Source organism: Cucurbita pepo, chromosome 18 (genome assembly GCF_057944985.1).
Source record: "Cucurbita pepo subsp. pepo isolate OVF chromosome 18, ASM5794498v1, whole genome shotgun sequence".
Taxonomy (NCBI): Eukaryota; Viridiplantae; Streptophyta; class Magnoliopsida; order Cucurbitales; family Cucurbitaceae; genus Cucurbita; species Cucurbita pepo.
Genome location: NC_141815.1, coordinates 4,551,534 through 4,694,762, shown reverse-complemented (window position 1 = coordinate 4,694,762; position 143,229 = coordinate 4,551,534). Strand labels below are relative to the sequence as shown.

The following is a 143,229-nucleotide window of genomic DNA, read 5'->3' as shown; positions in this document are numbered from 1 at the left end:
GGGAGAATACTAATTTTAAACGAACTTTCGAGACGAATATCTTAGGCTACAATCAACAAGAAGGTATGAAATCAATCCTAGTTATTCCTTATAACACCTTTAAGTTTCATTATGAAATCGAGGGGAGAAATGCTAAAAATAGAGTTGTGGAAGGCGAGTTTCAGACAATGACGTAAAGGACGTGCGCACATTATTCCTATCCAAAGGAAGAAGACGATGACGTGGCCGATTCAATTGAACCGGCCATGTCAACCCAAAATCCCTTCCCTCGATTTTTCTCTATTTTAACCCCCCTTCAAGAACGATTCTTATGAAATTTTATTTTATGATTCTAGAAACTAGACACAATAAGAAGGTTGTGGAAGAAAATTTGAGGTATGTCGGATAAAGTAAGCTCAAGAACTGAGATCTTGAACGTCGACAACGAGGTAAGTAGCCAGATTTTTTGGGTTTCGGGTGAGTTGCAGACCGAGAAGAATTTCTCAAAGTTCAAGTTCCAGACTCAAAGTTGTTCATCCAAATCAATTCCTTTAGCTCGAGTGAAGGATAAGGTAGAGGTTCCATGAACAAATCAAGCCTTGAAAACCCCTAGAATTGGCTTTTCAATAAGAAATTCTCTGTTTTTTATTCGGGGAGAATACTAATTTTAAACGAACTTTCGAGACGAATATCTTAGGCTACAATCAACAAGAAGGTATGAAATCAATCCTAGTTATTCCTTATAACACCTTTAAGTTTCATTATGAAATCGAGGGGAGAAATGCTAAAAATAGAGTTGTGGAAGGCGAGTTTCAGACAATGACGTAAAGGACGTGCGCACATTATTCCTATCCAAAGGAAGAAGACGATGACGTGGCCGATTCAATTGAACCGGCCATGTCAACCCAAAATCCCTTCCCTCGATTTTTCTCTATTTTAACCCCCCTTCAAGAACGATTCTTATGAAATTTTATTTTATGATTCTAGAAACTAGACACAATAAGAAGGTTGTGGAAGAAAATTTGAGGTATGTCGGATAAAGTAAGCTCAAGAACTGAGATCTTGAACGTCGACAACGAGGTAAGTAGCCACCTTGAAATTTTCTTAAGATTTGCATGTAGGAATCGCTTGGATTTCTATATGAACTCTAAACCAAGTATGAATTAAGGATATATGAAAGAAAAACTCAAAGAATAATGATTTAAGGCCTTGAACTAATCAAATTGCTCGAGATTTAAGTAACGTTAAAATAACCCGCTAAATGAAGTCTACTACCTATTAAATTTTAATGCTGAGCTTGTTATAATGAGATTATGTATGAAATTTAATGCTATTGGCTAAGGATAAGTAAGTAAACCAAGAAACACTGTAAAATGACTCTAATGCCCCCAAGGTAATTTACATTCAGTTCATGACCCAGATGACTTCCAAATGCAATGAAACTCTGTATTAGATCTTATTTTATGATGTTTGATGATGTTGTTTGAAAGTCTATGGAACACGTTAAGTAGCAAAACCAAGAATTAGGGGTAAAATGACCAAAATATTCCGCCACACTTTTTGTTCCTTGCCTCAAACCTTGCAATTTAGTTTTCAAATTTCTTTGATAATGTTTTGGAATATACCTTTTTCTCATGGCTTCTCTAATTTCTTCTCATGTCTCTATTGAATCCTCCTCTTTTCTTCTCTCTCAGATTTGAGATGTTGGTACCAATCACCAGCATGATTGGTAAATTCGGCAATAGCAAGTCTCATCTTCTTATTTTCACTATAGGTGTTGCAATCAAACACATGTTCTATCTTTCTTTCCCACTGCAAGTATGCCTCAGAATCTGCCGTTCCAGAAAATGGTGGAATTTTGAGTTTAACTCCCCCATCTCTATCTTTATGTACTCTTTCCATCCTTCTAGGTTGCATAATAGTTGCATGGTTATTTCTTCCTCTCCATCTACCATCAACTTGTCTTTCTTGTACTACTATACCTTCATCTTCTTGTAATGTTCGTTCTTGTCTTTGTTGTTGCGCCTTCTTTCTTGTCTATCTTCCATCATCATTTCCATCATACCTTGAATTGCTTGAAGAATGGTTGTATTAAGATCTGGTACTGGTGGTACTGCTTCTCTATTATGTGACATTTTGTTATCAAGGGACCTCTACACACTTCTCACAAAAATTTCATTCAAGGACACTCGTGTTTAACACTCAAAGGTAGGCTTTTGGTACTAAGTCAAGAATGTAAAGGCTGGCTTTTTTTAGTGCAATCTTGCTTTAAGCTTGATTATAACCAATTCAACGATCAATCCTAACAAGCTAAGACTAGTATCTCAAGGATCAAGAGCTTGAAAATAAATGATATATATATATATATTTTTTTTTTCTCATAACTGATTTTTTTTTATTACTGATTTTTTTCTCCCTTTTTTTTTCTTTTTTTTTGGATAATCTGAGAGAGAAAAAAATTGATATAAAACAAATAACAATAAAACTATTTCACCACTAGAGCGGCCAAAGAACGTCGACCAAAAGCTCTGATACCAAATGATAAGCGCATACACTGCTGAAATTTGCAAAGCTAGAGGTCCTTCTAGAATCCTTGCAAAACGTTCACAGAGAAAGCTAACTTAACGGATTGATTCCAACCAAGAGCTGGTTAGAAGATGAAGGACTCTTAGATCGAACTTGGAATCTATGATGGTCACTCTTAGATACCAAGACAATTCACTCCAGAATTAGCTTGATCAAAACTAATTCAATGAATCGGTTTAAACATCAAACCTAAAGCAAGGTTTGAAAAAGAAGAACAGCAAAAGGGTATAAAAAAACACAATGGTTTTGTCTGTATTAAACAATTCATACAAACATGAATATTACATGTCTTTAAATAGACCCAAAAGATAACCCTTACATAATAAGGTTCAGCCACCAACTACAAATCACTAATAAATGCTATTAAATACAAATGGAAGAAAATAAGGCATTCATAAATTGTCTTAGTAGTTCAACTACCAATGACAAGTCTTCTAATCATTCTCCAATATCAGCCACTCCATTATTTTCTTGATTTGATTCTTGAATCTTCTTTGTATTGCTTCTTGTAATTACTCGTTCGGGTACATGGAAGTAATCGGTTGTTGGATTCATATCATAGATGCATAACCCAATACCATCATATTTATGTGCATCATTAACGAATGAGATTGGAGAGCGGGAACTAATAGTGGGGATTGATGCATTTGAGTTAAAAAACCTGAAGTAGCAAAACCTTGGGTAAAAATAGTACTTGGTGCACTTATTGAGCTTACACTTAAATGGTTTCTATAATTTTTAGAATAAATAGATGAATAATGGAGAAACCCCATGAAAGAAATAGTAATGATTCATATAAATCACTTAATGGTAAATGCCTCAAATAAATCCAACGAGTAACTAATAATTCTGTTATACAGAAAAAAGTAGCTATCAAGCCCTTTTCTAACGAAGCATAGAGTCCTACGGTTTCATCGACTAATAAGGTTATCAAATGAATTGTAATGACAGTTGAAATGACCGAAAAAATATATGAGCTAATATATGCTCTAAAGTTGAAAATATCATTAAAAAAAATTTAAAAAGGTCCCTCAATTCAATTATTTGAATTAATATCGGAGACGTGAATTAATTATATTATAGAACTTGTTTTATAATATAAAATGGCATGCCGCTAATACACAAACAATTGAATTGTTTTTTTTATAGAACTTGTTTTATACAGAAAAAAGTAGCTATCATGCCCTTTTCTGACAAAACTTCCTAAGAGTAGCTTGTCTACCGATTTCACCATAGCGGCTTTCTCGAAACCTATTATTATTCACTCGTGGAGATTGAAAAAAAGAATAGAATAATTTTATTAATAGTTTGATTTTAGAGGATTTTGCAAACATGTTTAATTATGTATTAGCAGAAATAATCCCCTAACCAATGGGTTGATGGACAATAGGACTTCGCCCAACTCCCAACTTGGAATGGATAAGGCCGAATAACAACTCCAAACAACCCTACCCTAACCAATGGGTTGGAACTCCAAACAACCCTACCCTAACCAATGGGTTGATGGACAACCACTTTGTTGCCCCCATACGGATTACAAGCTCACATTACCAAGCTCAGCGATTTCCTCAAGACAATGACTACTTTATGAAGACTACATCCAATTTTAAATCTATCAATGTGGGATTGTTGTAGCGGAGAAATCCATCATATTTACGATGTCCGTAGTCCAAGCCACCAAAAATATATGTAAAAAAAAAAAAAAAAAAAAGTGGATGTTAGGTTGAGGACTACCCAGAGATTTATATTGGGCCTAAGAGAATTGACCCGCTATTCTTCCACCAACAATTGCGGAAAGTTACGCTTCTCTGTTAAACCAGCCTCACGCGGTTCCTTCAACTCTAAGGGCCATGGACACATCTGCTCCGACCAGGGCTTTACCGACATGCTCCGACCAAGGCTTTACCGACGTTAATTTTGAATTTGTGAGTGTTCTAGATCCACCCCAATTTTGAAGGAGATCCGACGTCCGAGAACTGAGTTTTATGGCGTTTTGTGCACGCAATTAGATTTCGTACAAAAGAGAATTTTCGTAGATATCAACTCTTACAGGGGCATTCTAGTAATTTTCCATTTTTAATTATTTAAATATTATTTTTCTTTAAAAATCGAGAATTTTCCCATTCTTGGACAACTTATTTTTAATAAGAATCCTACCACCAGATTCAATGCAAAGTGAGGTATGTTATATTGAATTCTAATACTTTAATAAATGAATGGTCAATTTCTGTTTTTTTAACTAATAAAATGGAACATTTTAAAGAGTATCACAAATAGAAAATAAAGTTCCACCAAGATATAAAGTTCCACCAAGATATAAATTCGAGTTACTGGTTCAGTGTCCAATGTCCTAACCATTAGACCATGGGACCATAAATATTTATAAGATTTGTGTGTAATAAATAGTATCTTCATATACTTTCAAAACTTTGAAAATGACTAATGTGTCCTCGTTTTTTAGTTTTGTATTTGATAGGGTTTTAACATTCTAAAATCAATTAATTTAATAGATCATGTGTACAATTATTCTACCATTTTTTTCAGCCCTAAGAACATAAAGATGGTTAAAAAAAGTTGTGAAATAAGTATGTCCCACCCTGAGCAAGAATCATTCCCTCGATCTTTTACTTTCATTTTAGAGAACTTTTCTATTTTAGTGACCATGGAGCATTCCAAGAATTGAATTTAATGCTTATTTATCACATTCTTCTTTTATCCTTTCTATTTGCTTCAAACGTCTTTATTATTATCTACTCTCACTCATATTCCGTGAGGACTACCAAGAGGTTTATATTGGGCCTAGGAGAATCGACCCGCAATCCTTCCACCGACAAGAGCGGAAGGTTACGCTGCTCTGTGAAACCAGCCTCACGCGGTTTCCTTCAAACTCTAAGGACCATGGACACTAGGCCTTCGCCCATAGCCCTACTCCCTACTCCCTACTCCCTACTCCCTACTCCCTACTCCCTACTCCCTACTCCCTACTCCCTACTCCCTACTCCCTACTCCCTACTCCCTACTCCCTACTCCCTACTCCCTACTCCCTACTCCCTACTCCCTACTCCCTACTCCCTACTTGGCCTTCGAGCCCATAGCCCAACTCCCTACTTGGAATGGACAGGCCAAAGAACAACTCCAACAACCCTAACCAATGGGCTGAGCCAACCTCCAACCACTTTGTTGCCCCCATATGGGTTACAAGCTCAGATTACCAAGCTCGGCGATTTCCTTAAGACAAGGACTACTTTATGAAGACTACATCTAATTTTAAATCTATCAATGTGGGATTGTTATAAAGTAGAAATCTATCATATTTACTGGTAAAAAAATAATACATTCATCCAGAACAAGTGGCTAGCTCGATGTCCATAGTCCGAGCACCAAAAAATATATGTAAAAAAAAAAAAAAAAAAGTGGATGTCAGGTTGAGGACTACCAAGAGGTTAATATTGGGCCTAGGAGAATCGACCCGCTATCCTTCCACCGACAAGAGCGGAAGGTTACGCTGCTCTGTGAAACCAGCCTCACACGGTTTCCTTCAACTCTAAGGGCCATGTTCACTAGGCCTTCGCCCAAAGCCCATAGCCCTGCTCTGTGAAACCAGCCTCACACGGTTTCCTTCAACTCTAAGGGCCATGTTCACTAGGCCTTCGCCCAAAGCCCATAGCCCAACAACCTACTTGGAATGGACAGGCCAAAGAACGACTCCAACAACCCTAACCAATGGGCTGAGCCAACCTCCAACCACTTTGTTGCCCCCATATGGGTTACAAGCTCACATTACAAAGCTCGGCGACTTCCTTAAGACAAGGACTACTTTATGAAGACTACATCCAACCTGCTATCCTTCCACCGACAAGAGCGGAAGGCTGTGAAACCAGCCTCACACGGTTTCCTTCAACTCTAAGGGCCATGTTCACTAGGCCTTCGCCCAAAGCCCATAGCCCAACAACCTACTTGGAATGGACAGGCCAAAGAACGACTCCAACAACCCTAACCAATGGGCTGAGCCAACCTCCAACCACTTTGTTGCCCCCATATGGGTTACAAGCTCACATTACAAAGCTCGGCGACTTCCTTAAGACAAGGACTACTTTATGAAGACTACATCCAACCTGCTATCCTTCCACCGACAAGAGCGGAAGGTTACGCTGCTTTGTTAAACCAGCCTCACGTGGTTTCCTTCAACTCTAAGGGCCATGGACACTAGGCCTTCGCCAAAAGCCCATAGCCCAACTCTCTACTTGGAATGGACAGGCCAAAAAACAAGTCCAACAACCCTAACCAATGGGCAAAGCCAACCTCCAACCACTTTGTTGCCCCCATATGGGTCACAAGCTCACATTACCAAGCTCGGCGACTTCCTTAAGACAAGAACTACTTTATGAAGACTACATCCAATTTTAAATCTATCAATGTGGGATTGTTTTAAAGGAGAAATCTATCATATTTACTGGTAAAAAAATAATACATTCATCCAGAACAAGTGGCTAGCTCGATGTCCATAGTCCGAGCACCAAAAAATATATGTAAAAAAAAAAAAAAAAAAGTGGATGTCAGGTTGAGGACTACCAAGAGGTTAATATTGGGCCTAGGAGAATCGACCCGCTATCCTTCCACCGACAAGAGCGGAAGGTTACGCTGCTCTGTGAAACCAGCCTCACACGGTTTCCTTCAACTCTAAGGGCCATGTTCACTAGGCCTTCGCCCAAAGCCCATAGCCCAACAACCTACTTGGAATGGACAGGCCAAAGAACGACTCCAACAACCCTAACCAATGGGCTGAGCCAACCTCCAACCACTTTGTTGCCCCCATATGGGTTACAAGCTCACATTACAAAGCTCGGCGACTTCCTTAAGACAAGGACTACTTTATGAAGACTACATCCAACCTGCTATCCTTCCACCGACAAGAGCGGAAGGCTGTGAAACCAGCCTCACACGGTTTCCTTCAACTCTAAGGGCCATGTTCACTAGGCCTTCGCCCAAAGCCCATAGCCCAACAACCTACTTGGAATGGACAGGCCAAAGAACGACTCCAACAACCCTAACCAATGGGCTGAGCCAACCTCCAACCACTTTGTTGCCCCCATATGGGTTACAAGCTCACATTACAAAGCTCGGCGACTTCCTTAAGACAAGGACTACTTTATGAAGACTACATCCACTTCCTTAAGACAAGGACTACTTTATGAAGACTACATCCAACCTGCTATCCTTCCACCGACAAGAGCGGAAGGTTACGCTGCTTTGTTAAACCAGCCTCACGTGGTTTCCTTCAACTCTAAGGGCCATGTTCACTAGGCCTTCGGCCCAAAGCCCATTGCCCAACTCCCTACTTGGAATGGACAGGCCGAAGAACGACTCCAACAACTCAACCAATGGGCTGAGCCAACCTCCAACCACTTTATGATAAGGACTACTTTATGAAGACTACATCCAATTTTAAATCTATCAATGTGGGATTGTTATAAAGGAGAAATCTATCATATTTACCGGTAAGAAAATGGAAATCTATCATATTTACCGGTAAGAAAATAATACATTCATTCAGAACAAGTGGCTAGATCGATGTCCATAGTCCGAGCACCAAAAAATATATGTAAAAAAAAAAAAAAAAAAAAGTGGATGTCAGGTTGAGGACTACCAAGAGGTTTATATTGGGCCTAGGAGAATCGACCCGCTATCCTTCCACCGACAAGAGCGGAAGGTTACGCTGCTCTGTGAAACCAGCCTCACGCGGTTTCCTTCAACTCTAAGGGCCATGGACACTAGGCCTTCGCCAAAAGCTCATAGCCCAACTCTCTACTTGAAATGGACAGGCCAAAGAACGACTCCAATAACCCTAACCAATGGGCTGAGCCAACCTCCAACCACTTTGTTGCCCCCATATGGGTTACAAGCAAAGATTACCAATCTCGGCGATTTCCTTAATACAAGGACTACTTTATGAAGACTACATCCAATTTTAAATCTATCAATGTGGGATTGTTATAAAGGAGAAATCTATCATATTTACTGGTAAGAAAATAATACATTCATTCAGAACAAGTGGCTAGCTCGATGTCTATAGTCCGAGCACAAAAAAATACATGGCAAAAAAAAAGAAAAAAGTGGATGTCAGGTTGAGGACTACCAAGAGGTTTATATTGGGCCTAGGAGAATCGACCCGCTATCCTTCCACCAACCAGAGCGGAAGGTAACGACTCCAACAACTCTAACCAATGGGCTGAGCCAACCTCCAACCACTTTATGACAAGGACTACTTTATGAAGACTACATCTAATTTTAAATCTATCAATGTGGGATTGTTATAAAGGAGAAATCTATCATATTTACCGGTAAGAAAATAATACATTCATTCAGAACAAGTGGCTAGATCGACTAGCAAGAGGTTTATATTGGGCCTAGGAGAATCGACTCGCGGAAGGTTATGCTGCTCTGTGAAACCAGCCTCACGCGGTTTTCTTCAACTCTAAGGGCCATGGACACCAGGCCTTCGCCAAAAGCTCATAGCCCAACTCTCTACTTGGAATGGAGAGGCCAAAGAACAACTCCAACAACCCTAACCAATGGGCTGAGCCAACCTCCAACCACATTCATTCAGAACAAGTGGCTAGATCGACTAGCAAGAGGTTTATATTGGGCCTAGGAGAATCGACTCGCGGAAGGTTATGCTGCTCTGTGAAACCAGCCTCACGCGGTTTTCTTCACAACTCTAAGGGCCATGGACACCAGGCCTTCGCCAAAAGCTCATAGCCCAAAGAACAACTCCAACAACCCTAACCAATGGGCTGAGCCAACCTCCAACCACTTTGTTGCCCGACTTCCTTAAGACAAGGACTACTTTATGAAGACTACATCCAATTTAAGGTGAGCCAACCTCCAACCACTTTGTTGCCCGACTTCCTTAATTAAGACAAGGACTACTTTATGAAGACTACATCCAATTTTAAATCTATCAATGTGGGATTGTTTTATGGGAGAAATCTATCATATTTACAGGTAAGAAAATAATACATTCATTCAGAACAAGTGGATAGCTCGATGTCCATAGTCCGAGCCTCCGAGCCAACAAAAATATATTTAAAAAAAAAAAGTGGATGTCAGGTTGAGCACTACCAAGAGGTTTATATTGGGCCTAGGAGAATCGACCCGCTATCCTTCCACCGACAAGAGCGGAAGGTTACGCTGCTCTGGGAAACCAGCCTCACGTGGTTTCCTTCAACTCTAAGGGCCATGTTCACTAGGCCATTGCCCAAAGCCCATAGCCCAACTCCCTACTTGGAATGGACAGGCCAAAGAACGACTCCAACACAACCCTAACCAATGGGCTGAGCCAACCTCCAACCACTTTGTTGCTCGACTTCCTTAAGACAAGGACTACTTTATGAAGACTAAGTCCAATTTAAGGTGAGCCAACCTCCAACCACTTTGTTGCCCGACTTCCTTAAGACAAAGACTACTTTATGAAGACTACATCCAATTTTAAATCTATCAATGTGGGATTGTTATAAAGGAGAAATCTATCATATTTACCGGTAAGAAAATAATACATTCATTCAGAACAAGTGGCTAGATCGATGTCCATAGTCCGAGCACCAAAAAATATATGTAAAAAAACAAAAGTGGATGTCAGGTTGAGAACTACCAAGAGGTTTATATTAGGCCTAGGAGAATCGACCCGCTATCCTTCCACCGACAAGAGCGGAAGGTTACGCTGCTCTGTGAAACCATCCTCACGCGATTTCCTTCAACTCTAAGGGCCATGTTCACTATGCCTTCGCCCAAAGCTCATAGCCCAACTCCCTACTTGGAATGGACAGGCCAAAGAACGACTCCAACAACCCTAACCAATGGGCTGAGGAAATGCTTAATGACTTGAGCCCTTACGATTTAGATGAGTTCTATCATCCTAGCTTAATTAATAACATTTAATACATATTTTTACATAGATGTACATAGATGTATTTACATGAAATAAGAAAGAGTACATTAATAATAAGAAAAACCAAAATAGACAAGGTGCCAAAAGAAGGAAAATTGAATGGAATATGTCATGGAACATATTCCATTCACGGATTTGAAATTTTTATTTTTATTTTTTTATTTTTTTATTTTTATTTTTATTTTTACAATTAGTTTAACGACTATTCAGTCATTGAGATGATGATATCTACAAAGGTGGTTGTGAATCCAAAAATGGATCATTGAGATCATAGATCGTGTCTTCATCTTCTTCCTCTATAATAGAAGGAGAAGACGTTGAACCGACTTATGTGGCTTCTTGAAGAAGCTTTTGAAAATCAGCTTCCGAAGTTGTCTGGGCTAATGCCGCGAGTAGCCTCGACTTTGAATTAAGGAATTCAGAGGTCTTCTTCTTGGATAAATCCTGAAGGTGGCCATTCTCAGATAGCCAGACCTTTACCGCTTTGATGTCTGCGTGGGTATAAGTATATTTATCCCACCATTTGATTTTGATAATTTTGAAGACCTATTTTATTTGGTCTTCGGTCTCTTTAATTTGAAAATTCCAAGTTAAAATCCAAGGAATTTGAAAATATACGCAAAAGCGCACGGTCAATGGAAATGGGATTTTGAATATGTTTTGAACAAAATAGTGGAACGATTCTTGTATTGGAACTGGAAATATATCTTTGGCTGATCCAAAGATTTTCCACAATTTGATAAACCAAAATGGGTAATGAATTTTATGAGCATTCTGGCAGAATTGAATGAACCATGAATGCTCGTAATTTTGATACCAAATGACATTGAACCATGCCATCTGATAGTCTCTGTATGAGTAAGAATGAGGAACAAAAGGTTTTGAGAATGTCTTTTCCGTGTATGGGTCTTGATTCCAATACGTCGGATTCATGACTTTAATAATTTTTAATTTTGAATACGCGATTTTCGAAGGATCATCGCGACTCAGAATATGAGTAATTTCGACGGACTTTGTGTCGACTAGAATGAATTCATAAAACCTTCTGGTTTTATGAAGATCTTTTGGGATATAAAAGAATCCCGATGGATAGGCTTTTTTAACGACTTCGTCGATTTTCGGGTCGTCGTATTCTAGTTCTACAAGAGCTTCTGGTATAGACACAGATTTTTGAACATAGGTTTTGATTTCAGGAACTGGAGAAAAACGAACGGGAACAACCGCGTCCGAGTAGGTCGAGGGGACAGAAGGTCCCTTTGAAGTGGAAGAGACAGTGGGTCTCGATGGAGTAACGACAGATGGCCGTGTTGAAGAGGCTGAAGGCCTCGTCGGAGTGATAACCTCCGCCTGTTTTTGAGAAAGCTTTGCTTTAGATCTGGTCACCAATGTGAAGCCAGAATCCATTGCATAGCTGTCGGATGTCATTGGAGTAGGTGTGCTTGAAGAAGCATTGGGCTTCTTCCCTTTTTCTATCACTTTCTTTCCGGTCATTGCTGGAAGATGGAGATGGGTTAGGGAGAATTTTTCGTTGAGAGTAAGAACTCTCTTGAGAGGTAATCTGCCAAGGGGTTTTCGATCCCTTTTATAGGCAAAATCTGAAAGTCGAAGCAAGATAAAATGGCTTGCCATCTACCAAAAATTTGTTTAGACACAAGATTCTTGACATCTTTTTCTAAAACAAATTTAGATGCCCTTGAGTTGGTTTTGAGAACAAAACTTTTGTTAATCAAATCACTTTGAAATTTTTGTACACAAAGTACTATTGAAAGTATTTCTTTCTTTACTGTTGAATAATTTTTTTGAGTAGAATTCCATATTCCCGAATGGAAACGGACAATGGATTCTTTCTTGTCAAGGGACTTGATTTTTTGGACTGTTTTGGTATGTTCTTCAGTCCAGGGCTTTGGATTCTTTTTGAGTCTCTCAAAAAGCGGCTTGCAGATGGGTCTGATATTTTGAAGGAAATCAGACACATAATTGAGACATTCCAAAAATCTTTGTAGTTGGGTCTTATCTGTAATTTGGTCTAGAAAGTTTGAGGCAAACTCAATGGACCTTTGAATGGGTTTGATTAGACCCAAATGAATTTCAAATCAGAGAAAACGGATTTTTGTTTGAAAAAGTTTAATTTTGGGTTTAGACACAACTAAACCGTTTCTTTTGACTGTCGTAAAAAATGTTTGAAGATGCTTAAAGTGTTGATCGATGCTTTGAGAAAAAATCAGAACATTGTCAATATAAACAATTGAAAAGTCTTGAAAAGGATTGAAAATATCATTCATAATCTTTTGAAATTCGGATGGAGCGTTTTTTAGCCCAAATGGCATAACGTTCCATTCGTATTGCCCAAAAGGGACATTAAAAGCCGTTTTGTACTTGTCTTTTTCTGAAATCTGGATTTGCCAAAATCCTGATTTCATGTCAAATTTTGAAAATATTTTTGCATTTGAAATTCTTTGCATTAAATCTGATTTATTTGGAATTGGATATCTAATCCATTCCAAAACCTTATTTAAGGGTTTGTAGTTAATTACCAGTCGCGGGACTCCACGTTCCTTTTCTGCCTGGTTGTTGACGTAAAAAGCCGTACATGACCAGGGGCTCTTTGATGGTCTAATAAGACCTTTCTGCAAAAGATCAATAATTTCTGCTTTGCAGAATGTTAGTAATTCTTTATTCATTTGAATAGGTCCGGCTTTCGTAGGAATATTTTTCTCCTCGAAAGCTTTGATATAAGGAAGATCAACTATGTGTTGTTTCCTATTCCAAAAGGCATTTGGGATACTTGAACAAACTTCTTTTTCTAATTGAGTTTGTAAAGTTTTGATTTTAAACTGGACAGTCTTATTTTGAATTTGTTCTTCTATTCTTTTGAATGAAATTTCTTCTTTTAAAAAAGAAATTTGTTTTTCTTTATAATTTAATACATTTATTGATTGAATAATTGTATTCTTTTGAAGGTTATTTATTTCGCTAATCCTTATGGGGAAAGAAAGTTAAATTTTATTTTCTTTCGTAATGCTTTTGATTCTAACCGTTTTTCAGTTATTCTAAAAGGATATAATTGAGTAATGAAAGGAGTACCTAGGATTAGTTCTTGTCCTAAGTCTTTTACTAGAAGGAAGGAATTTACGAAGCAAATTCCATCATTGCAAACATGAACTTTTGATAGTTTGTAATTAATTTTGAGTTTGTTGTTGTTAGCACCTCTAAGGCCCTCAGTAGTTTTTTCAAAATAATTTGTAGGTATTAGGCCTTCTTGAATGCAATTTTGATCGGCTCCAGTATCTATGAGAGCCTTTAGTGTGATTTTGAAATCATAAATTTTTAAGGTAACGAGAGCGTACCATTTTTGAAATTGAGAAGTGGTGATGGCTCCAGCGAAGGAACTTTGAAAATCTTCTTCATCCAGGTTCGGTTGTGCCGTTTCCTTTTGTGCTGGCAGCCTTTCCTGAAGATTGAGAATTTCTTGACGAAGCGTATAAGATTCTGACCTGGTTTCAGATCTTAGCGCCTGTACCTCTTCTTTGAGATTATTAATCTCTCTTTGTAAATCTTGAGTAGTGAGTTCTCTCGGTTTTTCAAATCTTTAGAGAACAGATTGGAGTTTGTAGGGATTTCTTTCTTCCCTTTCAGTTGGCTTAGAGATTGTCATGGCATCCTTAAGTCGTTGAGCAATCTTCTGTTGAATTTCTGGGTCTTGAACTTTTTCTACTACTTCGAGTAGAATTTCTTGATCCTTGGTAAGGACATTTATGCATCCTTCGCACGTCCTTTTTCCTTCTTGTTCTGATTCGTATTCTGTGCTAGAATATGAATCAGATTCTTCTTGGAGTTCGAGGATTTCTCCCTCGCTTGATTGCTCTGAGTCGGTTAGGGTCAGTTGTAATAGCTGATTTTTCAGCTCTTGATCTATATCCAACTCATTGATCTTTCCTCTGATTGGACACTTGTTAGCATAGTGTCCTTCTTCACGACATTTGAAGCAAGTTTGCTTTTTCTTTCATCTATGGGTTTTTGTAGGAATATACTTCCTTCTTGAATATGTTGGCTTCTGAGACTGCACGGGTTTACTCCGATATGCTTCTCTAGGCCTACATGAATGATAAGGTTTTGGATGCATCTTAACCTTCTTTCATCTGGAGGTTGAGGGAGCTTCTATTCCCTTGCATCCATATTGATCGCAAAATCTACCAAGCTCTTTTCTGTTTGATATCGAAGAATTGAGCTTGTTTTTTGAATCTTTGACTCATTACAAAGTCTGAGTCCTTCTTCTATGATGAAGGATGCTATGGATCCGTATGACAAAGTTTGCCATGGAATTGTTCCATTGTACTTTGTCTTAAGACCATCTTTGATCCTCCTTGAGAAGTGTTTTGGTAGTCCATTGACGAAATTCTCTTTCCAGAATTCCAACGAACTACCTGTTCTAATAAGAACTTTGTTGAAGTACATGTCTTTGTACCACCTGAAATCACCTAAGGTAGGGCATTTCAGATTCATGAGTATCTCGGCGGATCTCTCCTGGTATTTTAGAGGGTCGCCGACGAAGAATTCTATGAGGGTATATATGAGGGTGTTGACAGCATCCTCTACCCTTTCATGTTGTACCTCGGTCCTAGTTGATGGACCTTCTTCTTTGATAATTTGAGTAGTTGGTCTAATGACATAGTGGTTTAATATCTGTTGGCGAGTTGTTTCGTCGAGATATTTGTCCCACCAATCCTTGAGTTGCCCGGTAAATCCGGTTACCAAAACTTAAGCTATCTGATGGTCGGATTTATGGCCTTGTAATTTATACGCGCCTGCGGCCATCATCATCTCATTGACAACATTCATTATCAGATAGTCAGGCAATCCATCGATATTCCATTCATAGATTGCTAAACCATCGTAATGAGCTTGAGTTTGTAGTGTCTTTTCTTCGAACTGGATATCCAGAAAAGACGGTTGAGGATACCAGTTTTTCTGATTATTGACATTATTTTGACTTTTTCTAGAGATCCTTTCAATTCGATTGTAGAAAGGTTCTTCTCTCTCGTTTGCAATCTCGTCTTCGAATTCTTGGTTCTCGTCGTCATTGTTAACGACATTGACGGATGAATCTTGAGGCGTCATGGCGGGATTTAATATCCTGTCTAACTTTTCCTCTATCTTGGCCATTGCAGCCTCTTCTTTTGAAATCCTTTTTGTAAATATTTCGAGATTTGCCGGTCTGAGTATTGGTATTGACTCATCAACCTTTGGTACAGAGCTGCTTGCCTGTTCCTGCTGAGTACCTGATTTCTTTGAGATTTTTCCCTCGATACTTTCAAGTTGAGTAGCGATCGTGGATAAAATCTTATTTGAATAATTGTTTTGATGCTGGATATTCTTGATATCTTTTAGGGTCGGATTGCCCTTTTCTAGTCCTTCCGGAATATGTTTGAAAGGGCTAGCTTTGACCTTTTCTCCGTAGTAGTTGTCGAATTCGACTTCTTCTAACGGAGGATGTTTCGAATATACCTTGCCTCTTTTGGTAGTCTTCCAACTCCTCTGGGTCAAGGTGCATACCTGCAGAATATTTTCTTCAAACCATTCGAAGAATGGTATATTTTCTTTGATGGCTTCCATATGAGAATACCACTGAGCTCTTAATTCATTTCGCTCAGCCTCTTTGTAGGTTTGGAAGAAGGCATTTCTTTTTGAAGAGTTGGTAGTTGACATAAAATCTGCTTTAAAAAATTCTTTGTCTATCTGAAAATCAGCTGTAATGACATTTAGCTGGCTTTCGTAGACGGATTGAGTATCCATATCTGTATGGGTTGGAGACCTTGAGCCATCTTCATAGTGGATTGACGCCCTTTTTTTGATCATAACTGACCTCTTTTACCTTTAAGGGGTCATACATTGATCTTGATATTCGTGAAGTACTTGGTCTAGAACTCAAGAATTCTTTTACTTTCGACTCTGACGAAGGTTCTTCGCTGAATTTTTTTTCAACGCTTCCATCGTCATGTTCGATGATTTGGACTGGGTTTTGAGATTCTTTCCTCTTTGGAAGATTTGCATCTTCTATTTTCCAGAGAGTGCTTCTGGTTATTTGATCCCAAGAGAGTGTTTTTGGGACAGTCACTGATGATTTTCCAATATTTGCTTCTATGAGCATAGTCGATCCTTTTGGTGAGGATCTTAATGCTCTTGGAGAAATGTTTGTATTCATGAGCTTATAATAAACCCTGAATATGACGACTGAAGAATGGGTTTCAGCCTTGATGTTTAAATTTTTTGACTGTAAATCTAGCATGAGAGCTGATAATATGTGTGGGTCGTGGAGAGACAGAGTAAAGTTTAGATAACAATTGAAATAGACTGGTCCATTCTCTAAATTGGATTGAACCATTCCCAACAAGAAATTTGAGAAATCTTCATGTCTCTTATCTCGTAAGGAGATAAGGACTGGGATATCTAATCCAAGTCTGAACAATGGTTTTACCGCGACTTGGACAAGACCGACATGGAGATAGTTAAACTCTTCACGATGTTGGAGTATAAGAGATCTTGAAAAAAGATTCAGAGATTCCCTATTGCAATGAATTGGGATGTTCTTCTCTGAGAATTTGATGCATGATCTTTGAGTAAAATTGAAGGTTGAAATTTGATAGATAGTTTTAGGATCTACCTTTGGAATAGTCCAATTTTTTAGTTGATCTTCGATTCTGGCAATCTGGTATTCTTGATTGATAGTATTTGAGATTGTGAGATTTTCTCCCCTTCGATGTTCATTTGAACTTTCTTCTTCATCGGTAGAGCATTTGAGATGGCTTGATTTTCTGAGCTTTCTAAGAAATTCGTTCATAAGATAGATAAGATAAGAGTAGGATGATTTTTCTCTGAATTGTTCAATTGATATTCAAGAGAGAGCTATTGGCCGATCGATGCCCTCTTTACATTGATGAAGTCCCTTTATAGACTTCGAGTTTGATCGTAAATTTGAAAAACGTCAACTAAGAGATAAGATCGAATCTAAGAGGACAGGACCCCTGCAAGATCTGTTTCCTATAAGACATAAAGTAAACTAATAATTTAAAAGACTAATAATTTACCGACATTGGTAATTGGCATGTGAGCCTTCACTGTGTGGCTGACAAGTTGTCAATCTTTGTTTTGTCTCTAGATAAGATTTTCTTCAGAATTTTTCATATGACTAAGCACCCAAGCTTGCCAACGGACTTACTGTGCTTCCCGCGTCTTACCACCTGAAACACAAGGGCTATTCGCTCAGCTATCACATACTCCAAATTCTTCTGAATTTTCATATCTACCTCCTGGTTTCTGTGACATCGCTCTTAAAGATTGAGTAACTCCTCTTCCCTCAGGAATAAGCGTTTAAGTTTAAAACATCCTATTCTATCCTAAGTCTAAGAAAATAAATGCCACTATCCTATGCATGTGCCATGATCTTGAGTTGCGATGCCGTCGTCAGCCGTACAGGAATGCCTTGCCTTAACCTGAAAAATGTAGTAGCACATGGCTTGAGTATTTAAAGAAATACTCAGTAAGTGACCCCACTATTGGCGTTAAATGCAACAATCACATGCAATGAAATGATGGGACCTATCTTTCATTTCTTCTCGTTTCGTTTCATTTCATTTCGTTTCGTTTCGTTTCGTTTTCCCTACGGTGTAATCCTAACAGGTAATCGTGGACATGTACCATATACTCTACACGCAGCCCATACGTGCGAGTATGGGCTCACCAGCTAGTTCGCACACTGCTAGGCCACTGTCCCTAGCCGGTGGGCATGCTCTGGGGGCCCACCGGGACCCGTTAAAACTAAAACCGTCATGGCAGCGCTATGCAGGGCATAACGATCGTTGTCTTGCCATTTGGATGTACGCGTCCGTACCCTCGTGATGGGATAGGGGTATCCCCCCAAATGCATGATCACACAATATGCATGAGGTCCCACTAGTCCTACAGTCATCATTTAATGATCATAACCCCGTGTCATGTTTTCATGCTTACATGTCATTCTCATTCTCATTTCATTACATATCATACATATTCCTAGCGGGGTTATGTATCATGCAATTTACCGTATTTCATGTCATACAATTCATTCAGTTACATTTCAATACTCATACAACAAGCCATAATCGTACAAGGGCCACACATTGAGCCATAATTAGCTATTTTTCCCTTTACTGAGTCGAAGGAGCGAATTTTGAGCCGTATAGTCGAGCTGAGCTATTTAAGCCGACTTAGTTGAGGAAGTGTCGTACTGCAGGTGTGCCACATGGTGCAATCAAAGTTTGACACGGCTATTGGCGACTTCATGTCGAGGCGCGAGTCATTACGCATATGCGGGTTGCAGATTGCGGTGCAGTACTGGCTACTACAGGTGTGGGCTAATGCGTGGGCCATAGCAGGTTGCGCCTCGGGTACTCAGGTATCAATCGGGCTGCAGGCGCACGGTTGGGGCTGAGGTGCTGCAGGCGCACGGTCTAGGTAGAATAGTGTCAGTAATGGGCTGCAGTTGGGTAACAAATTTAGGTTCGACCCAAAGTCCATGGACTTCGTCTTCTCTACTCGTTTCCCTCGAGTTTTTCAATTAGTTTTCTCTCTCCGACGTTCGTTTCTTGCCGTTTTCCCTTTGGTTGTTCGTCACTGACACTTCTTCTTTGCTTCCCACGGAGTATTTCTTGTTATATGCACCTATTATGTGCAGATCTATAAGATTCTAAAATCTGAATCTCAAACCCTCTTTTCCGACGACGAATCACATTGTGAAGGCGTGAGAACTTACCTCCTATGTACGTGCAATCGTCGGTGATCCCTTTCACAATGTGAGTTGGTTGTTTCAACACTAGATCTATGAGATTATCGTTGTCGGAGTATTCTAAAAAATCACTCACTCTCCCTCTCTCGTTTTCTCTCTGTGTTTTTCCTTTCTACTTTGCGGGTGGGTTCTGTGACGGTGACAGGATTCTTGTGGGTTCATTTGGAGCAGTGTGGGCATCGGGTAGGGTGTAGCTGAGAGGGGTGCAAGAATTTCAGCGCCTAGCCAAAATTTTCGCGCATTTTCTGGCGACCTGGTGTTTTTTTTTATATGTGGTCGTTACAAAATTCTACAACTTTTTTTATTTGACATTTCTCTAATTTGTTGAATTAAATGTATCTCCACTTGATTTCATCATGTTATGCCATTTTAATAAGAGTTAAAAGGTTATAATAATAATAATTAAATAATTATGTAGGAAATTTTGGGCGAGTCGGAACCGCTAGAACCCCAACCAACCACCCACTCTCCATTTGATTCTCAGGCCGCCTCCTTTCCATTGCAACAACATAGAACTTCTCCCCCATTTGACTTGGAGCTCCCCCATTCCTCATAGAGAGGATGGTGTAAACCTCCTTTAGAATCTTGTTAGCGCATAGTTAACCCTACACTTCGAGTTGCAAACCAGTATCGTTGCAGTTGGTCGAACGATCAACGACGTCAAGAATCCAATACTATATAGGAACCATCGTCATCACAAGTCATCAGAGGAGGTAATTGGAACCAAAGGGCGACTAGACTGCGCATGGATTTCCATTTGAAAAAGAGACCAGTGAAAAAAATAAACAAGGAAAACCAATTTCTAACCGTCGAGTAGAGAAAAAAAAAAAAAACTCTTTAAGTACTCAGACGCACAACCCACAAGCTCTTTACGCTTCAAGTCTAGGCTAACCAAGTAAGTAGTTTTACTATTGGTTTGGTTAGATGACTTGTTTGCTATATGAATGACTCGTGTGCTGTGACCCCCTACATGTGTCATGTTTTGGTATTATTTGACATGTGCTATGTTATGTCTATGCTACGATATATGTTATGTCATGATACACGTTATTATATGTTATAAGTTATAATATGATATGATTATGTATGTTATTGAACTATGTTGTGTTATCAATGTCATGCTATATAAACTTTGTTAATATCTTCGTTCTATGCCTATGAGACATAAGAAAGTCATGTATGTTAATCATGAAATATGATGACAAGTATTATGTATGTATGTCTTATAGGAATGCTATATCAAGAAAAGAATGGAGTATCATAAGTACATGTCATCCATTACGATATCATGTACACTATGATATTATACGCACTCCTTTTGCTCAGTGACTTCACACACGCACACACGCACGCGCGCGTGCATACACACACATTATGTTCTTTGAGGTAGGATTCTCCACAGATTTTGTAAAGGAACTCGGCAGAGGTTTGGACCAGAAAATAGAACCCCGAGAGTTCGTCCAAGAATGGTAAGAGGAAGCAATCAACCTACTTTGAACACGCATTAACTCCGTCTTTGTTTGGTGTTTAAATTTAAGAAAAATATCATGATGTAGTCGAAACTACGATCTACAACTTTGCTAAAGAAACCAAGTTGATTTGAGTTCAAAATAAAAAAAATACAAAAATTTAAAACTCAAAGAAAAAACCTAATCGGATCTATGTTATGACTATTAGAAGGAGAGATGAAGTTTTGGCGTGCCACGTGTCAATCAGCAAGAGGAATGATGCGTGCTATCAGAAGGAAGACACCCGTCGGGTGCCGAGTAGAACGATGCAACAAGCGTGGTGTGGAGCGACATGTCTCCACCCAGACGAGGACACGCTGCCTTCTACAATACCGATCCGACCCACGTATTTTGACCCAAACTGACCTGCCACCCACTAACCAACCCGATTCAACCCTTTGTCCAAAGAAAATTGACCTGACTAGCCCACTATCAGACAAGAAACCTTGACCTGCGACCCGCGCTTGTAGAATCCTCTCACGCATGGTACTCGCACATGGCTGTCACGTGAAGAATATGGGACGACGTTTGGTAACGCGTGGCCTGCGAGTGTAAGATGATTTTTGGTATGCTCGGTTTCCTTTGCTAGATTTTTATCCTAATTATGATGCTAACTATATTTTTTTGTGAAATAGGTCCTAATCGAGGAAAATCACTTCTTTTGGACACCCTTGAATAGTTGATATAAGATCTACTATCAAGATTTGCTCTTCAGTACATTTATATATAATTCTTGAAAAATACTTGATGAGGTAGAACAAATTCTACTAGTTGACACTAGAAAATCAATCTGGGTGTAGTGGGAAACATTAAGATGTTAAGTAAAAATTGTTAGGTTGAACATGGTGTTTTTAGAAACCATGAGAGAAATTCAATTTCTCAAACTTTATTAGTAAGTAGTCACTAATAGTTCACAGAGTAGGAATTACTTTCAACTATTAAAGTTTATATTTTCAAAATTGTTTGAAAATATGTTCAGATTAAATGAAGTACAATTAGTATATGTTAAAACGTTAACACTTACTATACCTTCGAAATATTGAGATATTCATGATTAGAGAATCAATAATAAGAAGACAAATTGTTTTCTCTTAAAGGATGATATTTGTGTTTGGCAGTCAATTTGATTACCATCATATGGAATAAAATGAAAAGACTAGTAAAATGTAATTCTCTAAATCTTGAAGTTAATTACTTTACATGTGTGTGGATCTTGCTTTTCAGCCAAGATAATCATTGACTTTTATTGAATAAGGCTACAAGGTAAAAGATATTTTTACTAAATGCAACTTAGTCTATTTTTTGAAATGTTAAAAAAAAAAAAAAAAAGACTAAAATTGAAATCAATTTATGTAAATCAATCCAGACATTATGATCCGATCATAAGTAATAGTACTAAAATTAGTGGATACAAAGTTGAATTGATTTCCTAACTCTAACCATATGATACAATTTTATAAAATTGTCTATGAAATAGGGATTGCATTGTGGACATTTACTTCCACTATTTTAAGAATTTTTCTTATTCTTTGTAGCTAAATTTTCTGCTACTGAACTTATACTTCCACTATTTTAAGACTTTTTCAAGAATTTTCCACTATTTTTGAATTTTAGTCCAACTTTCTAGCCATTTACTTCCACTATTTTAAGACTTTTTCTTATTCTTTGTAGCTAAATTTTCTGCTACTGAACTTATTTACTAAACTTACTGCATAATTGAGTGTATGAACCCACCTATTGGTTCAAAATTTATTTTGGAGCCCAACTGAATCTGAATAAGGTGTTTGAAAATTCAGCACTGATGACTAATGGAGAAGAGAGCAATCAGAGCATATGCACACCAAGCTTGGAAGAGCTAAATACGTACAATATCAGACCAGAAACTCATGGTTCCAAATGTTGAGATAAAACTTATGATGTTCCAAATGTTGCAAACCATTGGACAATTTCATGGACGACTGTTAGAAGATCCCCCTACATCTAAAGTCAATTTTTGGGAGTTAGTAACTCATTTCAACTCAATGGAGTGATTAGGTTTATTCCCTTATTCTTTGAAGGATTGTGCTAAATCATTGTTGAATACTTTAAATAGTCTAGCAGAATCATTCTTGATCAAGTATTTTTCATCCACTAGAAACTCATGGTTCAAAAATGAGATTGTTTCTTTTCAACAGTTTGAAAATGAAACACTAAGTGAAGCTTTGGAGAGATTCAAGTAGATTCTTAGAAAGTGTCATCGCCATGGATTACTCATTGTATCCAAATGAAGACTTTCTACAATGGATTGAATATTGCTTACTAAACAAGTTGTGGATGCTTCCACCAATGAAGATATTTTGTCAAAGACATATAATGAAACTTATGAGATTCTAGAAAAAATAGCATCTAACAATTGTCAATGGGCCGATGTGAGGAGAAATCTAGAAAAGAAAACACGAGGAGTACTTGAAATTGATGTTTTGACCTCTTTCAACGCTTAATTAGCTTCGGTGACTAATATTCTACAAAATCTAGCATTGGGATAAGGCTCAATCACTAAAGCACTAGTCCAAGCTACTACTAAAATGACCCAAATAGCAACCGAATCTTGTTTATATTGAGAAGAGGAACACACTCTTGATCAATGTCCAAGTAATCCGACTTCAATTTCTTATATGAGGAATCAAGCTAGTCAAGGCAACCAGAAATTGTACCTAAAGAAATTCCAAAATTTTTATGGAAGGGTCAAAGTTCCTATGATAAAAAAATTAAATGGAAAGAAAATTACCATCCAAGATTTGGACTAAAAAATCAAATGACATATGATCCTCAACAAGCCAACACCAAAGGGAAAGGATTTAGCCAAGCTCAACCGATATGGAGAACATCTCTTGAGAGCCTAATAAAGAAATATATGGTCAAAAATGATGTTGTGATACAGAGTCAGCAAGCATGCTTGCGAAATTTGAAAGTTCAAGTAGATCGATTAGCAACTTACTTATGAAATAGACTTCTTGGAAAGCTGCCAGCAGATACCGAAACACCAAAAAGAGAAGGCAATGAGTAATGTCAAGCAATATAATTGAGAAGTGAGAAAGAAATACTCAGCACGGGAGAAAACTTAAAGAACATAGAGACAGTCACCCCTAGGAAACTACTAAATAGAAGAAGCAGAGCAAAAATGCAAAAACAGTGCAGTCTCCAAAATGCAAACAACCGTCAACATTGAAGAAGAGAGTAGAACATAAATACCAACACCTCTTTCTCCACAAGGTATAAAAAGAAAGAAAGAGGAAGCCCATTTGAGAAGTTCATGGATATTTTGAAGGAAATTATATAAACATATCACTCGTGGAGGCTTTCAATCAAATGCCAAATTATGTGAAATTATTGAGGGATGTGCTCACTAATAGAAGAAAGTTTGAATTTGAAAAATTCAAGGTAGTGGCACTAAATGAATAGTGTAGTGCAATATTGAAAAATAAGATCTCACTAAAAGAAAAAGACCCAGGCTCGTTCACCATTCCCGCATCAATTGGAGAAAAGGAGCTAGGTTGAGCATTATGTGACTTGGGGGGCAAGCATCAACTTAATGCTTGGAGAGGCTAGATTCACTACAGTCACCATTCAACTAGGTGATAGGTCCATCACTTCTCCCAAAGGAAAGATCGAAGACATTTTAATTCAAGTTGATAAATTCATATTGCCAACAAATTTTATTATTTTAGACTATGAAATGGACCGTGATGTACAGGTTATTTTGGGGAGATCATTTTTAACGATGGGGAGAACACTAGTACATGTCGAAAATGGAACCATAACATTAAAAATGGGTGACAAGAAAGTCAAATTTAATATCATTGACAACATGAAATATCTAGCAGTAGTAGAAGAATGCTCAACCATTTATGAATATATAGAGCAACTCATAGTAGAGGAATGGGATAGTTAGGAATGTGAGCAAAAAGAAAACAACCACTTGAGTAAATCACATAACAGTTAACAATTTTAAATGAATTTAGCAGCACTTTTGAGACACTAGAATTAGAGGTAAGAATAAGTTCACCGATGAAGCATCTATGGAAAAAGCACTGCAGCTAGACTTGAAACCACTACCTCCTAACCTTAAATATCTGTATTCAAGTGACAAAGAGACACTACCGATCATCGTCTCAGAAACATTATCATGAACCCAAGAGGATATGATCTTAGAAGCGGGTTAAGAAGCATAAGGGGGCGATAGGGTGGACATTGGTAGATATAAAAAGAATTAGTCTTGCATAAGATTCAATTGGAGGAAGGAAAATTTAAACCAATTAAGTAACAAAGACGATTAATCCAATGATGAAGAAAGTTGTTAGAAAAAAAATTATCACATGGCAAGATGCAGGAATACTATATCCAATTGCAAACGCATTAAGGTCAATCCTATTCAATGTGTTCCTAAGAAAGGAGGATAACAACAATGACAAATGAGAACAATGAGTTGACCTCCACTACAATGGAGCGTTTGTATGGGATTATAGACGACTGAACAAAGCGACACGTAATGACCATTTTTCCTTACCATTCATTGATAAAATGCTTGATTGAGTTACTTGAAGTCACATTATTGCTTTTTTTATGATTATTCGGGATACAATAAAATTAAAATCAGTCAAGAAGATCGAAAGAAGACAACATTTACATATCTTATGGAATTTTTGCACTTAGACGGATGCCCTATAGACTATGTAATGCTCTAACAACATTTCAACGATGTATGATGACAATCTTTACTTGATTCCTTCACCAAACTGGTGGGTAGTGTTATTTAGAAGTATAATAAGTTTGAAAGTAAACGGTGAACTATGAATTTTGATGAAAATCTAAGAAAATTATACCAAAAAAGTAAATGCTTCTAACTCAAGTAAATGCTTGATTCTTAAGCCAAATTAAAGCTCTTATTTTAGACTTTATAAGGAGCTATAACTGACTTTAAAACCTCTAAAATTCTCTTGAATTTGTGACTCAACTTTCTAGATTTTTTCCTGAAAATATTTTTTAGATTTTCCAACCGTTGAATTTGATGAATTTATGTTCTCTAGAACAAACTTAAATTTGGTAAAGATTTTGGATGAAAAGATATCGTTGATTTTTTACAAGTAGGCACGGTAGCATATATGATTTTCTGGTTCAATGGCATTATCGTAATTTTCTTGAACTTCAATGGTATTTTGATAATTTACCATTTTTTAAAATATTTTATTATTATTTTTCTAAAACTCTAAAAAAAAAAAAAAAAAAAATTAAAAATTTCTTACACCATGTTTGTGATTTTTTCCTCGGTCACCACCTTAAAATTCCATCTCTATAAGAAAATAAAAAATCTAGAATATTTCTTAAAAACTAGAAAAATGAAAATTCTTTGGTCCTTATCTAATTCACTTGATTAGGTCCATCAAAACCTTGGTAAGCCCTATGGTCCTTCCTTTGGATCTCATAGGGTTGTTAAGGGTATCTCAACTAATCTGAGGTATTACACTAATCCAAAAAGTCACACGTCACTAAAAACAATACTAGAGTGGAAAGGGAAGTGGAAGCTCTGCAGACATTGTACCACCTGTTATTGGCCTACAAGCTACCTTTATTTTTTTTCAAGATTGCTATGGGGGTTTTCTAGGTCCCTATGATGGTTTGGCGGTCTTGACAAACATTCAAATCTCAAGTATTCTCATTTCTAACTCCCTAAATCAATCTGGTGGAGTCAGGTGCACTAGGAGTCTCACCCTCTAATCATCTCTCATGATTCTATTACACTTGGACACTACTAGAGGCGTTCCATCCAAAGTCACAACTTAGCAACACTGACGCACGCACTCTAGTCTTAAACTATTTCTACTACTTATCCTCTATAAGGAGAATCACACATTCAATCACCTAGAGCTAATATACTATCAATCATGTATACAATCACACATATAATCACCTGGAGCTAATGTATAGTCAATCATATATACAATCACACATACTCAATGGGGTGATATCATCCCTTAAGCTCCCAGAGCGTAGATACACAAATTTCCATTTGCTTTTCAACGCCTGAGGTTGTTATCATAACTACCACGAAAAAAAAAACATACAACAAGTTCATACCGGTTTTACAACATATCATGTAGTACTAAATTGAGTTAGCCTATATACTGGGATGTGGTGAGCCATGTCGTCGAGCTGAGTCTTAGAGGTGTACGACTCTATATCCTAAGAAAGCCTATAGAATCTAATACCCGACTACTCTTATTCTAATATGTCACAATCCAAATTTCAAGGTTTAAGGATCATACTAAAAAGATGAAAGCAAAAAAAAAAAAAAAAAAAAATTGTAAAATAAAATACGAAAAATTCGATAAACTTTAAATAAAAATAAGGACAAAAAAAAGAAAAAAAACTAAATATAAAATAAAATTCAACTAGAATAGGTTGTTGTCCAATTTATTACAAACGGAAAAATTAATTCAGGATATGAATATAAATTGAAATACAAAAGACCCGAGATACAATAAAGAGTTGATGCTCCAGAATGATCTCCTTTGTGACCGCACAGCTCTCAAACGCTCCTCCACCTCAACTGGCAGCCTATAAACACCTGACAAAGAAAGGAAAAAAGGGTGAATGTATAAATATACACCATAAGCAATCTACTTATAAACTCTTATTGTAATGTTGACATAGTAGGAGACCACAAATTTTACTCTAGGATCTAGATGTATTGCTCTTGTTGTGCGTAGCATTGGATAGATAACTTAGAATACGCAAGGTAACTGGTAACCAATTTAGCAGGCGAACTCTCTCTATCATGTGGAGATAGCATGGTGAGTGCTATCATTCTCATCATCTATGGGAGGTTGCTAGCAAATCCATCCAACAGGCCATGTAGTCGTTAGAGGTCAGGAGCTCTACCTCCTGTATGTGCTAGTTCCATAGACTTCCAACATGATCAATGTCTTCCAACATGATCAATGTCTTCCCACAGGATGGATCCACCATGTGGGGTAATTACTGATTATCTGCATGATTAATGCCCTCCTATAGGGTGAATCCACTATGTCAGATAATCCAACAAACTATCATGTTACACGTCCTTAACCAACCTCATGTCTAGCAGAATAGTACCGTACCGAAGTTCAAAGGGACTTGGAAGCTCTACAGACATTATATTTACTACTATCGGCATACAAGCTACCTTGGAAATACATTCAGCTACGTTTTCACCTCTAAGGAATTTACTTTATTTATTTTTTCCGTGGATGCTACTCTACCCATTAGTTTTCACAAATCTAGTATACAACATTTTAATCATCCACTTTCTTCATATATATATTTCTACCCAACCTACCAGAAAAGTAAGGCATAGTCGGGGTGCAACTCATCTTAGGACTGACTCGGTAGCTTAAAAAGACGAGCTAAAACATAATATACAATATATTTATATTATGTTAAACTAGAGTTCATATATAAGTACTATTTATTTTTTTAAAGTTCAGAGATCTATTACACAAATCTTATAAATATTTGTGGTCCCATGGTCTAGTGGTTAAGACATTGGACTTTGAATCCAATAACATGAGTTCAAATCTCGGTGGGACTTAATGAAATTAAATTAATTGGTTTTATTAATTGATTTTAATTTGTTGAATTATGACACATATATTCAAAGTTTTGAAAGTATACGAAGATACTATTTGATTTATTACAAACAAATCTTGTAATTATTTGTGGTTCTATGGTCTAATGGTTTGGACATTTGACTATCAATCCTAAGTTAACTTGAGTTTCAAATCTTGATGGAACCTATGGAATTTTCTGGATTTTTAATTTCGGATGAAGAATGTTTAGAAAAAATTTGAATTTTTAAAGAAAAATAATAAAATATTACCAAAATACCCTAAAATTATAGATAATTAAGAATATGCCATTATGCTCAAAATTCATCGAATCTCAAGATCCAATTATTGGATTTCCTCCAAAATTGGACACAATCTAGAATGTTCACAACTCACCAAATCCAACGGTTAGAATTCAAATTGGAAGTCGGTAGCTCGCTAATCGGAGAGGATATTTCTGATGAATTTGTCAAAAAATTTAATCTCCAAGTCACGTCGATTCTTAAGGTTTCAACGTCGGTGGAAGCTTTCCCTATAAAGTCTGAAGTTGGGGCAATAATATGGAACAAGAATCGAGGAAGGTCGAGCTCCAAATCGTAAGCAATAAGCGTTTAGATTGTAGGTATCCTACTCTCTAATTTGTTCCAAATACGAGAGCAATTGTCCACCATTTTCCTTCAAATTTGTTCATACAGTTTCTAAACAAGATTACCCACAAGTTTCATGAAGAAATCGAGTGCTAAAAGTACCTTGAACCCCCCCCCCCCCCCCCCCCCCGTCCGATCCGCCATTGAAGAGCTTCAAGAAAATCATGAAAAATTAATTTGATGATACACGATAATTTGTCGTGCAAGGAAAATCTCAACCTGTTTTGGCAGCTATGAGGATTGTTTCCATAGAAAAATATGAAGAGAAATAATCTCAGAAACATGGGGAATTAAAGGAAATCAGTTTGAGTAAAATTTGGGGATAAGTATAGAATTCTTATTTATGATCACTGTTACGACCCTAAATTTCCACATACTCAGAGTCGCTACTAACTTCTCATGCTCATCTATAATGCGGAAATATAACTCTTACATGAAATATAACTGATAACGTAAACTTCAAAAAAAACGTTTAAAACAACTTCTTCTCTAAAAAACACAGCCATGGTCTTACGTGTTTAAATATGAAATACTGAAATTTAGAGAAAACAAAAACAAATACAAAATAATTTAAAACAATGAAATGCAAAACAACCTATTCTAACTTAAGACTAGAAATTCAAATATGAGTCTACCCTATGCACGTGCCACAGTCTCTGCTCGCGATGCCGCCGTCCTCCGTACAAGTGCGCCTTGCCTTTACCTGAAAAAAATGATGTGGCACACGGCCTGAGTATTTCAAAGAATACTCAATAAGTGACCCACTATAGGGGGCCATGCAAATGCAAACACATGCAATCATGATTTAGAGACCTATCTCTAATCATCTTAGGGGTGGCCTCCAGTCTCGGACAAATTGGATGTGTAGTACTTCCCTACACACGACTCACACGTGCGAGTGTGAATCCCCAGGGCGCTCGCACACCCCCTGGACCCTCTGGTCAAGCTAATCTGTAGCGACGTCCGGAGGTCAGCGGAACCCCATAGTGTCATGCATCTCATGAACACCCTCATCTGTGTGCTTTCGCACCTGTGCGCATACGCGCTCATCATACGGTGCGCATCCGCACTCATCATGTAACAACCTAAAATAATGATAATATGTATTTATTTGTTGTGTGTTTGATGATGATGATGATAATAATAATAATAATTATTATTATTATTAAAAAAAAATATATATATATATATATATATCGAAACGAAGCAGCTGCGTCAAGCAGCTGCTGTAAAGGGGGATGAGGGGCGGCGGACGCGTAGGCTGGAGGCGTGGGATGGATGAGTGGATTGTTAGAGGATGTGGAAGCGTATTAGGGCCTTGATTAGGTTTTAAAAAGGAAGAAAAACGAAGAAGAGTGATTAGCGAAAAACCCAGAAAACAGAGGAGGAAATTTTTGAGAATTCGAGTTTTGGTTGCTTAAAATTGGACATCAATCGAGGGTAAAGGAAGAGGGGTTGTTGCTGAGGAATCATTTGAGGAAGGGGATACGGCCACGAGCTGAATCGGACGGTGATTCGAAGGTAACGAAAAACCCATATCACCGAACCTTTAAATCTCGATATCTTGATTCATACTGCATAATAAGTTATGAAATAAGGCTTGTTAGAACCGTAGTTAGAAGATCTATAAAGTTGTAGAAGAAATCAGAACGAAATTCGAGCGGTAGAGATGAAAATTTTGCTTCGGGACACAACGGGTATTAAAAGAAAAGATTTGGAAAAAATGGCAGGGAGGAGAGGTTGAAGACGAGCGCGTGAAGGACACGCGAGGCGCGTGGGAGGCCGCGAGTGGAAGTGCGATTGTGCGCGGATCAGGCGCGTGAGAAACGAACCCTGACCTTGTGTTGGCGCGTGAGGGCGCGTAAGAAGGTATTTTGGCTCCCGATTTGTCCCGTTTGACTCCTTTTGACCTGTCCTATCAAAATTGGTCTATACTTATGTTGAAATTGATAAAATATAGGTCTAATAGGGAGGAATTGTGTTGAAATACTATTAAACGTACATTCAAGGGGGAAAAGGAGTTCGAAACCAAGTAAGTAGCGTATCGATCTATGAACTAGTTCTTAACTTGTTTTACAACATGTGAGTATGTTGTTTACCTGATTAAGAGCTTAGTATGTTATGATGAGCTTTGATGATATTGAGTGTTTATTGTATATTGTGACTGCTTGCCAGTGATGTAAGCATGATATAAATGATTGTCAGAATGTTCTATGTGTTGAACATGATACATGTATGAAAGCATGCAGTAACTGTGAGTATGTTATGCATGTTAATGGAAAGGTTATGACTCTAGATATGCTTATTGGTTGTTGAGCTATGGCTTATTTATATGAGTATGATAGTCTACTAATTCCCGCGGAGTTCCTGGCCAACGCGCTGTGTGCTAAGTCAGGGAGCATGAGTACTCCTGACCGTTGGTATATGAGATAAACAGGCCATCAGAGCAATTAGTAGACGGGCCGTATTTGACCGAGAGCGAGTCTTACATACGAGTCCGAAAATTCTAGATAAGCATATCGAAGGAGAGTCAATAACCTAGCTGGAGGTAGCTGAGATACCTCATTAACGAACAGATGACCCTAGTAAGAGAACTAGGAGTCAGTGATGAATAAAGCCTAAAAACACCTGGAAAGATTAGTTATGAACCCGTGAATGATAAGCTAGCTACTTACTGAGTAATCTAATTACTCATCAAAATTATTATAACTTTTCTTTCCAGATTTAGATGATGCAGGCCAACCGAGGACGAGACCAGCGGGCTAGAGACTACTGAAAATCCATGTCTGGGTCTGTTTATGTAATTATGTTTTCGTTGTCAAGAATTTACTTTGGTCCTTTTAAGTTTTTAAAAGTACTGTTTGTTTTAGTTTTATGATTGGATATCAGAGCCTGTTATTATTGTCGATGGTAACTCCTGTTAATCGCGTTGACAATGAGCGGGTGTTACACATCATCTCTAGGGGAAGTAGCCCTATGCTTATGAACATACAATATGCATGAGGTCCCTCTAAATCCATCATAATGTCTCTTCTGACACAACCCTCTAGTCTCATCTCTTTGTTACTCTAGGTAACACATACTCGTAGATATTTATATTAATATCATTTTCACGCTCTTAGGGTTGTGTCCTATGTCGATCTAACGACATGATGCAATATGGCACTCATCATCATATAGCATGCTCAATATGGAAAACATCATCATATTAAGGTAAACGTCACGCAATCATCATAGTCATCATATTGCCACAAAGTGCATCAAACATATCAAGTACGACATTCATCAAAATATATATATACGGAGCACATCATCAGGTATCATAACCCACACATCATCATAAGTCATATATCATCATAACTCATATACCGCATCGCACGACATAGTTCATACAACATCGTAACTCATACAATTTTTAGCTTATCCTATAGTAAGGCCACTTACCTGGTTGGCCTTAGCCGAAGTACTCCCTAATTTAATTAACGTAAGCTCCCATTCCTCGAGAGCTGCTCTAAAGGTTGCTGGAGTTCGCTTCATATCCCACTGTTCGTCACCTTTTGTTAGTATTTCACATTTTAATTAATAATCCAACTAACAATGTGAAATACGACTCTAAAACGGTCTTAGTAAAAATCGAATTCCAAGTTTTCATTGTTTCTAAATTTTCTAAAACTCAAATTGAAAATATGACAATATTATTTCATGCTGCTTTGAATCATTCAATCCAACTATGGTTTGTTATAATATTATATTCTCTACATACAAACAATAATAATTTTTCACATCTTCCATTTACCTTCTTGTACCTCTTTGTTCTCTTCTCTCTGTATTTTTTTTTTCTTTCTTTCTAGATTATGCAATTATAAAACAATCTCAATCAATTCTGTTCTCCTCTCTTTCCTAATATGACTATCCAATTAACAGAAAGCCATTTTTCAATCTATTCTGTTTTCTTCTCTTTCCCAAATCACTATCAAATTCATTTACGATCCATTCTAATTTTCCTTCATAAAACTGACTATGCATCAATCAATTATGATTTTCTTCTCTTTCCTAAAAATGACTATTCATGCAATTGACAAAACCATTTTTCAATCAATTTTGATTTTCCATAAGAGATCTAAAAATCTAAATAATTAAAAAAAGAGAGATCTAAAATAATTTTTCTATCTCCTTCAAAAATAAAAGAGGAGATCTAACTTACCCATCAATTTTCTATCTCTTCCCTACCTATCAAATCTTCTTCGAGTGAAGTCATTCCTTCCCTATGGCCATTTTTTTTTTTTTCGGTTCTGTTTCTTTCTTTTGCAGATCCTTTTGCACTTGGAGGTGTTGCGGAGATATTTGGAGAAGGTGGAGAGAGGGTCCATACTTTACTTTTCTTTTTTTTTTCTTTTTTTTTTTTATAATAATAATAATTATTATTATTATTTATTATTATTATTATTATTATTTTTTTTTTTTCGGTGGTTACAGTCACTTTTCCTTCAAATGGATGATTCATTTAGCTTGAGAGGAAGTAACTTTAGTAAAAGCATGGAGATCTCAAATGTTATAGAACAAGCTACCCAAGAGATCGATTTTTTGGGTTTCGGGTGAGTTGCAGACCGAGAAGAATTTCTCAAAATTAAAGTTCCAGACTCAAAGTTGTTCATCCAAATCAATTCCTTTAGCTCGAGTGAAGGATAAGGGAGAGGTTCCATGAACAAATCAAGTCTTGAAAACCCCTAGAATTGGCTTTCCAATAAGAAATTCTCTGTTTTTGATTCGGCGAGAATACTAATTTTAAACGAACTTTCGAGGCGAATATCTTAGGCTACAATCAACAAGAAGGTATGAAATCAATCCTAGTTATTCCTTATAACACCTTTAAGTTTCATGATGAAATCGAGGGGAGAAATGCTAAAAATAGAGTTGTGGAAGGCGAGTTTCAGACAGTGACGCAAAGGACGTGCGCGCATTATTCCTATCCAAAGGAAGAAGACGATGACGTGGCCGATTCAATTGAACTGGCCATGTCAACCCAAAATCCCTTCCATCGATTTTTCTCTATTTTAACCCCCCTTCAAGAACGATTCTTATGAAATTTTATTTTATGATTCTAGAAACTAGACACAATAAGAAGTTTGTGGAAGAAAAATTTGAGGTAAGTCGTATAAAGTAAGCTCAAGAACTGAGATCTTGAATGTCGACAATGAGGTAAGTAGCCACCTTGAAATTTTCTTAAGAAATGCATGTAGGAATCGCTTGGATTTCTATATGAACTCTTAACCAAGTATGAATTAAGGATATATGAAAGAAAAAGTCAAAGAATAATGATTTAAGGCCTTGAACTAATCAAATTGCTCGAGATTTAAGTAACGTTAAAATAACCAGCTAAATGAAGTCTACTGCCTATTAAATTTTAATGCTGAGCTTGTTATAATGAGATTATGTATGAAATTTAACGTCATTGGCTAAGGAAAAGTAAGTAAACCAAGAAACACTGTAAAATGACTCTAATGCCCCCAAGGTAATTTACATTCAGTTCATGACCCAGATGACCTCCAAATGCAATGAAACTCTGTAGTAGATCTTATTTTATGATGTTTGATGATGTTGTTTGAAAGTCTATGGAACACGTTAAGTAGCAAAACCAAGAATTAGGGGTAAAATGACCAAAATATTCCGCCACACTTTTTGTTTCTTGCCTCAAACCTTGCAATTTAGTTTTCAAATTTCTTTCATAATGTTTTGGAATATACTTTTTTCTCATGGCTTCTTTAATTTCTTCTCATGTCTCTATTGAATCCTCCTCTTTTCTTCTTCTCTCGGATTTGAGATGTTGGTGATTAATTTCTTCTCATGTCTTTATTGAATCCTCCTCTTTTCTTCTTCTCTCTGATTTGAGATGTTGGTACCAATCACCAACATGATTGGTAAATTCGACAATAGCAAGTCTCATCTTCTTATTTTCACTATAGGTGTTGCAATCAAACACATGCTCTATCTTTCTTTCCCACTGCAAGTATGCCTCAAATTCTGCCATTCCAAAAAAGGGTGGAATTTTGAGTTTAACTCCCCCATCTCTATCTTTATGTACTCTTTCAATCCTTCTAGGTTGCATAATAGTTGCATGGTTATTTCTTCCTCTCCATCTACCATCAACTTGTCTTTCTTGTACTACTATACCTTCATCTTCTTGTAATGTTCGTTCTTGTCTTTGTTGTTGCGCCCTTCTTTCTTGTCTATCTTCCATCATCATTTCCATCATACCTTGAATTGCTTGAAGAATGGTTGTATTAAGATCTGGTACTGGTGGTACTGCTCCTCCATTATGTGACATTTTGTTATCAAGGGACCTCTTCACACTTCTCACAAAAATTTCACTCAGGGACACTCATGTTTAAGGTAAGCTTTTGGTACTAGGTCAAGAATGTAAAGGCTGGCTTTTTTTTTTGTGCAATCTTGCTTTAAGCTTGATTATAACCAATTCAACGATCAATTCTAACAAGCTAAGACAAGTATCTCAAGGATCAAGAGCTTGAAAATAAATGATAAGAACTGAATATATATATATATATATATATATATATATTTTTTTTTTCTCATAACTTTTTTTTTTATTACTGATTTTTTTCTCTCTTTTTTTTCTTTTTTTTTTTCCGATAATATGAGAAAAAAAATTGATACAAAAAAAAAAATAACAATAAAACTATTTCACCTCTAGAGCGGCCAAAGAACGTCGACCAAAAGCTCTGATACCAAATGATAAGCGCATACAATGCTGAAATTTGCAAAGATAGAGGTCCTTCTAGAATCCTTGCAAAACGTTCACAGAGAAAGCTAACTTAACGGATTGATTCCAACCAAGAGCTGGTTAGAAGATGAATGACTCTTAGATCGAACTTGGAATCTATGATGGTCACTCTTAGATACCCAGACAATTCACTCCACAATTAGCTTGATCAAAACAAATTCAATGAGTCGGTTTAAACATCAAACCTAAAGCAAGGTTTGAAAAAGAATAACAGCAAAAGGGTACCAAAAGATAACCCTAACATAATAAGGTTCAGTCACCAACTACAAATTACTAATAAATGCTATTAAATACAAAGTGAAGAAAATAAGGCATTCATAAATTGTCTTAGTAGTTCAACTACCAATGGCAAGTCTTCTAATCACTTTCCAATATCAGCCACTCCATTATTTTCTTGATTTGATTCTTGAATCTTCTTTGTATTGCTTCTTGTAATTGCTCGTTCGGGTACATGGAAGTTATCGGTTGTTGGATTCATATCATAGATGCATAACCCAATACCATCATACTTACGTGCATCATTAACCAATGAGATTGGAGAGCGGCAACTAATAGTGGGGATTGATGCATTTGAGTTAAAAAACCTAAGTAGCAAAACCTTGGGTAAAAATAGTACTTGGTGCAGTTATTGAGCTTACACTTAAATGGTTTCTATATTTTTTAGAATAAATAGATGAATAAGGGAGAAACCCCATGAAAGAAATAGTAATGATTCATATAAATCACTTAATGGTAAATGCCTCAAATAAATCGAACGAGTAACTAATAATCCTGTTATACAGAAAAAAGTAGCTATCATGCCCTTTTCTGACGAAGCATAGAGTCCTACGGTTTCATCGACTAATAAGGTTATCAAATGAATTGTAATGACAGTTGAAATGACCGAAAAAAATATATGAGCTAATATATGCTCTAAAGTTAAAAATATCATAAAAAAAAAAATTTAAAAAGGTCCCTCAATTCAATTATTTGAATTAATATCTGAGACGTGAATTAATTATATTATAGAACTTGTTTTATAATATAAAATGACATGCCGCTAATATAGAAACAATTGAATTGTTTTTTTTATAGAACTTGTTTTATACAAAAAAAAGTAGCTATCATGCCCTTTTCTGACAAAGCATAGAGTCCTACGGTTTCATCGACTAATAAGGTTATCAAATGAATTGTAATGACAGTTCAAATGACCGAAAAAAATATATGAGTTAATATATGCTCTAAAGTTGAAAATATCATTAAAAAAAATTTAAAAAGGTCCCTCAATTCAATTATTTGAATTAATATCGGGGACGTGAATTAATTATATTATAGAACTTGTTTTATAATATAAAATGGCATGCCACTACTCAGACTCAAACCGAGATGCTCTAAGCATTGCTTCCTAAGAGTAGCTTGTCTACCAATTTCACCATAGCGGCTTTCTCGAAATCATAATAACCTATTATTATTCACTCGTCGAGATTGAAAAAAAAATTAGAATAATTTTATTAATTTAATAATAGTTTGATTTTAGAGAATTTTGTAAACAAATTTCTATAATAGTAATAATGATTTGGAGAAAAGAAATAAGGGTTCATAGAATTAAAAAATACGGTTTTAACTTAATCCCTAGAAATAAGGGTTCATAGAATTAAAAATACTGTTTTAATCCCAAGGGTTCATAGAATTAAAAAATACTGTTTTAACTTTATCCTAAAAATAAGGGTTCATAGAATTATACTGTTTTAACTTAATCCCCAGAAATAAGTGTTATAGAATTAAAAAATACGGTTTTAACTTAATCACCAGAAATAAACGTTAAAAAATTAAAAAATACTGTTTTAACTTAATCACCAGAAATAAAGGTTAAAAAATTAAAAAAAATATTGTTTTAACTTAATCCTCCCGAAATAAGGATTCATAGAATTAAAAATAACTTAATCCTCAGAAATAATCTCCTTAACCAATGGGTTGATGGACAATAGGCCTTTACCCAACTCCCAACTTGGAATGGATAGGCCGAATAACAACTCCAAACAACCCTACCCTAACAAATGGGTTGAACCAACCTCCGTGAAGAAGATGCTGCACGTCGTCCCCGATCACCTCGAGCAAGTCACGATTTCAATCGAGACATTGCTTGACGTGAACGACCTAACAGTGGAAGAGGTGATCGAAAGACTACGTAACATCGAGCAGCGGAAGAAGAATACCGCTTCAGCTGTTGACAAGGAGGGCCGTCTACTCCTCAAGGAGGGCGACAACACCGACAAGAGCAACAGGGCCCTCCTCCAGCCGCAAAGGCGGTAAGAAGCCATGGATCCAGTGGAAGAGAGGACACCTGAGCAGGAATTGCTGGGGAACAAGGAGAAGGCTGATAAGGCCCATGTGGCTCAATCTGAGGAGGACGAGCCAGCTCTCCTTCCCCGTGGACTGGGCTAGGAGAGTTGCCTAATCGACGACGATGTTGAACCCGAAAAAGAGCTCCAGTTGGGGAGCCAATTCAACTGGAGGAGGAGCGAGTGTTCGCTCAGATCGGTGAGAGGGATGAGCAACACGAGCACCGACGATGGATCCTCGACACAGGGGTAACAAACCATATGAGGTGGAGAATTCACCTCGGCAAGTTTCGGTAATTACTGCGACGAGATCGGCATACAACGGCACCTAACGGCGCCCTACTCTCCCCAATAGAACGGACCGATAAGGCCCATGTGGCTCAATCCGAGGAGGACGAGCCAGCTCTCCTTCCCCGTGGACTGGGCTAGGAGAGTTGCCTAATCGACGACGATGTTGAACCCGAAAAAGAGCTCCAGTTGGGGAGCCAATTCAACTGGAGGAGGAGCGAGTGTTCGCTCAGATCGGCGAGAGAGACGAGCAACACGAGCACCGACGATGGATCCTCGACACAGGGGTAACAAACCATATGAGGTGGAGAATTCACCTCGGCAAGTTTCGGTAAGTACTGCGACGAGATCGGCATACAATGGCACCTAACGGCGCCTACTCCCCCCAATAGAACGGAGTGGTGGAGCGCCGAAATCAGACCATCGTCGGGATAGCGTGGTCCATTGTTGGTAACGGCCGGGATGCCTGGGAGATTCTAGGGAGAGGCAGTAATGACGGCCGTCTATCTCCTCAATCGGTCACCAACCCGAAGCCTCGACGGGAAGACGCCATATGAGGCCGGTACAACAAAAAAAACCAGCGGTACATCATTTCTGCGTGTTTGGCTACGTCGCATACATGAAGGTAACACATCCCCACCTCGCCAAGCTCGATCACAGGGGGCTGAAGGTCGTCTTCATCGGTTATGAACCCGGGAGCAAGGCGTACAAACTCTATGATCCTGTAGGGGGCGAGCTCACGTGTCTCGCGACGTCGTCTTCGACGAAAGCACCTTCTGGCAGTGGAATGACGTGATCGAGGCAACCCATAATCCAAATCAATTCACGGTGGAGTACCTCGTCACCGAGCCGGAAGGAGGAGCCCAGCATCAGGAGCCATCACCGCCGCCAGCAGGTGCACCCCCTGAACTAGTGGAATTCGCAACACCACGAACTGCGGATTCGACGATTGATGCCGATCACGATACTGATCTGGAGGCCAGGTACCGGAGGATGGACGACCTAGTGGGTGGGAGGAGGTGAACCACCTAGACTGGCAGCGCCCGAGCTCGAAGAAGTGGCCGAACTACATGCCATCAGTGCAGATGAACCAAACACCTTCGCCGAAGAAGAAAAGAACCCGTGCTGGCTGAAGGCAATGCAGGAGGAGATGACATCCATCACCGAGAACCAAACGTGGAGTCTGGAGGATATGCCACCGGGACACCGAACCATAGGGGGCTCAAATGGGTCTTCAAACTGAAGCGCAACGAAAAAGGAGAAGTTGTGAAGCACAAGGCCCGTCTGGTGGTGAAGGGCTACGTCCAGAAGCAAGGAGTGGACTTCGAAGAGGTATTTGCGCTAGTGGCAAGGTTAGAATCCGTTCGTTTCTTGCTGGCAATTGTGGCACATTACTCTTGGGAGGTTCACCATATGGACATAATGTCTACTTTCCTTAACGAAGAGCTGAAGGAGACCGTCTATGTCTGACAACCACCTAGCTTCCTGGACAACGACAACCCCAATAAGGTACTGCGCCTACACAAGACACTCTACGGGCTTCGACAAGCCCCACGAGCCTGGAACGCGAAGCTCGAAAGTACCCTACTGTCACTGAAATTCAAACGTTGTGCCTCTGAGCATGGCATGTACACGCACGGCCATGGCAAGAAGCGACTGATCGTGGGAGTGTACATCGACGACCTCATAATCACTGGAGGCGACGTGGAAGTCCTCGAAAGGTTCAAGAAGGAGATGTCGAAAACGTCGAGATGAGCGATCTCGGCATGCTCAGCTACTACCTCGGCATCGAAGTGCAACAGAATTCTATCGGCATCTCCATCTGCCAAAGTGCATACGCGAAGAAGCTGCTGGACACAACTGGGCTTGTGGACAGTAATCCTACAAGGATGCCAATGGAGGCCCGACTCCAACTAAGGAAGGCCGGCACTACGATGACAGTCGACTCCACCAATTACCGCAGCATTGTCGGGAGTCTGCGCTATCTGGTAAACTCTCGTCCTGATCTTGCTTATTCTGTTGGATATGTCAGCAGGTTTATGGAAGCACCTAGGGAGGAGCATCTAGTGGCTGTCAAGTGCATCCTGCCTATGTAGCCGGAACTAGAGGTTGGAGTGTAAGATACTGCGCAGGGAGCGGAAAGGAGAAACTCAAGCTGGTCGGCTACAGTGATAGTGACATGGCCGGTGACGTTGATGATCGTAAGAGCCCCAGCGGAATGATCTACTTTCTCTCAGGCGGCGCGATCTGCTGGCAATCAACAAAACATAAGGTAGTTGCTTTGTCTTCCTGCGAAGCAGAATACATCGCCGCTTCGATGGCAGCAACACAAGGGATCTGGCTTGCGCGACTAATGGAAGAACTCATCAGGAGAGAAAGCGATCCACCAATGCTATACGTAGACAACAAAGCTACGATCTCCCTGATCAAAAATCCAGTTTTGCACGACCGGAGCAAGCACATAGAAGTCATATTGCACTACATTCGAGAATATGCAGATCGAGGGCTCATCAAGATTGATTTCATCCGAACAGAGGAACAACTTGGAGACATTTTCACCAAGTCCCTGGCGCGGGTGAAATTTGAAGAACTACACTCAAAGATCGGAGTTCAAATAATAAGGTACAGCTTTTAGGAGGAGATTGTTAAATAAAAGCCATGTTCCTTATTTAGTTAGGTTTCTCAAAACATCTGAATTTACGCCAATGGAAGAGCGTAATTCTAGGTGTCATTTTTTGGCCAATTTGGGCGAAGTCTTCGTCCACGGTTCTATTTTTGTATAATTAGTTTTCCTATTTTTTGTAATTAGATTTTTTATTTAAACCATTCAACTGAAGAAAATGAGATATCGAGTCTTCAGCAAATCTCAGCGAATCTCTCTCCCTCTCTCCTTTTACTTCCGCTAATTTTTCCTTCGAAGAAACCTTCGCCCAATTTTTCGTCGACATTGTCCTCCGAATTGCCAGAGTCAACATTGCCTTACCCGGTAGGAAGTGAGCCGACTTCGTCAGACGGTCCACGACCACCCAGATTATCGTATAGCCCTTTAATGTTTTGGGTAGGCCTACTATGAAATCCATGGCAATGTTTTCCCATTTCCATTCCGGTATACTTAGAGGTTATAGTAGCCCGACGGTTTTTTGCCTAGGGGCTTTTACTTGTTGGCACACCAGAAACTTACTCACGTACTCCGCGATATCCTTTTCATACTTCGCCACCAGAAGTGTTGTTTCAAGTCTTGATACATCTTTGTTCCACCTGGATGTATCAAGAAGGTTGAGTTGTGTGCCTCAGTTAGGATTTCATTCTTTATTTCGCTCGTGGGTGGGACACATAAACGCCCTTGGCATAATAATTCGTCATCTGTTGACTTAGAGAATCCATCCACTGAGCCTACTTTCAATTGGTCTAGGATTTTACTTAGGCTTGGATCCCCACGTTGTGAGTCTATGATCCTTTGTCTGAGCGTGGAGCGCACTATCAGTCGGGCTATTTGGGCGGCAACTTCTTTGGTTACTACCACTATATCAGCCCGTTCGAAATCAGTTCGCACTCGTGGCTCCCTAGTGATGAGGGCGACGAGTGTACTGCTTTTCGACTTAGTGCATCAGCGACTACGTTTTCTTTTCCAAGGTGGTACTGGATGTCTATGTCGTAATCTTTTACCAGCTCTAACCATCTACGTTGCCTCATGTTCAATTCTTTTTGGGTGAACAAATATTTTAGGCTTTTGTGGTCCGTGTAGATCTGGGTCTTTTCGCCATACAGGTAGTGTCGCCAAATTTTTAACGCGAACACTACTGTTGCCAACTCCAAATCATGTGTAGGATAGTTTTTCTCGTAATCTTTTAGTTGGCGTAACGCATATGCAACCACCTTGCCATGTTGCATCAGTACACAACCTAATCCCTTTTTGGACGCGTCACTGTAAATCACATATCCCACAGAACTTTCTGGAACTGTGAGCACTGGGGCGGATACTAGTCTTTGTTTTAGTTCTTGAAAGCTGGCCTCACAAGTATCGTCCCAAACAAAAGGTACACCTTTTTTTGTCAATTGGGTGAGAGGCGTGGCTATTCTAGCGAAGTCAGACAAACCTTCGATAGTAGCCCGCCAATCCCAAGAAACTTCGTATCTTGGTGACCGTTGTTGGGCATTTCCATTTCGTGATCGCTTCTATCTTATTGGGATCTATGAAGATTCCGTCTTTAGACACTCGTGCCCCAGAAACGAAACCTATTGTAGCCAAAATTCACACTTTGTGAATTTGGCATACAACTTGTTCTCCCTTAGGATAGTTAAGGCTTTGCGAAGCTCTTGGTGTTCTAGGTCCGTTTTCGAGTATATCAGGATATCGTCTATGAACACGATCACAAACGAGTATAAGCACTCCTTAAATACTCGGTTCATTAGTTCCATAAATACCGTTGGGGCATTGGTGAGACCAAAAGACATCACCAAAAACTCGTAGTGGCCATATCTGGTTCGAAAGGCTGTTTTCGGTATGTCTTCATTTTTAATCTTAATTTGATGGTATCATGATCGAAGGTCTATTTTAGAAAACACTGTTGCCCCACGTAGTTGGTCAAATAGGTCCTCAATACGGGGTAACGGGTATTTGTTCTTTACCGTCCTCTTGTTTAATTCCCTATAATCAATGCATAAACGCATTGATCCGTCTTTCTTTTTAACAAACAACACTGGCGCACCCCAAGGGGACACGCTAGGTCGAATGAAGCCCTTATCTAACAGGTCTTGCAGTTGTGTTTTAAGCTCTTTTATTTTGGCTGGTGCCATGCGGTACGGGGCCTTAGAGATGGGTCCCGTTCCTGGTTCCAGATCTATCCCAAAGTCTACCTCTCGCGATGGAGGAATTCCCTGGAGGTCCTCCGGGAAGACATCCATAAATTCGTTTACTATGGGTACTGTGTCTATGGGTTTTTCCTTTCCTTTTGTATTTACTGCACAGGCTAGAAATGCCCACCCCCCTTGTTGTATCAGGCGTCTTGCTTTCATCATCGATATTATTTTTGGGGTGGTACCTGTGGAGGTTCCTTTAAACTTAAAGGCAAGTCCGTTGGGAGGTGTGAATATCACCTCCTTCTTATGGCATCTATGCTAGCAAAGTTTTCTTCAAACCAATCCATTCCTAGTATGACGTCAAAATCTGTCATATCCACTACCTTTAAGTCTACGTGGATGGTTTGTCCAGCTATTACCACTTGTCCGTCCTTTACTCTATTTTTCGTAACTAAGTCTACCCCTGTTGGGGTACCGACCGACAATGCATGCATTAAGGGTTCTACTACGAACCCTGCTTGTTTAACAAATGGTAAAGCAATAAAGGAATGGGTAGAACCAGAATCAAACAATGTCAACGCAAAGTGTCCTAGTATAGAAAGTGCACCTGTCACCACGGTGCCAGATGCTCCCACCTCTTTATTGGTCGTTACATATGCCCTGTTCTGTGGACGGGTTTGTAAGGTGGGCTCTCGGATGACCGGTCCTCTAAGGGGTTCCCTTGGAATTCCCAAGTTCTTTGTAGGGCAAGTTCTGGCCACATGACCTGCATGAACACATATATAACACATACCTGAGCCCGCCAAACATCTCCCAACATGTTGTTTTCCACAATTACGGCACAGGGGCTTCTCCATTACTAGGTATCGGCCTATTGGGGTGGAGCAGGTGGCCTACTCTAATATCGAGGTCTTTAGGACGGTGGTTGGAATTTTGTGGTATCGACCTCGACAAGGCGTTTCCTCCCTGTGACGACCGTTGGCTCCGTTTTCTTTTCCTCTGGGGGTTCCTCTAGGGCCTTGGCCGTCCTTAGGGCCTCTTCATAGGTTTTTGGGTTAAAGGCCTCTAACATGCGGCGGGTTTTCGGATTCAATCCTAACACAAATTTTTCTGTCTGTTTCTCTTCAGTGTCAGCTAAAGACGGTGCAAACCTTCTCAATCTCATGAAGTTCTGATCGTACTGATCCACCGTGCGATCACCTTGGGTTAAGTGGTTAAACTCTTGCTGTTTCTTTATACGGGTTTCCTTTGGATAATAGTATTTTAGAAAGGCTTCCTTAAAGGTTTCCCACGTTGTAATTCCCCCGCCCGGGTTGATGCTCTGTTTATTATCCGACCACCACACTTATGCATCTTTTTGTAACACATATGTCGCACATGACACCTTATGTTCATCAGGCATCTCATTGATTCAAAGGTCGTTTCCATGTTTGCGATCCACATTTGAGCCACTGTGGGATCTTCCTTTGAACCGACAAAAGGAGGGGGGTTATACCACCTGAAATCCTTTAACCAACTCGCACCCCTATCCGGGTGCGGCTTGTTCACGGGTTGGATAGCTACCACATCCACTGGTAGCGGGGCTGCCACGTTGGCTGGTTGCGTGGCCATTACCGCGACTTGTTGCGTAGCCAACAACGTGGCCTGTTGTGTGTCTAGCATGGTTTGCATAGTTTTTTGGATGGATTCCAACAGTAACTTTGTGGCTGTGGTGCAGCTTGAGGGGGCGGTGCATATTCAGGAGGGGGTACAGCTTGTGGGGGAGGTGCATATTCAAGAGGTGGTACAAACGCATATGGGCCGGTAGTCAACCCCTCTTGGGAAGAACTTCTATCGGCGTCTCCTCTTCCTCCTCTCCTAAAGGGAGGTCGTCCTCTCCCTCTCCTACCTCTTCTACGTCCTCTGTGCGGCATGGTTCTAGAAACCAAGAAAGAATTCTAGCTAAGTTTATGATTTACAACATTCCCTACATCCCTACCATATAAGTCATATGTATATATAATAAAAACATAAATCTCATAACGTAAAGACATGCATTACATCAGATCACATCAACACCAGATAACATCAACACCTTTTCATACAGTATCATGTCATGGATCATTTAAAGCCAACCACATTAAATATATCACAAATGTCATACATTCCTCATTCTACATAAGGTGTACCTGGCATTGACGGGGCATCGGTGATTGGACCGTGGAACATGCCAAGCCTACTCTGTAGACTAGTCTACAAGATCTATAACCTAAAGCTCTGATACCAACTGTAACGACCCAAAATTTTCTAGTTAATTTAAGTTCGCTACTATATACGTACCATAAACATTAAATGCGGAAGACTTCATTAAAATTCCATAAAACAAAACCTTTATCTTAAAACACAGCCATGGACTTACGTGTTTCGAAAACATCTTTAAAACGACACAACAAAAGACTAAATAAAATGAATAAGAGTTTAAGTTAAAAACATCTTAGTCTAGCCTAAGTCTAAGAAAACAAATACCACTACCCTATGCATGTGCAATGATCTCGAGTTGCGATGACGTCGTCGGCCGTACAAGAATGCCTTGCCTTAACCTGAAAAATGTAGTAGACATAAGAGTGTGTCAAGTTCCAGTATATAGTCAAAATAATCTATAGTATAGGGATAAGGCTGAGTACCTTATCCTAGGAAAACTATGGATGCATCTCACTTTGTGTCAAGTTCAAGTATATAGTCAAAATAATCTATAGTATAGGGATAAGGCGGAGTACCTTATCCTAGGGAAACTATGGATGCGTCTCACTTTTTCTCGCCCTTAACTTTAAGTCTATGCCATCCTAAGGTGCTACGAAATGGAAGGATCTTATCAATGTCCATGAATGAGAAATCATAGATCGAACTGCTGAATCGAAAAACATAGAGTGCTATCATATAGCTTTGTATTGGCTAAGTGAACGAGTTGGAGATAAGCGGACTCGAACCGCTGACATCCGCCACAGGGTAAACCACCGCCTCTCAAGCCCCAAACTGATTCTACCATAGAGGCCAACGACAATAACTCCTCCCCGAACACAGCTTACAACTTTCATCGTACTGTGCTCTCCAAAGAGCAACTCTTCTCAAAATTTCAAAGGAAAGGTACTGAGTTGGAATCCCATTCTAACTAAGGTAAGGATTCTTGTAGTTTTGGAGAATCAAGCTACTGGAGAACCAGGAACGGAGAGCTTTCCCCCCTTTTCTACCTTCACTTCCAACACTCAACTCAAGATTACTGATCCTAAACCTCATTGAAGAACTGTAAACACTCTTTCTTTATTCATGAGACAGAACTACTGAAGGAACCTTTACCTCTATTCCCTATTTATTCGTTCATTTATGAGATAATTCGAAAGAGACTGAACAGTCAGTCAAGACTCAACTCAAGATTAATTCCCCTTTTCATTCTCCTTCACCATGATATAAACAATGTGATCACTAAATTGTACATGCGAAGACTTGTGAGTGGGGGCATCCTATGCAATGAGTATTGCATAAGATCAGACCAGGAAGAAAATCACTCTAACTTTATAATGTCGTTTACTGTTGAGACTGATTTTTTTCATTCGATGACCTAGGTAACTCAATCTTAATCCTGAGCTAACCATGAACTCCTATTTATTCAGAAATATCCTTAGATTTGCATGGGTGAGAGTGGCTCGAGTTCGCCGACTCAATAAGCCTCCCATTTCAGGGCTAAGACTGGGTGAACAGCTGGGGACATAGGGTGCAAGATGGAATTCACTCCTACCCACTTTGACGGATTGTAGAGAGGTTGTTCCCTTAAGTACTGATTCCAAGTCTTGAACAAGAAGCCCTACCCTCTCATTGGTTTGAGAGGGATTCGGTTTACTGGTTGAACCACAAACCAATTGTTCATTAGAGAATCAGTTGAACATAAGGAACAAGAAGTAACTTCAGGGGTAAAACGGTAAAATTTACCCAACTCTAGTTACGAACAACCTGTGAAGGATTGACTTACTAATCATGGTTATATCAAATGGACAGAAATATATCTATAGTGAGGGGAGTGCAACTACTAGGCTATAGTGGAGTGTCCTAGTAGTTAACGAATGTTGGTTAACAATGTTAATGAGTTTAGCCGGTTAATCTCGAATCGTTGGATCCCATGATCTATAGGTCCATTAGGTCCCCCTACTAGCTCAAATCGGACTAAACCATAGAACAGTGTGATGAGTGAGTTCGAAGTATTCGAATTCAAATTAGGGAATATGCGCTAAATATATATGATATATTTAACCGCATTTTTATTTTATTTACAAATTAAACAAAAAGAGAGAATTAGAGATATTTAAATAAGATTTAAATATTTTAATCAATATGTGTCCGAATTGATTGGGATTGACATGTAAATTAATGTTAAATATTAATTAAATTGTTTAATTAATCATTTAATATTACTTTAATTTTAAATTAATTATTTAAATTAATTATTTAAATTAATTGTTGAATTAAAATGGAGAAAGTCAAAATGTTGACTTCACTTTATGAAAAAATCCATGTTTGAGTTGGTGGAATTTTGAGTATCAAAATTTGGTTTAACAAAACTTACATGCTTCCCATATAAATCACACAAATTTGAGTGGAATTTTGAATGTCAAAATTTGGTTAACTCAAACTTGCATGCTTCCCACATAATCCCACACATTTGAGAGGAATTTTGAGTGTCAAAATTTCATAATCTCAAATTTGCATGAACATGCAAATATGACTCTATAAATCTATTGATAAGTTACATGGAAAGTCTTCTTAGAAAAACCTTGAGAAAAACCCTTCCAAGTTTAGTCACTCTTCGGATTCCATAATCCCATTCTAAGGCCGGAGAATAGTAGGGAAGACACTAGTGGTGGTTCGAAACTGGTTTGTGAGGAGAAAGGAATTTGAACTACAAAAGGTTTGTACTCAAACTCCTTGAGTTTTAATGTTTATGAACATGCTAGCTAATTTACTATAATTGAGGTACTTAGAGTGCCTAAGATCCAAATTATAATTGAGGTACTAGTAATTTCCTATAATTTACTATAATTTACTATAATTGCTTCCGCATGTGTTATATCAACACCATCAAGTCAACCTAGTTGTTCGTAGCGACGTCCGTAGGTCAACATACCCTTGAGTGTCACGCGGGTTATGATGATGATGATCATCATCGTGTAGGCACCTATACTCATCATTGGAGAAGTAACCCAATGCATATGTACACACAAAATGCATGAGGTCCGTATAATTTTAATCTTTAAATCATTCTTATGACACAACCCTATACATCATTCACACATTACCCTAGATAACATGCATGCATTGACCTTCATAAGCTCTACAGAACATGGTAACAAACATGAGTTATTCGTAGTGTATTCTTTAGATTATTTTAGAAGAATCTTGGATCTTGAGTAAAAGTTACTTGAGGTACTTATTTCCGCGTTTCTTAGGCCCTTACTTGGTTTAGGTTCCAAACTTACTCTATTCAACATGAAATCTTGAATATATCTGTGAAGGGAATGAACTCTTAATCAACATAGCGTATTAATCTTGAATATATATTCGTAAGTGTATTCTTTAGATTATTTTTTCCTCTAGCTAAAGGAATTTTTTTTTGGTGGAACGTCTTTAAGCATGTAGCCTTAATTTTGAGAAATTGTGATCTTGTCTGCAATTCACTCGAAAATGAAAATTTTTCATTTTCTTGGACAACTTATTCTAGGGAATTTTAGCTCTCGATTTCTTCAACAAAATTACTCATATTGATCTTCTTAAGCTAAAGGAATGCTCAATTTTAAGAAAAATGAATTGTAGATGGGAATTCGATCCTTACTCCCAATTTCAATTGGGCATGATCTTGGACGGGTTAGCTTTCATGGTCTTCTACAAGAATGTTCCTTGAAGGTGCAAAAATTGAATGAGATTGATCTTACTGTACGAATTTCCTTGTAGACTAGGATTTGATTTTCAAGTTTTCTTTGAACTTTTTCAATGGCGATCCATAATGGGGGAACGAGTTTGAGGCTCTTTCAACACTCGATTCCTTCATAAAAATTGTGGGTAATCTTGCTTAGAAAGTGGAAGAACAAGTTTGAAGAGAAATAGTGGACAATTTCTTTTGAGTTATGAAGAAACTTGAGAGTAGAAAATCCAAAAACTGAACGGCTTTTTCTTGCGATTGAGAGCTGGACATGGCTTGATTCTTGTTCCAAATGAAAGTCCCAACTACAGACTTTATATGGAGAGCTTAAACCAACATTGAAACCTCGAGAATCTTCGTGATTTGGAGTTTTATTTTTCTAGATTTTTTTGTCAAAAATATCATCTCCGATTAGCCAGCAACATATCTCCAATGAGCCAGCAATGTATCTCCAATTAAAATTCTGGCTATTGAATGTGATTAGGTGTGTCTCCTATAGAACATACTCAAATTTGATGAAGATTCAATGGTTGAAATTGAAGATAAGGTGAATTTTCTAAGGATAGCTTACGGCCCCAAATCTGATTTTCTGATCCCATCATCAGAAAAAATTTTAGGGATCCTTTGGTGTGTCTCCTAACACTGAAATCTGATTTTTTTTTTCCTTACTTGAATGCCTCATTCAAAGGGACTATAAGTAGTAAATGAAGAGAGGTAACTATAAATGTTGGAGGGTACTAAAAAATATAGATTTTAACCAATTGACATTGTCTATCCAAATCTTACCATTCTATAATACTTTAAGATAGTTTAGTGAACATAAATTTATTTATCCTCTCAATGTTCATTACACTTACTACTATAAATAATTTTAGAATAATCAACCTTTGCATCTTTTTAAACTAAAATATATGGTAATAATACTTGCACGTGGATTTCATTAATATCTATTTTTTTATTAATAATATTTGAAAGATCAAATAAATGACCGAAATAATGATGATACATTCAATAAAAAACATTAAAAAAATAAAATAAAATAAAGTTGTCAATATGGGCATTTGGTCTAGCGGCAATTTGGCCTAAGGAATTACAATCCTTCACTAAAATGATTCTTTACGGAATATGAGTGAGAGTAGACAATAATAAAGACGTTTGAAGCAAATAGAAAGGATAAAAGAAGAATGTGATAAATAATCATCGCAAGAAGATACTTTAATGTAAGCATTAAATTCAATTCTTGGAATGCTCCATGGTCACTAAAATAGAAAAGTTCACTAAAATAGAAAAGTTCTCTAAAATGAAAGTAAAAGATCGAGGGAATGATTCTTGCTCAGGGTGGGAGAGGTCCCAAATCCAATACTTAGAATGCCTCTAGTTTTTTCTTATTCACATCATATGAGGAAATACTTATTTCACAACTTTTTTTAACCATCTTTATGTTGATAGAATAATTGTACACATGATCTATTAAATTAATTGATTTTAGAATGTTGAAACTCTATCAAATACAAAACTAAAAAACGAGGACACATTAGTCATTTTCAAAGTTTTGGAAGTATATGAAGATACTATTTATTACACACAAATCTTATAAATATTTATGGTCCCATGGTCTAATGGTTAGGACATTGGACACTGAATCCAGTCACTCGAATTTATATCTTGGTGGAACCTTATTTTCTATTTGTGATACTCTTTAAAATGTTCCATTTTATTAGTTAAAAAAACAGAAATTGACCATTCATTTATTAAAGTATTAGAACTCAATATAACATACCTCACTTTGCATTGAATCTGGTGGTAGGATTCTTATTAAAAATAAGTTGTCCAAGAATGAAAAATTCTCGATTTTTAAAGAAAAATAATATTTAAATAATTAAAAATGGAAAATTATTAGAATGCCCCTGAAAGAGTTGATATCTACGAAAATTCTCTTTTGTACGAAATCTAATTGCGTGCACAAAACGCCATAAAACTCAGTTCTCGGACGTCGGATCTCCTTCAAAATTGGGGTGGATCTAGAACACTCACAAATTCAAAATTAACGTCGGTAAAGCCTTGGTCGGAGCACGTCGGTAAAGCCCTGGTCGGAGCAGATGTGTCCATGGCCCTTAGAGTTGAAGGAACCACGTGAGGCTGGTTTAACAGAGAAGCGTAACTTTCCGCTCTTGTTGGTGGAAGAATAGCGGGTCAATTCTCTTAGGCCCAATATAAATCTCTGGGTAGTCCTCAACCTAACATCCACTTTTTTTTTTTTTTTTTTTTACATATATTTTTGCTGGCTTGGACTACGTACATCGTAAATATGATGGATTTCTCCGTTACAACAATCCCACATTGATAGATTTAAAATTGGATGTAGTCTTCATAAAGTAGTCATTGTCTTGAGGAAATCGCTGAGCTTGGTAATGTGAGCTTGTAATCCGTATGGGGGCAACAAAGTGGTTGGACGTTGGTTCAGCCCATTGGTTAGGGTTGTTTGGAGTTGTTCTTCGGCCAGTCCATTCCAAGTTGGGAGTTGGGCTATGGGCTTTGGGCGAAGGCCTATTGTCCATGGCCCTTAAGTTGAAGGAAACCGCGTGAGGCTATTTAAAAAGACAATTTATGAATGCCTTATTTTCTTCCATTAAATTTTCTTCCATTAAGTTGAAGGAAACCGCGTGAGGCTATTCTTTTTCAAACCTTGCTTTAGGTTTGATGTTTAAACCGATTCATTGAATTAGTTTTGATCAAGCTAATTCTGGAGTGAATTGTCTTGGTATCTAAGAGTGACCATTTTTTTATACCCTTTTGCTGTTCTTCTTTTTCAAACCTTGCTTTAGGTTTGATGTTTAAACCGATTCATTGAATTAGTTTTGATCAAGCTAATTCTGGAGTGAATTGTCTTGGTATCTAAGAGTGACCATCATAGATTCCAAGTTCGATCTAAGAGTCATTCATCTTCTAACCAGCTCTTGGTTGGAATCAATCCGTTAAGTTAGCTTTCTCTGTGAACGTTTTACAAGGATTCTAGAAGGACCTCTAGCTTTGCAAATTTCAGCAGTGTATGCGCTTATCATTTGGTATCAGAGCTTTTGGTCGACGTTCTTTGGCCGCTCTAGAGGTGAAATAGTTTTATTGTTATTTTTTTTATATCAATTTTTTTCTCTCTCAGATCATCGAAAAAAAAAAGAAAAAAAAAAAGAGAGAAAAAAATCAGTAATAAAAAAAAAATCAGTTATGAGAAAAAAAAAAAAAATATATATATATATATATATATATATATATATATATATATATATATATATATATATATTCCGTTCTTATCATTTATTTTCAAGCTCTTGATCCTCGAGATACTAGTCTTAGCTTGTTAGAATTGATCGTTGAATTGGTTATAATCAAGCTTAAAGCAAGATTGCACTAAAAAAGCCAGCCTTTACATTCTTGACTTAGTACCAAAAGCCTACCTTTGAGTGTTAAACACGAGTGTCCTTGAATGAAATTTTTGTGAGAAGTGTGGAGAGGTCCCTTGATAACAAAATGTCACGTAATAGAGAAGCAGTACCACCAGTACCAGATCTTAATACAACCATTCTTCAAGCAATTCAAGGTATGATGGAAATGATGATGGAAGATAGACAAGAAAGAAGGCGCAACAACAAAGACAAGAACGAACATTACAAGAAGATGAAGGTATAGTAGTACAAGAAAGACAAGTTGATGGTAGATGGAGAGGAAGAAATAACCATGCAACTATTATGCAACCTAGAAGGATGGAAAGAGTACATAAAAATAGAGATGGGGGAGTTAAACTCAAAATTCCACCTGGAACGGCAGATTCTGAGGCATACTTGCAGTGTTTTATTGCAACACCTATAGTGAAAATAAGAAGATGAGACTTGCTATTGCCGAATTTACCAATCATGCTGGTGATTGGTACCAACATCTCAAATCTGAGAGAGAAGAAAAGAGGAGGATTCAAGAGACATGAGAAGAAATTAGAGAAGCCATGAGAAAAAGGTATATTCCAAAACATTATCAAAGAAATTTGAAAACTAAATTGCAAGGTTTGAGGCAAGGAACAAAAAGTGTGGCGGAATATTTTGGTCATTTTACCCCTAATTCTTGGTTTTGCTACTTAACGTGTTCCATAGACTTTCAAACAACATCATCAAACATCATAAAATAAGATCTACTACAGAGTTTCATTGCATTTGGAGGTCATCTGGGTCATGAACTGAATGTAAATTACCTTGGGGGCATTAGAGTCATTTCACAGTGTTTCTTGGTTTACTTACTTATCCTTAGCCAATAGCATTAAATTTCATACATAATCTCATTATAACAAGCTCAGCATTAAAATTTAATAGGTAGTAGACTTCATTTAGCGGGTTATTTTAACGTTACTTAAATCTCGAGCAATTTGATTAGAACAAAGCCTTAAATCATGATTCTTTGAGTTTTTTTTCATATATCCTTAATTCATACTTGGTTTAGAGTTCATATAGAAATCCAAGCGATTCCTACCTGCATTTCTTAAGAAAATTTCAAGGTGGCTACTTACCTCGTTGTTGACATTCAAGATCTTAGTTCTTGAGCTTACTTTATCCGACTTACCTCAAATTTTCTTCCACAACCTTCTTATTGTGTCTAGTTTCTAGAATCATAAAATAAAATTTCATAAGAATCGTTCTTGAAGGGGGGTTAAAATAGAGAAAAATCGAGGGAAGGGATTTTGGGTTGACATGGCCGGTTCAATTGAATCGGCCACGTCATCGTCTTCTTCCTTTGGATAGGAATAATGTGCGCACGTCCTTTGTGTCACTGTCTGAAACTCGCCTTCCACAACTCTATTTTTAGCATTTCTCCCCTTGATTTCATCATGAAACTTAAAGGTGTTATAAGGAATAACTAGGATTGATTTCATACCTTCTTGTTGATTGTAGCCTAAGATATTCGTCTCGAAAGTTCGTTTAAAATTAGTATTCTCCCCGAATAAAAAACAGAGAATTTCTTATTGGAAAGCCAATTCTAGGGGTTTTCAAGGCTTGATTTGTTCATGGAACCTCTACCTTATCCTTCACTCGAGCTAAAGGAATTGATTTGGATGAACAACTTTGAGTCTGGAACTTTAATTTTGAGAAATTCTTCTCGGTCTGCAACTCACCCGAAACCCAAAAAATCGATCTCTTGAGTAGCTTGTTCTATAACATTTGAGCTCTCCATTCTTTTACTAAAGTTACTTCCTCTCAAGGTAAATAAATCATCCATTTGAAGGAAAAGTGACCATAAATAGGAAATCTATACTTACCCCAAATTTTACTCAAACTGATTTCCTTTAATTCCCCATGTTTCTGAGATTATTTCTCTTCATATTCTTCTATGGAAACAATCCTCATAGCTGCCAAAATAGGTTGAGATTTTCCTTGCACGACAAATTATCGTGTATCATCAGATTAATTTTTCATGATTTTCTTGAAGCTCTTCAATGGCGGATCGGACGGGGGGGAGGGGGTTCTAGGTATTTTTAGCACTCGATTTCTTCATGAAACTTGTGGGTAATCTTGTTTAGAAATTGTATCAACAAATTTGAAGGAAAATGGTGGACAATTGCTCTCGTATTTGGAACAAATTAGAGAGTAGGATACCTACAATCTAAACGCTTATTGCTTACGATTTGGAGCTCGACCTTCCTCGATTCTTGTTCCATATTATTGCCCCAACTTCAGACTTTGAAACCTTAAGAATCGACGTGACTTGGAGATTAAATTTTTTGACAAATTCATCAGAAATTTTTTGACAAAATTAAAAATCCAGAAAATTCCACAGGTTCCATCAAGATTTGAACTCAAGTTATAGGATTGATAGTCGAATGTCCAAACCATTAGACCATGGAACCACAAATAATTACAAGATTTGATTGTAATAAATCAAATAGTATCTTCGTATACTTTCAAAACATTGAATTATTGGCCAGGGTTCCAACAAATTAAAATCAATTAATTTAATTGCATTAAGTCCCACCGAGATTTGAACTCATGTTATTGGATGATTAAAATGTCTTAACCACTAGACCATGGGACCACAAATATTTATAAGATTTGTGTAATAGATCTCTGAACTTTAAAAAAATAAATAGTACTTATATATGAACTCTAGTTTAACATAATATAAATATATTGTATATTATGTTTTTAAGCTACCGAGTCAGTCCTAAGATGAGTTGCACCCCGACTATCCCTTACTTTCATGGTAGGTTGGGTAGAAATATATATATGAAGAAAGTGGATGATTAAAATGTTGTATACTAGATTTGTGAAAACTAATGGGTAGAGTAGCATCCACGGAAAAAATAAATAAAGTAAATTCCTTAGAGGTGAAAACGTAGCTGAATGTATTTCCAAGGTAGCTTGTATGCCGATAGTAGCAAATATAATGTCTGTAGAGCTTCCAAGTCCCTTTGAACTTCGGTACGGTACTATTCTGCTAGACATGAGGTTGGTTAAGGACGTGTAACATGATAGTTTGTTGGATTATCTGACATAGTGGATTCACCCTATAGGAGGGCATTGATCATGCAGATAATCAGTAATTACCCCACATGGTGGATCCATCCTGTGGGAAGACATTGATCATGTTGGAAGACATTGATCATGTTGGAAGTCTATGGAACTAGCACATACAGTAGGTAGAGCTCCTCACCTCTAACGACTACATGGCCTGTTGGATGGATTTGCTAGCAACCTCCCATGGATGATGAGAATGATAGCACTCACCATGTTATCTCCACATGATAGAGAGAGTTCACCTGCTAAATTGGTTACCAGTTACCTTGCGTATTCTAAGTTATCTACCCAAGGCTATGCACAACAAGAGAAATACATCTAGATCCTAGAGTAAAATTTGTGGTCTCCTGCTATGTCAACATTACAATAAGAGCTTATAAGTAGATTGTTTATGGTGTATATTTATACATTCACCCTTTTTTCCTTTCTTTGTCAGGTGTCTATAGGCTGCCAGTTGAGGTGGAGGAGCGTTTGAGAGCTGTGCGGTCACAAAGGGAATCATTCTGGAGCATCAACTCTTTATTGTATCTCGGGTCTTTTGTATTTCAATTTATATTCATATACTGAATTAATTTTTCCGTTTGTAATGTTTTTTTTTTTTATAATTTTATCGAATTTTCGTATTTTATTTTACAATTTTTTTTTTTTTTTGCTTTCTATCTTTTTAGTATGATCCTTATTTTGAAACCTTGAAATTTGGATTGTGACATATTAGAATAAGAGTAGTCGGGTATTAGATTCTATAGGCTTTCTTAGGATATAGAGTCGTACACCTCTAAGACTCAGCTCGACGACATGGCTCACCACATCCGAGTATATAGGCTAACTCAATTTAGTACTACATGATATGTTGTAAAACCGGTATGAACTTGTTGTATGTTTTTTTTCGTGGTAGTTATGATAACAACCTCAGGCGTTGAAAAGCGAATGGAAATTTGTGTATCTATGCTCTGGGAGCTTAAGGGATGATATCGCCCCATTGAGTATGTGTGATTGTATACATGATTGATAGTATATTAGCTCTAGGTGATTGAATGTGTGATTCTCGTTATAGAGGATAAGTAGTAGAAATAGTTTTTAAGAAATATTCTAGATTTTTTATTTTCTTATAGATAGAGAATTTTAAGGTGGTGACGGAGGAAAAAATGACAAACATGGTGTAAGAAATTTTAATTTTTTTTTTTTTAGAGTTTTAGAAAAATAATAATAAAATATTTTAAAAAATGGTAAATTACCAAAATACCATTGAAGTTCAAGAAAATTACGATAATGCCATTGAACCAGAAAATCATATATGCTACCGTGCCTACTTGTAAAAAATCAACGATATATTTTCATCCAGAATCTTTACCAAATTTAAGTTTGTTCTAGAGAACATAAATTCATCAAATTAAACGGTTGGAAAATCTAAAAAATATTTTCAGCGAAAAATCTAGAAAGTTGAGTCACAAATTCAGGACGATTTTAGAGGTTTTAAAGTCAGTTATAGCTCTTTATAAAGTCTAAAAAAAGAGATTTCATTTGGCTTAAGAATCAAGCATTAGTGTGCCCTCAAACTTGGGTTAGAAGCATTTACCTTTTTGGTATAATTTTCTTAGATTTTCATCAAAATTCATAGTTCACTATTTACTTTCAAACTTGATTCTACTTCTAAATAACACTACCCACAAGTTTGGTGAAGGAATCAAGTAAAGATTGTCATCATACATCGTTGAAATGTTGTTAGAGCATTACATAGTCTATAGGGCATCCGTCTAAGTGCAAAAATTCTACAGGGTATGTAAATGTTGTCTTCTTTCGATCTTCTTGACTAATTTTAATTTTATTGTATCCCGAATAATCATAAAAAAAGCAATAATGTGACTTCAAGTAAGTCAATCAAGCATTTTATCAATGAATGGTAAGGAAAAATGGTCATTACGTGTCGCTTTGTTCAGTCGTCTATAATCCATACAAACGCTCCATTGTAGTGGAGGTCAACTCATTGTTTTCATTTGTCATTGTTGTTATCCTCCTTTCTTAGGAACACATTGAATAGAATTGACCTTAATGCGTTCGCAATTGGATATAGTATTCCAGCATCTAGCCATGTGATAATTTTTTTTCTAACAACTTTCTCCATCATTGGATTTAATCGTCTTTGTTACTTAATTGGTTTAAATTTTCCTTCCTCCAATTGAATCTTATGCAAGACTAATTCTTTTTATATCTACCAATGTCCACCCTATCGCCCCCTTATGCTTCTTAACCCGCTTCTAAGATCATATCCTCTTGGGTTCATGATAATGTTCCTGAGATGATGATCGGTAGTGTCTCTTTGTCACTTGAATATAGATATTTAAGGTTAGGAGGTAGTGGTTTCAAGTCTAGCTGCAGTGCTTTTTCCATAGATGCTTCATCGGTGAACTTATTCTTACCTCTAATTCTAGTGTCTCAAAAGTGCTGCTAAATTCATTTAAAATTGTTAACTGTTCTGTGATTTACTCAAGCGGTTGTTTTCTTTCTGCTCACATTCCTAACTATCCCATTCCTCTACTATTGGTTGCTCTATAAATTCATAAACTGTTGAGCATTCTTCTACTACTACTAGATATTTCCTGTTGTCAATGATATTAAATTTGACTTTCTTGTCACCCATTTTTAAAGTTATGGTTCCATTTTCGACATGTACTAGTGTTCTCCCCATCTTAAAAATGATCTCCCTAAAATAACCCGTACATCACGGTCCATTTCATAGTCTAAAATAAAAAAATTTGTTGGAAATACGAATTTATCAACTTGAATTAAAATGTCTTCGATCTTTCCTTCGGGTGAAGTGATGGACCTATCACCTAGTTGAATGATGACTGTAGTGGATCTAGCCTCTCCAATCTCTAACATCTTGTAAATGGATAGAGGCATTAAGTTGATGCTTGCCCCCCAAGTCACATAATGCTCAACCTAGCTCCTTTTCTCCAATTGATGCGAGAATGGTGAACAAGCCTGGGTCTTTTTCTTTTAGTGAGATCTTATTTTTTAATATTGCACTACACTATTCATTTAGTGCCACTACCTTGAATGTTTCAAATTCAAACTTTCTTCTATCAGTGAGCACATCCTTCAATAATTTCACATAATTTGGCATTTGCTTGAAAGCCTCCACGGGTGATATGTTTATATAATTTCCTTCAAAATATCCATGAACTTCTCAAATGGGCTTCCTCTTTCTTTCTTTTTATACCTTGTGGAGAAAGATGTGTCGGTATTTATGTTCTACTCTCTTCTTCAATGTTGACTGTTGTTTGCATTTTGGAGACTGCACTGTTTTTTGCATTTTTGCTCTGCTTCTTCTGTTTAGTAGTTTCCTAGGGGTAACTGTCTCTATGTTCTTTAAGTTTTCTCCCGTGCTGAGTATTTCTTTCTCACTTCTCAATTATATTGCTTGACATTACTCATTGCCTTCTCTTTTTGGTGTTTCGGTATCTGCTGGCAGCTTTCCAAGAAGTCTATTTCATAAGTAAGTTGCTAATCGATCTACTTGAACTTTCAAATTTCGCAAGCATGCTTGCTGACTCTATATCACAACATCATTTTTGACCATATATTTCTTTATTAGGCTCTCAAGAGATGTTCTCCATATCGGTTGAGCTTGGCTAAATCCTTTCCCTTTGGTGTTGGCTTGTTGAGGATCATATGTCATTTGATTTTTTAGTCCAAAACTTGGATGGTAATTTTCTTTCCATTAAATTTTTTTATTATAGGAACTTTGTCCCTTCCATGAAAATTTTGGAATTTCTTTAGGTAGAATTTCTGGTTGCCTTGACTAGCTTGATTCCTCATATAAGAAATTGAAGTCGGATTACTTGGACATTGATCAAGAGTGTGTTTCTCTTCTCAATATAAACAAGATTCGGTTGCTATTTGGGTCATTTTAGTAGAAGCTTGGACGGGTGCTTTAGTGATTGAGCCTTATCCCAAGGCTAGATTTTGTAGAATATTAGTCACCGAAGCTAATTAAGCGTTGAGAGAGGTCAAAACATCAATTTCAAGTACTCCTCGTGTTTTCTTTTCTAGATTTCTCCTCACATCGGCCCATTGACAATTGTTAGATGCTATTTTTTCTAGAATCTCATAAGTTTCATTATATGTATGACAAAATATCTTCATTGGTGGAAGCATCCAACTTGTTTAGTAAGCAATATTCAATCCATTATAGAAAGTCTTCATTTGGATACAATGGGTAATCCACGGGATGACACTTTCTAAGAATCTCCTTGAATCTCTCCAAAGCTTCACTTAGTGTTTCATTTTCAAACTGTTGAGAAGAAACAATCTCATTTCTGAACCATGAGTTTCTAGTGGATGAAAAATACTTGATCAAGAATGACTCTGCTAGACTATTCCATGAATCAATTGTTTCCGGTGCTAAAGTATTCAACCATGATTTAGCACAATCCTTCAAAGAATAAGGGAATAAACCTAATCACTCCATTGAGTTGAAATGAGTTACTAACTCCCAAAAATTGACTTTAGATGTAGGGGGATCTTCTAATAGTCGTCCATGAAATTGTCCAATCACTCCATTGAGTTGAAATGAGTTACTAACTCCCAAAAATTGACTTTAGATGTAGGGGGATCATCTAATAGTCGTCCATGAAATTGTCCAATCACTCCATTGAGTTGAAATGAGTTACTAACTCCCAAAAATTGACTTTAGATGTAGGGGGATCATCTAATAGTCGTCCATGAAATTGTCCGATATTGTACGTATTTAGCTCTTCCAAGCTTGGTGTGCATATGGTCTGATTGCTCTCTTCTCCATTAGCCATCACTGCTGAATTTTCAAACACCTGATTCAGATTCAGTTGGGCTTAATCTACAAAGTTTGACTAAGAATAAAATAGCTATAAAGAATAAGGAATTTTCAAACACTTGACTAAGAATAAAATAGCTATAAAGAATAAGGAATTTGATTCAGATTCAGTTATACATGGTTCGTTTGGTTTCGGCGGGACTCGAACCCTTGACCTTCGGCTCATAAGACCAACGCTCTAACCAACTGAGCTACGAAACCTTGTATGTTTTAATTAAATCAATATTTGAATCAAAAAAATATAATTATAAGCTTTTCTTATTTCCAAACAAATAATTTTTAAACAAATTATAACTTATTTAGCGAGTATTCTCTACCTCGATTGAATTAAACTTTAAATTTTAATCAAGAATGAGTTTTATGAGAGGTATGTGTAACGCCCCCATTTTCAAAAATGTAAGAAATTTTTTAAAAAATAATTATTTTTTTGGAGTCAAATAAGGAAGAACAAGAAAATGAAGATAAATTCTTTTATATAAATGTTGGACATATTATATATTTATATTATATTATATACTATAATACATAGAGAGTTCGCTCCACCTGATGAGTAGCATATCACTCACCATGCTATCCCCACATGGTGGAGAGAGTTCGCCAGCTACATTGGATACCAGTTACCCCGCGTATGCTAAGCTATCTACCCAAGGCTATACACAACAAGAGCAATACACCTAGATCCTAGCGTAAAATTTGTCTATGTCAACAATACAGTAAGAGCCTATAAGTAGATTGCTTACGGTGTATATTTATATATTCACCCTTTTTCCCTTTCTTTGTCAGGTGTCTATAGGCTGCCAGTTGAGGTGGAGGAGCGTTTGAGAGTTGTGGGGTCACAAAGGGGATCATTCTGGAGAGTCAATCTCTTCATTAAATTTCGGGTCTTTTGTATTTCTATTTGTATTCATATCCTGGATTAATTTTTCCATTTGTAATAAATGAGACCATAGTCAAATTTTACTTTATATTATTTTTTTTTTGTCCTTTTTATTTAAATTTTATCATTTCGTCTTTTATTTTATATTTTTTTTTTTTTGGCTTTTGTCTTTTCAGTATGATTCTTTTTTTGAAACCTTGAAATTTGGACGTGACATATTAGTATAAGAGTCTCTAAGACTCAGCTCGACGACATGCTTCACCACATCCCAGTATGCAGTCTAACCCTGTTTAGTAGTATATGATATGTGGTAAGACCCATATGGATTTGTTGTATGTTTTTTTTTTTTTTTTTTTTTTGTGTGGTAGTTATGATAACAACCTCAGACGTTGAAAAGCGAATGAGAATTTGTGTATCTACGCTCTGGAAGCTTGATGAATGATATCACCCCATTGAGTATGTGTGATTGTATACATGATTGACTGTACATCAGCTCCAGGTAATTGTATGTGTGATTGTATACATGATTGACAGTACATGAGCTCTCGGTGAATGAATGTGGGGTTATCATACCTAATAGGCCAGCTTACAAAGTCAATCCAATTGAGACTAAAAAAATTCATGACAAGTGGAAGAGCTCATGGAAAAGGGGTATATACAACTAAGTTTGAGTCCATGTTCTGTATCAATCTTATTGGTGCCAAAGAAAGATGAAACTTGGCGCATATGTGTGGATTGTAGAGCCATCAATATAATCATGGTAAAGTATGAACACCCTATTTCCAGACTACACGATATGTTTGATGAATTGCATGAAACCCTCCCTTAATTTTTTTTCTTAGTGATTCCATTAAAAACTTGAGAACAGAGGTCCCGAACAACGACGATGAGGTAAGTAGCCAGTCTTGAACTTTTCTTAAGAAAATACTTGTACGAATCATTTGAATTTTAGCATGAAGTTTGAGTTAAGTATAGATTATGGGAATATGAAACAAAAATACTAAGAACCATTAGTTAAGAGCCCAAACTAAGCATTTTATGAAATATTAAAGATGTACATAAAGTTTTGTGGCCAATGAATAAGGATAAGTAACCAAACCAAGAAATAGTGCAAAATGACCAAAATACTCCTACATGGTTTGCCTTAGTTCAAGAACCAAATGACTAAGTGTCATAAAATTTTACAATAGGGCTTAGTGATTAAATGACTAAAGTACCTCTAATTACTTTAAGATATTTCAAGGCTCAAAATTTTTAGAAATGGCTTAAGAGGCCTACTTACAAGGTTATAATGACATGTTCAATGTATCAAGCTTGTTTTTGATAAAATTTAGAAATTAAACAAAGTTAGGGATATAAGTTAAGGCTTAAAGGAATACCCTTCATGATTCATAACTAGAATTTTTAAGAAACATGTTATGACTTTATGATACTTTGAATGATTCATGCATGTTACTATTCTGAGTTCATGATTTATGAGTAGTTTAAGATATGACTTGTGCCTCAATAATAAGAACTAAAAGACCCAAGAAACTAAGAGAATTCTCTAAGGACAAGAACCAAGTAAAAGACCAACACAAGCCCAATATCCATTAAGACAAGAAGAATACGAGGTACAACTCAAGAATTGAGGATCAAGGTTCTCAAACTAAGAAACTCAAGAAACCCCTAAAACTCCCCTGGTACAATATGTTCATGACTATTACTACATCGCTTGGAACATAATCTTTGTCGGTAGGTCTTCAGACTACATCACTTGGAACATAAGAAGTCTTGGATTCAGGTTTCAGATTACGCCACTTGGAATGTATAAAACATTGGGCCCTTATTCATTGAACACCTTCGAGCCTCACAATTCTTTGTTTGATATTTGAAGATTCTATTGACATGGATAAGTTTAGGGCATGACTCTAATACCATGTTAGGAATCACGACTCTCCACAATGGTATGATATTGTCCACTTTGAGCATAAGCTCTTATGGGTTTGCTTTGGGCTTCCCAAAAGGCCTCGTACCAATGGAGATAATATTCCTTGCTTATAAACCCATGATCATTCCTAAATTACTGCATGTAGGACTCACTCCCAATAATGCTCAACAGCTTCACTTGGAACGGTTTAATTAACACTATCTCACCTTATCAAAGGATCCTTTAAAAAATTACATTTGCCATACAAATATCTTTTTCTATTTAGAATTAAACAAAAACTATTTTGGTTCTCTTTTGGAGTAGCCTACACTTAGGCATGATTACGTACATATTTTTCTCAGTATATATGCTTGATTACAATTATTGAAGTGTTGTAAACTAAGTTTACTACATTCCCATAATCCTAAAAATTGTCTCATAGACAATTTTGAAGGCAATCATGTCCACTATGCAATCCCTATTTCATATCTTAACAAAAGTTTGGTAATGACGTAATTTTTTTTTTAATACATGACTATATCTAATATAATCTTGTTTTCTCCTCTTACATCACAATTTCATAAAATTGTATCATGGTTAGATCTGGAAATCAATTCAACTTTCTATCAACTAATTTTAGTACACAAGGTTCTCATACTATTCATTATGAACGGATCATAATGTCTTCATAGATTTACATAAATGGATTTCAATTTAAGTTTTTTTTTTTTTTTTTTTTTTTTTTTTTTTTTTTACATTTCCAAAAATAGACTAAGTTGCCTTTAGTAAAAATATCTTTTGTCTTGTAGCCTTCTTCAATAAAAGTTAATGATTATCTTGGCTAAAAAGCAAGATCTTCACACATGTAAAGTAATTAACTCCAACGTTTAGAGAATTATCTTTTACTAGTCTTTTCATTTTATTCCATTTGATGTTAATCAAATTGACTATCAAAGACAAGTATCATCCTTTAGGAGAAAACAGTTTGTCTTCTTATTCTTGATTCTCTAATCATGAATATCTCAATATTTCGAAACTATAGTAAGTGTTAACGTTTCAAAGTAATCTTTGGAAAATAAACATACTAATAAAATGTGAAAAACTAAATTTAAGCGCCCACCGTGGGACAACAAGGTTAAGAGCCTTGCGCTCTACCAACTGAGCTAGACGGGCTTTTGTTTAAATTTTAACGAATTTTTCTTTAAGTCTATAAAAACTTATAACAATTTCCATTATAGCTGAGGTTGAAAGAATACTACGAAAAAACTTAATCCATGCATAATCAAGCATGAATTGCACGTTGCCCATGTTCAAGTTAAAATCAGAGATTCTCCAAATGTTGCAAACATTTGAGAAATTTCATGGTTCCCTACTCATTAAGGGATCCTCATTTACACTTCAAATCATATGTAGGTTTAAGTGACTCGTCCAGATTTCAAGGAGTCAATCACTAATGGATCAGATTAAGTCTATTTTCCTACTCATTAAGGGACGCCACAAAATCATGGTTAAAGACTCTGCCTCTAGGAACAATTAACTCATGGAACACTTTGGCGGAGAAGTTTTTAATCAAGTACTTTCCACCTACTAGAAATGTCAATTTCATAAATTAAGCAGTAGTTTTTCAACAATTTGACGATGAGACGTTGAGTGAGGCATGAGAAAGGTTCAAGAAATTACTGAGAAAATTTTCCAATAACAAAATACCTCATTGCATACAAATGAAAACCTTCTACAATAATCTAAACAACACCACAAAGCAAGTACGTTAAGATTTTTAAGGGCATTCTGACTACACGAAAGAAATTTGAGGAATTCTATATTTAGCATTGAATGAAGAATGTAGTGCAATCCTTAAGAATAAAATCCCATTGAAAGAGAAGGACCCATGATTGATCACTATTCTAGTAACAATAGAAGGAAAAAAGTTAGGTAGAGCCTTATGTAATTTAGGGACAATCATACACATAATAAAAAAAAAAAAAAAAAAAAAAAAAAAAAAAAAAAAAAAAAAAAAAAAACTAAACATGATTGGAGTACTAAAAGCACGTGGGAGATAGTTAAATATCTCTTAACATAGTCATGCTCGGCCAAGGACGACAATTATCTTATCTCGAATACATGTTACTAACTTCATTGAGATGCAAGAGAAGATTTCATGTAAGATCTAGATTCTATTTGATAATAATTTATAAAAGTTAACAAGTTAGAAGCGGCTCTCTAATTCACTAATCTTCTATTTGATATGATTTAATTGGAATAGTGAGGGTTTTGTGCGAGACTAAATCCTAATCGATAATAGTTTTTATGTCAAGAGTCGTGCACGGTACTCATCACGAAGGAATTATCGTTTCTTATACAAAGGTAATAAGAAGAGGGTAATTATTGGTTCACAAGAGTTAGTTTTATTAGAAATATTCAATATTCATGAAAAACCAAATTGTTTTAAGTTATGAATCAAGAGTTACGAAAATGAAAAGAAAATAGATTGGAATGAAATACTTATGATTTCTGAAAAATTTGTCGTAAGAAAGAAGAAACCCACGGACATGTGTCATTTCTCCGTTTATGTGCCGATTTTAATGCTAACCAATTTTTTTGTCTCAATTAGAATCCACCAAAGAATTTCAAGAATTTTTTGTGACTTTTGAGCAGTAATTGAACTCGGAAGGCATGAGACAAATTATGTAAGTATCTACTCAATTTCTAGGCAAGTAATATTTGTACGGATAGCTTAGATATGCATGTATGCTAGTAAGATTAAATCCTACGGGGTCAGATTTAGTATGACCAAAACTTAGAATTATCCAATAAGCATGAGAACTTTCACACTTGTTGTAGGTATATCTGAAATAGCTTTTGTATGTTGTAATTGACTGTGTATCTGCACTCCAGGTGCTTGATAAAATTTATCTCCCTATATAGCATGTGTAATTGTATGCATGATATTATACATTAACTCTAGGTGGTTAACTCTAGGGTGTTAGTGTCAACTTGGCTAGAACATGACCTAGGATGAAACACTTCCCGTACTCCAAGCACATTACAATCGTAAGAGACGATCAAAGGGTGCAACCCCTAATGCTCCCAATCCAACTAGACTCGTGGAGTCAAAACTGAGAAACCTGGAGACAAGTCCTCAAAATGGATCTAATTGCACTTCATGAGTTCATGTCAAGACAACCACACCACCCTAGAGAACTGGAAGACCACCATGGCAACCTAGGAAGACAAATGTAGCCTCCGAGACCATTAGCAGTCGGTACAGTGTTTGCAGAGTTTCTACTTCTCTTTGCACTCAGGTATAGTACCGTTGAGCAAGACATGGGGCCAATTAAAAATGTGTAGCCTAATAGTTTAGTTTGATTACCCTGCACGATCAATCCGTCCTATGGGAAGGCATGGATCATGAGGGTACTCAATGGAGTTGGCACACACAGGGGTTGCTCCCCCAACCTTCGGTAACTTGTGATCATATGGGAAGAGTTCACCAACTAACATCCCATGGATGACTACAAGCGAGCACACACCATGCATCCTCATGACAAAGAGAGAGTTCTATGATATAGCACCTCAATCTTGGACACCAGTTAACCATTACGTAGGCTAAGCTAGCTACCCAAGTCTATGAACAACAAGAGCTATATACCTCGAGCCTATGATAGTTACCATTAGTTGTGATATAACTTCATTTGATATTGTTTGTTTCACAATTTCCTTTGCATCTATTTAGTGTTGTTAAGATTATTATTATTTGCTTGACGGTGTTTCTTTTTACCCTTTATGTTAGACTGTTTTTCTCATTCTCTATGATAAGGCAAAATGGAGGTACACAAAACCTTGGAAGTTCAAAAGGATATTTACTCAGTTATCAAACCCCTATTCCAACCTCCAGGAGCCTATCTATCCACTTTACAATCTTGTCTTTGAACATTCTATTGAAGCACTTATTTCCTTTAAGAGTCAGGGGAGGTGGACGTGTGCGGGTCACAATCGGGTCGGGTTGGTAATGAGTCGGAGTAAAGCATGCGTGCGACCTAAAAGCCAGGTCAAGTTGGGTAGGCAGGTGGGTTATTAGTCCAGGGTGACGGCTCTGCCAAATGATATGAATTTGTACCCAATTCAAGCTCTATGCAGAGATCTACTGTCCAGGACGGAGGTATCCTCGGCACATTCTCTAAAAACACATCAGGGAAGTCATGAGATCAGAGAAGTCTTGTAGAGGGTTAGTTGTAAAGTGGAAAAGTAAATAATGTAGCATTTGAAGCAAAAAGGAAAAATAATTTAATGTCGTATTCTAACCTAATGGCTACAGAAAGACATAAAGGCAGCTACCCTAACACTAGTTTCATGGTCTTCTTACCGACGCTATCGTCATCTGTATAAGATGTCTTACCTTAAAATATTCAATGAAAATTATACCAAACCAGCTACACATGATTTTTAATTTTAAGAGTCTTAAATATGTAGTAAGAGACTTGATTTTGGAAAATTAAAATAGATTAAAGTAGATATGTTGAGATATTTCTTTTATCTTCAATAATTAGAATACAAGGTGACTAATCTTTGCAATGATTTTGTTTTAATTGATATCATCAAGAAGATGGATCTGAGGTTGAATTGGGCGTTAAAGAGTAGATTTACGCTGGTACCAAGAATAATTAGTTACTTTGACCTAGACCAACCAAGTAAGTAGCTCCACGATCGACTTCGTTGGATGAATTGTATTATGTATGATGATGCATCGCCCATTGCCATTGCACGTGTCATATGTATGAATGATATGCTACGATATATTTTATAATCTCATATTATGTTGTGTTATGTTGTGTTATAAGTTCAACTGTTGAGTGACTCAAAATATTTAAAATCTAGAGGTAATCTATTTTTAGCCTTCTCTCTTCGTTGATCAGAATTTTGAAAAAAGAAGGGTTAATTTCTTTGATTCAACGATTTTTGCTCCAAGAAAAGCTTAGATCGTTGGGCTGAGGATTAGGATTGTCTTATCACCCATGCTCAAGTTCGCTCCCATTAACGACCAACTCCTAGTTACCTGAAAAAAAAAATGTAAACATGGAGGGAATAAAAAGTCAATAAGTAGCCTACTTGTAGGCTTTTAAGGGAAACATTATTAGGATGTTATTTCTTATTGAGTTTCTAAGGCTTGACACTTAGAGCTTATATTCTTAACTATCACTTTCTGATCCTAAAAACTTTTCCCTAGAGTAAGCTTTAGTTTTCTTCCTGTGAACACAAGAGTGGCGCTATCATGATCGTATCATCCTACTAGTAAATTCTGATGCAGTGTATCTCATCTAAGTAAGGGAAATAGGAGGCCCTCCTTATCATTCTTCTCATGATACATAGTGTAGGGCATCCCACATAAAAAAGGAATAGGGGCATCGTCATACATCGCGTGATGGGAGATAATGTCACTTTTGGGTATGATCCTAGCAACTTATTTACCATGGTATTCAATTGATCCTACATATATTCTTGGAACATGGTTTATAAATTAACATAGGCTTATTATGGAGTAGCATCAAAACATATTAGTTTTAACTTAGTGAAACATTAAAGTGCAACCTAACGTGATTCTATGGGCGTGAAAACTTACTAGTAACCTGATAACCCCGTTTTAAGGTCATGTATAAAGTTCCACATTACTTAGGTGTCTTAAAAATTCAGAGATCTATTACACACAAATTTTGTAAATATTTGTGGTCTCATGGTCTAGTGGTCAAGAGATTAGACTTTGAACTAATACAAATCAATTAATTTATTTTAAAGTGTTGGGCTTTGTAAATGTTTTAATTGTATGTCACCAAATGCTTTAGGCTTTGTAAAACCGTTACATAAATAATTTTGTAACATGGAGTGAATAAGAATTCAAAAAGTAGCCTACTTGTGTGTAGGCTCTTAATTGCAACCTTAAGCTAAGCTTGGAACGTGGCCATGACTAACTCCTAGTTACCTAAAAAAAAGAATTCAAAAAGTAGCCTACTTGTGTGTAGGCTCTTAATTGCAACCTTAAGCTAAGCTTGGAACGTGGCCATGACTAACTCCTAGTTACCTAAAAAAAAGAATTCAAAAAGTAGCCTACTTGTGTGTAGGCTCTTAATTGTAACCTTAAGCTAAACTTGGAAAGTAGCCACGACTAACTCCTAGTTACCTAAAAAAAAGGTAAACATGAAGTGCTTAAGAACTCAATAAATTGCCTACTTGTATGTAGGCTTTTAATTACAACCTTAAGTTAAGCTAGGAACGTAACCACGACCAGCTCTTAGTTACCTAAGAAAAAAAATGTAATAACGACTAACTACTAGTTACATTAAAAAAAGATGTAACTGTAATAGCCAAAAAAAAAAAAAAAATAAACAAATAAAAATAATTATAATAAGGTAGTTAAAATAATAATAATAAATAAATAAAAACAACATTTCCCCACTTCTCTCCACTAACCTCTCATCCCTTCCCACAATTATCTCTCCTCAACGCCTGACGCCAGAAAGTAACAGTTACTGCAAACAGAAAAAAGAAAAACAATAATTGTCAGATTTACTTGAAGAAAAAAAAAAAAAAAAGATGAGAATGACCTTTACCCAGCTGAGATTAGCTGAAGATTTACGTGAAGATAGATCTGATTAATAAGGTATGTATTAAATCTTTATTTTCTTTTATCCTATTTTTTAGAAATTATAGTTAGATCTTAATTATTACCATGATCCATCTTTTAGTTAGAAATTAAATGTCAAACAATTTATACAATTCTAGTCAATCATGCATATCAGTAATATTAGATTAAATTTTTATCAGTAGCCAAATGAATTAAAGATAGAATGGCCAAGAAAACTTCTGAATAGGAAACTGAGATAAGGAAATAGGAAACACTGAGATAAGGAAAGATTTGGAAATAAAGATCCACTGTAAATTTGGAATACATGAGAACAGAATTAAAAAGCCAACAGATAAAAAAAAAAAAAAAAAAAAAAAAGAGATTAGGGAATTAAAAACCACAAACTAAATATGGAGAGAAGGGTAAATAGTAAATACAGAAAACAGTAAAGCTCAGAATAACTTAGTTGTATCTACTTTTTATACCACAATAACCATGAAAAATGAGATTTTTAATAAAAATATAATTATAGATATATAACATTTCAAGACTTCTAACAATGGACCAATGTAAATTAGAGAAATAATGTTGTAGAATTCAAACCCGAAACTAATGTCATGGGCTCATATAAGTGGACCCGGACGGAATCAAACTTTCATTAAAGATATATTCGTGACAATGACTTAAGTTAGCCAGGTAAGTGACCTTACTATCGGCATGATTATTTTTGATGTTGACACGTGCCCTGTGGTTCTGCACGTGTCATATATATATATGTGTGAATTGTCTGTGGATCGATATGCTTTCTATATGTTATGTTATGTTATATAATATGTGGATTGTATGATAATAATTATGGTACGATGTGCTCTAGGAGATGTTTGAGAAAGGATACGAGAAGGATGCACAAAACAAAATGTAACGATAGGAGTAAGATACGTTCATGAAACGTTAAGGTTAGGTTACATACCGAAGTGCTATGGATAGGAGAGATTGATGAAAGAATACGGTTAGGTTATGGGTAGAAAGGGATAGGTTTGTGATAGATTGATAGAACGATGGCGTTAGGATACGTTCTGGTGATGATATGACTAAGGTACGTCACGTAATGATATGTCTGTGATAGGTATAAGAACGTTAAGGCTATGGTAAGTTAGAGAACGATATGACTATGAAGTGTTTACGTTATTGACTTGGTTATGATATGATACATTGTATGCTAGATTATTGTGCTTAAGTACGAAATCATGTGAACGTGAATGTATGTTATTTATGCTGCTTAGTTGATGTGATATGAATGCATGTGACGATGTGTGACCCTTGTACGATTATGGCTTGTTGTATGAGTATTGAAATGTAACTGAATGAATTGTATGACATGAAATACGGTAAATTGCATGATACATAACCCCGCTAGGAATATGTGTGATATGTAATGAAATGAGAATGAGAATGACATGTAAGCATGAAAACGTGACACGGGGTTATGATCATTAAATGATGACTGTAGGACTAGTGGGACCTCATGCATATTGTGTGATCATGCATTTGGGGGGATACCCCTATCCCATCACGAGGGTACGGACGCGTACATCCAAATGGCAGGACAACGATCGTTATGCCCTGCATAGCGCTGCCATGACGGTTTTAGTTTTAACGGGTCCCAGTGGGCCCCCAGAGCATGCCCACCGGCTAGGGACAGTGGCCCAGCGGTGTGCGAACTAGCTGGTGAGCCCATACTCGCACGTATGGGCTGCGTGTAGAGTATATGGTACATGTCCACGATTACCTGTTAGGATTACACCGTAGGGAAAACGAAACGAAACGAAACGAAATGAAATGAAACGAAACGAAACGAAAAGAAATGAAAGATAGGTCCCATCATTTCATTGCATGTGATTGTTGCATTTAACCCCAATAGTGGGGTCACTTACTGAGTATTTCTTTAAATACTCAAGCCATGTGCTACTACATTTTTCAGGTTAAGGCAAGGCATTCCTGTACAGCTGACGACGGCATCACAACTCAAGATCATGGCACATGCATAGGATAGTGGCACTTATTTTCTTAGACTTAGGATAGAATAGGATGTTTTAAACTTAAACGCTTATTTATTTTATTTCGGGTCTTTTGTTGTGTCGTTTTAAAGATGTTTTCGAAACACGTAAGTCCATAGTTGTGTTTTAAGATAAAGGTTATGTTTTATGGAATTTAAATGAAGTCTTTCGCATTCAATGTTTATGGTATGTATATGGTAGCGACCTTAAATTAAGTAAAAAATTTTGGGTCGTTACAGTAACCACGACCAGCTCCTAGTTACCGACAAAAAAAATTAAACCACGACTAGCTCTCAGTTACTGGGACTTAAGTTCTTTAGCTTTTAGTATCCGAACTACCTCAAATTTTTTTTCCACAAACTCCTTATTGTGTCTAGTTTCTTGAACCATAAGATTTTTCATGAGAACCGGACTGGAAGGAGATTTAAACTGAAAAAAATCAAGGGAAAGTCGAAATTTAGGTTCACATGGCCGATTCAACTGAACAGACCACGTCATTGTCTTCTTCCTCTGGACAGGACGAAGATGCACACGTCCTTTGCGCCGCCGTCTGAAACTCAAGCTCCACAACATCATTCATAGTGTTTCTCCCCTCAATTTCTTCATGAAACTTAAAGATTTTGTTACAAGGATGGGCTAGGGATTGATTTCATACCTGTGAATTGTAGCACAAGATATTCCCTCCCGAAGTTTGTCCAAAAATTGATTTCTGGTCTGAGAAAAAATAGAGGATTTTTTATTGGGTAGCCAATTCTATGGATTTTCAAGGCCCGATTTCTTCATGGGACCTCTTTCATATCCTTTCCTCAAGCTAAAAAAATTGGTTTGGAAGAACATCTTTGAGTGTGGGACCTCAATTTCCATAAATCGTTCTCGGTCTGCAACTCACCCAAAACACTAGATTTTCATTCTCTTGGGTAGCTTATTCTACGACATTTCAACTCTCAATTCATTCATCAAAGTTACTCAACTTCGTCCTCTGAAGCTAAAGGAATCCTTAATTTGAATGAAATTTGACTATAGATAGGAATCCGACACTTGCCCCCAATTTTGAGCCTAAAATTGATTTCCTTCAATTGGGCTCATTCCTGAGGTTATTTCTCTTGATGATCTTCTATGAAAACATTTCTTCGCGGTGCAGTAACAAATTGGAATTACTCTTGCTTGAAGATTTATCGTGTATCATCTAGTTGTATTTTCAAGTTTTCCTTGAAACTCTTTAATGGCTGATTGGATTGGGAGAAATGTTTCTAGGCACTTTTAACACCCTATTCTTTCATAGAACTTGTGGGCAATCTTGTTTAGAAACTGTAGGAACAAGTTTGAAGGGAAATGGTGGAGAATTGCTCTCGAATTTGGAAGAAATCTGATCGTAGGAGACAAAAAATCTAAACGCTTATTGCTTACGATTGGGAGCTCGACCTTGCTCTAATCTTGTTCCATATTGTTGCCCCAACTTTAGACTTTATAGGAAAAACTTCCACCAACGTTGAAACCTCCAGAATCGTCATGATTTGGAGATTGAATTTTTTGGAAAATTTGTCGAAAATATCATCTCCGATTAGTGAGCTACCAACAACCAATTTGAGTTCTGATCGTTGGATTTGATGACTTGTGAATGTTCTAGATGGTGTCCAATTTTAGAGAAGATCCAACGGCTGGATTTTGAGATTCGAAGGATTTTGTGCAGGAGGTGGTTCTAATTTTGAGCACAATGGCATATCCGTAATTATCCATAATTTTAGGGGTATTTTGGTGTTTTGCTACTTTTTGAATATTTTATTATTATTTTTCTCGAAAAAACACTAATTTTTCTAAAACATGTTCGTCCCTTTGGTCATTTTTCCCGAGCATCTAAGGAATTAAAAATTTGGAAAATTTCTTAAAAATTGGAAAATGACCTTTTTCGTCCTTTTCTAAAGAGCTTAAGTCGTTAAGATTAATTCTTACCGTATAGACATAACTTGCTTAAGACCTTTGTCCTTTCTTCATCCTCTTAATTTTTTTCCTTCGACTCTTTGGGTCTTACATGGCGGCTTATTCTTGTTGGAGCTAATTTCCTTCATTTTTTGAGTGTTACAATAATAATGGTAAGAATATTGTTCGTCTAGTTGTCTGATTCAAGCGTTTGATGTGAGAGGTCTTTGAGTCTGATTCTTAATCCTTTTGTTCATAAGTAGAATCATAAGTCAATAGCGAGCAAAATATCAAGCAATAACTAATAATTGTACCTAAGTTGACATTTTAAAAATTTTAAATTCCATTTTAATGGGTAAAAGACCTTCAGTTCAATTCTTGAAATGACCAATAATGCAGAAGTTTGACTAAAATAGAAAAGTTCTCCAAAATAAAAGTAAAAGATCTAGTGTACGATTCTTGCTGAGGGAGAAAGAGGTCCAAAATCAAATACTCGGACTGCTTCTAATTTTTTCTTATCCACATCATAGGGATAAAAAGCTTATTTCACAATTTTTTTAACCATATATATGTTGGCACAGTTGAAAAAGAATGGTAGAATAATTGTACGCCTAATCTAATAAATTAATTAATTTTAATGTGTTGAAATCCTATTGGATGCAAAACTAAAAAGTGAGGACACATTAATCATTTTCAAAGTTTTAAAAGTATATGAAAATACTATTTATGTTTTTTAAGTTAAAATATTTATTTTACACAAATTTTATATATATTTGTGGTCTAGTGGTTAAGACATTGAACTTTGAATCCAATAAGAGTTCAAATGTTGGTGGGACCTTATTTTTTATTTGTGAGCAGAAGATCTATAAAATATAAGTTTAAAAGTTCACATGAAAGAGCATAAGAAATAAAGCTGGTAACCCCAAGAATAAGAATTCAAAGGTTTTCAAAGAACAAGAATCGTCATGATGAACAAATCCAATCCCAATTAATTTCTACACAACTAAGGATCATTTTTTAACAAGGTCTCGAAGGGAGACAACCTTAAGAACAAGCGTAACCAAAGAAATTCGATATCGGTAAGTTTTGGGGACAAAATTCAAATTCTTACTTACGGCACTTAAAATCCAAAATTGATGTTTCCAATAGCTTGAGGGGATTAAATGGAACATGTTTGCTGGCCTAGTTTGAGCTGACCAACGGAAAAATCATGTTCTAGGTTAAGTTGTAGATCGAGGGAAGGAACTCAAAATTCGCCTCAACCACGCCCAAGCAACCTCTACGAATTATGCCTTTAGTTTAAGAAAGGTGTAAGGAGGATATTTGGTGAGGAGGTGTGGCCTAACAGTGTCTGCATCGTCGTAACTAATAACAACACCTCCTAGGTTTACTCCGGCAACAAAACGAGTTTTCCCCGACTTTGAACGTCTATAACTTACGCTGTAGTTCACGAGCAGGTGAGATATCTATCCCAAACTCTTCCTTGACAGTTCATCTTTATGTTTTATGAAGGAATCGAGGGGAGAAATGCTCTGGAATGAGCTGGCGAACTCCATTTTCAAACGGAGGAGCAATGCCATGAGTCGTGTCCTTCCCTTGTGGAGGAAGAGACGATGACGTGGCCAATTGAACTGAACCGACCACATCAACCCTAAAACCGAACCACTTTAGTTTTTCATAAAATTGAACTACTTTTCGAGTGGTTCTCACGAAATTCTCAATGGTCACAAAGGAGCGTAACCATCCGGTATTTTCGGTGGAAGGATACCGGGTCAATTCTCCTAGACCCAATATAAACCTCTCTGGATAGTCCTCAGCCTGACATCCAATTTTTTTACATATATTTTTGGTGGCTTGGACTAAGGACATCGAGCTTGCCAACTACTTTTTTCCAATTTCAGAAATGTAACTTTAAAACTTTCCAAATTTTTTTGGCTCAATTTTTGTAGGAATATTTGAATGTCTATAATTGTCAACGGATTTGTTTTAAATCAATGTATTTATCTATTTTAAGTTTCAATATCAAAATATTTCAAAAAAACTCTTCAAAGTTAAATAAATGAAACCCATAATATGTTGTAATTGCATAAAAATATTAAAATTTGAGACCTTAAGAGTGTTTGGACAGGTGAGAATGATAGGTGTCCATGGCCCTTAGAGTTGAAGGAAACCGCGTGAGGCTAGTTTCACAGAGCAGCGTAACCTTCCGCTCTTGTCGGTGGAAGGATAGCGGGTCGATTCTCCTAGGCCCAATATAAACCTCTTGGTAGTCTTCAACCTGACATCCACTTTTTTTTTTTTTTTTTTTTACATATATTTTTGGTGGCTCGGACTATGGACATCGAGCTAGCCACTTGTTCTGAATGAATGTATTATTTTTTTACCTGTAAATATGATTGATTTCTCCTTTACAACAATCCCACATTGATAGATTTAAAATTGGATGTAGTCTTCATAAAGTAGTCATTGTCTTAAGGACATCGTCGAGCTTGGTAATGTGAGCTTGTAACCCATATGGGGGCAACAAAGTGGTTGGAGGTTGCTCAGCCCAATGGTTAGGGTTGTTAGAGTTGTTCTTCGGCCAGTCCATTCGGAAGTAGGGAGTTGGGCTTTGGGCTTTGGGCGGAGGCCTAGTGTCCATGGCCCTTAAAATTGAAGGAAACCGCGTGAGGCTGGTTTCACAGAGCAGTGTAACCTTCCCGCTCTTGTCGATGGAAGGATAGCGGGTGGGTCGATTCTCCTAGGCCCAATATAAACATCCATTTTTTTTTTCTTTTACATATATTTTTATATAGCCACTTGTTCTGAACGAATGTATTATTTTTTTTCCGGTAAATATGATAGATTTCTCCTTTACAACAATCCCACATTGATAGATTTAAAATTGGATGTAGTCTTCATAAAGTAGTCATTGTCTTAAGAAAATCACCGAGCTTGGTAATGTGAGCTTGTAACCCATATGGGGGCAACAAAGTTGTTGGAGGTTGGCTCAGCCGATTGGTTAGGGTTGTTGGAGTTGTTCTTTGGCCTGTCCATTTTGGTGGCTCGGACTATTGACATCGAGCTAGCCATTTGTTCTGAATGAATGTATTATTTTTTTACCTGTAAATATGATAGATTTCTCCTTTACAACAATCCCACATTGATAGATTTAAAATTGGATGTAGTCTTCATAAAGTAGTCATTGTCTTAAAGACATCGTCGAGCTTGGTAATGTGAGCTTGTAACCCATATGGTGGCAACAAAGTGGTTGGAGGTTGCTCAGCCTAATGGTTAGGGTTGTTAGAGTTGTTCTTCGGCCAGTCCATTCGGAAGTAGGCAGTTGGGCTTTGGGCTTTGGGCGGAGGCCTAGTGTCCATGGCCCTTAAAATTGAAGGAAACCGCGTGAGGCTGGTTTCACAGAGCAGTGTAACCTTCCCGTCTTGTCGATGGAAGGATAGCGATTCTCCTAGGCCCCATATAAACATCCATTTTTTTTTTTTTTTTTACATATATTTTTATATAGCCACTTGTTCTGAACGAATGTATTATTTTTTTTCCGGTAAATATGATAGATTTCTCCTTTACAACAATCCCACATTGATAGATTTAAAATTGGATGTAGTCTTCATAAAGTAGTCATTGTCTTAAGAAAATCACCGAGCTTGGTAATGTGAGCTTGTAACCCATATGGGGGCAACAAAGTTGTTGGAGGTTGGCTCAGCTCATTCGTTAGGGTTGTTGGAGTTGTTCTTTGGCTGGTCCATTCCAAGTAGGGAGTTGGGCTATAGGCTTTGGGCGAAGGCCTAGTGTCCATGGCCCTGAGAGTTGAAGGAAACCACGTGAGGCTGGTTTCACAGAGCAGCGTAACCTTCCGCTCTTGTCGGTGGAAGGATAGCGGGTCAATTCTCCTAGGCCCAATATAAACCTCTTGGTAGTCCTCAACCTCACATCCACTTTTTTTTTTTTTAAATATATTTTTGCTGGCTCGGACTATGGACATCGAGCTATCCACTTGTTCTGAACGAATGTAGCCACTTGTTCTGAATGAATGTATTTATCTATTTTACCTGTAAATATGATAGATTTCTCCTTTACAACAATCCCACATTGATAGAATTAAAATTGGATGTAGTCTTCATAAAGTAGTCATTGTCTTAAGGACATCGTCGAGCTTGGTAATGTGAGCTTGTAACCCATATGGGGGCAACAAAGTGGTTGGAGGTTGGCTCAGCTCATTGGTTAGGGTTGTTGGAGTTGTTCTTTGGCCTGTCCATTCCAAGTAGGGAGTTGGGCTATGAGCTTTGGGCGAAGGCCTAGTGTCCATGGCCCTTAGAGTTGAAGGAAACCGCGTGAGGCTGGTTTCACAGAGCAGCGTAACCTTTCGCTCTTGTCGGTGGAAGGATAGCGGGTCGATTCTCCTAGGCCCAATATAAACCTCTTGGTAGTCCTCAACCTGACATCCACTTTTTTTTTTTTTTTTTTACATATATTTTTTGGTGCTCGGACTATGGACATCGAGCTAGCCACTTGTTCTGAATGAATGTATTATTTTCGTACCGGTAAATATGATAGATTTCTCCTTTATAAAAATCCCACATTGATAGATTTAAAATTAGATGTAGTCTTCATAAAGTAGTCCTTGTCTTAAGGAAATCATCGAGCTTGGTAATCTGAGCTTGTAACCCATATGGGGGCAACAAAGTGGTTGGAGGTTGGCTCAGCCCATTGGTTAGGGTTGTTGGAGTTGTTCTTTGGCCTGTCCATTCCAAGTAGGGAGTTTGGCTATGGGTTTTGCGCGAAGGCCTAGTGTCCATGGTCCTTAGAGTTGAAGGAAACCGCGTGAGGCTGGTTCCACAGAGCAGCGTAACCTTCCACTCTTGTCGGTGGATGGATAGCGGGTCGATTCTCCTAGACCCCAATATAAACCTCTTGGTAGTCCTCAACCTGACATGCACTTTTTTTTTTTGGGTCGATTCTCCTAGACCCAATATAAACCTCTTGGTAGTCCTCAACCTGACATGCACTTTTTTTTTTTTTTTTTTTACATATATTCTTGGGTGCTCAGACTATAGACATGGAGCTAGCCACTTGTTCTGAATGAATGTATTATTTTTTTACCTGTAATATGATAGATTTCTCCTTTACAACAATCCCACATTGATAGATTTAAAATTGGATGTAGTGTTCATAAAGTACTCCTTGTCTTAAGGAAGTCGCCGAGCTTGGTAATGTGAGCTTGTAACCCATATGGGGGCAACAAAATGGTTGGAGGTTGGCTCAGACGATTGGTTAGAGTTGTTGGAGTTGTTCTTTGGCCTGTCCATCCCAAGTAGGGAGTTGGGCTATGAGCTTTGGGCGAAGGCCTAGTGTCCATGGCCCTTAGAGTTGAAGGAAACCGCGTGAGGCTGGAGCAGCGTAACCTTCCGCTCTTGGTAGTCCTCAACCTGACATCCACTTCTTTTTTTTTTTTTTTTTTACATATATTCTTTTTTTTTTTTTACATATATTCTTTGGTGCTCGGACTATGGACATCGAGCTAGCCACTTGTTCTAAATGAATGTATTATTTTTTTACCTGTAAATATGATAGATTTCTCCTTTAAAACAATCCCACATTGATAGATTTAAAATATGATAGTCCTTGTCTTAATGATTGAATAGTCGTTAAACTAATTGTAAAAAAAAAAAAAAAAAAAAAAAAAATTCAAATCTGAACATATTCCATTCAATTTTGCTTCTGCACTTTGTCTATTTTGGTTTTTCTTATTATTAATGTACTCTTTCTTGTTTCATCATTTCATAAAAAAATTGATGAAATGTTGATGAACGTAGGAAAGAATGTAAATACATCTATGTAAAAATATGTATTAAATATTATTAATTAAGCTAGGATGATAGAGCTCATGTAAATCGTAAGGGCTCAAGTCATTAAGCATTTCTATGTGGTATCAGATTGACAACTTGTCAGCCACACAGTGAAGGCTCACATGCCAATTACCAATGTCGGTAAATTATTAGTCTTTTAAATTATTAGTTTACTTTATGTCTTATAGGAAACAGATCTTGCAGGGGTCCTATCCTCTTAGATTCGATCTTATCTCTTAGTTGACGTTTTTTAAATTTACGATCAAACTCGAAGTCTATAAAGGGACTTCATCAATGTAAAGAGGGCATCGATCGGTCGATAGCTCTCTCTTGAATATCAATTGAACAATTCAGAGAAAAATCATCCTACTCTTATCTTATCTATCTTATGAACGAATTTCTTAGAAAGCTCAGAAAATCAAGCCATCTCAAATGCTCTACCGATGAAGAAGAAAGTTCAAATGAACATCGAAGGGGAGAAAATCTCACAATCTCAAATACTGTCAATCAAGAATACCAGATTGCCAGAATCGAAGATCAACTCAAAAATTGGACTATTCCAAAGGTAGATCCTAAAACTATCTACCAAATTTCAACTTCAATTTTACTCAAAGATCATGCATCAAATTCTCAGAGAAGAACATCCCAATTCATAGCAATAGGGAATCTCTGAATCTTTTTTCAAGATCTCTTATACTCCAACATCGTGAAGAGTTTAACTATCTTCATGTCGGTCTTGTCCAAGTCACGGTAAAACTATTGTTCAGACTTGGATTAGATATCCCAGTCCTTATCTCCTTACGAGATAAGAGACGTGAAGATTTCTCCAATTCCTTGTTGGGAATGGTTCAATCCAATTTAGAGAATGGACCAGTCTATTTCAATTGTTATCCAAACTTTACTCTGTCTCTCCCCGACCCACACATATTATCAGCTCTCATGCTAGATTTACAGTCAAAAAATTTAAACATCAAGGCTGAAACCCATTCTTCAGTCGTCATATTAAGGATTTATTATAAGCTCATGAATACAAACATTTCTCCAAGAGCATTAAGATCCTCACCAAAAGGATCGACTATGCTCATAGAAGCAAATATTGGATAATCATCAGTGACTGTCCCAAAAACACTCTCTTGGGATCAAATAACCAGAAGCACTGTCTGGAAAATAGAAGATGCAAATCTTCCAAAGCGGAAAGAATCTCAAAACCCAATCTAAATCATCGAACATGACGATGGAAGTGTTGAAAAAAAATTCAGCGAAGAACCTTCGTCAGAGTCGAAAGTAAAAGAATTCCTGAGTTCTAGACCAAGTACTTCACGAATATCAAGATCAATGTATGACCCCTTAAAGGTAAAAGAGGTCAGTTATGATCAAAAAATGGCGTCAATCCACTATGAAGATGGCTCAAGGTCTCCAACCCATACGGATATGGATACTCAATCCGTCTACGAAAGCCAGCTAAATGTCATTACAGCTGATTTCCAGATAGACAAAGAATTTTTGAAAGCAGATTTTATGTCACCTACCAACTCTTCAAAAAGAAATGCCTTCTTCCAAACCTACAAAGACGCTGAGCGAAATGAATTAAGAGCTCAGTGGTATTCTCATATGGAAGCCATCAAAGAAAATATACCATTCTTCGAATGGTTTGAAGAAAATATTCTGCAGGTATGCACCTTGACCCAGAGGAGTTGGAAGACTACCAAAAGAGGCAAGGTATATTCGAAACATCCTCCGTTAGAAGAAGTCAAATTCGACAACTACTACGGAGAAAAGGTCAAAGCTAGCCCTTTCAAACATATTCTGGAAGGACTAGAAAAGGGCAATCCGACCCTAAAAGATATCACGAATATCCAGCATCAAAACAATTATTCAAATAAGATTTTATCCACGATCGCTACTCAACTTGAAAGTATCGAGGGAAAAATCTCAAAGAAATCAGGTACTCAGCAGGAACAGGCAAGCAGTTCTGTACCAAAGGTTGATGAGTCAATACCAATACTCAGACTGGCAAATCTCGAAATATTTACAAAAAGGATTTCAAAAGAAGAGGCTGCAATGGCCAAGATAAAGGAAAAGTTAGACAGGATATTAAATCCCGCCATGACGCCTCAAGATTCATCTGTCAATGTCGTTAACAATGACAAGAGAACCAAGAATTCGAAGACGAGATTGCACATGAGAGAGAAGAACCTTTCTACAATCGAATTGAAAGGATCTCTAGAAGAAGTCAAAATAATGCCAGTAATCAGAAAAACTGGTATCCTCAACCGTCTTTTTCGGATATCCAGTTCGAAGAAAAGACACTACAAACTCAAGCTCATTAGATGGTTTAGCAATCTATGAATGGAATATCGATGGATTGTCTGACTATCTGATAATGAATGTTGTCAATGAGATGATGATGGCCGCAAGCGCGTATAAATTACAAGGCCATAAATCCGACCATCAGATAGCTCAAGTTTTGGTAACTGAATTTACCGGGCAACTCAAGGATTGGTGGGACAAATATCTCGACGAAACAACCCACCAACAGATATTAAACCACTATGTCATTAGACCAACTACTCAAATTATCAAAGAAGAAGGTCCATCAACTAGGATCGAGGTACAACATGAAAGGGTAGAGGATGCTGTCAACACCCTCATATATACCCTCATAGAATTCTTCTTCGGCGACCCTCTAAAATACCAGGAGAGATCCGCCGAGATACTCATGAATCTGAAATGCCCTACCTTAGGTGATTTCAGGTGGTACAAAGACATGTACTTCAGCAAAGTTCTTATTAGAACAAATAGTTCGTTGGAATTCTGGAAAGAGAATTTCGTCAATGGACTACCAAAACACTTCTCAAGGAGGATCAAAGATGGTCTTAAGACAAAGTACAATGGAACAATTTCATGACAAACTTTGTCATACGGATCCATAGCATCCTTCATCATAGAAGAAGGACTCAGACTTTGTAATGAGTCAAAGATTCAAAACAAGCTCAATTCTTCGATGTCAAACAGAAAAGAGCTTGGCAGATTTTGCGATCAATATGGATGCAAGGGAATAGAAGCTCCATCAACCTCCAGACGAAAGAAGGTTAAGACGCATCCAAAACCTTATCATTCATACAGGCCTAGAGAAACATATCGGAGTAAACCCGTGCAGTCTCAAAAGCCAACATATTCAAGAAGGAAGTATATTCCTACAAAAACCCATAGAGGAAAGAAAAAGCAAACTTGCTTCAAATGTCGTGAAGAAGGACACTATGCTAACAAGTGTCCAATCAGAGGAAAGATCAATGAGTTGGATATAGATCAAGAGCTGAAAAATCAGTTATTACAACTGACCCTAACCGACTCAGAGCAATCAAGCGAGGGAGAAATCCTCGAACTCCAAGAAGAATCTGATTCATATTCTAGCACAGAATACGAATCAGAACAAGAAGGAAAAAGGACGTGCGAAGGATGCATAAATGTCCTTACCAAGGATCAAGAAATTCTACTCGAAGTAGTAGAAAAAGTTCAAGACCCAGAAATTCAACAGAAGATTGCTCAACGACTTAGGGATGCCATGACAATCTCTAAGCCAACTGAAAGGGAAGAAAGAAATCCCTACAAACTCCAATCTGTTCTCTAAAGATTTGAAAAACCGAGAGAACTCACTACTCAAGATTTACAAAGAGAGATTAATAATCTCAAACAAGAGGTACAGGCGCTAAGATCTAAAACCAGGTCAGAATCTTATACGCTTCGTCAAGAAATTCTCAATCTTCAGGAAAGGCTGCCAACACAAAAGGAAACGGCGCAACCGAACCTGGATGAAGAAGATTTTCAAAGTTCCTTCGTTGGAGCCATCACCACTTCTCAATTTCAAAAATGGTACGCTCTCGTTACCTTAGAAATTTATGATTTCAAAATCACACTAAAGGCTCTCATAGATACTGGAGCCGATCAAAATTGCATTCAAGAAGGCCTAATACCTACAAATTATTTTAAAAAAACTACTGAGGGCCTTAGAGGTGCTAACAACAACAAACTCAAAATTAATTACAAACTATCAAAAGTTCATGTTTGCAATGATGGAATTTGCTTAGTAAATTCCTTCCTTCTAGTAAAAGACTTAGGACAAGAACTAATCCTAGGTACTCCTTTCATTACTCAATTATATCCTTTTAGAATAACTGAAAAAGGGTTAGAATCAAAAGCCTTAGGAAAAAAGATAAAATTTAACTTTCTTTCCCATAAGGATTAGCGAAATAAATAACCTTCAAAAGAATACAATTATTCAATCAATAAATGTATTAAATTATAAAGAAAAACAAATTTACAATTATTCAATCAATAAATGTATTAAATTATAAAGAAAAACAAATTTCTTTTTTAAAAGAAGAAATTTCATTCAAAAAAATAGAAGAACAAATTCAAAATAAGACTGTCCAGTTTAAAATCAAAACTTTACAAACTCAATTAGAAAAAGAAGTTTGTTCAAATATCCCAAATGCCTTTTGGGATAGGAAACAACACATAGTTGATCTTCCTTATATCAAAGCTTTCGAGGAGAAAAATATTCCAACAAAAGCCCGACCTATTCAAATGAATAAAGAATTACTAACATTCTGCAAAGCAGAAATTATTGATCTTTTGCAGAAAGGTCTTGTTAGACCATCAAAGAGCCCCTGGTCATGTGCGTCTTTTTACGTCAACAACCAGGCAGAAAAGGAACGTGGAGTTCCGCGACTAGTAATTAACTACAAACCCTTAAATAAGGTTTTGGAATGGATTAGATATCCAATTCCAAATAAATCAGATTTAATGCAAAGAATTTCAAATGCAAAAATATTTTCAAAATTTGACATGAAATCAGGATTTTGGCAAATCCAGATTTCAGAAAAAGACAAGTACAAAACGGCTTTTAATGTCCCTTTTGGACAATACGAATGGAACGTTATGCCATTTGGGCTAAAAAACGCTCCATCCGAATTTCAAAAGATTATGAATGATATTTTCAATCCTTTTCAAGACTTTTCAATTGTTTATATTGACGATGTTCTGATTTTTTCTCAAAGCATCGATCAACACTTTAAGCATCTTCAAACATTTTTGACGACAGTCAAAAGAAACGGTTTAGTTGTGTCTAAACCCAAAATTAAACTTTTTCAAACAAAAATCCGTTTTCTCGGATTTGAAATTCATTTGGGTCTAATCAAACCCATTCAAAGGTCCATTGAGTTTGCAAACTTTCCAACCAAATTACAGATAAGACCCAACTACAAAGATTTTTGGAATGTCTCAATTATGTGTCTGATTTCCTTCAAAATATCATACCCATCTGCAAGCCCCTTTTTGAGAGACCAAAAAAGAATCCAAAGCCCTGGACTGGACTGAAGAACATACCAAACAGTCCAAAAAATCAAGTCCCTTGACAAGAAAGAATCCATTGTCCGTTTCCATTCGGGAATATGGAATTCTACTAAAAAAAAATTATTCAACAGTAAAGAAAGAAATACTTTCAATAGTACTTTGTGTACAAAAATTTCAAAGTGATTTGATTAACAAAAGTTTTGTTATCAAAACCGACTCAAGGGCATCTAAATTTGTTTTAGAAAAAGATGTCAAGAATCTTGTGTCTAAACAAATTTTTGCTAGATGGCAAGCCATTTTATCTTGCTTCGACTTTCAGATTTTGCCTATAAAAGGGATCGAAAACCCCTTGGCAGATTACCTCTCAAGAGAGTTCTTACTCTCAAAGAAAAATTCTCCCTAACCCATCTCCATCTCCCAGCAATGACCGGTAAGAAAGTGATAGAAAAAGGGAAGAAGCCCAATGCTTCTTCAAGCACACCTACTCCAATGACATCCGACAGCTATGCAATGGATTCTGGCTTCACATTGGTGACTAGATCTAAAGCAAAGCTTTCTCAGAAACAGGCGGAGGTTATCACTCCGACGAGGCCTTCAGCCTCTTCAACACGGCCATCTGTCGTTACTCCATCGAGACCCACTGTCTCTTCCACTTCAAAGGGACCTTCTGTCCCCTCGACCTGCTCGGACGCGGTTGTTCCCGTTCGTTTTTCTCCAGTTCCTGAAATCAAAACCTATGTTCAAAAATCTGTGTCTATACCAGAAGCTCTGGTAGAACCAGAATACGACGACCCGAAAATCGACGAAGTCGTTAAAAAAGCCTATCCATCGGGATTCTTTTATATCCCAGAAGATCTTCATAAAACCAGAAGGTTTTATGAATTCATTCTAGTCGACACAAAGTCCGTCAAAATTACTCATATTCCGAGTCGCGATGATCCTTCGAAAATCGCGTATTCAAAATTAAAAATTTTTAAAGTCATGAATCCGACGTATTGGAATCAAGACCCATACACGGAAAAGACATTCTCAAAACCTTTTGTTCCTCATTCTTACTCATACAGAGACTATCAAATGGCATGGTTCAATGTCATTTGGTATCAAAATTACGAGCATTCATGGTTCATTCAATTCTGCCAGAATGCTCATAAAATTCATTACCCATTTTGGTTCATCAAATGGTGGAAAATATTTGGATCAGCCAAAGATATATTTCCAGTTCCAATACAAGAATCGTTCCACTATTTTGTTCAAAACATATTCAAAATCTCATTTCCATTGACCATGCGCTTTTGCGTATATTTTCAAATTCCTTGGATTTTAACTTGGAATTTTCAAATTAAAGAGACCGAAGACCAAATAAAACAAGTCTTCAAAATTATCAAAATCAAATGGTGGGATAAATATACTTATACCCACGCAGACATCAAAGCGGTAAAGGTCTGGCTATCTGAGAATGGCCACCTTCAGGATTTATCCAAGAAGAAGACCTCCGAATTCCTTAATTCAAAGTCGAGGCTACTCGCCGCATTAGCCCAGACAACTTCGGAAGCTGATTTTCAAAAGCTTCTTCAAGAAGCCACATTAGTCGGTTCAACGTCTTCTCCTTCTATTATAGAGGAAAAAAATGAAGACACGATCTATGATCTCAATGATCCATTTTTGGATTCACAACCACCTTTGTAGATATCATCATCTCAATGACTGAATAATAATAAAAAAAAAAAATAAATAAAAATTTCAAATCCGTGAATGGAATATGTTCCCTGACATATTCCATTCAATTTTCCTTCTTTTGGCACCTTGTCTATTTTGGTTTTTCTTATTATTAATATACTCTTTCTTATTTCATGTAAATACATCTATGTAAAAATATGTCTTAAATGTTATTAATTAAGTTAGGATGATAGAGCTCATCTAAATCGTAAGGGCTCAAGTCATTAAGCATTTCCTCAGCCCATTGGTTAGGGTTGTTGGAGTTGTTCTTTGGCCTGTCCATTCCAAGTAGGGAGTTGGGCTATGAGCTTTGGGCGAAGGCCTAGTGTCCATGGCCCTTAAAGTTGAAGGAAACCGCGTGAGGCTGGTTTCAGAGAGCAGCGTAACCTTCCGCTCTTGTCGGTGGAAGGATAGCGGGTCGATTCTCCTAGGCCCAAGATAAACCTCTTGGTAGTCCTCATCCTGACATCTACTTTTTTTTTTTTTTTTTACATATATTTTTTGGTGCTCGGACTATGGACATCCAGCTAGCCACTTGTTCTGAATGAATGTATTATTTTCTTACCGGTAAATATGATAGATTTCCCTTTATAACAATCCCACATTGATAGATTTAAAATTAGATGTAGTCTTCATAAAGTAGTCCTTGTCTTAAGGAAATCGCCGAGCTTGGTAATGTGAGCTTGTAACCCATATGGGGGCAACAAAGTGGTTGGAGGTTGGCTCAGCCCATTGGTTATGGTTGTTGGAGTCGTTCTTCGGCCTGTCCATTCCAAGTAAGGAGTTGGGCTATGAGCATTGGGCGAAGGCCTAGTGTCCATGGTCCTTAGAGTTGAAGGAAACCGCGTGAGGCTGGTTTCACAGAGCAGCGTAACCTTTCGCTCTTGTCGGTGGAAGGATAGCGGGTCGATTCTCCTAGGCCCAATATAAACCTCTTGGTAGTCCTCAACCTGACATCCACTTTTTTTTTTTTTAAATATATTTTTTCTGGCTCGGACTATGGACATCGAGCTATCCACTTGTTCTTAATGAATGTATTATTTTCTTACCAGTAAATATGGTAGATTTCTCCTTTATAACAATCCCACATTGATAGATTTAAAATTAGATGTAGTCTTCATAAAGTAGTCCTTGTCTTAAGGAAATCGCCGACCTTGGTAATCTGAGCTTGTAACTCATATGGGAGCAACAAAGTGGTTGGAGGGTTGGCTCAGCCCATTGGTTAGGGTTGTTGGAGTTGTTCTTTGGCCTGTCCATTCCAAGTAGGGAGTTGGGCTATGGGCTTTGCGCGAAGGCTTAGTGTCCATGGTCCTTAGAGTTGAACGAAACCGCGTGAGGCTGGTTTCACAGAGCAGCGTAACCTTCCGCTCTTGTCGGTGGAAGGATAGCGGGTCGATTCTCCTAGGGCCAATATAAACCTCTTGGTAGTCCTCAACCTGACATCCACTTATTTTTATTTTTTAAATCTATTTTTGCTGGCTCGGACTATGGACATCGAGCTATCCACTTGATCTTTATGAAATTATTTATCTATTTTACCTGTAAATATGATAGATTTCTGCTTCACAACAATCCCACATTGATAGAATTGAAATTGGATGTAGTCTTCATAAAGTAGTCATTGTCTTAAGGACATCGCTGAGCTTGGTAATGTGAGCTTGTAACCCATATGGGGGCAACAAAGTGGTTGGAGGTTAGCTCAGCCCATTGGTTAGGGTTGTTGGAGTTGTTCTTTGGCTTGTCCATTCCAAGTAGGGAGTTGGGCTATGGGCTTTGCGTGAAGGCTTAGTGTCCATGGTCCTTAGAGTTGAAGGAAACCGCGTGAGGCTGGTTTCACATAGCAGCGTAACCTTCCGCTCTTATCGGTGGAAGGATATTTTTTTTTTACATATATTCTTTGGTGCTCGGACTATGGACATCGAGCTAGCCACTTGTTATGAATGAATGTATTATCTTTTTACCTGTAAATATGATATATTTCTCCTTTAAAACAATCCCACATTGATAGATTTAAAATTGGATGTAGTCTTCATAAAGTAGTCCTTGTCTTAAGGACGTCGCTGAGCTTGGTAATGTGAGCTTGTAACCCATATGGGGGCAACAAAGTGGTTGGAGGTTGGCTCAGCCCATTGGTTAGGGTTGTTGGAGTTGTTCTTTGGCCTCTCCATTCCAAGTAGGGAGTTGGACTATGGGCTTTGGGCGAAGACCTAGTGTCCATGGTCCTTAGAGTTGAAGGAAACCGCGTGAGGCTGGTTTCACAGAGCAGCGTAACCTTCCGCTCTGGTTGGTTGAAGGATAGCGGGTCGATTCTCCTAGGCCCAATATAAACCTCTTGGTACACCTCAACCTGACATCCACTTTTTTTTTTTTTTCAAATCTATTTTTGCTGGCTCGGACTATGGACATCGAGCTATCCACTTGTTCTGAATGAAATTATTTATCTATTTTACCCGTAAATATGATAGATTTCTCCTTCACAACAATCCCACATTGATAGAATTGAAATTGGATGTAGTCTTGATAAAGTAGTCATTGTCTTAAGGACATCGCCGAGCTTGGTAATGTGAGCTTGTAACCCATATGGGGGCAACAAAGTGGTTGGAGGTTGGCTCAGCCCATTGCTTAGGGTTGTTGGAGTTGTTCTTTGGCCTGTCCATTCCAAGTAGGGAGTTGGGCTATGGGCTTTGGGCGAAGGCCTAGTGTCCATGGTCCTTAGAGTTGAAGGAAACTGCGTGAGGCTGGTTTCACAGAGCAGCGTAACCTTTCCCTCTTGTCGGTGGAAGGATAGCAGGTCGATTCTCCTAGGCCCAATATAAACCTCTTGGTAATCCTCAACCTGACATTCACTTTTTTTATTTTTTTTTACATATATTCTTTAGTGCTCGGACTATGGACATCGAGCTAGCCACTTGTTCTGAATGAATGTATTTATCTATTTTACCTGTAAATATGATAGATTTCTCCTTCACAACAATCCCACATTGATAGAATTAAAATTGGATGTAGTCTTCATAAAGTAGTCATTGTCTTAAGGACATCGCCAAGCTTGGTAATGTGAGCTTGTAACCCATATGGGGGCAACAAAGTGGTTGGAGGTTGGCTCAGCCCATTGGTTAGGGTTGTTGGAGTTGTTCTTTGGCCTGTCCATTCCAAGTAGGGAGTTGGGCTATGGGCTTTGGGCGAAGGCCTAGTGTCCATGGTCCTTAGAGTTGAAGGAAACTGCGTGAGGCTGGTTTCACAGAGCAGCGTAACCTTCCGCTCTTGTCGGTGGAAGGATAGCGGGTCGATTCTCCTAGGCCCAATATAAACCTCTTGGTAATCCTCAACCTGACATTCACTTTTTTTTATTTTTTTTTTACATATATTCTTTGGTGCTCAGAGTATGGACATCGAGCTAGCCACTTGTTCTGAATAAATGTATTTATCTATTTTACCTGTAAATATGATAGATTTCTTCTTTACAACAATCCCACATTGATAGAATTAAAATTGGATGTAGTCTTCATAAAGTAGTGATTGTCTTAAGGACATCGCCGAGCTTGGTAATGTGAGCTTGTAACCCATATGGGGGCAACAAAGTGGTTGGAGGTTGGCTTAGCCCATTGGTTAGGGTTGTTGGAGTTGTTCTTTGGCCTGTCCATTCCAAGTAGGGAGTTGGGCTATGGACTTTGGGCGAAGGCCTAGTCCATGGTCCTTAGAGTTGAAGGAAACTGCGTGAGGCTGGTTTCACAGAGCAGCGTAACCTTCCGCTCTTGTCGGTGGAAGGATAGCGGGTCGATTCTCCTAGGCCCAATATAAACCTCTTGGTAATCCTCAACCTGACATTCACTTTTTTTTATTTTTTTTTACATATATTCTTTGGTGCTCGGACTATGGACATCGAGCTAGCCACTTGTTCTGAATGAATGTATTTATCTAATTTACCTGTAAATATGATAGATTTCTCCTTTACAACAATCCCACATTGATAGAATTAAAATTGGATGTAGTCTTCATAAAGTAGTGATTGTCTTAAGGACATCGCCGAGCTTGGTAATGTGAGCTTGTAACCCATATGGGGGCAACAAAGTGGTTGGTGGTTGGCTCAGCCCATTGGTTAGGGTTGTTGGAGTTGTTCTTTGGCCTGTTCATTCCAAGTAGGGAGTTGGGCTATGGACTTTTGGCGAAGGCCTAGTGTCCATGGTCCTTAGAGTTGAAGGAAACTGCGTGAGGATGGTTTCACAGAGCAGCGTAACCTTCCGCTCTTGTCGGTGGAAGGATAGCTGGTCGATTCTCCTAGGCCCAATATAAACCTCTTGGTAATCCTCAACCTGACATTCACTTTTTTTTATTTTTTTTTACATATATTCTTTGGTGCTCGGACTATGGACATCGAGCTAGCCACTTGTTCTGAATGAATGTATTATCTTTTTACCTGTAAATATGATAGATTTCTCCTTTACAACAATCCCACATTGATAGAATTAAAATTGGATGTAGTCTTCATAAAGTAGTGATTGTCTTAAGGACATCGCCGAGCTTGGTAATGTGAGCTTGTAACCCATATGGGGGCAACAAAGTGGTTGGAGGTTGGCTCAACCCATTGGTTAGGGTTGTTGGAGTTGTTCTTTGGCCTGTCCATTCCAAGTAGGGAGTTGGGCTATGGACTTTGGGCGAAGGCCTAGTGTCCATGGTCCTTAGAGTTGAAGGAAACCGCGTGAGGCTGGTTTCACAGAGCAGCGTAACCTTCCGCTCTTGTCGGTGGAAGGATAGCGGGTCGATTCTCCTAGGGCCAATATAAACCTCTTGGTAGTCCTCAACCTGACATCCACTTATTTTTATTTTTTAAATCTATTTTTGCTGGCTCGGACTATGGACATCGAGCTATCCACTTGTTCTGAATGAAATTATTTATCTATTTTACCTGTAAATATGATAGATTTCTACTTCACAACAATCCCACATTGATAGAATTAAAATTGGATGTAGTCTTCATAAAGTAGTCATTGTCTTAAGGACATCGCCGAGCTTGGTAATGTGAGCTTGTAACCCATATGGGGGCAACAAAGTGGTTGGAGGTTGGCTCAGCCCATTGGTTAGGGTTGTTGGAGTTGTTCTTTGGCCTGTCCATTCCAAGTAGGGAGTTGGGCTATGGACTTTGGGCGAAGGCCTAGTGTCCATGGTCCTTAGAGTTGAAGGAAACCGCGTGAGGCTGGTTTCATAGAGCAGCGTAACCTTCCGCTCTTGTCGGTGGAAGGATAGCGGGTCGATTCTCCTAGGGCCAATATAAACCTCTTGGTAGTCCTCAACCTGACATCCACTTATTTTTATATTTTAAATCTATTTTTGCTGGCTCGGACTATGGACATCGAGCTATCCACTTGTTCTGAATGAAATTATTTTTCTATTTTACCTGTAAATATGATAGATTTCTCCTTCACAACAATCCCACATTGATAGAATTAATATTGGATGTAGTCTTCATAAAGTAGTGATTGTCTTAAGGACATCGCCGAGCTTGGTAATGAGCTTGTAACCCATATGGGGGCAACAAAGTGGTTGGAGGTTGGCTCAGCCCATTGGTTAGGGTTGTTGGAGTTGTTCTTTGGCCTGTCCATTCCAAGTAGGGAGTTGGGCTATGGACTTTGGGCGAAGGCCTAGTGTCCATGGTCCTTAGAGTTGAAGGAAACCGCGTGAGGCTGGTTTCACAGAGCAGCGTAACCTTCCGCTCTTGTCGGTGGAAGGATAGCGGGTCGATTCTCCTAGGCCCAATATAAACCTCTTGGTAGTCCTCAACCTGACATCCACTTTTTTTTTTTTTAAATATATAGCTATCCACTTGTTCTTAATGAATGTATTATTTTCTTACCAGTAAATATGGTAGATTTCTCCTTTATAACAATCCCACATTGATAGATTTAAAATTAGATGTAGTCTTCATAAAGTAGTCCTTGTCTTAAGGAAATTGCCGACCTTGGTAATCTGAGCTTGTAACTCATATGGGAGCAACAAAGTGGTTGGAGGGTTGGCTCAGCCCATTGGTTAGGGTTGTTGGAGTTGTTCTTTGGCCTGTTCATTCCAAGTAGGGAGTTGGGCTATGGACTTTTGGCGAAGGCCTAGTGTCCATGGTCCTTAGAGTTGAAGGAAACTGCGTGAGACTGGTTTCACAGAGCAGCGTAACCTTCCGCTCTTGTCGGTGGAAGGATAGCGGGTCGATTCTCCTAGGCCCAATATAAACTTCTTGGTAGTCCTCAACCTGACATCCACTTATTTTTATTTTTTAAATCTATTTTTGCTGGCTCGGACTATGGACATCGAGCTATCCACTTGTTCTGAATGAAATTATTTATCTATTTTACCTGTAAATATGATAGATTTCTACTTCACAACAATCCCACATTGATAGAATTAAAATTGGATGTAGTCTTCATAAAGTAGTGATTGTCTTAAGGACATCGCCGAGCTTGGTAATGTGAGCTTGTAACCCATATGGGGGCAACAAAGTGGTTGGAGGTTGGCTCAGCCCATTGGTTAGGGTTGTTGGAGTTGTTCTTTGGCCTGTCCATTCCAAGTAGGGAGTTGGGCTATGGACTTTGGGCGAAGGCCTAGTGTCCATGGTCCTTAGAGTTGAAGGAAACCGCGTGAGGCTGGTTTCACAGAGCAGCGTAACCTTCCGCTCTTGTCGGTGGAAGGATAGCGGGTCGTATCTCCTAGGCCCAATATAAAACTCTTGGTAGTCCTCAACCTGACATCCACTTATTTTTATATTTTAAATCTATTTTTGCTGGCTCGGACTATGGACATCGAGCTATCCACTTGTTCTGAATGAAATTATTTTTCTATTTTACCTGTAAATATGATAGATTTCTCCTTCACAACAATCCCACATTGATAGAATTAATATTGGATGTAGTCTTCATAAAGTAGTGATTGTCTTAAGGACATCGCCGAGCTTGGTAATGAGCTTGTAACCCATATGGGGGCAACAAAGTGGTTGGAGGTTGGCTCAGCCCATTGGTTAGGGTTGTTGGAGTTGTTCTTTGGCCTGTCCATTCCAAGTAGGGAGTTGGGCTATGGACTTTGGGCGAAGGCCTAGTGTCCATGGTCCTTAGAGTTGAAGGAAACCGCGTGAGGCTGGTTTCACAGAGCAGCGTAACCTTCCGCTCTTGTCGGTGGAAGGATAGCGGGTCGATTCTCCTAGGCCCAATATAAACCTCTTGGTAGTCCTCAACCTGACATCCACTTTTTTTTTTTTTTTAATATAGTTTTTCTGGCTCGGACTATGGACATCGAGCTATCCACTTGTTCTTTATGAAATTATTTATCTATTTTACCTGTAAATATGATAGATTTCTACTTCACAACAATCCCACATTGATAGAATTAAAATTGGATGTAGTCTTCATAAAGTAGTCATTGTCTTAAGGACATCGCCGAGCTTGGTAATGTGAGCTTGTAACCCATATGGGGGCAACAAAGTGGTTGGAGGTTGGCTCAGCCCATTGGTTAGGGTTGTTGGAGTTGTTCTTTGGCCTGTCCATTCCAAGTTAGGGAGTTGGGCTATATGGGCTTTGGGCGAAGGCCTAGTGTCCATGGCCCTTAAAGTTAAAGGAAACCGCGTGAGGCTGGTTTCACAGAGCAGCGTAACCTTCCGCTCTTGTCGGTGGAAGGATAGCGGGTCGATTCTCCTAGGCCCAATATAAACCTCTTGGTAATCCTCAACCTGACATCCACTTTTTTTTATTTTTTTTTACATATATTCTTTGGTGCTCGGACTATGGACATCGAGCTAGCCACTTTTTATGAATGAATGTATTATCTTTTTACCTGTAAATATGATAGATTTCTCCTTTAAAACAATCCCACATTGATAGATTTAAAATTGGATGTAGTCTTCATAAAGTAGTCCTTGTCTTAAGGACGTCGCCGAGCTTGGTAATGTGAGCTTGTAACCCATATGGGGGCAACAAAGTGGTTGGAGGTTGGCTCAGCCCATTGGTTAGGGTTGTTGGAGTTGTTCTTTGGCCTGTCCATTCCAAGTTAGGGAGTTGGGCTATATGGGCTTTGGGCGAAGGCCTAGTGTCCATGGCCCTTAAAGTTGAAGGAAACCGCGTGAGGCTGGTTGTAGTCTTCATAAAGTAGTCCTTGTCTTAAGGACGTCGCCGAGCTTGGTAATGTGAGCTTGTAACCAATATGGGGGCAACAAAGTGGTTGGAGGTTGGCTCAGCCCATTGGTTAGGGTTGTTGGAGTTGTTCTTCTGCTTGTCCATTCCAAGTAGGGAGTTGGACTATGGGCTTTGGGCGAAGGCTTAGTGTCCATGTTCCTTAGAGTTGAAGGAAACCGCGTGAGGCTGGTTTCACAGAGCCGCGTAACCTTCCGCTCTTGTTGGTGGAAGGATAGCGGGTCGATTCTCCTAGGCCCATTATAAACCTCTTTGTACACCTCAACCTGACATCCACTTTTTTTTTTTTTTTTAAAATCTATTTTTGCTCTTGGTACTCCTCAACCTGACATCCACTTTTTTTTTTTTTAAATCTATTTTTGCTGGTTCGGACTATGGACATCGAGCTATCCACTTGTTCTGAATGAAATTATTTATCTATTTTACCCGTAAATATGATAGATTTCTCCTTCACAACAATCCCACATTGATAGAATTAAAATTGGATGTAGTCTTCATAAAGTAGTCATTGTCTTAAGGACATCGCCGAGCTTGGTAATGTGAGCTTGTAACCCATATGGGGGCAACAAAGTGGTTGGAGGTTGGCTAAGCCCATTGGTTAGGGTTGTTGGAGTTGTTCTTTGGCCTGTCCATTCCAAGTAGGGAGTTGGGCTATGGGCTTTGCGCGAAGGCCTAGTAAACATGGCCCTTAGAGTTGAAGGAAACCGCATGAGGCTTGTTTCACAGAGCAGCGTAACCTTCCGCTCTTGTCGGTGGAAGGATAGCGGGTCGATTCTCCTAGGCCCAATATAAACCTCTTGGTAATCCTCAACCTGACATCCACTTTTTTTTATTTTTTTTTACATATATTCTTTGGTGCTCGGACTATGGACATCGAGCTAGCCACTTGTTCTGAATGAATGTATTTATCTATTTTACCTGTAAATATGATAGATTTCTCCTTCACAACAATCCCACATTGATAGAATTAAAATTGGATGTAGTCTTCATAAAGTAGTCATTGTCTTAAGGACATCGCTGAGCTTGGTAATGTGAGCTTGTAACCCATATGGGGGCAACAAAGTGGTTGGAGGTTGGCTCAGCCCATTGGTTAGGGTTGTTGGAGTTGTTCTTTGGCCTGTCCATTCCAAGTAGGGAGTTGGGCTATGGACTTTGGGCGAAGGCCTAGTGTCCATGGTCCTTAGAGTTGAAGGAAACCGCGTGAGGCTGGTTTCACAGAGCAGCGTAACCTTCCGCTCTTGTCGGTGGAAGGATAGCGGGTCGTATCTCCTAGGCCCAATATAAAACTCTTGGTAGTCCTCAACCTGACATCCACTTATTTTTATATTTTAAATCTATTTTTGCTGGCTCGGACTATGGACATCGAGCTCTCCACTTGTTCTGAATCAAATTATTTTTCTATTTTACCTGTAAATATGATAGATTTCTCCTTCACAACAATCCCACATTGATAGAATTAAAATTGGATGTAGTCTTCATAAAGTAGTCATTGTCTTAAGGACATCGCCGAGCTTGGTAATGTGAGCTTGTAACCCATATGGGGGCAACAAAGTGGTTGGAGGTTGGCTCAGCCCATTGGTTAGGGTTGTTGGAGTTGTTCTTTGGCCTGTCCATTCCAAGTAGGGAGTTGGGCTATGGGCTTTGCGCGAAGGCTTAGTGTCCATGGTCCTTAGAGTTGAAGGAAACCGCGTGAGGCTGGTTTCACAGAGCAGCGTAACCTTCCGCTCTTGTCGGTGGAAGGATAGCGGGTCGATTCTCCTAGGCCCAATATAAACCTCTTGGTAGTCCTCAACCTGACATCCACTTATTTTTATTTTTTAAATCTATTTTTGCTGGCTCGGACTATGGACATCGAGCAATCCACTTGATCTTTATGAAATTATTTATTTATTTTACCTGTAAATATGATAGATTTCTCCTTTATAAAAATCCCACATTGATAGATTTAAAATTAGATGTAGTCTTCATAAAGTAGTCCTTGTCTTAAGGAAATCATCGAGCTTGGTAATCTGAGCTTGTAACTCATATGGGGGCAACAAAGTGGTTGGAGGTTGGCTCAGCCCATTGGTTAGGGTTGTTGGAGTTGTTGTTTGGCCTGTCCATTCCAAGTAGGGAGTTTGGCTATGGGTTTTGCGCGAAGGCCTAGTGTCCATGGTCCTTAGAGTTGAAGGAAACCGCGTGAGGCTGGTTCCACAGAGCAGCGTAACCTTCCACTCTTGTCGGTGGATGGATAGCGGGTCGATTCTCCTAGACCCCAATATAAACCTCTTGGTAGTCCTCAACCTGACATGCACTTTTTTTTTTTTGGGTCGATTCTCCTAGACCCAATATAAACCTCTTGGTACTCCTCAACCTGACATGCACTTTTTTTTTTTTTTTTTTTTACATATATTCTTGGGTGCTCAGACTATAGACATGGAGCTAGCCACTTGTTCTGAATGAATGTATTATTTTTTTACCTGTAATATGATAGATTTCTCCTTTACAACAATCCCACATTGATAGATTTAAAATTGGATGTAGTGTTCATAAAGTACTCCTTGTCTTAAGGAAGTCGCCGAGCTTGGTAATGTGAGCTTGTAACCCATATGGGGGCAACAAAATGGTTGGAGGTTGGCTCAGCCGATTGGTTAGAGTTGTTGGAGTTGTTCTTTGGCCTGTCCATCCCAAGTAGGGAGTTGGGCTATGAGCTTTGGGCGAAGGCCTAGTGTCCATGGCCCTTAGAGTTGAAGGAAACCCCGTGAGGCTGGTTTCACAGAGCAGCGTAACCTTCCGCTCTTGTCGGTGGAAGGATAGCGGGTCAGGCCTAGTGTCCATGGCTCTTCCCCGTGAGGCTGGTTTCACAGAGCAGCGTAACCTTCCGCTCTTGTCGGTGGAAGGATAGCGGGTCAGGCCTAGTGTCCATGGCCCTTAGAGTTGAAGGAAACCGCATGAGGCTGGTTTCGCAGAGCAACGTAACCTTCCGCTCTTGTCGGTGGAAGGATAGCGGGTCGATTCTCCTAGGCCCAATATTAACCTCTTGGTAGTCCTCAACTCAACCTGACATCCACTTCCTTTTTTTTATATTTTTTGGTGCTCGGACTATGGACATTGAGCTAGCCACTTGTTCTAAATGAATGTATTATTTTCTTACCAGTAAATATGATAGATTTCTCCTTTATAACAATCCCACATTAATAGATTTAAAATTACATGTAGTCTTCATAAAGTAGTCCTTGTGTTAAGAAAATCGCCGAGCTTCGTAATCTGATCTTGTAACCCATATGGGGGCAACAAAGTGGTTGGAGGTTGGCTCAGCCGATTGGTTAGGGTTGTTGGAGTTGTTCTTTGGCCTGTCCATCCCAAGTAAGGAGTTGGGCTATGAGCTTTCGGCGAAGGCCTAGTGTCCATGGCCTTTAGAGTTGAAGCAAACCGCGTGAGGCTGGTTTCACAGAGCAGCGTAACCTTCCGCTCTTGTCGGTGGAAGGATAGTCGGTCGATTCTCCTAGGCCTAATATAAACCTCTTGGTAGATGTAGTTGTAGTCTTCATAAAGTAGTCCTTGTCTTAAGGAAATCGCCGAGCTTGGTAATCTGTGCTTGTAACCCATATGGGGGCAACAAAGTGGTTGGAGGTTGGCTCTGCCCATTGGTTAGGGTTGTTGGAGAGTTGTTCTTTGGCCTGTGCATTCCAGGTAGGGAGTTGGGCTATGAGCTTTGGGCGAAGGCCTAGTGTCCATGGCCCTTAGAGTTGAAGGAAACCGCGTGAGGCTGGTTTCACAGAGCAGCGTAACCTTCCGCTCTTGGTAGTCCTCAACCTGACATCCACTTCTTTTTTTTTTTTTTTTTTACATATATTCTTTTTTTTTTTTACATATATTCTTTGGTGCTCGGACTATGGACATCGAGCTAGCCACTTGTTCTAAATGAATGTATTATTTTTTTACCTGTAAATATGATAGATTTCTCCTTTAAAACAATCCCACATTGATAGATTTAAAATATGATAGTCCTTGTCTTAATGATTGAATAGTCGTTAAACTAATTGTAAAAAAAAAAAAAAAAAAAAAAAAAAAATTCAAATCTGAACATATTCCATTCAATTTTGCTTCTGCACTTTGTCTATTTTGGTTTTTCTTATTATTAATGTACTCTTTCTTATTTCATCATTTCATAAAAAAATTGATGAAATGTTGATGAACGTAGGAAAGAATGTAAATACATCTATGTAAAAATATGTATTAAATATTATTAATTAAGCTAGGATGATAGAGCTCATGTAAATCGTAAGGGCTCAAGTCATTAAGCATTTCTATGTGGTATCAGATTGACAACTTGTCAGCCACACAGTGAAGGCTCACATGCCAATTACCAATGTCGGTAAATTATTAGTCTTTTAAATTATTAGTTTACTTTATGTCTTATAGGAAACAGATCTTGCAGGGGTCCTATCCTCTTAGATTCGATCTTATCTCTTAGTTGACGTTTTTCAAATTTACGATCAAACTCGAAGTCTATAAAGGGACTTCATCAATGTAAAGAGGGCATCGATCGGTCGATAGCTCTCTCTTGAATATCAATTGAACAATTCAGAGAAAAATCATCCTACTCTTATCTTATCTATCTTATGAACGAATTTCTTAGAAAGCTCAGAAAATCAAGCCATCTCAAATGCTCTACCGATGAAGAAGAAAGTTCAAATGAACATCGAAGGGGAGAAAATCTCACAATCTCAAATACTGTCAATCAAGAATACCAGATTGCCAGAATCGAAGATCAACTCAAAAATTGGACTATTCCAAAGGTAGATCCTAAAACTATCTACCAAATTTCAACTTCAATTTTACTCAAAGATCATGCATCAAATTCTCAGAGAAGAACATCCCAATTCATAGCAATAGGGAATCTCTGAATCTTTTTTCAAGATCTCTTATACTCCAACATCGTGAAGAGTTTAACTATCTTCATGTCGGTCTTGTCCAAGTCACGGTAAAACTATTGTTCAGACTTGGATTAGATATCCCAGTCCTTATCTCCTTACGAGATAAGAGACGTGAAGATTTCTCCAATTCCTTGTTGGGAATGGTTCAATCCAATTTAGAGAATGGACCAGTCTATTTCAATTGTTATCCAAACTTTACTCTGTCTCTCCCCGACCCACACATATTATCAGCTCTCATGCTAGATTTACAGTCAAAAAATTTAAACATCAAGGCTGAAACCCATTCTTCAGTCGTCATATTAAGGATTTATTATAAGCTCATGAATACAAACATTTCTCCAAGAGCATTAAGATCCTCACCAAAAGGATCGACTATGCTCATAGAAGCAAATATTGGATAATCATCAGTGACTGTCCCAAAAACACTCTCTTGGGATCAAATAACCAGAAGCACTGTCTGGAAAATAGAAGATGCAAATCTTCCAAAGCGGAAAGAATCTCAAAACCCAATCTAAATCATCGAACATGACGATGGAAGTGTTGAAAAAAAATTCAGCGAAGAACCTTCGTCAGAGTCGAAAGTAAAAGAATTCCTGAGTTCTAGACCAAGTACTTCACGAATATCAAGATCAATGTATGACCCCTTAAAGGTAAAAGAGGTCAGTTATGATCAAAAAATGGCGTCAATCCACTATGAAGATGGCTCAAGGTCTCCAACCCATACGGATATGGATACTCAATCCGTCTACGAAAGCCAGCTAAATGTCATTACAGCTGATTTCCAGATAGACAAAGAATTTTTGAAAGCAGATTTTATGTCACCTACCAACTCTTCAAAAAGAAATGCCTTCTTCCAAACCTACAAAGACGCTGAGCGAAATGAATTAAGAGCTCAGTGGTATTCTCATATGGAAGCCATCAAAGAAAATATACCATTCTTCGAATGGTTTGAAGAAAATATTCTGCAGGTATGCACCTTGACCCAGAGGAGTTGGAAGACTACCAAAAGAGGCAAGGTATATTCGAAACATCCTCCGTTAGAAGAAGTCAAATTCGACAACTACTACGGAGAAAAGGTCAAAGCTAGCCCTTTCAAACATATTCCGGAAGGACTAGAAAAGGGCAATCCGACCCTAAAAGATATCACGAATATCCAGCATCAAAACAATTATTCAAATAAGATTTTATCCACGATCGCTACTCAACTTGAAAGTATCGAGGGAAAAATCTCAAAGAAATCAGGTACTCAGCAGGAACAGGCAAGCAGTTCTGTACCAAAGGTTGATGAGTCAATACCAATACTCAGACTGGCAAATCTCGAAATATTTACAAAAAGGATTTCAAAAGAAGAGGCTGCAATGGCCAAGATAAAGGAAAAGTTAGACAGGATATTAAATCCCGCCATGACGCCTCAAGATTCATCTGTCAATGTCGTTAACAATGACAAGAGAACCAAGAATTCGAAGACGAGATTGCAAATGAGAGAGAAGAACCTTTCTACAATCGAATTGAAAGGATCTCTAGAAGAAGTCAAAATAATGCCAGTAATCAGAAAAACTGGTATCCTCAACCGTCTTTTTCGGATATCCAGTTCGAAGAAAAGACACTACAAACTCAAGCTCATTAGATGGTTTAGCAATCTATGAATGGAATATCGATGGATTGTCTGACTATCTGATAATGAATGTTGTCAATGAGATGATGATGGCCGCAAGCGCGTATAAATTACAAGGCCATAAATCCGACCATCAGATAGCTCAAGTTTTGGTAACTGAATTTACCGGGCAACTCAAGGATTGGTGGGACAAATATCTCGACGAAACAACCCGCCAACAGATATTAAACCACTATGTCATTAGACCAACTACTCAAATTATCAAAGAAGAAGGTCCATCAACTAGGATCGAGGTACAACATGAAAGGGTAGAGGATGCTGTCAACACCCTCATATATACCCTCATAGAATTCTTCTTCGGCGACCCTCTAAAATACCAGGAGAGATCCGCCGAGATACTCATGAATCTGAAATGCCCTACCTTAGGTGATTTCAGGTGGTACAAAGACATGTACTTCAGCAAAGTTCTTATTAGAACAGATAGTTCGTTGGAATTCTGGAAAGAGAATTTCGTCAATGGACTACCAAAACACTTCTCAAGGAGGATCAAAGATGGTCTTAAGACAAAGTACAATGGAACAATTTCATGACAAACTTTGTCATACGGATCCATAGCATCCTTCATCATAGAAGAAGGACTCAGACTTTGTAATGAGTCAAAGATTCAAAACAAGCTCAATTCTTCGATGTCAAACAGAAAAGAGCTTGGCAGATTTTGCGATCAATATGGATGCAAGGGAATAGAAGCTCCATCAACCTCCAGACGAAAGAAGGTTAAGACGCATCCAAAACCTTATCATTCATACAGGCCTAGAGAAACATATCGGAGTAAACCCGTGCAGTCTCAAAAGCCAACATATTCAAGAAGGAAGTATATTCCTACAAAAACCCATAGAGGAAAGAAAAAGCAAACTTGCTTCAAATGTCGTGAAGAAGGACACTATGCTAACAAGTGTCCAATCAGAGGAAAGATCAATGAGTTGGATATAGATCAAGAGCTGAAAAATCAGTTATTACAACTGACCCTAACCGACTCAGAGCAATCAAGCGAGGGAGAAATCCTCGAACTCCAAGAAGAATCTGATTCATATTCTAGCACAGAATACGAATCAGAACAAGAAGGAAAAAGGACGTGCGAAGGATGCATAAATGTCCTTACCAAGGATCAAGAAATTCTACTCGAAGTAGTAGAAAAAGTTCAAGACCCAGAAATTCAACAGAAGATTGCTCAACGACTTAGGGATGCCATGACAATCTCTAAGCCAACTGAAAGGGAAGAAAGAAATCCCTACAAACTCCAATCTGTTCTCTAAAGATTTGAAAAACCGAGAGAACTCACTACTCAAGATTTACAAAGAGAGATTAATAATCTCAAACAAGAGGTACAGGCGCTAAGATCTAAAACCAGGTCAGAATCTTATACGCTTCGTCAAGAAATTCTCAATCTTCAGGAAAGGCTGCCAGCACAAAAGGAAACGGCGCAACCGAACCTGGATGAAGAAGATTTTCAAAGTTCCTTCGTTGGAGCCATCACCACTTCTCAATTTCAAAAATGGTACGCTCTCGTTACCTTAGAAATTTATGATTTCAAAATCACACTAAAGGCTCTCATAGATACTGGAGCCGATCAAAATTGCATTCAAGAAGGCCTAATACCTACAAATTATTTTAAAAAAACTACTGAGGGCCTTAGAGGTGCTAACAACAACAAACTCAAAATTAATTACAAACTATCAAAAGTTCATGTTTGCAATGATGGAATTTGCTTAGTAAATTCCTTTCTTCTAGTAAAAGACTTAGGACAAGAACTAATCCTAGGTACTCCTTTCATTACTCAATTATATCCTTTTAGAATAACTGAAAAAGGGTTAGAATCAAAAGCCTTAGGAAAAAAGATAAAATTTAACTTTCTTTCCCATAAGGATTAGCGAAATAAATAACCTTCAAAAGAATACAATTATTCAATCAATAAATGTATTAAATTATAAAGAAAAACAAATTTACAATTATTCAATCAATAAATGTATTAAATTATAAAGAAAAACAAATTTCTTTTTTAAAAGAAGAAATTTCATTCAAAAAAATAGAAGAACAAATTCAAAATAAGACTGTCCAGTTTAAAATCAAAACTTTACAAACTCAATTAGAAAAAGAAGTTTGTTCAAATATCCCAAATGCCTTTTGGAATAGGAAACAACACATAGTTGATCTTCCTTATATCAAAGCTTTCGAGGAGAAAAATATTCCTACAAAAGCCCGACCTATTCAAATGAATAAAGAATTACTAACATTCTGCAAAGCAGAAATTATTGATCTTTTGCAGAAAGGTCTTGTTAGACCATCAAAGAGCCCCTGGTCATGTGCGTCTTTTTACGTCAACAACCAGGCAGAAAAGGAACGTGGAGTTCCGCGACTAGTAATTAACTACAAACCCTTAAATAAGGTTTTGGAATGGATTAGATATCCAATTCCAAATAAATCAGATTTAATGCAAAGAATTTCAAATGCAAAAATATTTTCAAAATTTGACATGAAATCAGGATTTTGGCAAATCCAGATTTCAGAAAAAGACAAGTACAAAACGGCTTTTAATGTCCCTTTTGGACAATACGAATGGAACGTTATGCCATTTGGGCTAAAAAACGCTCCATCCGAATTTCAAAAGATTATGAATGATATTTTCAATCCTTTTCAAGACTTTTCAATTGTTTATATTGACGATGTTCTGATTTTTTCTCAAAGCATCGATCAACACTTTAAGCATCTTCAAACATTTTTGACGACAGTCAAAAGAAACGGTTTAGTTGTGTCTAAACCCAAAATTAAACTTTTTCAAACAAAAATCCGTTTTCTCGGATTTGAAATTCATTTGGGTCTAATCAAACCCATTCAAAGGTCCATTGAGTTTGCAAACTTTCCAACCAAATTACAGATAAGACCCAACTACAAAGATTTTTGGAATGTCTCAATTATGTGTCTGATTTCCTTCAAAATATCATACCCATCTGCAAGCCCCTTTTTGAGAGACCAAAAAAGAATCCAAAGCCCTGGACTGGACTGAAGAACATACCAAACAGTCCAAAAAATCAAGTCCCTTGACAAGAAAGAATCCATTGTCCGTTTCCATTCGGGAATATGGAATTCTACTAAAAAAAAAATTATTCAACAGTAAAGAAAGAAATACTTTCAATAGTACTTTGTGTACAAAAATTTTAAAGTGATTTGATTAACAAAAGTTTTGTTATCAAAACCGACTCAAGGGCATCTAAATTTGTTTTAGAAAAAGATGTCAAGAATCTTGTGTCTAAACAAATTTTTGCTAGATGGCAAGCCATTTTATCTTGCTTCGACTTTCAGATTTTGCCTATAAAAGGGATCGAAAACCCCTTGGCAGATTACCTCTCAAGAGAGTTCTTACTCTCAAAGAAAAATTCTCCCTAACCCATCTCCATCTCCCAGCAATGACCGGTAAGAAAGTGATAGAAAAAGGGAAGAAGCCCAATGCTTCTTCAAGCACACCTACTCCAATGACATCCGACAGCTATGCAATGGATTCTGGCTTCACATTGGTGACTAGATCTAAAGCAAAGCTTTCTCAGAAACAGGCGGAGGTTATCACTCCGACGAGGCCTTCAGCCTCTTCAACACGGCCATCTGTCGTTACTCCATCGAGACCCACTGTCTCTTCCACTTCAAAGGGACCTTCTGTCCCCTCGACCTGCTCGGACGCGGTTGTTCCCGTTCGTTTTTCTCCAGTTCCTGAAATCAAAACCTATGTTCAAAAATCTGTGTCTATACCAGAAGCTCTGGTAGAACCAGAATACGACGACCCGAAAATCGACGAAGTCGTTAAAAAAGCCTATCCATCGGGATTCTTTTATATCCCAGAAGATCTTCATAAAACCAGAAGGTTTTATGAATTCATTCTAGTCGACACAAAGTCCGTCAAAATTACTCATATTCCGAGTCGCGATGATCCTTCGAAAATCGCGTATTCAAAATTAAAAATTTTTAAAGTCATGAATCCGACGTATTGGAATCAAGACCCATACACGGAAAAGACATTCTCAAAACCTTTTGTTCCTCATTCTTACTCATACAGAGACTATCAAATGGCATGGTTCAATGTCATTTGGTATCAAAATTACGAGCATTCATGGTTCATTCAATTATGCCAGAATGCTCATAAAATTCATTACCCATTTTGGTTCATCAAATGGTGGAAAATATTTGGATCAGCCAAAGATATATTTCCAGTTCCAATACAAGAATCGTTCCACTATTTTGTTCAAAACATATTCAAAATCTCATTTCCATTGACCATGCGCTTTTGCGTATATTTTCAAATTCCTTGGATTTTAACTTGGAATTTTCAAATTAAAGAGACCGAAGACCAAATAAAACAAGTCTTCAAAATTATCAAAATCAAATGGTGGGATAAATATACTTATACCCACGCAGACATCAAAGCGGTAAAGGTCTGGCTATCTGAGAATGGCCACCTTCAGGATTTATCCAAGAAGAAGACCTCCGAATTCCTTAATTCAAAGTCGAGGCTACTCGCCGCATTAGCCCAGACAACTTCGGAAGCTGATTTTCAAAAGCTTCTTCAAGAAGCCACATCAGTCGGTTCAACGTCTTCTCCTTCTATTATAGAGGAAAAAAATGAAGACACGATCTATGATCTCAATGTACCATTTTTGGATTCACAACCACCTTTGTAGATATCATCATCTCAATGACTGAATAATAATAAAAAAAATAAATAAATAAAAATTTCAAATCCGTGAATGGAATATGTTCCCTGACATATTCCATTCAATTTTCCTTCTTTTGGCACCTTGTCTATTTTGGTTTTTCTTATTATTAATATACTCTTTCTTATTTCATGTAAATACATCTATGTAAAAATATGTCTTAAATGTTATTAATTAAGTTAGGATGATAGAGCTCATCTAAATCGTAAGGGCTCAAGTCATTAAGCATTTCCTCAGCCCATTGGTTAGGGTTGTTGGAGTTGTTCTTTGGCCTGTCCATTCCAAGTAGGGAGTTGGGCTATGAGCTTTGGGCGAAGGCCTAGTGTCCATGGCCCTTAAAGTTGAAGGAAACCGCGTGAGGCTGGTTTCAGAGAGCAGCGTAACCTTCCGCTCTTGTCGGTGGAAGGATAGCGGGTCGATTCTCCTAGGCCCAAGATAAACCTCTTGGTAGTCCACATCCTGACATCTACTTTTTTTTTTTTTTTTACATATATTTTTTGGTGCTCGGACTATGGACATCCAGCTAGACACTTGTTCTGAATGAATGTATTATTTTCTTACCGGTAAATATGATAGATTTCCCTTTATAACAATCCCACATTGATAGATTTAAAATTAGATGTAGTCTTCATAAAGTAGTCCTTGTCTTAAGGAAATCGCCGAGCTTGGTAATGTGAGCTTGTAACCCATATGGGGGCAACAAAGTGGTTGGAGGTTGGCTCAGCCCATTGGTTATGGTTGTTGGAGTCGTTCTTCGGCCTGTCCATTCCAAGTAAGGAGTTGGGCTATGAGCATTGGGCGAAGGCCTAGTGTCCATGGTCCTTAGAGTTGAAGGAAACCGCGTGAGGCTGGTTTCACAGAGCAGCGTAACCTTCCGCTCTTGTCGGTGGAAGGATAGCGGGTCGATTCTCCTAGGCCCAATATAAACCTCTTGGTAGTCCTCAACCTGACATCCACTTTTTTTTTTTTTAAATATATTTTTTCTGGCTCGGACTATGGACATCGAGCTATCCACTTGTTCTTAATGAATGTATTATTTTCTTACCAGTAAATATGGTAGATTTCTCCTTTATAACAATCCCACATTGATAGATTTAAAATTAGATGTAGTCTTCATAAAGTAGTCCTTGTCTTAAGGAAATCGCCGACCTTGGTAATCTGAGCTTGTAACTCATATGGGAGCAACAAAGTGGTTGGAGGGTTGGCTCAGCCCATTGGTTAGGGTTGTTGGAGTTTTTCTTTGGCCTGTCCATTCCAAGTAGGGAGTTGGGCTATGGGCTTTGCGCGAAGGCTTAGTGTCCATGGTCCTTAGAGTTGAACGAAACCGCGTGAGGCTGGTTTCACAGAGCAGCGTAACCTTCCGCTCTTGTCGGTGGAAGGATAGCGGGTCGATTCTCCTAGGGCCAATATAATAAACCTCTTGGTAGTCCTCAACCTGACATCCACTTATTTTTATTTTTTAAATCTATTTTTGCTGGCTCGGACTATGGACATCGAGCTATCCACTTGATCTTTATGAAATTATTTATCTATTTTACCTGTAAATATGATAGATTTCTCCTTCACAACAATCCCACATTGATAGAATTAAAATTGGATGTAGTCTTCATAAAGTAGTCATTGTCTTAAGGACATCGCCGAGCTTGGTAATGTGAGCTTGTAACCCATATGGGGGCAACAAAGTGGTTGGAGGTTGGCTCAGCCCATTGGTTAGGGTTGTTGGAGTTGTTCTTTGGCCTGTCCATTCCAAGTAGGGAGTTGGGCTATGGACTTTGGGCGAAGGCCTAGTGTCCATGGTCCTTAGAGTTGAACGAAACCGCGTGAGGCTGGTTTCACAGAGCAGCGTAACCTTCCGCTCTTGTCGGTGGAAGGATAGCGGGTCGATTCTCCTAGGCCCAATATAAACCTCTTGGTAGTCCTCAACCTGACATCCACTTATTTTTATTTTTTAAATCTATTTTTGCTGGCTCGGACTATGGACATCGAGCTATCCACTTGATCTTTATGAAATTATTTATCTATTTTACCTGTAAATATGATAGATTTCTCCTTCACAACAATCCCACATTGATAGAATTAATATTCGATGTAGTCTTCATAAAGTAGTCATTGTCTTAAGGACATCGCCGAGCTTGGTAATGTGAGCTTGTAACCCATATGGGGGCAACAAAGTGGTTGGAGGTTGGCTCAGCCCATTGGTTAGGATGTTGGAGTTGTTCTTTGGCCTGTCCATTCCAAGTAGCGAGTTGGGCTATGGACTTTGGGCGAAGGCCTAGTGTCCATGGTCCTTAGAGTTGAAGGAAACCGCGTGAGGCTGGTTTCACAGAGCAGCGTAACCTTCCGCTCTTGTCGGTGGAAGGATAGCGGGTCGTATCTCCTAGGCCCAATATAAAACTCTTGGTAGTCCTCAACCTGACATCCACTTATTTTTATATTTTAAATCTATTTTTGCTGGCTCGGACTATGGACATCGAGCTATCCACTTGTTTTGAATGAAATTATTTATCTATTTTACCTGTAAATATGATAGATTTCTCCTTCACAACAATCCCACATTGATAGAATTAAAATTGGATGTAGTCTTCATAAAGTAGTCATTGTCTTAAGGACATCGCCGAGCTTGGTAATGTGAGCTTGTAACCCATATGGGGGCAACAAAGTGGTTGGAGGTTGGCTCAGCCCATTGGTTAGGGTTGTTGGAGTTGTTCTTTGGCCTGTCCATTCCAAGTAGGGAGTTGGGCTATGGGCTTTGCGCGAAGGCTTAGTGTCCATGGTCCTTAGAGTTGAAGGAAACCGCGTGAGGCTGGTTTCACAGAGCAGCGTAACCTTCCTTTCTTGTCGGTGGAAGGATAGCGGGTCGATTCTCCTAGGCCCAATATAAACCTCTTGGTAGTCCTCAACCTGACATCCACTTTTTTTTTTTTTTAATATAGTTTTTCTGGCTCGGACTATGGACATCGAGCTATCCACTTATTCTGAATAAAATTATTTATCTATTTTACCTGTAAATATGATAGATTTCTCCTTCACAACAATCCCACAATGATAGAATTAAAATTGGATGTAGTCTTCATAAAGTAGTCATTGTCTTAAGGACATCGCCGAGCTTGGTAATGTGAGCTTGTAACCCATATGGGGGCAACAAAGTGGTTGGAGGTTGGCTCAGCCCATTGGTTAGGGTTGTTGGAGTTGTTCTTTGGCCTGTCCATTCCAAGTAGGGAGTTGGGCTATGGGCTTTGGGCGAAGGCCTAGTGTCCATGGTCCTTAGAGTTGAAGGAAACTGCGTGAGGCTGGTTTCACAGAGCAGCGTAACCTTCCGCTCTTGTCGGTGGAAGGATAGCGGGTCGATTCTCCTAGGCCAAATATAAACCTCTTGGTAATCCTCAACCTGACATTCACTTTTTTTATTTTTTTTTACATATATTCTTTGGTGCTCGGACTATGGACATCGAGCTAGCCACTTGTTCTGAATGAATGTATTTATCTATTTTACCTGTAAATATGATAGATTTCTCCTTCACAACAATCCCACATTGATAGAATTAAAATTGGATGTAGTCTTCATAAAGTAGTGATTGTCTTAAGGACATCGCCGAGCTTGGTAATGTGAGCTTGTAACCCATATGGGGGCAACAAAGTGGTTGGAGGTTGGCTCAGCCCATTGGTTAGGGTTGTTGGAGTTGTTCTTTGGCCTGTCCATTCCAAGTAGGGAGTTGGGCTATGGACTTTGGGCGAAGGCCTAGTGTCCATGGTCCTTAGAGTTGAAGGAAACCGCGTGAGGCTGGTTTCACAGAGCAGCGTAACCTTCCACTCTTGTCGGTGGAAGGATAGCGGGTCGTATCTCCTAGGCCCAATATAAAACTCTTGGTAGTCCTCAACCTGACATCCACTTATTTTTATATTTTAAATCTATTTTTGCTGGCTCGGACTATGGACATCGAGCTATCCACTTGTTCTGAATGAAATTATTTATCTATTTTACCTGTAAATATGATAGATTTCTCCTTCACAACAATCCCACATTGATAGAATTAAAATTGGATGTAGTCTTCATAAAGTAGTCATTGTCTTAAGGACATCGCCGAGCTTGGTAATGTGAGCTTGTAACCCATATGGGGGCAACAAAGTGGTTGGAGGTTGGCTCAGCCCATTGGTTAGGGTTGTTGGAGTTGTTCTTTGGCCTGTCCATTCCAAGTAGGGAGTTGGGCTATGGGCTTTGCGCGAAGGCTTAGTGTCCATGGTCCTTAGAGTTGAAGGAAACCGCGTGAGGCTGGTTTCACAGAGCAGCGTAACCTTCCGCTCTTGTAGGTGGAAGGATAGCGGGTCGATTCTCCTAGGCCCAATATAAACCTCTTGGTAGTCCTCAACCTGACATCCACTTTTTTTTTTTTTTTAATATAGTTTTTCTTGCTCGGACTATGGACATCGAGCTATCCACTTATTCTGAATAAAATTATTTATCTATTTTACCTGTAAATATGATAGATTTCTCCTTCACAACAATCCCACAATGATAGAATTAAAATTGGATGTAGTCTTCATAAAGTAGTCATTGTCTTAAGGACATCGCCGAGCTTGGTAATGTGAGCTTGTAACCCATATGGGGGCAACAAAGTGGTTGGAGGTTGGCTCAGCCCATTGGTTAGGGTTGTTGGAGTTGTTCTTTGGCCTGTCCATTCCAAGTAGGGAGTTGGGCTATGGGCTTTGGGCGAAGGCCTAGTGTCCATGGTCCTTAGAGTTGAAGGAAACTGCGTGAGGCTGGTTTCACAGAGCAGCGTAACCTTCCGCTCTTGTCGGTGGAGGATAGCGGGTCGATTCTCCTAGACCAAATATAAACCTCTTGGTAATCCTCAACCTGACATTCACTTTTTTTATTTTTTTTTACATATATTCTTTGGTGCTCGGACTATGGACATCGAGCTAGCCACTTGTTCTGAATGAATGTATTTATCTATTTTACCTGTAAATATGATAGATTTCTCCTTCACAACAATCCCACATTGATAGAATTAAAATTGGATGTAGTCTTCATAAAGTAGTGATTGTCTTAAGGACATCGCCGAGCTTGGTAATGTGAGCTTGTAACCCATATGGGGGCAACAAAGTGGTTGGAGGTTGGCTCAGCCCATTGGTTAGGGTTGTTGGAGTTGTTCTTTGGCCTGTCCATTCCAAGTAGGGAGTTGGGCTATGGACTTTGGGCGAAGGCCTAGTGTCCATGGTCCTTAGAGTTGAAGGAAACCGCGTGAGGCTGGTTTCACAGAGCAGCGTAACCTTCCACTCTTGTCGGTGGAAGGATAGCGGGTCGTATCTCCTAGGCCCAATATAAAACTCTTGGTAGTCCTCAACCTGACATCCACTTATTTTTATATTTTAAATCTATTTTTGCTGGCTCGGACTATGGACATCGAGCTATCCACTTGTTCTGAATGAAATTATTTATCTATTTTACCTGTAAATATGATAGATTTCTCCTTCACAACAATCCCACATTGATAGAATTAAAATTGGATGTAGTCTTCATAAAGTTGTCATTGTCTTAAGGACATCGCCGAGCTTGGTAATGTGAGCTTGTAACCCATATGGGGGCAACAAAGTGGTTGGAGGTTGGCTCAGCCCATTGGTTAGGGTTGTTGGAGTTGTTCTTTGGCCTGTCCATTCCAAGTAGGGAGTTGGGCTATGGGCTTTGCGCGAAGGCTTAGTGTCCATGGTCCTTAGAGTTGAAGGAAACCGCGTGAGGCTGGTTTCATAGAGCATTGTAACCTTCCGCTCTTGTCGGTGGAAGGATAGCGGGTCGATTCTCCTAGGCCCAATATAAACCTCTTGGTAGTCCTCAACCTGACATCCACTTTTTTTTTTTTTTTAATATAGTTTTTCTGGCTCAAAATATGATAGATTTCTCCTTCACAACAATCCCACATTGATAGAATTAAAATTGGATGTAGTCTTCATAAAGTAGTCATTGTCTTAAGGACATCGCCGAGCTTGGTAATGTGAGCTTGTAACCCATATGGGGGCAACAAAGTGGTTGGAGGTTGGCTCAGCCCATTGGTTAGGGTTGTTAGAGTTGTTCTTTGGCCTGTCCATTCCAAGTAGGGAGTTGGGCTATGGGCTTTGGGCGAAGGCCTAGTGTCCATGGTCCTTAGAGTTGAAGGAAACTGCGTGAGGCTGGTTTCACAGAGCAGCGTAACCTTCCGCTCTTGTCGGTGGAGGATAGCGGGTCGATTCTCCTAGACCAAATATAAACCTCTTGGTAATCCTCAACCTGACATTCACTTTTTTTATTTTTTTTTACATATATTCTTTGGTGCTCGGACTATGGACATCGAGCTAGCCACTTGTTCAGAATGAATGTATTTATCTATTTTACCTGTAAATATGATAGATTTCTCCTTCACAACAATCCCACATTGATAGAATTAAAATTGGATGTAGTCTTCATAAAGTAGTCATTGTCTTAAGGACATCGCCGAGCTTGGTAATGTGAGCTTGTAACCCATATGGGGGCAACAAAGTGGTTGGAGGTTGGCTCAGCCCATTGGTTAGGGTTGTTGGAGTTGTTCTTTGGCCTGTCCATTCCAAGTAGGGAGTTGGGCTATGGACTTTTGGCGAAGGCCTAGTGTCCATGGTCCTTAGAGTTGAACGAAACCGCGTGAGGCTGGTTTCACAGAGCAGCGTAACCTTCCGCTCTTGTCGGTGGAAGGATAGCGGGTCGTATCTCCTAGGCCCAATATAAAACTCTTGGTAGTCCTCAACCTCACATCCACTTATTTTTATATTTTAAATCTATTTTTGCTGGCTCGGACTATGAACATCGAGCTATCCACTTTTTCTTAATGAAATTATTTATCTATTTTACCTGTAAATATGATAGATTTCTCCTTCACAACAATCCCACATTGATAGAATTAAAATTGGATGTAGTCTTCATAAAGTAGTCATTGTCTTAAGGACATCGCCGAGCTTGGTAATGTGAGCTTTTAACCCATATGGGGGCAACAAAGTGGTTGGAGGTTGGCTCAGCCCATTGGTTAGGGTTGTTGGAGTTGTTCTTTGGCCTGTCCATTCCAAGTAGGGAGTTGGGCTATGGACTTTGGGCGACGGCCTAGTGTCCATGGTCCTTAGAGTTGAAGGAAACCGCGTGAGGCTGGTTTCACAGAGCAGCGTAACCTTCCGCTCTTGTCGGTGGAAGGATAGCGGGTCTATTCTCTTAGGCCCAATATAAACCTCCTGGTAGTCCTAAACCTGACATCCACTTTTTTTTTTTTAATATAGTTTTTCTGGCTCGGGCTATGGACATCGAGCTATCCACTTGTTCTGAATGAAATTATTTATCTATTTTAACTGTAAATATGATAGATTTCTCCTTTACAACAATCCCACATTGATAGAATTAAAATTGGATGTAGTCTTCATAAAGTAGTCATTGTCTTAAGGACATCGCCGAGCTTGGTAATGTGAGCTTGTAACCCATATGGGGGCAACAAAGTGGTTGGAGGTTGGCTCAGCCCATTGGTTAGGGTTGTTGGGGTTGTTCTTTGGCCTGTCCATTCCAAGTAGGGAGTTGGGCTATGGGCTTTGCGCGAAGGCTTAGTGTCCATGGTCCTTAGAGTTGAAGGAAATCGCATGAGGCTGGTTTCACAGAGCAGCGTAACCTTCCGCTCTTGTCGGTGGAAGGATAGCGGGTCGATTCTCCTAGGCCCAATATAAACCTCTTGGTAGTCCTCAACTTGACATCCACTTTTTTTTTTTTTTAATATATTTTTGCTGGCTCGGACTATGGACATCGAGCTATCCACTTTTTCTTAATGAAATTATTTATCTATTTTACCTGTAAATATGATAGATTTCTCCTTCACAACAATCCCACATTGATAGAATTTAAATTGGATGTAGTCTTCATAAAGTAGTCATTGTCTTAAGGACATCGCCGAGCTTGGTAATGTGAGCTTGTAACCCATATGGGGGCAACAAAGTGGTTGGAGGTTGGCTCAGCCCATTGGTTAGGATGTTGGAGTTGTTCTTTGGCCTGTCCATTCCAAGTAGGGAGTTGGGCTATGGACTTTGGGCGAAGGCCTAGTGTCCATGGTCCTTAGAGTTGAAGGAAACCGCGTGAGGCTGGTTTCACAGATCTGCGTAACCTTCCGCTCTTGTCGGTGGAAGGATAGCGGGTCGATTCTCCTAGGCCCAATATAAACCTCTTGGTAGTCCTCAACCTGACATCCACTTATTTTTATTTTTTAAATCTATTTTTGCTGGCTCGGACTATGGACATCGAGCTATCCACTTGTTCTGAATGAAATTATTTATCTATTTTACCTGTAAATATGATAGATTTCTCCTTCACAACAATCCCACATTGATAGAATTAAAATTGGATGTAGTTTTCATAAAGTAGTCATTGTCTTAAGGACATCGCTGAGCTTGGTAATGTGAGCTTGTAACCCATATGGGGGCAACAAAGTGGTTGGAGGTTGGCTCAGCCCATTGGTTAGGGTTGTTGGAGTTGTTCTTTGGCTTGTCCATTCCAAGTAGGGAGTTGGGCTATGGACTTTGGGCGAAGGCCTAGTGTCCATGGTCCTTAGAGTTTAAGGAAACCGCGTGAGGCTGGTTTCACAGAGCAGCGTAACCTTTCCGCTCTTGTCGGTGGAAGGATTGCGGGTCGATTCTCAGCTAGCCACTTGTTATGAATGAATGTATTATTTTTTTTACCTGTAAATATTATAGATTTCTCCTTTAAAACAATCCCACATTGATAGATTTAAAATTTGATGTAGTCTTCATAAAGTAGTCCTTGTCGAAAGGGCGTCGCCGAGCTTGGTAATGTGAGCTTGTAACCCATATGGGGGCAACAAAGTGGTTGGAGGTTGGCTCAGCCCATTGGTTAGGGTTGTTGGAGTTGTTCTTTGGCCTGTCAATTCCAAGTAGGGAGTTGGGCTATGGGCTTTGCGCGAAGGCCTAGTGTCCATGGTCCTTAGAGTTGAAGGAAACCGCTGAGGCTGGTTTCACGGAGCAGCGTAACCTTCCGCTCTTGTCGGTGGAAGGATAGCGGGTCGATTCTCGTAGGCCCAATATAAAACTCTTGGTAATCCTCAACCTGACATCCACTTTTTTTTATTTTTTTTTACATATATTCTTTGGTTCTCGGACTATGGACATTTAAATATGATAGATTTCTCCTTTAAAACAATCCCACATTGATAGATTTAAAATTGGATGTAGTCTTCATAAAGTAGTCCTTGTCTTAAGGAAGTCGCCGAGCTTGGTAATGTGAGCTTGTAACCCATATGGGGGCAACAAAGTGGTTGGAAGTTGGCTCAGCCCATTGGTTAGGGTTGTTGGAGTTGTTCTTTGGCCTGTCCATTCCAAGTAGAGAGTTGGGCTATGAGCTTTGGACGAATGCCTAGTGTCCATGGCCCTTAGAGTTGTAGGAAACCGCGTGAGGCTGGTTTCACAGAGCAGCGTAACCTTCCGCTCTTGTCGGTCGAAGGATAGCGGGTCGATTCTCCTAGGCCCAATATAAACCTCTTGGTAGTCCTCAACATGACATCCACTTTTTTTTTTTTAATATATTTTTGTTGGCTCGGACTATGGACATCAAGCTAGCCACTTGTTCTGGATGAATGTATTATTTTTTTACCTGTAATATGATAGATTTCTCCTTTACAACAATCCGACATTGATAGATTTAAAATTGAATGTAGTCTTCCTAAATTAGTCCTTGTCGTAAGGAAGTCGCCGAGCTTGGTAATGTGAGCTTGTAACCCATATGGGGGCAACAAAGTGGTTGGAGGTTGGCTCAGCCGATTGGTTAGGGTTGTTGGAGTTGTTCTTTGGCCTGTCCATCCCAAGTAGGGAGATGGGCTATGAGCTTTGGGCAAAGGCCTAGTGTCCATGGCCCTTAGAGTTGAAGGAAACCGCGTGAGGCTGGTTTCACAGAGCAGCGTAACCTTCCGCTCTTGTCGGTGGAAGGATAGCTCGTCGATTCTCCCAGGCCCAATATAAACCTCTTGGTAGTCCTCAACCTGACATCCACTTTTTTTTTTTTTTTACATATATTTTTTGGTGCTCGGAATATGGACATCGATCTAGCCACTTGTTCTGAATGAATGTATTATTTTTTTACCGGTAAATATGATAGATTTCTCCTTTACAACAATCCCACATTGATAGATTTAAAATTGGATGTAGTCTTCATAAATTAGTCCTTGTCTTAAGGAAATCGTCGAGCTTGGTAATGTGAGCTTGTAACCCATATGGGGGCAACAAAGTTGTTGGAGATTGGCTCAGCCCATTGGTTAAGGTTTTTGGAGTTGTTCTTTGGCTTGTCCATTCCGAGTAGGGAGTTGGGCTATGGGCTTTGGGCGGAGGCTATCTATTTTACCTCTAAATATGAGATACATTTCTGTGCTACAACAATCCCACATTGATAGATTTAAAATTGGATGTAGTCTTCATAAAGTAGTCATTGTCTTAATTAAATCGCCGAACTTGGTAATATGAGCTTGTAACCTATGTGGGGGCAACAATGTAGTTTGAGCTTGGCTCAGCCCATTGGTTAGAGTTGTTGGAGTAGTTTTGTCCATTTTAAGGTAGGAGTTGGGCTATGGACTTTGGGCGAAGGCCTAGTGTCCATCGCCCTTAGAGTTTAAGGAAACCGCGTGAGGCATGGTTAGGGTTGTTGGAGTAGTTTTCGTGGGCTATGGACTCCGGGCAAAGGCCTAGTGTCCATTGCCCTTAGAGTTTAAGGAAACCGCGGCATGGTTAGGGTTTTTGCATGGTTAGGGTTTTTGGAGTAGTTTTCGTCCTGTCCATTCTTAGTAAGGAGTTGGGCTATGGACTTTGGGCGAAGGCCTAGTGTCCATCGCCCTTAGAGTTTAAGGAAACCGCGTGAGCCATGTTTCACAGAGCAGCTTTAAATCAACCATGAAATCAGACTATGTTTTTTAAGATATATCTCAATTACGATACTACCAAATTAAGACTAGAGAGGGAGATGGAGATGTATTTAGGACAACATTGCGAACGAGGTAGGATGACTATGAGTTTGTGATTAGTTCGTTTGTTCTCACCATCGCCCCCATGGTATTCATGGAGTTGATGAATTAGGTATTCAAGGGATTTTTTGACTCGTGTGTCATTGTGTTCATACACGACATCCTTGTGTCCTCGAAAACAGATCAAGAACACAAGGTTCATCTTCTTAAGTTCCTCGATTTTGGGGTAAATAAGTTGTTCGTCAAGTTCTCCAAGTGTGAATTTTGGCTATGTTATGACCCATTCTTAGGACACGTGGTGTCGAAGGATGAGGTTTGAGTAGACATCGCAATAGTGGAAGCTATCACTAAGTGGGCTCGCCTGAGTACAATCACCAAATGAATGGGAAGGGTGTTCCGTTTATCGAAGGATGAGGTTTCTGGAATTTGTAGGATACTAGTTTGTGCAAGATTTTGCTAAGATAGCTTCACCGCTCACGTAGTTGACTGGGAAGGGTGTTCCGTTTATATGGAATGATGCTTATGAGGCCAGCTTCTAAGATCTGAAATAGAGGTTATTGTCGGCTCTAGTGCCCACGGTCCAGGAGAGCTCAGGAGTATATGTGATTTATAGTGATGCTTCTAATAAAGGGTTAGGATGTGTATTGATGCCACATAGAAAGATGATTGTCTATACCTCGTGTCAGTTGGTTGCAATGGTGTTGGCACTTAAAATATGTGGGTACTACTTGTATGGAGAAAATACTCATATCTACATTGACCACAAGATCTTGAAGTAGTTTTTTTCACCCAAAAGGAACTGAACATGAGATAAAAAAGATGGCTAGAGCTGGTGAAGGACTACGATATAGACATCCAATACTATCCCAAATGAAAACATAGTCATTGATACCCTAAGCTGAACGACGGCCCACTCGTCGGCCATGATGAATAGAGAGACACGAGTGCAGATAGATTTTATGCAAGCGGAGATAGCAGTAATGAGCAAAGGAGTTGTAGCATAGATGGATCAACTGACAATCTATCCTACATTTTGACATTGGATTATGGAATCTCGACGAGGGGACCTCATTTAACAAGGATATTTTTAACAGTTAACATAGGTTTTGTGGACAATTTCTCCAAGTCGACATATGTTAGTCTGCTATCTCAAGGACGATTATGTGTGCGATCGATGGAAGAGCTAAAAAGTGAGATGAGAGGCTTAAACTTCCCAACTTTTCTTGAGTTTTCCTAATTTTAACTCCCTTGCCGACCAAATCTTATGAAAAATTTATGGTTCTAGAAACTAGACCCAATCAGGATTCTGTGGAAGAAAATTTGAGGTAATTTGAATATTGGAAGCTCGAGAACAGAAGTCCTGAACATCGACAACGAGGTAAGTAGCCACCTTGAAGTTTTCTTAAGAAATACTTGTAGCAATCGCTTGGGTTTTCATATGAACCCTAAATCAAATACAAATTAAGGATATATGAAAGAAAAACTCAAAAAGCGGTGAGTTAAGGCTCTAAACTTATCAAATTACTCGAAATTTAAGTAACGTTAAAACAACCCACTAAATGAAATCCTCTGCCTATGAAATTCAATGTTGAGCATCTTATAGCTTGTTGAAGTTATATATGAAATTTGGTGGTCATTGGATAAGGATAAGCAGGTAAACCAAGAAACGAAAACTTTACATAAGTTTATTTCTCTTGTCAAATGGTCATTACACCTAGTATAAATAATTTTAGAATAATCAAACTTTGCATCTTTTTAAAACTAAAATTTATGATAACAATCCTTGCACATGGATTTCATTAATATCCATTTCTTCATTAATAATATTTGAAAGATCAAATAAATGACCGAAATAATGATGATAGGGTCCCAAATCCAATAATCCAAATACTTATTTAACAACTTTTTTTAACCATATTTTGTATCGTATGGCTGAAAAAGAATGGTAGAATAATTATACACGTGATCTAATCGATTAATTCATTTTAATGTGTTGAAACCTATCAAATACAAAACTAAAAAAATGGGGACACATTAATCATTTTCAAAGTTTTGAAAGTATACGAAAATACAATTTATTTTTTAAAGTTCAAAGATTTATTACACACAAATTTTATAAACATTTGTGGTCTCATGGTCTAGTTGGTTAGGACATGGACTCTGAATCAAGTAACCCAAATTCAAATTTCGTGGAACTCGTTTTATGTTGGTGAGTATTAACTTAACAGAAATATTAAAGCAACAATATATTAGATATTTTAAAAGTTCAAACTATTTGTCATAGGTTTATAAAAATATTATCTATTTGTTAGAGGTTTATATCCACCTGAAAGGGGCCAAATAAGTAAGAAATCAAACATTAATCCCTCAAGTTCTTGAATAGTTTTTCATCTTAACAAAGTGACATGAAAACGGATAACATTTTTCAATATAAAAAGTTCACATAAAAAAAGATCATTCAATATATGCCATGCTAAAGTGATGTGAAAAAATGTGTAAAACATATAAAGTGAAACTATGAGGTCTAACCTCCAAAATTTTCTACTTAATTTAAGGTCGTTACTGTATACGTACCATAAACATTGAATGCGGAAGAGTTCATTTAAATTCCATAAAACATAACCTTTAACTTAAAACACAGCCATGGACTTACGTGTTTCGAGAGCATCTTTAAAACGACAAAACAAAAGACCCGAAATAAAATAAATAAGCGTTCAAGTTTAAAACATCCTATTCTATCCTAAGTCTAAGAAAATAAATACCACTATCCTATGCATGTGCCATGATCTCGAGTTGCAATGCCGTCGTCAGCCGTACAGGAATGCCTTGCCTTAACCTGAAAAATGTAGTAGCATATAGCTTGATTATTTAAAGAAATACTCAGTAAGTGACCCCACTATTGGGGTTAAATGCAACAATCACATGCAATGAAATGATGGGACCTAACTTTCGTTTCGTTTCATTTTCCCTACGGTGCTGTCCTAATGGATAATAGTGGACGTGTACCATATACTCTACACACAGCCCATACGTGCGATTATGGGCTCACCAGCTAGTTCGCAAACCGCTGGGCCACTGTCCTTATCTGGTGGGCATACTCTGGGAGCCCCTTATGCCGGGACCCGTTGAAACTAGAACCGTCACGGCAGCGCTATGCAATGCAGAACGATCGTTGTCCTACCATTGGATGTACGCGTCCGTACCCTCGTGATGGGATGGGGGTATCCCCCCAGATGCATGAACACACATAATGCATTAGGTCCTCCTATTTCTATATTTATCTTTAATGATCATAACCCCCCTGTCACGTTCCAGGCTTCATATCATTCTCAGTTTCATTTCACATTTCATACACATTTCTATCGGGGTTATGGTTCAAGACAGTTTACCGTGTTTCATTTCATACAATTCATGTTGTTCACATTCACATATTCCATACAAACATGCCATAATCATTCAAGGACCTCATATCGTTACATGCATTACACATCACATCAAACTCAAAGCATACATAGCATACATTTACGTTCACATAACTACGTACTTAAGCACAATAACCTAGCATACAATGTATCATATCATAAACAAGTCATAACGTAAACACTTCATAGTCATATCGTTCTCTAACTTACCATAGCCATAACGTTCTTATACCTATCACAGACATATCACTACGTAACGTACCTTAGTCATATCGTCACAAGAACGTACCCTAACGTTATTGTTCTATCAATCTGTCACAAACCTACCCCTTTCTACCTATAACCTAACCGTATTCTTTCATCAATCTCTCCTATCCATAGCACTCCAGTATGTAACCTAACCTTAACGTTTCATGAACGTATCTTACTTCTATCATTACATTTCGTTTTGTGCATCTTTCTCGTATCCTATCTCAAACATATCCTTCAGCACATCGTACCATAATTATTATCATACAAACCACATATTATAACATAACATAACATATAGGAAGCATATCGATCCACAGAGAATTCACACATATCAATATATATGACACGTGCAGAACCACGGGCACGTGTCAACATCAAATATAACCATGCCGATAGTAAGGTCACTTACCTGGCTAGCTTAAGTCGTTGTCACAAAATATATCTTTAATGAAAGTTTGATTCCGTTCTTTGAAATCTGAGTCAACCTATATGAGCTCATGGCATTAGTTTCAAGTTTGAACTCTATAAAATTATTTCTCTAATTTACATTGAACAACATATTAAAATTCTGATATTTGGTGTTAGACAAAATTTGAAGGAGCAAATTGCCCTTTGATATTTCCTATTTTATTGTTAAATCCGGTTCAACAAATCTTTTCTCAATCTCCCTGTCTCTCTCTCTCTGTAATTATTTTAATTATGTAAGTAGGTTTTTCAATTGTGTAAACAGATATTACTGGCCAACTGTAAGTTCAATTGTAAGTGGATTGGTTGGATACGATCTTCTAGTTTATAGATCTGCCAACTAAAATTTTATTAATCTAACTTTATAACCTTATCTGGTATAACTTAAAATGCTAACAAAAATCTAATGGATATGGGATGTTATTATTACTGGAACTGTTAAGATATGAAACAAGATTTGATCCTAAATTAATTTCTTATAACATAACTAGAAAAGAAAAGAAAATCTGAGATAAGATTTTACCGTAATAACTGACAAAAATCTCTAAATGTGCACAACCCATTTTACTTCTCCTCAAACCATTGTTGTTTTTTGGTAGGAATGGTTGAGGAGAGATAAGTGTGGGAAGGGACGAGAGGTTAGGGGAGAGGAGTGGGGAAATATTTTTATTTATTTTTTATTTTTATTTTTATTTATTTATTTATTTATTTATTATTATTATTTTACCTATTTTTATAATTATTTTTATTTCTTTATTTCTTTATTTATTTTTGGGCTATTACAATCCTATTTTAGCCTAAATCTAAGAAAATAAATACCACTGTCCTATGCATGTGCCATGATCTCGAGTTGCGATGCCGTCGTCAGCCATACAGTAATGCCTTACCTTAACCTGAAAAATATAGTAGCACATGACTTGAGTATTTAAAGAAATACATAGTAAGTGACCCCATTATTGGGGTTAAAAGCAACAATCACATGCAATGAAACGATGGGACCTATCTTTTGTTTAGTTTCGTTTCGTTTTCCCTACGGTACTGTCCTAACGGGTAATCGTGGACGTGTACCATATACTCTACACACAGCCCATACGTGCGAGTATGGGCTCACCAGCTAATTCGCACACTGCTAGGCCACTTTCCATATCCGGTGGACATACTCTGGGAGCCCCTTATGCCGGGACCCGTTAGAACTAGTAACCGTCACGGCAGCGCTATGCAAAGCATAACGATCGTTGTCCTACCATTGGATGTACGCGTCCGTACCCTCGTGATGGGATAGGGGTATCCCCCAAGATGCATGAACACACATAATGCATGAGGTCCCCACTACTTCTACAACTTCATTATCCTTTAATACAACCCCGCTAGCATTAAGTACATATCATATCATTTTTCATATCGTTTCAGATATCGTTCATCATTCATATCATATCGTTTCTCATTCTTCCGTTCTCAAATCATACATAACTCTAACGGGGTTATATTTCATGTCATTTATCGTAATTTCATGTCATTCATATCATGTTGTATACACACAATTTAAGAGACCTAACATAACGTTCTATGCTTTTAACATAACATTTCATCATATACACATCATACCATGACATATTGCATCACAATGTAGCATATCATAGACAAGTAATAACGAAAACACTTCATAGTCATATCTTTCTCCAACTTATGATAGCCTTAACGTTCTTATACCTATCACAGACATATCATTACGTGAACCTGGAAGTGATGAGGTTTGCCGTTCAGTCATGGACGACTCTTTGGCTTACGATGTAAGCAGTCTACAGAATCCTATAACTTGGCTCTGATACCAACTGTAACGACCCGACTTATCCTGACGGTAGCGGTCAGGGTCATTATGAAAGGAAATGCAATTTATTTGGAAAGAGGATGAAAATCATACAGAATTTTATTAAAAATCACGTGCGGGGTACCCCTTTAAAATCGAGCAAAACAATGCCGCCTAAAACTATTTAAAACAAGGAGGAAATTTAAATCAAAGAAAGGCTGATGTTGGCCACCTAGCTCCCACAAACTAGGCGTCCACATCATAGTTTAAATTATTACGAAAGAGTAGAAACGTCTCTCCCACAAAAATGGGACTACAAACAAAAACATAAACATTCTTGAATCGCCCCATGACTGACTTTGGCATCCTACTCGTCACCTCCGTGCCACAGCTTCGCCTGAAAAATCATTTAAAAAAAAACAGGGTGAGTGTAAAAATACTCAATAAGGAACTCCCCTATTGGGGGTCAAGATATGAATCGTCATAAGGCGATTAGCCAAAACATGCAGCAGGTGATTATTACCACCACCACTTTCAATCCTTAAAGAGGATACTCCTAGTTGGTTACCCGAAACACACAGCGTGTAACCATTATCATAAGGACCTCACCTCCTTATTTCCTCCCATTGACTATCAACGACTGGTTACCCGATACACACAGCGTGTAACCATTTCCACGAGGACCTCACCTCCTGATTTCCTCCCATTGACTATCAACGGCTGGTTACCAGATACACACAGCGTGTAACCATTACTGGACAGTCCTTTTTTTTGTAATCACCCCAAAGGTGACTAGTGGTGGCTAGTTACCCGAAACACACAGCAAGTAACTATTACCACAACCCTTACTCATGTCTACCTACAAGCCCATTATGTCGCCAATAGACACATATCGTCAGACTGCCCAACCTAACCACATTACTCTACGATCCGAATACACAACCATTTGAATACGCAACCATCAGAATATGCAGGCAATCAGAACATACGACAATCAAAACATACGCCAATCAGAACATAGGACAATCAGAATACATAGCAATCAGGATACATGTCAACCAGGTTGCATAACATTACACACAAAGATCAGATTGTTCCCGGCAATGGGTTACCCAGCACCTAGCCTATAGACGATTCCATTCGACCCATTTTCAAAAAAAACAAAACATTTATTTTCAACAGGTGAGTCCCTTACCTGAGAAGCTGCGTTCTTGGCGTTTCCTAACCAACGACGATCCGATTCCCCTTGAATCGAGCCTTCCTCCTTCGCAGGCGTTGAACCTTTGCTACGTCTAACCCTCTTGAGGTCGGTTTTGGCAACGACGATGTCGTTCCCTTGCGGCGGCGATGTGGTGTTGGGCGAATGTTGTCTAATATGAGAAGGGGCGCGGAATGGTGTGGAAGAAATCGGTTACGGGGCCGTGGCTGAAGGGAGAAACGTGAAACAAAAAAAAGAAGGAAAAGAGCGGGCAGGTGGCGGCTAGGGTAATGGGTTTTCCTCCTACTGAATCCTAGGTTTATTTATTTATTTATTTATTTTGTCATGGGCCCAAAATGTGGGCCTTACAATATCCCCCCAAAAAGAACCTTTCGTCCTCGAAAGCTTCACTTAAATACATAAGGCTTGCACTACTTACTTTCCGCTCTGAAGAGCTCAGGGTATCTGCTCATCATTTCCTCCTCTCGTTCCCAAGTGGCTTCTTCCAGTTGGTGATTCCGCCATAATACCTTGACCAATGCGATCTCTCGATTACGTAAGGTTTTCACTTCTCTATCCACAATTTGCACTAGTTCCTCCTCGTAGTTCAAACTCTCATCCAACCGTAGAGGTTTGAAATCTATCACATGTGATGGGTCAGATATGTATAGTCGCAACATCGATACATGGAACACATTGTGGACTCCTGAGAGTATAGGTGGTAGGGCCAACCGGTAAGCTACTTGTCCCACTCGCTCCAAGATCTCAAATGATCCAATGAAGCGTGGGCTTAACTTCCCTTTGCGCCCGAACCTAAAAACGCATTTCATGGGAGCCACCTTAAGGAATACTTTGTCTCCCACCTCAAATTCCAAATCTCTTCGTCTCACATCTGCATAGCTCTTTTGCCTGCTTTGTGCCGTACGCATTCTAGCCCTTATTTTCTTGATAGCCTCATTAGTTGCTTGCACTAAATCGGGGCCCAACAGCTTGCGTTCTCCCACTTCATCCGAACACAATGGGGATCGACACCTCTTCCCGTATAAGGCCTCGAAAGGTGCCATACCCAACGTCGCTTGATAACTGTTGTTATAAGAGAACTCTATGAGATGCAAGTGTGTGTCCCAGCTACCGGTAAAGTCCAACATACAGGCTCGGAACATATCCTCCAGAATCTGGTTTAAACGTTCAGTTTGCCCATCCATCTGTGGGTGGAATGTTGTACTAAACTCTAGCCGTGTACCCAACGCTTTCTGAAGGCTTTTCCAAAACTTTGATGTGAAACGGGGATCCCTATCTGACACAATGGATACCGGTACCCCGTGCAATCTTGTTACCTCTTTCAAGTACAACTGAGCCCATTTATCCACGGAATAAGTGGACTTCCCTGGGAGGAAGTGGGTTGACTTTGTGAGCCTATCAACCACAACCCATATAACTGTGTAGCCTTTGGCCGTTCTCGGTAATCCCACGATAAAGTCCATGGCGATGTTCTCCCACTTCCATTCAGGTACACTAAGTGGTTGTAATAGCCCTGCCGGCTTCTGCCTTGGGGCTTTGACTTGTTGACAAACCAGACACTTGCTCACGAACTCGGCCACATCACGTTTCATATTCCGCCACCAATAATGTCGTTTCAAATCCTGATACATCTTGGTACTGCCAGGATGCAGGGCGAATGGCGAGTGGTGAGCCTCGGCTAGGATTTCTACCTTTAGTTCTTCTTCATTTGGCACACACAACCGCCCATGGTACAAGAGCCCCCCATCAGCTGTTAATGAAAACTCCTCTGTCTGATTGACATCTATCAAACGTCTTTTTCCAACCAAATCCGGATCACCATGCTGTTTATCAATAAGACGTTGCCTCAAGGTCGGTTGTATCGTTAACTGGGCCAATTGAGCGGCGACCTCCCCCATGGCCACCGCTACCCCGGCGCGTTCTAGATCCTGCTGGATCGCTTTTTGTGTAGTGATTAGGGCAGACATGTGTGCTGATTTTCGGCTCAACGCATCCGCTACCACATTCGCCTTTCCCGGGTGATAGAGTATCTCCACGTCATAGTCTTTAACCAACTCCAACCACCTGAGTTGTCTCATGTTCAACTCCTTCTGAGTAAAGAAGTATTTGAGGCTCTTGTGGTCAGTGAAAATTTGGGTCCTTTCTCCATAAAGGTAGTGTCTCCAAATCTTCAATGCAAATACCACTGCTGCGAGTTCTAGGTCGTGGGTGGGATAGTTTCGCTCGTATTCTTTTAGTTGACGTGAAGCATAGGCAATAACCTTCCCACGTTGCATGAGGACACATCCTAACCCCCTTTTTGAAGCATCGCTGTATACTACAAAGCCTCCATCTCCTGACGGTACAGTGAGTATCGGGGCAGATACTAACCTCTGTTTGAGTTCTTTGAAACTAACCTCACACTGATCATTCCAGGTGAACGACTTTCCTTTCTTGGTCAACTCAGTGAGGGGGGTGGCGATCTTGGCGAAATCCTGCACAAACTGCCGATAATACCCTGCTAGTCCAAGGAAACTTCGTACTTCCGTCACTGTGGTCGGGCGAGGCCAATTCGTCACCGCTTCAATCTTTGTTGGGTCTACGGTGATTCCTATGCTTGAAACTACATGCCCAAGAAATCCCACCTGTTCTGCCCAGAATTCACACTTGGAGAACTTTGCAAACAACTTGTTCGTTCTCAGAGTGGTCAGCACTTTCCGGAGATGTTCCTCGTGTTGTTCCCTAGTCTTGGAGTACACCAGGATATCATCGATGAAGACGATCACGAAGTTGTCTAAAAACTCCCTGAACACTTTGTTCATCAGCCCCATAAATGCTGCTGGAGCGTTGGTCAAGCCAAACGACATTACCCTAAACTCGTAATGTCCATACCTCGTGCGAAAGGCTGTCTTTGAGATATCACTCTCCTTAATCCTTAACTGATGGTAGCCTGACCGTTAATCAATCTTTGAGAACACAACTGCTCCTTGCAACTGGTTGAACAGGTCGTCGATTCGGGGCAAAGGATACTTGTTTTTAATTGTCACTTTGTTAAGTTCCCGATAGTCCATGCATAAGCTTATAGAGCCGTCCTTCTTCTTCACAAATATCACTGGGGCTCCCCAAGGAGACACACTTGGTCGTATAAAGCCTTTGCTTAGTAGCTCTTGAAGTTGCAACTTTAGTTCCTTCAGTTCAGCAGGGGCAATTCTGTATGGGGCTCTGAATATAGGGGTTGTTCCTGGCTCAAGTACAATTTTGAATTCCATCTCACACTCTGGGGGTAGGCCCGGGAGATCTTATGGGAACACGTCCACGAATTCTCTCACTACTGGCACTGAGTTAATGCTCGCCTCAGTTCGCCCTAATTCCACCACATGAGCTAATATCCCCCAAGCACCCTGAGATAACATCTTACTTGCCTTTAATGCCGAGACCATCCTCGAGACCGTTCCCTCCCTGGTCCCCTTGAACTTGAAGCTTGGTTGACCAGGAGGTCTGAACATCACCTCCTTGTTGAAGCAATCGATGGATGCATGGTTTTTAGCTAACCATTCCATCCCTAAGATGACGTCAAAATTGGCCATATCTAGGACTATCAGCGTCACATCCATCGTGTGGTTTGACACACACAACTGACAGTCCTTTACCCTCTCGAAGGCTTCCATACTTACCCCTGCTGGGGTACCCACAGACAACCCGTATCCTAGCGGTTCAACTTCTACCCTTGCGTGTTTTACAAGATTAGTGGAGATAAAAAAGTGGGTTGACCCGGAATCAAATAAGACCCGTGCGTAATACCCAAGAATAAAGAGCGTACCTGTGACTGCAGTGTTGGAGTTTTCTGCCTCCTGACGAGTGGTAGCATACATTCGCCCCTGTTGCGGAGCTGGCCTCAGGTTTGAGGTCAGTTGGTTACCAGGGGGTCTGTTGGTACTAGCTACTCTCCCTTGGGTGCAGTGCGTGACAACGTGGCCTTCTTGGTGACAGTTGAAGCATACCCTGTTCTTAAACCGACACTGTCCTGGGTGACGTCTCCCACAGTTCGAGCAACGTGGTCTGTCACGTGGCGTGTTCTGTGGGCAAGCCTTTGGTTGTCTGCGCTCTTGGTTTAAATTTGTCTTAGCCTGGTGCCAAGACACCTTTGAGGAAGTAGGGGACGTCTGCTCTCTCTTTCTCTTCTGGTCACCCGACGTGTTTGGGTGGGTTTGGGCATCTTCTGTTGGATATTCCTTAACATCGAGCGTCTCGGCCAGTCGGAGTGCCGTTGCGTAGTCAAGTGGATCGTGAGCTGACACCACCCCTCGGATATCAGCAAACCCATAACAAAACACTCTACTTTCAGCTCCTCCGTTGAGACCATTAATGGGACGAAACGGGACAGACGGGTGAACTCTCGCTCATACTCCTCTACTGACCTGTCTCCCTGCTCTATGCTTAGGAATTCGCGTTGCTTCTTATATTGCACCACTGGTTTGAAGTATTTTCGAAGAAACACCTTTCAAAACTGTGTCCAGGTTATGTCGTCCTCGTCTGCAGCAATCGCCCGGGAGGCTGAATGCCACCACAGTTTGGCATCTTCGCGTAACAAATAAGTCACGCAACTCAGTCTATATTCCTCCAGATACCTCATGCGTCGAAAAATTTCATCAATAGCCGACAACCATAATTCAGCTACGACAGGGTCCTTGGATTTTCCCTCGAATACTTCAGGGTCCCGACGTTTGAAAGCCCGAAAATACTTGCTTTCTTGTAATGCATCAACGTCTCCCGGGTTGTGATGGGTCGTCAGCCTGGCACTTGGCGCCAAGGTCGGGATCAGTTGGGTCAACTGCCCATTTGTCTGTGCCATAGATTGCATCAGTCCCATCATCATAGTCATATTAGGTACTTCCGTAGTATCAATGTTTGCTCTCGGTAGACCAGATGGGGGAACTCCTATCTCCGGATTTGGGTTCACATTCACTGACTGTTCTTGAAGTGGGGCCCCCAAAGAGGGTCCTCTTGTACCCTTGCCGACCCGCTTCGAGCACGTTTACCTCCCCAATTTGTTACTTGGCCAGCCATCCTTTCGCTTGTTTCGTTCCTAATCCACAATTAATTACCGCATAATTTTTTTTTTTTTTTTTTTTTGTTCCTTGTATTCTACACTAGTTCATGTCTGACAAGTATGCAAAGCCACACATGATAGTCAATCAAATATCACTACTTGACAATTCATATGCATCCATTAGGCAACATGCATTATCCATTAATTTTGATTGACAAGCGCACAAAAATCATTAGGATAACCAATGTAATTTCAGTTTTTTTGACAATACATATTTTATGGCCAAGCGTACCTGGAAGTGACGAGGTTTGCCGTTCAGTCATGGGCGACTCTTTGGCTTACGATGTAAGCAGTCTACAGAATCCTATAACTTGGCTCTGATACCAACTGTAACGACCTGACTTATCCTGACGGTAGCGGTCAGGGTCATTATGAAAGGAAATGCAATTTATTTGGAAAAAGGATGAAAATCATGCAGAATTTTATTAAAAATCACGTGCGGGGTACCCCTTCAAAATCGAGCAAAACAATGCAGCCTAAAACTATTTAAAACAAGGAGGAAATTTAAATCAAAGAAAGGCGGATGTTGGCCGCCTAGCTCCCACAAACTAGGCGTCCACATCATAGTTTAAATTATTACAAAAGAGTAGAAACGTTTCTCCCACAAAAATGGGACTACAAACAAAAACATAAACATTCTTGAATCGCCCCATGACTGACTTTGGCATCCTACTCGTCACCTCCGTGCCACAGCTTCGCCTGAAAAATCATTTAAAAAAAAACAGGGTGAGTATAAAAATACCTAGGAAGGAACTCCCCTATTGGGGGTCAAGATATGAATCGTCATAAGGCGATTAGCCAAAACACGCAGCAGGTGATTATTGCCACCACCACTTTCAATCCTTAAAGAGGATACTCCTAGTTGGTTACCCGAAACACACAGCGTGTAACCATTATCACGAGGACCTCACCTCCTTATTTCCTCCCATTGACTATCAACGACTGGTTACCCGATACACATAGCGTGTAACCATTTCCACGAGGACCTCACCTCCTTATTTCCTCCCATTGACTATCAATGGCTGGTTACCCGATACACACAGCGTGTAACCATTACTGGACAGTCCTTTTTTTTTGTAATCACCCCAAAGGTGACTAGTGGTGGCTAGTTACCCGAAACACACAGCGAGTAACTATTACCACAACCCTTACTCATGTCTACCTACAAGCCCATTATGTCGGCAATAGACACATATCGTCGACTGCCCAACCTAACCACATTACCCTACGATCCGAATACACAACCATTTGAATACGCAACCATCAGAATATGCAGCAATCAGAACATACGACAATCAAAACATACGCCAATCAGAACATAGGACAATCAGAATACATAGCAATCAGGATACATGTCAACCAGGTTGCATAACATTACACACAAAGATCAGATTGTTCCCGGCAACGGGTTACCCCGCACCTAGCCTATAGACGATTCCATTCGACCCATTTTCAAAAAAAACAAAACATTTATTTTCAACAGGCGAGTCCCTTACCTGAGAAGCTGCGTTCTTGGCATTTCCTAACCAACGACGATCCGATTCCCCTCGAATCGAGCCTTCCTCCTTCGCAGGCGTTGAACCTTTGCTACGTCTAACCCTCTTGAGGTCGGTTTTGGCAACGACGATGTCGTTGCCTTGCGGCGGCGATGTGGTGTTGGGCGGATGTTGTCTAATATGAGAAGGGGCGCGGAATGGTGTGGAAGCAATCGGTTGCGGGGCCGTGGCTAAAGGGAGAAACGTGAAACAAAAAAAAGAAGAAAAGAGCGGTCAGGTGGCGGCTAGGGTAATGGGTTTTCCTCCTACTGAACCTTAGGTTTATTTATTTATTTATTTTGTCGTGGGCCCAAAATGTGGGCCTTACATATTGCATCACAATGTAGCATATCATAAACAAGTAATAACGTAAACACTTCATAGTCATATCTTTCTCCAACTTATCATAGCCTTAACGTTCTTATACCTATCACAGACATATCATTACGTGAACGTACTTTAGTCATATCATCACAAGAACTTAACCTAACGCTATCGTTCTATCAATCTATCACAAACCTATCCCTTTCTACCCGTAACCTAACCGTATTCTTCCATCAATCTCTCTTATCCATATCACTCCGGTATGTAAGCTAACGTTCTTATACCTATCCCTTAACATTCTTATACCTATCACAGACATATCATTACGTGAACGCACTTTAGTCATATCATCACAAGAACATAACCTAACGCTATCGTTCTATCAATCTATCACAAACCTATCCCTTTCTACCCGTAACCTAACCGTATTCTTCCATCAATCTCTCTTATCCATATCACTCCGGTATGTAACCTAACCTTAACGTTTCGTGAACGTATTTTACTCCTATCGTTACATTTTGTTTTGTGCATCCTTCTTGGTCATTCTATCTTTAATCTATTCATTTAGCTACTGATAAAAATTTAATGTAATATTACTAATCTGACGTGATTGACTAGAATAGTATAAATGATAAAAATTTAATCTAATATTACTAATCTGACGTGATTGACTCGAATAGTATAAATGATAAAAATTTAATCTAATATTAGGAATCTGACGTGATTGACTAGAATAGTATAAATGATTGACATTTAGTTTCTAACTCGAAGCTAGATGATTCTAATAATTCAATGAAGATCTAACTATAATTAGTTGTGATTTCTAAAAAAAATAGGATAAGATCTATCTTCAAGTAAATCTCGGGTGAATCTCAACTGGGTAAAGTACATTCTCTTTTTTTTTTTTTCTCAAGTTTTTCTTTTTCTTTTTGCAGTAACTATTTTCTAAGGTAAGCATGGTTGAGGAGAGATAATTGTGGGAAGTGATGAGAGGTCAGTGGATAGAAGTGGGAAAAGGTTTTTATTTATTAATTAATTAATTTATTTATTTATTTATTATTATTATTAATTTAAGTATTTTTATAATTATTTTTATTTGTTTATTTGTTTATTTCTTTATTTATTGTTGGGCTATTACATCTTGCATCAAATATTTATTTGACAACAATTTATTCAATATAATATACATGAGACAATATTGACGTTTATCCTTAAATCTTTATTTTAAGGAGATACAGAATTATCCCAAATCATTTATTTGGAATTGGTTAGGTAGTCTATTTATGTTAGATTGAGAGATTAGATCATCATAATGAGTAATGTGTCATCAACATAAAATTTGAGAAAATCCACTAATCAATAATTTTCTTGTAACAAGCTCATTACAATTTATTTAAAGTCATAGGTTATCGAACCTTCTATTAAAAAATCTATAGGTTAAATTCATTTCAAAAATGAACTTTTACTCTTTTTAGCAAACCTTTTGCTTTTAAACTTTAATAATAAATCCATATAATAATATGTGTAGATACATCCCCTTATATCTTTTCACAAAAGAATTCTAAATATTCATTTAACATCTTTCATATAAAAATGAATCCCAGAATAATAATAGACTCTAAATGAAAATATGAGAGAAGTCTACTTCTAGTTACTTTCTCCCATTAAGTTCAACTCTTTGTCATGAGTCATGTTATTAAGTTCAACTATTTGTCATGAGTCATGTTTTGAAGATATGTATCTTCTCATCTATACATAATTTTCCTTCTGTAGATCCATTCATATCCTATGAGTTTAATCTCATCATGAACATCTACAAATCCCTGGATTTTATGATTTTAACTTATTTATCTTTCATCATCATCCCTCAAAACTATTGAGTAATAAGCCTTCAAATTGGTCATCTAACATGACAATTTGAATTTTAGTAGAATTGAATCATCTCATAATTCTCCAACTACGATGAGGCTTATCCAATTAATGATCAGGATTGATTATGATCCACTCAACTCTCAAGTGAAATTAAATTGTTAACAACTTTTGTTAACTATTAACCGCTTCACTTGGAACTATCTAATTAACACTATCTCACCTTATTAAAGGTGTATGTCCTTCTATTTGAACTTCTTTATAAAATTACATTTGTCATACAAATATGTTTCTCTATTTAGAATTAAATAAATGACTATTTTGTTTCTCTTTACGAGTGGCCTACACTTTTAGTACACAATGTTCTCGTACTGTAATTGTAACGACCTTAAATTTTCACATACTCAGAGTCACTACTAACGTCTCATGCTCATCTATAATGCGGAAATATAACTCTTACATAAACATAATTGATAACGTAAACTTCAAAAAAAAACATTTAAAACAACTTCTTCTTCGGAAAACACAGCCATGGTCTTACGTGTTTAAATATGAAATACTGAAATTTAGAGAAAACAAAAACAAATACAAAATAATTTAAAACAATGAAATGCAAACCAACCTATTCTAACTTAAGACTAGAAATTTAAATATGAATCTACCCTATGCACGTGCCACAGTCTCTGCTCGCGGTGCCGTCGTCCTCCGTACAAGTGCGCCTTGCCTTTACCTGAAAAATGATGTGGCACACGGCCTGAGTATTTTAAAGAATACTCAATAAGTGGCCACACTATAGGGGCCATGCAAATGCAAACACATGCAATCATGATTTAGGAACCTATCTCTAATCATCTTCGGGGTGGCCTCCAGTCTCGGACAAATTGGATGTGTAGTACTTCCCTACACACGACTCACACGTGCGAGTATGAATCCCCAGGGCGCTCGCACACCCCCTGGACCCTCTGGTCAAGCTAATCTGCAGCAACATCCGGAGGTCAGCGGAACCCCATAGTGTCATGAACCTCATGAACACCCTCATCTGTGTGCTTTCGCACCTGTGTGCATTCGCTCTCATCATACGGTGCGCGTCCGCACTCATCATCTCTAGGGGAAGTAGCCCTATGCTTATGAACATACAATATGCATGAGGTCCCTCTAAATCCATCACAATGTCTCTTCTGACACAACCCTCTAATCTCATCTCTTTGTTACTCTAGGTAACACATACTCGTGGATATTTATATTAATATCATTTTCACGCTCTTAGGGTTGTGTCCTATGTCGATCTAATGACATGATGCAATATGGCACTCATCATCATATAGCATGCTCAATATGGAAAACATCATTATATTAAGGTAAATGTCACGCAATCATCATACTCATCATATTGCCACAAAGTGCATCAAACATATCAAGTACGACATTCATCAAAATATATATATACTGAGAACATCATCAAGTATCGTAACCCGCACATCATCATAACTCATATACCGCATCGTACGACATAGTTCATACATCATCGTAACTCATACAATTTTTAGTCTATCCTATAGTAAGGCCACTTACCTGGTTGGCCTTAGCCGAAGTATTCCCTAATTTATTTAACGTAAGCTCCCGTTCCTCAAGAACTGCACCAAATGTTGCCAAGGTTTGTTTCCTATCGCATCGTTCGTCACCTTTTGTTAGTATTTCACATTTTAATTAATAATCCAACTAATAGTGTGAAATACGGCTCTAAACGGCCTCAATAAAAATCGAGTTCCATGTTTTCATGTTTTCATTGTTTCTAAATTATATAGGATAATAAAACTTAAAACTTAAATTAAAAATATGTCAATATTATTAATATTTCAAGCGACTTAGATAATTCAACCTTTAATGTTATATGCTATAGATACATATATATCTTCCATTTTCCTTCTCTCACTTTATTTCTCTTCTATGTTATATTTTAATTTGATTTACAATACTTGCCATCTTTGTACTTCCAATTTCAAACGATTCTAATTTTCTTTTCTCTCATAATATCTTCCCTTTCGTTTTGTTTTTTTGATTTTTTCTTTTCTTTTACCTTACTTCTTTTTCTAAGCAGTTCAATTCTACCTCCATATCTAATTATTTTAAGAAATTTAAATCTAATTCTTTTAATCCGATTCTTCCCCGTAGTTTAATTCTATAATTCTTTTAAGCAGTTTCTTACCAGGAGTTCTCTGCTCCCATGTCTAAATCGTTTAATTCTCTATAGTTTAATTTTGTTCAGCCATTTAATTCTATTCCAGATTTTGTTTTGCTTTACTATTTCCAAATTCAATCTTCCTCTCTTTCCATGTATTGTGTTTAATTCTATTCCAGATTTTGTTTGGCTTTACTATTTCCAAATTCAATCTTCCTCTCTTTCCATGTATTGTTTTTTTTTATTTGATATGTTTTCTCAATCTTCCTCCCTTTATCAGTCTTTCTCTTTTTTCTCTCTCTCTTTTCATCCCGTTTCAAAATCTTCCTTTTTTTTTTATTTATTTGAATATGTTTTCCAGATCTTCCTGTTGTGTATTTCTCTCTTTCTTTTCTATCTATTTTTTTTTCTGACCAATTTTAATTCAAATCATTCCAATAATTTCTAATTCAGATCATTCCAACAGATAATTTCTAAATTTCTAACTCAGATCTAAATAATTTCTAATATCATTCATAAAAAAGAAAAGAGAAAAGGTAAATCCGACTACTAACTTTTTTTCATATGACATCTCTCTTCCTTTATCTTCCTACCATCTCTCTTCCTTTATCTTTCTACCATCTCTCTTCCTTTATCTTCCTACCATCTCTCCACCTTCCTTCTGTATCTCTCCATTAGTCTAACCATCTCTCCATTATCTTTCTATTTCTATTTTGTTGGCTGGATTTTTGATACTGGACGAGGGAGGTATTTTAGAGGGGGAGATATTAAGGAGAGGTTGTCAGTTTTTTTTTTCCTACTTTATTTTGTTATTTTTATTTTAATATATATATATATATATACATTTCGATTAGGGTCGTATTCTATGGTTACGATTCTACCATATATATCTTTTTCAGTCCGTCGAAAATCAATTTTACGGTATAGACGCTTATGACCTCCCCCTCTATGCCCTGCGGTAATGATTCCTCTGGCATTACGACCTTTACCACAACGATGCTATCCATAGATCAAATTATTTCGTGGATTGGATTTTACTTGACTGTCTACGGCTCCATTGCGTGTGCTCGGGGTAGAAGTTTCGTATAAATGTATCGCCATGCTATTAAGTATTTTGATTTAATATATATTAAACCTAACGGGGCGTTACAGTAGTGGCCCAAAAATAAATAAACAAATAAACAAATAAAAATGATTATACAAATAGTTAAAATAATAATAATAAAAAAAAATAAAAAAATAATAAAATAATAAAATAATAAAAAAACTTTTCCCCACTCCTCTCCACGAACCTCTCATCCCTTCCCACAATTATCTCTCCTCAACCCATCCTTATGCAAGAAAGTAACAGTTACTACAAAAACAGAAAGAAAAACAATAATTGTAAGATTTACTTGAGAAAAAAAAAAAAAAGAAGTGAATGACCTTTACCCAGTTGAGATTCATTGAAAATTTACGTGAAGATAGATCTGATCAATAAGGTTGACTCGGATTTCAAAGGATGGAATCGAACATTAATTAAAGATATATTCGTGACAACGACTTAAGCTAGCCAGGTAAGGGACCTTAGTATCGGCATGGTTATATTTTGATATTGACACGTGCCCTGTGGTTCTGCACTTGTCATATATATTGATATGTGTAAATCGTCTGTGGATCGATATGCTTCCTATATGTTATGTATATGTTATAATTTGTGAATTGTATGATAATAGTTACTGTACGATGTGTTCTAGGATATGTTTGAGATAGGATACAAGAAGGATGCACAAAACGAAATGTAACGATAGGAGTAAAATACGTTCACGAAACGTTAAGGTTAGGTTACATACCGGAGTGATATGGATAAGAGAGATTGATGGAAGAATACGGTTAGGTTATGGGTAGAAAGGGATAGGTTTGTGATAGATTGATAGAATGATAGCGTTAGGTTAAGTTCTTGTGATGATATGACTAAAGTACGTTCACGTAATGATATGTCTGTGATAGGTATAAGAACGTTATGGCTATGATAAGTTAGAGAATGATATGACTATAAAGTGTTTACGTTATTACTTGTTTATGATATGATACATTGTGATGCAATATGTCATGGTATGATGTGTATATGATGAAATGTTATGTTAAAAGCATAGAACGTTATGTTAGGTCTCTTAAATTGTGTGTATATAGCATGATATGAATGACATGAAACTATGATAAACGACATGAAATATAACCCCGTTAGAATTATGTATGATTTGAGAACGGAAGAATGATAAATGATATGATATGAAAGATGAACGATATCTGAAACGATATGAAAAATGATATGATATGTACTTAAATCTAGCGGGGTTGTATTAAAGGATAATGAAATTGTAGAAGTAGTGGGGACCTCATGCATTATGTGTGTTCATGCATCTTGGGGGATACCCCTATCCCATCACGAGGGTACGGACGCGTACATCCAATGGTAGGACAACGATCGTTATGCTTTGCATAGGGTTGCCGTGACGGTTACTAGTTCTAATGGATCCCGGTATAAAGGTCTCCTAGAGTATACCCACCGGATAAGGAAAGTGGCCCAGCGGTGTGCGAACTAGCTGGTGAGCCCATACTCGCAGATATGGGCTGTGTGTAGAGTATATGGTATACATCCACGATTACCCGTTAGGACAGCACCGTAGGGAAAACGAAATGAAACGAAAGCTAGGTTCCATCATTTCATTGCATGTGATTGTTGCATTTAACCCCAATAGTGGGGTCACTTACTGAGTATTTCTTTAAATACTCAAGCCATGTGCTACTACATTTTTCAGGTTAAGGCAAGGCATTCCTCTACGGCTGACGACGGCATCGCAACTCGAGATCATGGCACATGCATAGGATAGTGGTATTTATTTTCTTAGACTTAGGTTAGAATAAGATGTTTTAAACTTAAACGCTTATTTATTTTATTTCAGGTCTTTTGTTGTGTCATTTTAAAGATGTTTTCGAAACAAGTAAGTCCATGGCTGTGTTTTAAGTTAAAGGTTATGTTTTATGGAATTTAAATGAAGTCTTCCGCATTCAATGTTTATGGTACGTATACAATAGCGACCTTAAACTAAGTAGAAAATTTTGGGTCGTTACAGTTGGTATCAGAGCCCTAGGTTATAGATCTTGTAGACTAGCCTACGATGTAGGCTTGGTATGTTCCATGGTCCCACCGTTGATGCCCCGTCTCCGTTAGGTATGTCTTGCTTAAGATAAAAAGAAAATGAAATGTCGTTGATTGTGTATGTTGTTATTGCTTGGTCATTATAAAATATAACTCATAATTGGACTTTTACACCATTGATTGTATTATAATTTACTCCATTATTGTTGGCTTAATTCTAAATTTATTAGAATGTGGAATATGTTATGTTTTACCTTGCATAGAATGTGAATGTAAATTGTTGTATTGAGTTTTACCTTGCATAGAATGTGAATGTAAATTGTTGTATTGATGATGTTTAGATTTACTGAGATTGTTCATGTGAATGAGTAGCTATAGTTTTAGTAAGCTACTAAATGTTAGTGTATACGTGAAAATGATTTTGCTAAGCAAGATCATATGTTTTAGTTAGACGTCTTCAACATAGATAAACTACATAGTCTTACGACCATAGATGTAACGACCCAAAGAAAAGAATAATAATAATAATAATAATAATAATAATTAAATAATTAAAATAATATTTTCCCTAAACTACTCTCCCCTAACCCTTCCTCTCTCAAGTGTCTCTCTTCAACCAACTCAGTCAAAATCCCAAATCAGAATATAGGATTCATGGTGGTTCCTACCATAAAAAAAAAAGAAAAAGAAAAAAATACCAACAACCAGATTCCCAAATCAGAATACAGGATTCATGGGTGGTTCCTACCATAAAAAAAAAAAGAAAAAGAAAAAAATACCAACAACAGATTTAAGACAGAGCTATAGATTTAATTATTGGAGGGAGATCTTGTTTCTTATTAAGGTAAGTCATATTTCAGATCTCTTTTTCATTTAATCCTATCATTTCCTTTCCTTTGTCTAATTATTCAAAATCAGATCTCTTTTCACTGCCCATCTATTTAGATTTTTGTCGAGGCTAATATCTGTCAATAGAATAAAAAAAATATATATACAGAACAGAGAGAAAAAAAATGGAAGAGAGAAAAAAATGGAAGACAGAAGTACATACATAACAGAGGAAAGAAAAGATTTGGTTTAAAAAAATTAAGAAGTAAATAAGAAATGAAAGATTTGGAAAGAAGAATTTATATGTGATATCTGTCCATTTGAATGATAAAAGAATTAAAAGGAAGAAAAAAAAAGGGAAAACCAGAGAAAGGGAAGATTTGGAGAGAAAAATTAATTAGAATACAGTAAAAAGACACAGAGCTGGAGAGAGGCCAGAATATTGTTAACAAAATCGGAAAGAAAAGAGAAAAAAAAAATATATATATATATAGAGAGAGGAAGCCAAATACGGTAAACAAAATCAAAAGGAAGGAGAGACATGAAGAAATGCAGACAAAAGAAAAAAAAATAAAGAGACAAAATCAGAAGGAAAGAGAGAAGAAATGGAGAGAATAAATAAATAAAGAGGGTAGGACAAAACTAAAAGAGGGAGTACAAAAAATAATAATAAAGAGAGCAGGACAGAAAAACAAAAGGGAAGAGTTGGGATTAAGAATCGATGGGATTGACCAATAATATGATTAATAAGAATGATTAAAAAATTAGTCAATAATATATTTTGAGAAAAAGCAGAGAATAGGAAGAATATCAGAAGACAAGAAAGCAGTCACTCGAAATAAAAAATAGAAAATGAAATCTTAATATAAATAGAATATATATATAATATGTATATATATTTAGAAGTATATTATAACGTTCCAAGACTTTATCCATGCAAAGTCTTTAATGCTCGCATGAAGTTTAGCACATGAACCATGGTAAGAGTTAGAGAATTGAACATGAAATTGATGCTATGGATTCATATAGGTTGGCTTGGATACAAAGGGGAAAATCGAACTTTCATTAAGGATAAATTGGTGACATCCGTATAAGCTAACCAGGTAAGTGGTCTTACTATAGGATAGGCTAAAAAATTGTATGAGTTACGATGATGTATGAACTATGTCGTACTTGATATTTTTGATGTACTTTGTGGCAATATGATGAGTATGATGATTGCGTGATGTTTACCTTAATATGATGACGTTTTCCATATTGAGCATGCTATATGATGATAAGTGCCATATTGCATCATGTCGTTATATCGACATAGGACACAACCCTAAGAGCGTAAAAATGATATTAATATAAATATCCACGAGTATCTGTTACCTAGAGTAACAAAGAGATGAAACTAGAGGGTTGTGTCAGAAAAGACATTATGATGGATTTAGAGGGACCTCATGCATATTGTATGTTCATAAGCATAGGGCTACTTCCCCTAGAGATGATGAGTGCGGACGCGCACCGTATGATGAGCGCGTATGCGCACAGGTGCGAAAGCACACATATGAGGGTGTTCATGAGATGCATGACACTATGGGGTTCCGCTGACCTCCAGACGTCGCTACAGATTAGCTTGACCAGAGGGTCCAGGGGATGTGCGAGCGCCCTGGGGATTCACACTCACACGTTTGAGTCGTGTGTAGGGAAGTACTACACATCCAATTTGTCCGAGACTGGAGGCCACCCCTAAGATGATTAGAGATAGGTCCTTAAATCATGATTGCATGTGTTTGCATTTGCATAGCCCCTATAGTGGGGCCACTTACTGAGTATTCTTTGAAATACTCAGGCCGTGTGCCACATCGTTTTTCAGGTAAAGGGCAAGGCGCACTTGTACGGAGGACGGCGCCATCGTGAGCAGAGACTGTGGCATGTGCATAGGGTAGATTCATATTTAAATTTCTAGTCTTAAGTTAGAATAGGTTGTTTTGCATTTCATTGTTTTAAATTATTTTGTATTTCTTTTTGTTTTCTCTAGATTTCAGTATTTCATATTTAAACACGTAAGACCATGGTTGTGTTTTCCAGAGAAGGAGTTGTTTTAAACGTTTTTTTGAAGTTTACGTTATCAACTATGTTCATGTAAGAGTTATATTTCCGCATTATAGATGAGCATGAGACGTTAGTAGCGACTCTGATTATGTGGAAATTTAGGGTCGTTACAATAGAGATGGGAAGGACTGTACCAATGTATACTGAAGAGTAAGTAGTTTCAGATAAAATAAAATGACCTAAGAAGCTTGATAGATGTCAATATGCTATAGTATACTATAAATATTAAAAGTAGTAGTGTCTGAAAGAAAATTTTATAAGTAAAGATGAAATTAAAGTATCAGTAAGAAAAAAAATTGAGTTAAAGACCATAAAAGTTTAAAACATGTATACTTAAATTGATTGGTAAATGACATAACTCCCTTTAATGGAAGATGAGCTTTGGAAGTAATGAGATGTAGAAAAAAACTTTCCTGCCTTAATACGAGTTGAAAATTAAAAAAAAAAAAAAGTAATACAACCGCAATTATGGAAGTTGTGAGATGATTTAAAAGTATCGAGCCACAGTTTGGATGAGGCATTACGATCTGGTCAAAATTTTAGAGGTATATGGACTACGAGATTGTCAAGGTACCTAAATTTAAGAAACCATGATTTAAGATGAACTTGCGTGGGGGATACACGAGTATTAGAGTGAGACATTGTCTCTAAATCAACTAGAAGTTTTGTGGTAATCCTCCTTAGAATTGTTGTAGAAAATTACCAATCAATTTTTCCTTGCAATGTGAACTTGGTTAAAAGGTATTAATAGTTAAAGTTTCAAGACGGTCATTTTAAATTTGATTTTCAAGTATCCCAAGTTTTATGGCATCTGAGGATATCCACCATGCTTATATAATACCAATTTTTAGAAGAGAATTTTGTTAAGTCCATTCTTGATATTACAAAGGCGTTGAAAGGGTTGTGATGTCTTTCCGTTATGGTTATAGGAACATTAGTTTTGGGCTATACTAGATAAGGTATACCAAGAGAAAAGCCTATTTGACATCGTTTCCAATGAAAGTTACCAAATTCTCAAACTCTAGCTTGACCACAAATCAAATACGGTAAGTCGTTTATAGATCCATATGATTTCTAGTGCATTCAATTTGCATTGGGTTAGGGTGGAGTTTTTTTAACCAGTTTCATGTCATGATTTTGACTCCAAAAATTTAATAGAATTGAGGTAGGTAGCCCAAGAGAAGAAATATTACAAATTTCTTGATTTTGCGGGGAAATAGGCAAATTTGTGTATGGAATTCATCCATAGAGATGAGACCTTAATGAGGAACCAAATCAAGTGGACACTTACAAACAATACAAATACAAACAATAATGAGGAAAGGAAAACAATTCTTTTTTTCTTTTTTTAATTATTAAAAATATAGAGAACGAACCATTTTAATTGAAAACATTCCTCTAATGAATTCCCTGGAACTTCTATAGTAAATGAACTATATAGAATCGTGATCAGTCAAATATTGCAAAGCCCTGGTATCTATTACCGGCTAGAATTGGACTATAACAAAATTTTGATCTATATCGGCACCATAATATTTAATTGGGGAGGAAGATTAGAATTAGAGATTGATCGAGAAACAAAGTTATGAGTG

At 38.1% G+C, this 143,229-nt stretch overlaps 1 long non-coding RNA gene, 52 other non-coding genes and 8 pseudogenes across 53 annotated transcripts; 52 read left to right on the top strand and 9 right to left on the bottom strand.

Moving 5' to 3' along the window:
- Positions 1 to 5,974: 5,974 nt before the first annotated feature.
- On the bottom strand, positions 5,975 to 6,359 carry LOC147787162 (signal recognition particle RNA; annotated as a pseudogene).
- A 277-nt stretch (positions 6,360 to 6,636) lies between these two features.
- On the bottom strand, positions 6,637 to 6,923 carry LOC147787161 (signal recognition particle RNA; annotated as a pseudogene).
- Positions 6,924 to 7,110: 187 nt separating this feature from the next.
- LOC147787160 (signal recognition particle RNA) lies at positions 7,111 to 7,413 on the bottom strand. Its single transcript, XR_015413993.1, has one exon.
- A 356-nt stretch (positions 7,414 to 7,769) lies between these two features.
- On the bottom strand, positions 7,770 to 8,008 carry LOC147787159 (signal recognition particle RNA). The gene has a single exon (XR_015414105.1).
- Positions 8,009 to 8,185: 177 nt separating this feature from the next.
- LOC147787158 (signal recognition particle RNA) lies at positions 8,186 to 8,488 on the bottom strand. Its single transcript, XR_015413983.1, has one exon.
- A 1,172-nt stretch (positions 8,489 to 9,660) lies between these two features.
- Positions 9,661 to 9,932, bottom strand: LOC147787157 (signal recognition particle RNA; annotated as a pseudogene).
- A 282-nt stretch (positions 9,933 to 10,214) lies between these two features.
- Positions 10,215 to 10,428, bottom strand: LOC147787156 (signal recognition particle RNA; annotated as a pseudogene).
- A 12,556-nt stretch (positions 10,429 to 22,984) lies between these two features.
- On the bottom strand, positions 22,985 to 23,090 carry LOC147787155 (small nucleolar RNA R71). Its single transcript, XR_015414110.1, has one exon. It is a non-coding gene; the product is annotated as a small nucleolar RNA R71 (small nucleolar RNA).
- Positions 23,091 to 28,376: 5,286 nt separating this feature from the next.
- TRNAQ-UUG (transfer RNA glutamine (anticodon UUG)) lies at positions 28,377 to 28,448 on the top strand. The gene has a single exon. It is a non-coding gene; the product is annotated as a tRNA-Gln (tRNA).
- Positions 28,449 to 30,377: 1,929 nt separating this feature from the next.
- Positions 30,378 to 31,880, top strand: LOC147787153 (uncharacterized). Its single transcript, XR_015413855.1, has 3 exons — positions 30,378 to 30,632; positions 30,842 to 31,143; positions 31,834 to 31,880. It is a non-coding gene; the product is annotated as an uncharacterized LOC147787153 (long non-coding RNA).
- Positions 31,881 to 60,793: 28,913 nt separating this feature from the next.
- On the bottom strand, positions 60,794 to 60,867 carry TRNAI-UAU (transfer RNA isoleucine (anticodon UAU)). The gene has a single exon. It is a non-coding gene; the product is annotated as a tRNA-Ile (tRNA).
- A 15,657-nt stretch (positions 60,868 to 76,524) lies between these two features.
- LOC147787151 (signal recognition particle RNA) lies at positions 76,525 to 76,831 on the top strand. The gene has a single exon (XR_015414067.1).
- Positions 76,832 to 77,242: 411 nt separating this feature from the next.
- Positions 77,243 to 77,541, top strand: LOC147787150 (signal recognition particle RNA). The gene has a single exon (XR_015414083.1).
- Positions 77,542 to 77,679: 138 nt separating this feature from the next.
- Positions 77,680 to 77,982, top strand: LOC147787149 (signal recognition particle RNA). Its single transcript, XR_015414029.1, has one exon.
- A 207-nt stretch (positions 77,983 to 78,189) lies between these two features.
- Positions 78,190 to 78,492, top strand: LOC147787148 (signal recognition particle RNA). Its single transcript, XR_015413925.1, has one exon.
- Positions 78,493 to 78,679: 187 nt separating this feature from the next.
- On the top strand, positions 78,680 to 78,983 carry LOC147787147 (signal recognition particle RNA). Its single transcript, XR_015414019.1, has one exon.
- Positions 78,984 to 87,197: 8,214 nt separating this feature from the next.
- On the top strand, positions 87,198 to 87,411 carry LOC147787146 (signal recognition particle RNA; annotated as a pseudogene).
- Positions 87,412 to 87,621: 210 nt separating this feature from the next.
- Positions 87,622 to 87,924, top strand: LOC147787145 (signal recognition particle RNA). Its single transcript, XR_015413924.1, has one exon.
- A 182-nt stretch (positions 87,925 to 88,106) lies between these two features.
- Positions 88,107 to 88,410, top strand: LOC147787144 (signal recognition particle RNA). Its single transcript, XR_015414028.1, has one exon.
- A 186-nt stretch (positions 88,411 to 88,596) lies between these two features.
- LOC147787143 (signal recognition particle RNA) lies at positions 88,597 to 88,893 on the top strand. The gene has a single exon (XR_015414070.1).
- A 125-nt stretch (positions 88,894 to 89,018) lies between these two features.
- LOC147787142 (signal recognition particle RNA) lies at positions 89,019 to 89,321 on the top strand. Its single transcript, XR_015414011.1, has one exon.
- A 186-nt stretch (positions 89,322 to 89,507) lies between these two features.
- Positions 89,508 to 89,810, top strand: LOC147787141 (signal recognition particle RNA). Its single transcript, XR_015413955.1, has one exon.
- Positions 89,811 to 89,998: 188 nt separating this feature from the next.
- On the top strand, positions 89,999 to 90,301 carry LOC147787140 (signal recognition particle RNA). Its single transcript, XR_015414191.1, has one exon.
- Positions 90,302 to 90,491: 190 nt separating this feature from the next.
- LOC147787139 (signal recognition particle RNA) lies at positions 90,492 to 90,792 on the top strand. Its single transcript, XR_015413917.1, has one exon.
- A 189-nt stretch (positions 90,793 to 90,981) lies between these two features.
- On the top strand, positions 90,982 to 91,284 carry LOC147787138 (signal recognition particle RNA). The gene has a single exon (XR_015413992.1).
- A 187-nt stretch (positions 91,285 to 91,471) lies between these two features.
- LOC147787137 (signal recognition particle RNA) lies at positions 91,472 to 91,774 on the top strand. Its single transcript, XR_015413921.1, has one exon.
- Positions 91,775 to 91,960: 186 nt separating this feature from the next.
- Positions 91,961 to 92,263, top strand: LOC147787136 (signal recognition particle RNA). Its single transcript, XR_015413961.1, has one exon.
- A 186-nt stretch (positions 92,264 to 92,449) lies between these two features.
- LOC147787135 (signal recognition particle RNA) lies at positions 92,450 to 92,750 on the top strand. Its single transcript, XR_015413928.1, has one exon.
- A 155-nt stretch (positions 92,751 to 92,905) lies between these two features.
- LOC147787134 (signal recognition particle RNA) lies at positions 92,906 to 93,209 on the top strand. The gene has a single exon (XR_015414024.1).
- A 186-nt stretch (positions 93,210 to 93,395) lies between these two features.
- LOC147787133 (signal recognition particle RNA) lies at positions 93,396 to 93,698 on the top strand. The gene has a single exon (XR_015413938.1).
- A 186-nt stretch (positions 93,699 to 93,884) lies between these two features.
- LOC147787132 (signal recognition particle RNA) lies at positions 93,885 to 94,185 on the top strand. Its single transcript, XR_015413927.1, has one exon.
- A 185-nt stretch (positions 94,186 to 94,370) lies between these two features.
- Positions 94,371 to 94,676, top strand: LOC147787131 (signal recognition particle RNA). The gene has a single exon (XR_015413970.1).
- Positions 94,677 to 95,099: 423 nt separating this feature from the next.
- Positions 95,100 to 95,402, top strand: LOC147787130 (signal recognition particle RNA). Its single transcript, XR_015414022.1, has one exon.
- A 243-nt stretch (positions 95,403 to 95,645) lies between these two features.
- On the top strand, positions 95,646 to 95,948 carry LOC147787129 (signal recognition particle RNA). The gene has a single exon (XR_015414013.1).
- A 189-nt stretch (positions 95,949 to 96,137) lies between these two features.
- LOC147787128 (signal recognition particle RNA) lies at positions 96,138 to 96,440 on the top strand. The gene has a single exon (XR_015413956.1).
- A 186-nt stretch (positions 96,441 to 96,626) lies between these two features.
- LOC147787127 (signal recognition particle RNA) lies at positions 96,627 to 96,929 on the top strand. Its single transcript, XR_015413936.1, has one exon.
- Positions 96,930 to 97,115: 186 nt separating this feature from the next.
- LOC147787126 (signal recognition particle RNA) lies at positions 97,116 to 97,419 on the top strand. The gene has a single exon (XR_015414032.1).
- Positions 97,420 to 97,677: 258 nt separating this feature from the next.
- On the top strand, positions 97,678 to 97,963 carry LOC147787125 (signal recognition particle RNA; annotated as a pseudogene).
- Positions 97,964 to 98,352: 389 nt separating this feature from the next.
- LOC147787124 (signal recognition particle RNA) lies at positions 98,353 to 98,652 on the top strand. The gene has a single exon (XR_015414057.1).
- A 25-nt stretch (positions 98,653 to 98,677) lies between these two features.
- On the top strand, positions 98,678 to 98,964 carry LOC147787123 (signal recognition particle RNA; annotated as a pseudogene).
- Positions 98,965 to 106,647: 7,683 nt separating this feature from the next.
- LOC147787122 (signal recognition particle RNA) lies at positions 106,648 to 106,861 on the top strand (annotated as a pseudogene).
- A 209-nt stretch (positions 106,862 to 107,070) lies between these two features.
- On the top strand, positions 107,071 to 107,373 carry LOC147787121 (signal recognition particle RNA). The gene has a single exon (XR_015413914.1).
- Positions 107,374 to 107,555: 182 nt separating this feature from the next.
- LOC147787120 (signal recognition particle RNA) lies at positions 107,556 to 107,862 on the top strand. The gene has a single exon (XR_015414040.1).
- A 186-nt stretch (positions 107,863 to 108,048) lies between these two features.
- LOC147787119 (signal recognition particle RNA) lies at positions 108,049 to 108,351 on the top strand. The gene has a single exon (XR_015413950.1).
- Positions 108,352 to 108,537: 186 nt separating this feature from the next.
- On the top strand, positions 108,538 to 108,839 carry LOC147787118 (signal recognition particle RNA). Its single transcript, XR_015413973.1, has one exon.
- A 186-nt stretch (positions 108,840 to 109,025) lies between these two features.
- On the top strand, positions 109,026 to 109,328 carry LOC147787117 (signal recognition particle RNA). Its single transcript, XR_015413931.1, has one exon.
- Positions 109,329 to 109,512: 184 nt separating this feature from the next.
- On the top strand, positions 109,513 to 109,815 carry LOC147787116 (signal recognition particle RNA). Its single transcript, XR_015413918.1, has one exon.
- A 188-nt stretch (positions 109,816 to 110,003) lies between these two features.
- Positions 110,004 to 110,306, top strand: LOC147787115 (signal recognition particle RNA). Its single transcript, XR_015413934.1, has one exon.
- A 186-nt stretch (positions 110,307 to 110,492) lies between these two features.
- LOC147787114 (signal recognition particle RNA) lies at positions 110,493 to 110,795 on the top strand. The gene has a single exon (XR_015413946.1).
- Positions 110,796 to 110,980: 185 nt separating this feature from the next.
- Positions 110,981 to 111,282, top strand: LOC147787113 (signal recognition particle RNA). The gene has a single exon (XR_015413978.1).
- Positions 111,283 to 111,470: 188 nt separating this feature from the next.
- Positions 111,471 to 111,773, top strand: LOC147787112 (signal recognition particle RNA). The gene has a single exon (XR_015413932.1).
- A 186-nt stretch (positions 111,774 to 111,959) lies between these two features.
- On the top strand, positions 111,960 to 112,262 carry LOC147787111 (signal recognition particle RNA). The gene has a single exon (XR_015413984.1).
- A 125-nt stretch (positions 112,263 to 112,387) lies between these two features.
- Positions 112,388 to 112,689, top strand: LOC147787110 (signal recognition particle RNA). The gene has a single exon (XR_015413982.1).
- A 188-nt stretch (positions 112,690 to 112,877) lies between these two features.
- On the top strand, positions 112,878 to 113,180 carry LOC147787109 (signal recognition particle RNA). Its single transcript, XR_015413985.1, has one exon.
- A 186-nt stretch (positions 113,181 to 113,366) lies between these two features.
- Positions 113,367 to 113,669, top strand: LOC147787108 (signal recognition particle RNA). The gene has a single exon (XR_015413968.1).
- Positions 113,670 to 113,851: 182 nt separating this feature from the next.
- LOC147787107 (signal recognition particle RNA) lies at positions 113,852 to 114,154 on the top strand. The gene has a single exon (XR_015413963.1).
- A 184-nt stretch (positions 114,155 to 114,338) lies between these two features.
- LOC147787106 (signal recognition particle RNA) lies at positions 114,339 to 114,640 on the top strand. Its single transcript, XR_015413980.1, has one exon.
- A 186-nt stretch (positions 114,641 to 114,826) lies between these two features.
- On the top strand, positions 114,827 to 115,124 carry LOC147787105 (signal recognition particle RNA). The gene has a single exon (XR_015414041.1).
- A 95-nt stretch (positions 115,125 to 115,219) lies between these two features.
- Positions 115,220 to 115,521, top strand: LOC147787104 (signal recognition particle RNA). The gene has a single exon (XR_015414017.1).
- A 143-nt stretch (positions 115,522 to 115,664) lies between these two features.
- On the top strand, positions 115,665 to 115,967 carry LOC147787103 (signal recognition particle RNA). Its single transcript, XR_015413998.1, has one exon.
- Positions 115,968 to 116,146: 179 nt separating this feature from the next.
- Positions 116,147 to 116,449, top strand: LOC147787102 (signal recognition particle RNA). Its single transcript, XR_015414002.1, has one exon.
- The last annotated feature ends 26,780 nt before the right edge of the window (positions 116,450 to 143,229 follow it).